A 142158-nucleotide genomic window follows, 5' to 3' on the forward strand; every position below is an offset into this window, starting at 1 on the left:
CAAAAGACATACATCCAAGAGAGAAACCCCCCAAAAAACAAAGCTGACAGTAGAAAAAACCGGGAGAGAAGTCTACGGTGCAGATATCAGAATTGGCAAATACTCAGCTGGCTCCAGGAGGGCGGAAGAAGTGACGGAATCGGATTTACTCCACACATCCAGGAGTACCATGGGGAGGTGGGAAGGGTCAAAACCAGGGGTGTAACCCAGGAGGTTCTGGAGAACCAGTAACTGAAATTTTGAGCAGTTTGGAGAACCGGTAGCGGAAATTTTGAGTAGTTCGGAGAACCGGCAAATACCACCTCTCGCTGGCCCCCGAGTGGGGTGTGAATGGGGATTTTTGCAGTATCCTCCCCCTGCCACGCCCACCAAGCCACACTACACCCACCACAGAACTGGTAGTAAAAAAAATTGGATTTCACCACGCGTCAAAACAAGCTGAGAGATCATCCAGGAAGCTGTGGAGCCCCAGGAAAAAGGGGAAAAGGAGACCTCGGAAAGGCCTGTAACCAGTGGTGGGATTCAAATAATTTAACAACCGGTTCTCTGCCCTAATGATTTCTTCCAACAACCAGTTCATCAAACTGCTCAGAAAGTTAACAACCGGTTCTCCCGAAGTGGTGCGAACTGGCTGAATCCCACCACTGCCTGTAACTCTGAAAGTGCCAGATGAAGTGCACTGAACACTCTGCAGCTGGAAGAAAGGAGCCATGAGGGAAAGGCAACAAAGCAAGCCCGGTGGTCTTCCAGGAGGCTGCAGAATCCCAGGAATAGAGGGATTCTATAATCCCAAGAACAGAGGAATGCTGAAAGGCTGAGAGGAACCCTAGAAGTACTAGAGTAGCTGGCCAAGAAAGAGAATTCTAGAGAGAACAAGACGACGACCTCAGCGTTTCCCAGAGGGATGGTCTGGAAAACAGAAACTGATTTATAGTGAAGGGGTGGTTGCAGGAAAGAGATCTATTTTTCCCACCGTTTAAACCATGGGTGCACTTAGAACAGAAAAACCCCAAGGCAGCCACCTTCTTTATAACAGGCAAAGACATCTAGGGGGAAAAAATGATTCTGATTCATTTTCAAGTAATGGAAAGGAAGCTGCCTTTCCTCAGGGCCACCTTGAAGAAGTTTCAGCCATTACCAGCCTTTCCATGTTCGTTTCGTTTTCTCTCATGAATGGAACCACTTTGGAATCTACAACGGTAGATCTTTGTAAAAAAAATTCTTGGCCATATTCTCCTAAACGAATCACCTTTTTCTACACACCGCGCATTTAAACTCCATGTAGCTTACTTGAGCACATATTTATCTTTATGTTAATTTGCACCTGTAATTTCTCTTAAAAACAGAAGCCAGACAAGGGCGGGTTTCAAAACCCGTCGCTACCGGTTCACTTGTGGGCATGCGCGCGCTCGTGACACTTCTGTCTGGACAGGTGGGCGGAGCCTCCCGCCACCGCTGCTCCTGATTCGCCTGATCCAGGGCGAACTGGTAGCAGCCCACCACAGAAGCCAGAGCTGGTACTGAAAATCTCTCCGCAGTTCCAGCAATTCTCACAAAAAACCCCAAAACATCTCTTCAGGGAATCGAGGGCAGTGCCCCTTTTCCCACTGCTCAAGTACTTTCATGGTTCTCCCACATGGATTCCTTTAGGTCTGATAAGGCTACTCTTCAACCGAACATTGCTTGTTGTGTCTTGTCCGCTCTCACCGCAGCCGGGGTCTGCTTATCTGCTCCCGAACATGGAGGAATGTATGCCTCCCGGCCCCAGTTCTGGCTCCATGCCCAGACAAGCTGCAGAGGAGGGGGCACCTCCCGGTCCCAGCCCTGGCTCCATGCCCAAGCAGGCTGCAGAGGAGGGAGCATCCCCCGGCCCCAGCCCTGGCTCCATGCCCAGGCAAACGGAGCAGCTAGACCCCTCCCCCTCCTCCACAGCATGTGAGCCTGAGGAAAGTTTACTTCCAACAGCTGATTGGAGTGACCCTCGCATCAGAAGATTGGATAGGCGGAGGCAACAGAAGGAAGGGAGGGGCAGGCCTTAATGAGTGCTGAGTCATGGAGCCACACCCCATGGCCTATATAAAGGATCTGCTTTCTGGCAGTCTCTGAGTCAGGCAAAGTCGAACTTATCTTGCTGAAGTCACTTTCTGGTCTCCTGCCTGCTCTGAGGACTTTGCTAGGACTTTGGGCAGAGCTGCAGAGGCAAGCCTGATTCGGATTTCCCTGACCCGGCCGTCAGCGGAGGAGTGGGACACGACATCGCTCTACAGTACATATATTTCTATTCTTTCCACGAGGTTCTTTTTGAAAAGGAAAAAAAAAAAAAACCCACTTGGAATCAAAGCTCCCGAATTATGATTTTTTTCTTTTGTGGGTCTGTTCATGTTGAGAAAGGTGATTTTTCTGGCTGAAGCTTTTTCCACATGCCGCGCATTTGTAGGGTTTCTCTCCCGTGTGAATTCTTTTATGTTTGATTAAGTTCGCGTTCTGAGTGAAGCTCTTTCCGCACTCCAAGCATTTGTACGGTTTTTCTCCCGTGTGGATCCTTTTATGGCAAATAAAGTTACTGTCCTTCCGGAAGCTCTTTCCACACTCCGGACACTTATGTGGTTTCTCCCCCGTGTGGATCCTGATGTGGATTCTAAGGTTTGAACGCCCGCTGAACTTCTTCTCACAAATCAGGCAGGTATATGGTTTCTCCCCGGTATGTGTTCGTTGATGGTATCGGAGGACAAAATTATAAGAAAATCTCTTTCCGCACTCCGTGCATTGATATGGCTTCTCTCCCGTGTGTTTTCTTTTATGCGACGTAAGACGGCTGCTTTTATTAAAACCCTTTCCGCACTCCAGACATTTATACGGTTTCTCCCCTGTGTGAATCCTTTTATGACAAATAAAATAGCTGCTGCAGCTGAAGCTCTTTCCGCATTCCTTGCACTTGTACGGTTTCTCCCCCGTGTGAATTCTTTTATGTTGCGAAGGCTACTGTTTTGACTGAAGCTCTTTCCACACTCCAGCGCATTTGTACGGTTTCTCCGTGTGAATTCTTTTATGTTGCGAAAGGCTACTGTTCTGGCTGAATACTTTTCCACACTCCATGCATTGGTATGGTTTTTCTCCGTGTGGATCCTTTTATGGCAAATAAAGTTACTGTCCTTCCGGAAGCTCTTTCCACACTCCGGACACTTATGTGGTTTCTCCGTGTGGATCCTGATGTGGATTCTAAGGTTTGAGCATCGCTGAACTTCTTCTCACAAATCAGGCAGGTATATGGTTTCTCCCCGGTATGCGTTCGTTGATGGTATCGGAGGACAAAATTATAAGAAAATCTCTTTCCGCACTCCGTGCATTGATATGGCTTCTCTCCCGTGTGTTTTCTTTTATGCGACGTAAGACGGCTGCTTTTATTAAAACCCTTTCCGCACTCCAGACATTTATACGGTTTCTCCCCTGTGTGAATCCTTTTATGACAAATAAAATAGCTGCTGCAGCTGAAGCTCTTTCCGCATTCCTTGCACTTGTACGGTTTCTCCCCCGTGTGAATTCTTTTGTGCTGCAAGAGTTTATAGTTTTTACTGAAGCTTTTCCCGCACTCGGCGCATTTGAATGGATTCTCTCCCGTGTGAATTCTTTTATGTTGCGAAAGGCTACTGTTCTGGCTGAATTCTTTTCCACACTCCATGCATTGGTATGGTTTTTCTCCCGTGTGAACTCTTTTATGGCAAATAAAATGACTGCTCTGATTGAAGGTCTTTCCACATTCCGGGCACGTGTAGGGTTTCTCCCCTGTGTGCATTCTTCTATGTTGCGAAAGGCTGCTTTTCTGACGGAAGCCCTTTCCGCACTCCAGGGACTGATACGGCTTCTCTCCTGTGTGAATTCTTTTATGTCGCAAGAGGCTACTGTTTTGACTGAAGCTCTTTCCACACTCCGCGCATTTGTACGGTTTTTCTCCGGTGTGGATCCTTTTATGGCAGACAAGGACGCTGTTGTCGCGGAAGCTTTTCCCGCACTCCGAACAGATATACGGTTTCTCTTCCGTGTGTCTCCTTACATGGATCGTAAGGTTTGAACTGCCGCTGAATTTCTTTCCACACTGCAGGCACGTATACGGCTTCTCCCCTGTGTGAGTTCGCTGATGTCTTGTTAAGTTGGCCGCTCTGACTGAATTTCCTTCCGCACACCAGGCATATATACGGTTTCTCCCCCGTGTGGATCCTTTCATGTATGATAAGCTTACGTCTCTCGGTGAAAATCTTTGCACACTCCAGACATTTGTAGGTTTTCTCCCCCGTGTGGATCCTTTCATGTATGGCAAGTTTACCTTTCTGGGTGAAAGTCTTTTCACACTGCGGACACTTATAGGGTTTCTCTCTTGAGGGATTTTTTTGGGGTAAAACATGCAACTGTTTCCGATTAAATTCTTTCCCACACTCATGTGGTTCCTCATTTTTATGGGAAATAAGATGACTGTTCAAATTGAAAATTCCCCCACAATTTATAAATGCATACGGTGTCTCTTTGATGTATGATGCGTTATGTAAAGCAAGAGAGGGGATAGGATTGATACTTTGCCCATTCTCTTCATATTCATATTCTTCCTCTTTATTCTGCATTGGGCAATATTTACTGAAATCAGATTTTTCTCTGTCTCTTTTGGCACGTCTGAGATATTTTCCCTCTTCTCGTTGGGGAATTTGCTGGATTAGGCGGTCACGGGTTTCATTGTGACCAGTAGGAGAAAATTTCTTTCCTTCATTCATTATGCAACTTTTTGTACTCCTTTGTGATGGTCCTTGATTTTCAAGCACGTCTTCTTCGGATTTTATCATTTGGAATACCACCATGCTGAGCTTCTTGTTATTCTCATGCTCTTGCCCATAAGCTAATTTGGAAAAGGAAAAAAAAAAAAAAAGAGGGGGGGAATTAATTGTTACATTCGTCAAAGAAAATGGTGTCCTTCTGATTTCCGCATATCCAAGATGGTTTGCATGGTTCCCTTATATACTCGCAGGCCTCAAGTTACGACCATTTGTTCAGTCACTATTCAAAGTCACAATGGCATTGAACAAATGGTAGTTACTATCCCCACCCCCCTGTCTCCAGAGTTACAGCTGTTGCAACACATCTTTGATTATATGAACAAAAGCTGACAGTCTACTCAAACTTACAATCGCAAAGATGCTTCAACTATCCACATCCGCTTATCTCTATCCATCTCAAATCAGAATACAGCTGGAAGGGACCTTGGAGGTCTTCTAGTCCAACCTGCTGCTCAAGCAGGAGACCCTATACCATTTCAGACAGTCTTTTCTTCAAAACCTCCAGTGATGAAACACCTACAACTTCTGAAGGCCAGATGTTCCACTAGTTAATTATTCTCACTGCTAGGCAGTTTCTCCTTAATTCCAGGTTGCTTCTCTCCTTGATTAGTTTCCAACCATTGTTTCTTGTCCTGTCCTTTTGTGCTTTGGAAAATAAGTTGACCCTCTCTTCTTTGTGGCAGCCCTTCAAATACTGGAATACTGCTATCACGTCACCTCTAGGTCTTCTTTTCTCTAGACTAGCTAGCCTAGCATACGACTTCGTAAGAAACCAGACCATTCAAATGACTGATCAACAAGAGAACCAATCAGCTGCTCGGAATTTAAATATAGCTCCAAATGAACAACCAATCACACGACCAAAGTGGCACACAAGACATTTATAAACTAAGGAGAACAGGACAAGAGAATCCCGCTGCTGATGTTACCTAGTCTGGTAACGAGAAGTTCAGAAACTAGATCGAAACAAATTTGGAGAGCAAACCAACTGCCAAAATCTAAAACCTGAGCTACAATTATTTTTCTATTATTTCACTCCTGAGCTGAGTCTCAGGAGTAGCTCAGAAAAATACCTTCCTAGTTCTCACAAAGAAAAAGGAAGGAAGGAATACATGGAAGGGAGGACTGAGGCAGATGGAGGAGGTGATGTAATGGGCAGAAGAAATGCCCTTGAAAGAAAGCCGCTTTTCTGAATATTTCTTGCCAACTTCAGCCTAAACATTCCTGAGACCATCATTTCAACTCCATGCTATTTTGACATTTTTATTTAGAGCTTTCTAGATCTTTTCTCCTCTTTCCAATATTTCTTTTCAAACTTGGCAAGTTTTAAGATTCGTGGACTTCAACTCCCAGAGTTCCCCACCCAGCATGGCTGACGGAAGAATTCTGGGAGTTGAGGTCCACAAGTCTTAAAGTGGCCAAAGTTGGAGACCCTTGATTTAACACATTTTCTTCGCCAATTCCATTCCAGTGATGGTCCTGAAGGTTTCTCCACCATCCAGACATTCCTCCCAAATGAAGGCTTTTTCTGGAAAATAAGGGCAGAATTCTTAACCTCTTCCCACACTGTGCATTTTTGTGGTTCTCCCACATGGATTTCTTTAGGTCTGATAGGGCTACTCTTCCAACTGAACATTATTCCACAGACTACATATTTCTGCTGTTTTTCCACAAAGGAAAATTGTCTCAGAAAAATATCTTCCTAGTTATCACAAAGAGAAACGTACTTGTTCATCCAAGCGGGACTGGCTTAATTTTTAACTCTTAATTTTTAAATTCTGAAATTTGAATTTTAATAATTTTAAATTGGGGTACTGTGTTTTATTGGGGTCAATCTGACGGTTTTACATTTAAACTTTTAAATTTTTCGGCCATTATATAATATGTTATTTTAATTTGTTGTTTTAATATTGTATATTGTATATTTTTAATTTGGCTGTACACCGCACTGAGTCCTTCGGGAGAAGGGTGGTATAAAAGTCTAAATAATAAACAAACAAACAAACAAACAAACAAACAAACAAACAAATAAATAAAGGGCAGAAGGGAGAAGGAAGGAATGCACTTAGGCTTGCTAGATTCAATTACCATAATTTTATAATAAAAGTAATATTGTTATGCATGATGACTTTGATTTCCTAGTTTGGTCTACATTGAAAGTCCATTATTCCCTTTCTAGAGAGGTAGAAGATCTGTGGCTTCTAGAGACGGCAGGGTGGATAAAAATTGATGATTTTTTTTTTAAAAAAACCCTCAGATTTTTAAATATTTAAATCTTTTTTTTTTAATCAAATTTATTTTAATAAAATGCTTTTGGAGTAAAAATCTATCTAAAGATAGTTTTCTATTTAAGATACATTAATAATTTAGTTTATTCAGCATGAAATGGAGCTTAGTTAGGTAGCATGAGGCTGCATATTCTGCAATATTTACATTTTTGGTAAACTCATTCAATGAATCCAAACTCTACAAGCTAAATAGGTAATCTTCATTTTGTTTGCAAATAATATTAAAGATTCTAACTACCAGCAGGAATGAGTCCTTACATTGAAAGAGCACCTGTGTCGTGTCCCACTCCCACTCTGACGCACGGGTCAAGGAAGTCCGTAACAGACTTGGCAACGAAGCCTTTGCAGCTTGCCAAGTTCCTTCGAGGTTTATCAGGGCAGGCAGGAGTCCAAATTGTGACTTCAGCGATAGGGTCTGATATCAGCAAACTAGCTAAGACTTTGCTTGACTCAAGGTTGGAATGCCAAAAGCAGGTCCTTTATATAGGCTGTGGGGTGTGGCTCCATGACTCAACATTTATCCAGGCCTGCCCCACCCCTCCTTCTGCTGGCGTCGCCTCTCAGATCTCTGGAAGCGAGGGTCCTCCCATACTGAATTGTCTTCAGGTGGATCTGCTGTCATTAATTCCAGCACCTGGCTGGCTTCCTGCTCACATGCTTTATGAGTGAAGTTTATCGGGCTTGTCCGTTCACTCCTGGAATCCTCTCCGGGCATGGGGCCACGGCCGGGGGCTGGAGACATGACAGGCCGTTCATCTTCATTATCAGACTTGGAGTCTGATAAAAGGCCCGGTTGGAGACGGGAGGGGCCTGGCTGAGGAGAGGAGGGAGGACGAGTCACAACAACCTGCCATTTCAGATCCATCATGGCAGTGCCTCTTAGCGAGCATCTACTCAGCTGCTGCCTGCCACGTCCTTCACCTTGCTGTATCACTGCCACATCACCAGCTGTCCCATTAAAGTGAATGGGATTGTCGGTGAGTCAACAGCAGGTCAGAGGAGGAGCCGCTGCGGGACAGAGATGATAGTTGCTCTTTAAAAATTATGATTTAAATGGAGTTGATTTAAATCAAGCCTTCTTACTAGTGATTTAAATGATGTAAAAAGGATGTTGAGACTCTAGAAAAGGTGCAGAGAAGAGCAATGAAGATGATTAGGGGACTGGAGGCTAAAACATATGAAGAACGGTTGCAGGAACTCGGTATGCCTAGTTTAATAAAAAGGACTGGGGGTGACATGATAGCAGTGTTCCAATATCTCAGGGGCTGCCACAAAGAAGAGGGAGTCAAACTATTCTCCAAAGGACCTGAGGGTAGAACAAGAAGCAATGGGTGGAAACTAATCAAGGAGAGAAGCAACTTAGAACTAAGGAGAAATTTCCTGACAGTCAGAACAATTAATGAGTGGAACGACTTGCCTGCAGAAGTTGTGAATGCTCACACACTGGAAATTTTTAAGAAGATGTTACATAACTATTTGTCTGAAATGGTGTAGGGTTTCCTGCCTAAGCAGGGGGTTGGACTAGAAGACCTCCAAGGTCCCTTCCAACTCTTGTTATTCTATTCTAAAAGCAAGATTTAATCATGATTTAAATCGACTTGATTTAAATCAAATCCACCCTGCGAGACGGCCTCTGATACTCAGGGCTTGCAAATTGGAGCAGCTCCTCTGTACTTCATTCCTATGGTCCAGACTCAAATTCCTCTGGGTACATGGAAGGGAGGACTGAGACAGATGAGGGAGAAGAAATGACCTTGAAAGACAAGCCGAAAGAGCCACTCAGGAGATATAAGGTCGGATAAAAGAAACCCAGGTCGCAAGCAAAACTGTAATATGAGAAAACCTCTCAGACAAGGCCTTCACTATTCTCAGAAAGGAGGGAGAGGGGCAGGGAAGTTCATTCAGACTTGCAGGATTCTCTTGACTATCCTATAAAAGCAGTTTTCGCCTGCGTGACCTTTGTTTCTCTTGAATAGTTAAGCGAACTGGGCAGAGGAGAATCAGAAGATCCCTTTCAGCATGATGCTCCTCTGATCAATAAGTAACCTTGAAGCAAGAGGAGAATATAAACTCCGCTGAGAAAGGATCCTGGGAAGCATCTACCCAATTTTTCCATTTATTTACTCTGGACAATTAAAAAAACCCACTGAAAACAGAATGTCTCCCTCAACCTTGAACATGCTGTCATAATTTGGATGATAAAAGACTTTCCACAATTAACTGAACCCAGAGCAAAAGGGATCCTTACCCAGAGCGGCCACATTCCTAGAATTCTCCAACATGACTTCTCCATATAAAACTCTCTGGCTGGGATCCAGCAGCTCCCACTCGTCCTCCGTGAAATACACAGCCACCTCCTCAAAGGACACCAAGCCCTGGAATTCAAAAGATATATGTTCCTTAGCGGAAGTGCCAGAAACCTCCTTTCCACATTTCCAATATCCTAAAAAAATAAGTTTCACAAGAGAGAAAATGCTCCTTTTCTGACACAATGCACTGCTAGGTTTAATAGCTGTCTCTCTGACCAGCTACCTGTCTGTTTAGAATTTCTTCCTTTTGCAATTCATCTCGGATAAACCAGCTTGTCGCATCTCCTTTTGTGTCAAAACCAGGGGTGAAATGCTCCCGGTTTGGACCGGATCGCCTGATCCGGTAGCGATGGCGGTGGGTGGTTCGGAGAACCGTAGCAAAAATCCCTGCCCCCCGCCCCACATGCCTAGCTGAGCTGTACGATCATCAGAGGTTTCTTTTTTTACTTTTAAAAGCATTTTTTCTTCAGCCAAAAAATGCTTTTAAAAGTAAAAAAAAAAGCCTCTCATGATCGCGCGGCTCAGCTGAGATCGTCAGAACCCTTTAAAGGCATTTTTTCTACTATCTCTTCGGCCGAAGAGGTTGTAGAAAAAATGCTTTTAAAAGTAAAAAAAAAAATATTGGCCACACCCACCCAGTCACATTACCCCTCCACCAAGCCACGCCCACAAAACTGGTAGTAACAAATTTTACATTTCACCCCTGGTCAAAACTTCCATTTTTTTCAGACAAGATGCTATTTTGATGTAAAAAATCCATACCTCACATATATAGAACTTTTAACTGGATCTGCTTCGACATGTGCCACAGTGTAACTGCTCCAATTTATTTAATTGGTTATGAGTTGGCCTATTAATGTTTGAATAGAACTTAACAAATTTAAAATGACTCCGTGCTTTCATTTTTTTGCTAGCTAATTCCTTGTTTCACACATTCCTCAGATACAAAGGATTTATTTTAAATAAATTAATTTAATCCACTGCAGGTTCAAGAAACTCGATTCCTTCAATAAAGGAACTGATTCCTTAAATAAACTCAGTATCTCAATATGAATGTAATGGGCCAGGAGGCAAAGTTCCTACCAGGATAATGGTCCTACAACAGAAATCCGAGTCTGGGACAGAAATGTAATTTGAGAACATTTCTCAGGTGTTGCACTGCTTAGTTCTCATCAAGATAAAGTGAGGCAGACTTGCAAGATTCTGTTACTATAACCCTGCAGCGAAAGCAGTATTACCTTCCATAGCTTTGGTTTTAAATTTGATCTGCCTTGGAGGATTAACTCTTCAGTAGGTTGTGCTTAAGAAAACATCTTATTTATTTATTTATTTATTCATATTTTTATACCGCCCTTCTCCGAAGACTCAGGGCGGTGTACAGCCAATAAAACGACAAGAATCCTAACAAATTAAAATACAATATCAAGTTTAAAAAACTGATTCAATCGCTGTATACTTAAAATATTAGCTAAAATTTATCAAAACTAAAACCTTAGTAAAACCCTATTAAAACCCACTAAAACCCCCCATACTAAAATCAATCAGGCCAGCCCCGCTTGGTGAAAAAAGAAAGTCTTGAGCTCGCGTTTAAAGGTCCGGAGATCAGGGAGGAGACGGAGTCCCACCAGCAGCTCATTCCATAGAGCCGGGGCCCCCACAGAGAACGCCCTTCCCCTGGGGGCCGCCAGCCGACATTGACTAAGAAGACCCTCCCTGTGGGCACGCACTGGACGTACCGGACAATGGGAGGTAACTGCCGGCAGCAGGCGGTCCCGTAAATATCCCGGTCCAATGCCATGGAGGGCTTTAAAGGTGATAACCAACACCTTGAAGCGCACCTGGAAGACCACCGACAACCAATGCAGCCTGCGCAGAAGAGGTGTTACATGGGAGCTACGAGGAGCTCCCTCAATCCCCCGCGCAGCCGCATTCTGCACCAGTTGGAGCCTCCAGGTGCTCCTCAAGGGGAGCCCCATGTAGAGAGCATTGCAGTAATCCAGACGGGAAGTGACGAGGCCATGAGTGACTGTGCATAACGCGTCCCGGTCCAGGAAAGGGTGCAATTGGTGAATCAGGCGAACCTGATGAAAAGCTCCCCTGGCGACGGCTGTCAAATGGTCTTCTAAAGACAGCCGTGCATCCAGGAGAATGCCTAAATTGCGCTCCGATTCCCTGGGGAATAACGATTCGCCCCCCACAGTCCCTTGCCACGCCCACCAAGCCATGCCACACCCACAGAACAGGTAGTAAAAATTTTTGAAACCCACCACTGGTTCCTGCCCTAATGAGGTTACCCACCTGAGCTGTTGCAGCTCCACCACATGGAGAAGATGTTTCAGTGGTTTCCATCAATAGCCTTGGATTCCCTGTGATCAAGATAAAAGGAGTTGGATAAAGAATAGCAACAGCACTACCACTTAAAACTTATATACCGCTTCACGGTGCTGTACAGAGGTTTGCAGAGTCAGCCTCTTGCCCCCAACAATCTGGGTCCTCATTTTTACTGACCTCGGAAGGATGGAAGGCTGAGTCAACCTTGAGCCGATCAGGATCGAATTCCTGGCAGTGGGCAGAGTTAGCCTGCAATAAATACTCTGTTTTAACCACTGCACCACCACGGCTCCTTTTTGGGAATATTTGGAAGCTGGCCGAATACGCAATTGGAACACGCTAAAAATTAAAGCCAGAATGACGTGTAGAAGAGACACCAGAATGAAATGACTCCAGGTTCACTGCCTGCGGAAGCAATTTTCCCTTACCTTAAATTAAATTAAATTATTATTATTAAATTATTATTACCTGGCAACAATACCCGATTTGGATCCTCCTCTGAGAAACCTAAAAGCTGCTCCAGAGGGAAACTAGAAAGATCTTTTCCGCCTTCAGGAGATACTGTGGTCATCTTCATCAGCTGGCCCTGCAACTTAAAAATATAGCCAGGATCAAAGAAGGGCAAAAATTAAGACAATGAAACATTGGAACAAGGGGATTCTTCTCTGCCTCCAAAACTGGACAATATCCCTTGATGGAGATTTGCTTGAGATTCTCTGCGGAATAATTTGGAGGGGAAAACAGAATTCTGGGAATGGAGGGGAAACCAAAGTCTCTTCTATTGTTACAACTTATATTTGTGTCTGCAAAGGTGGGCCGTGTTACACCCATAGTTGGAGATGCAAATTCCCTTGGGATTCCCTCTCCCTCCAATGGAATAATCTGGGTGGGGAAAGAGAATTATGGGACTGAAAATAGAGGGAAACCAAAGTCTCTTCTATTTTCCAACTTGCATTTGTGTGTCCAAAGGTGGACCGTGTTACATCCATAGTTGGAGATGCAAATTCCCTTGGGATTCCCTCTTCCTCCTGTGGAATAATCTGGATGGGAACCTGGGGCTGAAAGTGGAAGGAAACCAGAGCATTGTTTATAGCCTGACTAGGTGGCTCAGTGGCTAAGATACTGAGCTTGTCGATCAGAAATATCGGCAGTTCGAAACTCTAGTACAGGTCTCCTGTGAGCAAGGGGGTTGGACTGGATGATCTCCAAGGTCCCTTCCAATTCGGTTACGGTTACCTGCCTTTGAGCAGGGCAAGGGACCTGGATCTTCTTCCCAGGAGGGGAGACCCTCACTTTCTACCATCATTTCAAACAGGCACTAAATGAATTGCTGTAAGTCGAGAACTACCTCTAATTTGGACGAGCAAAGAGAACGCTGGGACTGAAACTGGAGGGAAACCAAGGCATCTCCTATCGATAGGCCCTGCCTTTGAGCCGGGGGCAGGGGGACAAGGGAACTGGATCGTCCCCCTCAGGAAAGGAGACCCTAACACCTTCCCTTGCAACTTCAAACGGTCACTAAACGGACTGTTGTAAATTGAGGGCTGTCGGTAACCCGGGCGGGGAAGCAAACAGGATTCTGGGACTGAAAACTGGAAGGGAAACCAGAGCATCTTCTATCGATGGGACCCGCACCTGAGCCGGGTAAGGGAACTGGATCTTCCTCCCAGGAAAGGAGACCCTCACACCTTCCGTTGCAACTCTGAACGGTCACTAAATGAACTGTTAACTTGAGGACTACCTGTAATCTGGGGGGGGGGGGAAACACGGGATTCGAGGACTTAAATTGGAAGGGAAACCAGAGCATCTTCTAGTGATGGGACCTGCATCAGAGCCGGTCAAGGGAGAAGGGGAGAGACCTCCGGGGGCAGCCCGGCTAGCAGCCTTTCCGGGATCCCTCCACACACCCCCGGGAGCTCCTTCTCCTCCTCTTCCTCCCGGGGCTTCAACCAGCCGTTGCAGGCGGCTGCAGACCGCCCGGGAGCCCAAAGCGGAGGAAGCGCTTCAGCCACTGAGCCCTGCGGTTCCTTGGGGACCCCTCTCCCGCCTGGCTCCCTCGCTTCCTCCTCTGGCTCAGCGCCGCTGCTCCCGACCTCCTCCTCCTCCTCCTCCGCAAGGCCACCGGGCTGCTCCGCCGCGCCAAGTCCGCTCCTCCTTTCTCCTGCCCGCTACGCTCCGGATTCCCCTTCGCCGCCGCCTCCACTTTCCCGGGAAAAGCGGGGGTGTGTGTGTGTATGAAAGAAAACAAATATCCTCCCTTCTTCCCCCCCCCCCACCCCCGCTTCCTTTTCTCAAATGGTTTCGCTTTGGAAAAACGGAGCGGCAACTCTCCCCCGCCCCCCCACTACCCAGCCAAGCAGCGCAACGCCCCCTCCCCTCTGGGAAGGCGAGCGAGAGCCTCTTCCTAGAGAGGCTAAACCTCTCTCTCTCTCTCTCTCTTTATTTTGTCACAACAGTATATGCACGAAGCTGAAGCCTGAAGATGACGAATGAGACTTCGTCGAAACGTCGCCAAGACATTTCCAATTTTACAGTGGAGAAAACCCGAACAACCAAAGACCTATATACAAACACCTGTGAAAACCTCAGAAAACATATATATATATATGTTTTCAGAGTCAGGTATATATATATATATATATATATATATATATATATATATATATATATATATATATATATATATATATATATATATATATATATATATATATATATGTATATATATATATATATATATATATACCTGACTCTGTGGTCTCTTCCCATAATCCTAAAAGTTTTATCCAAAAACTTTCTACTATTGACCTCACCCCATTCCTAAGAGGACCATAAGGGGCGTGCATAAGCGCACAAACGTGCCTACCGTTCCTGTCCTATTGTTTTTTCTTTTCTTCTTCCTACATATATATATGCTTATACCTCCTAATATTTACTCATATATGTGTTTATTTACTATATAATCTTTTTGTATGATACCTACATATATTGTTGTGACAAAATAAAATAAAAAAAAATATACAATCATCAACATAAACAATAATTCATCATGAGAGAAAAAGTATATATAGGTAAAAGTATGCATATAATACTATAATGAAGGGAACGATAGGACAGGAACGGTAGGCACTTTTCTGCTCTTATGCACGCCCCTTATAGTCCTCTTAGGAATGGGATGAGGTCAATAGTAGACAGTTTTTGGTTGAAGATTTTGGGGTTTTGAGTAGAGACTATGGAGTCAGGTAGTGAGTTCCAAGCGTTAACAACTCTGTTACAAACACACCTTTAAAAGGTCTTCTGCGTCTATCATTTGTGTTGTAAATGTACCTTTGTACATTTACTTTATTCTTTGTACCTTTGATGAAGGTATTTTTTTTCTTTCTTTTTCTTTTCTTTTATGTACACTGAGAGCATATGCACCAAAACAAATTCCTTGTGTGTCCAATCACACTTGGCCAATAAATTCTATTCTATTCTCTATCTGCGCCTTTTTCCCTTGCAGGTGGCCACTGCTGGTCATACAGCAGTTAATGCCTGGAATGCACTACCTGACTCCGTGGTCTCATCCCCAAATCCCCAAAGCTTTAACCAAAGACTGTCTACTGTTGACCTCACCCCATTCCTAAGAGGTCTGTAAGGGGCGTGCATAAGAGCACCAGCTGTCTAATCCCTGTCCTAATGTTCCCTCTGGTTGTATTCATGTTGTGTGGTTATTTCATGCTTATAATTATATATACTGTTGGGTTTGACAAAATAAATAAATAAAATACATACAGATAGTCCTCGACTTCCAACGGTTCTTTTAGGAATACTCCACCACTGGATGTTTTTAAGATGTTGGATAACCATTTGTTTGAAGTGGTGTAGGGTTTCCTGCCTAAGCAGGGGGTTGGACTAGAACAGGGGCCTCCAACCTTGGCAACTTTAAGCCTGGAGGACTTCAACTCCCAGAATGCCCCAGCCAGCTGGCTGGGGCTTTCTGGGAGTTGAAGTCCTCCAGGCTTAAAGTTGCCAAGGTTGGAGGCCCCTGGACTAGAAGACCTCCAAGGTCCCTTCCAACTCTGTTATCCTATTCCTATTCCTATTCCTATTCCTATTCCTATTCCTATTCCTGTTCCTGTTCCTGTTCCTGTTCCTGTTCCTGTTCCTGTTCCTGTTCCTATTCTATTCTATTCCATTCCATTCCATTCTATAGTGGCACTGAAAAAAGTGACTTAGGACCACTGCTCACACTTACAACCATTACAGCACATGATCAAAATACAGCCGCTTGGCAACTGACTCATATTTATGACATATTTATGGCAGCATCCCGGGGGGGCATGGGATTCCCTTTTTTGCGACCTTCTGACAAGCAAAAAGTTCCATGGGGGAAGCCATATTCACTGAACAACCGGATTACTAATTTAACAAGTGTGTTGATTGACTTAACGGCTGTGGCAAGGAAAGTTGTTAAATCGGGCAAAATTCCCTTAACACATCTGTCACTTAGCAACATCAATTCTGGGTTCAACTGTGGGACTACCTACCTACTGCAGGGCTCTCTTACAGGAGGTTGGAAATGGATTCTTCTGGACTTAAACTGAGGATTTTGTCTTACAATTGGACTAAAACGGGTCCCCCAATTACAATCGGACTAAACCGGGGCCTCTGGTGGCTCAGACTGGTAAGACAGTCTGTTATTAACACAACTGCTTGCAATTACTGCAGGTTCTAGTCCCACCAGGCCCAAGGTTGACTCAGCCTTCCATCCTTTATAAGGTAGGTAAAATGAGGACCCAGATTGTTGGGGGCAATAAGTTGACTTTGTATATAATATACAAATGGATGAAGACTATTGCTAACATAGTGTAAGCCGCCCTGAGTCTTCGGAGAAGGGCGGGATATAAATGCAAATAAAAAAAAAAAATCCGTGGCCCGGTGCCGGGCCGTGGCATACCAGAAACTGGGCCACAAAAAAAAGCGATGCCCCATCCATGGGATGCAGGCAGCATGGAAAACCACGTTCCCTCCAATCCACCGAAAAAAACTCTCTCCATGGAACTGGTCCCTGGTCCCCAAAAGTATTGTGGCCTCTAGACTAGAAGATCAAGGATGCTCTGAACTTTAGCAATCAATGATGGAGGAATTCTTGCTATAAATATCTTACTATGCCCCTGCTAAGAAATAGCAATAGCTATTATAGCAATAGAATTCTTCACAGGCTGCTTCACAGCCCTCTCTAAGCGGTTTTACAGAGTCAGCCTCTTGCCCCCTACAATCTGGGTTTTTACCGACCTCGGAAGAACGGAAGGCTGAGTCAACCTTGAGCCTGGTGAGATTCGAACTGTCAAATTGCAGGCAGCCGGCAGTCAGCAGAAGTAGCCTGCAGTACCTGCATTCTAATCACTGCGCCATCGCCCCCAAACTGAGTTACACCCAATGGAAAAAGAGGTTAGTTAGTTGCACTTCTGTTTTGTTTGGTATCTGTGTGACAAGGTTATTCTCTTGCACTCCGCTCCAATTTGCATCAAAGCAACAGTTATATTAAGCTTAATTCAGAACCTTGGGGTGGGGGGGTGACCAGTAAAAGCCACAAAAGGGCATCATGGGATCAAAGTGGCTTTAAAACCACTTTTGCCACAGGGGCCTCTGGTGGCTCAGACTGGTAAGACAGTCTGTTATTAATAGCAGCTGCCTGCAATTACTGCAGGTTCAAGTCCCACCAGGCCCAAGGTTGACTCAGCCTTCCATCCTTTATAAGGTAGGTAAAGTGAGGACCCAGATTGTTGGGGGGGCAATAAAAGTTGACTTTGTATATAATATACAAATGGATGAAGACTATTGCTTGACATAGTGTAAGCCGCCCTGAGTCTTCGGAGAAGGGCGGGATATAAATGCAAATAAAAAAACACACACCTCAGACTGATGGGGATGCCTGGAGCCTCTTCTGCCTCTCCTACTCTATCCCAGGGCTACCACAGTGGTATCACCCCCCCCCCACACCTTCCCTTAAGCTCTCAGAGCAGTTAGGGTTATATAACGTCCCATAAATAAACTTTTTCCATGATTTGCACATTGTGCTAATCCACAATATTTTCATAGAGACACCTTAACTAGAAGCTGGATATCTTTATAGTGTTGCTGTAACTTATTATAGAATATATTGGACATTTGATATAGAAACTGCTGGTAATTGAAGACTTCTCAGCTATCCGTCTGTATTTATATTGAAATTTGTTCCTCCTTTTTACTGTGTTTTATATTTTTATACCTTTATTCATACGAACATTAGTTTTTTTTTCTTTGTATGTACATCCAAAAAAAATGAGGAAATAAATGAAATTAAACTTTTAGGTCTTGAGTTACATATCAAAAATTCAGTGGCAAAAGAGATAAACTACCAGGAAGTAATAGAATATTTATAGCTCAGGGTTGAGCTTGTTTATTTCTCGCAGATGTTTCATTACCACACTAGGTAATGCCATCAGTGCAATTTAGTAATGAAACACCTGCAACAAAACAACCAAGCTCAGAGAGCACCAAGGACCCCTGCATACCAGGAACTGCTCAATACAAGTTAAAAAACTTTTCTGGTTTTTCCTTCTTTTGGCTGAATCCACAGAGCACCAGGTGTTCCCAATAGATTTTTTTTTTAAATTAGCCCTTTTCTGAATATCTCTTGCCAACTTTAGACTATTCAGCCTGAATATTCCTGAGACATTACTGCAATTCCATGCTATGATTCCTATTAGGGGCTCTTTCAAGCATTCTTTGTCAAACAAAGAAGGACTAGGGGAGACATGATAGCAGTGTTCCAATATCTCAGGGGTTGCCACAAAGAAGAGGGAGTCAAACTATTCTCCAAGGCACCTGAGGATAGAACAAGCAATGGGTGGAAACTAATCAAGGAGAGAAGCAATTTAGAACTAAGGAGAAATTTCCTGACAGTTAAAGCAATTAATCAGTGGAACAACTTGCCTGCAGAAGTTGTAAATGCTCCAACACTGGAAATTTTAAAGAAAATGTTGGATAGCCATTTGTCTGAAATGGTGTAGGGTTTTCTGCCTGGGCAGGGGGTTGGACTAGAAGACCTCCAAGGTCCCTTCCAACTCTGATATTATTATTATAAACAGGGATCTACAACCTCGGCCATTTTAAGACTTACGGAGTTCAGCTCCCAGAATTCCCCAGCCAGCATGGCTGAGGGAAGAACTCTGGGAGTTGAAGTCCACAAGTCTTAAAGTGGCCAAAGTTGGAGACCCTTAATTTAACACATTTTCTTTGCCAATTCTATTCCAGTGATGGTTCTGAAAGTTTTCTCCACCATCCAGACATTCCTCCCAAAAGAAGACATTTTCTGGAAAATAAGGGCAGAATTCTTTCTCAATCTCTTCCCACACTGTGCATTTTTTTATAGTTCCCTCACATGGATTCCGTTAGGCCTGATAAGACTCTTCCAACTGAATATTAACAGACTACATATTTTTATGTGTTTTTTTTTCCAGTAGGGTCCCTCTTGGAGAAAAAAACAAAACACATTTGGAATAAAACTCCCAAGTTAGGATTTTTCTCTTTTGTGGGTCTGTTGGTGTTGTGAAAGGTGATTTTTCTGGCTGAAGCTTTTTCCGCACGCCGCGCATTTGTACGGTTTCTCTCCTGTGTGAATTCTTTTGTGTTTGATTAAGTTTGCGTTCTGAGTGAAGCTCTTCCCGCACTCCGGGCACTTGTACGGTTTTTCTCCCGTGTGGATCCTTTTGTGACGAATAAAGTCACTATCCTTACGGAAGCTCTTTCCGCACTCCGGACAGTTATATGGTTTTTCTCCCGTATGGATCCTTATATGGATTTTAAGATTTGAACATCTACTGAAGGCCTTTCCGCACTTCGTGCATTTATACGGTTTCTCTCCAGTGTGGGTTTGTCGATGGTATCGGAGGACAAAATTATAAGAAAACTGCTTTCCGCACTCGGTGCATTGATAGGGCTTCTCTCCCGTGTGTTTCCTTTTATGGGATGTAAGGCAGTTCCTTTTATTAAAACCCTTTCCGCACTCCAGGCATTTATACGGTTTCTCCCCCGTGTGAATCTTTTTATGGCAGCTGAAGTCACTGCTGCAACTGAAACGCTTCCCGCATTCCTCGCACTTGTACGGTTTCTCCCCCGTGTGGATCCTTTTGTGCTGCAAGAGTTTGTAGTTCTGACTGAAGCTCTTTCCGCACTCCGGGCACGTGTACGGTTTCTCCCCTGTGTGAATCGCTCTGTGTTGGAAAAGAGTGCTGTTCTGACTGAAGCCTTTCCCACATTCCGAGCACCGGTAGGGCCTTTCCCCCGTGTGAATATTTTTATGCTGCAGAAGGCTGCTTTTCAGATGGAAGTTCTTCCCGCACTCCAAACATTGGTAGGGTTTCTCCCCCGTGTGAATCCTTCGGTGTTTCGCGAGGTGAGACTCTCGCCTGAAGCTCTTTCCACACTCCGCACAGTTGTACGGTTTCTCGCCCGTGTGGATCTTTTTGTGGTAATCGAGGACACCGAGGTCGTGGAAGCTCTTCCCACACTCCGTACATCGGTACGGTTTCTCCTCCGCGTGTCTTCTCTCGTGCTTCAGAAGGCTGGCGCGCCCGCTGAACTTCTTCCCGCACCGCGGGCACGTATACGGCTTCTCTCCCGTGTGGGTCCGTTGATGCCTCGTAAGGTGACCGCTCTGATTGAACCTTTTTCCGCACAGCAGGCATATGTACGGCTTCTCCCCCGTGTGGATCCTTTTGTGCGTGACAAGGTTGGTTCTCTCGGCGAAAGTCTTCCCACAGTCCAGGCATTGATAGGGTTTCTCCCCCGTGTGGATCCTTTCATGTATAGAGAGGTTCCCTCTCTGAGTGAATGTCTTTTCGCACCAAAGACATTGATAGGGTTTCTCCTTTGGAGGAACTTGGGGAGGAGGTAAAAGAAGCAATCTTTTCTTACTGAAATCCATTCCACATCCATATGGCTTCTCCTCTTTATGGGAAATTATATGACGGCTGAAACTAAAATTTTCCCCAGAATTTATAAATGCGTATGATGTCTCTTGGATGTATGATGGGTGATGTAAAGCAAGGTAGGAGGTAGAGCTGATACTTTGCCCATCCTCTTGATATTCACATTGTTCCTCTTCAGTCTGGGTTGCACAATATTTAGTGAAATCAGAGTTCTCTTTGTCTTCTTTGCTATATCTGAGATATTTCCCCTCTTCTTCTTGTTGGTCAACTTCCTGGGTTGGGAGATAAAGGACTTCACTGTATCCAGAAGATTCCTTCCCTCCATTCGCTTTACAGCTTTTCTTACGCCCTTGCGATGGTTCTTGATCAACCGGCGTGTCTTCTTCAGATTTGATCATTCGGAATACGATTATGCTGGGCTCCTTGTAGTTCTCGTGCTCCAGCCCAAAAGCTGATTTGAAGAAAATGAAAAATAAAAGTTAGTCATTTGCGTACATGAGAGAAAAACAGCGGATCCGTTACAGGTAATTCTTGACTATAATTGATTAATTAATATTAATTAATTAATTAATTAATATGATTAATATTGTAGCTTGTGGTGGTCATTAAATGGATCACCGCGTGAAGGTGCCCAATATTATGATGTGCTTTGCAGCATTCGTTAAATGAATGTGGCAATTGTTAAGCAAATCGGTTTGCTCCTATGGGCATTTATTGCCAGGAATCAAAAGTAAACACCCGAAACCAACAAAAAATACCAAATTTTCTAGTCACATGACTGTGTTGGATGTTGCAATTGGCTGTAAACATAAAGCCAGTTGCCAAGGGCCCAAAATGCTATCAAGTGACCTGCAGGTTGGGAGTCGGCAACCATGGAGGTAGGCAGGCTTTGATCAGAACTTCAAAAACAGTTCATTTATCATTTATGGCAGACGTATGATAAAGCAAAGAGATATTGGAGTAGGATACATATCTTAATACAGAAAATTAAAATTCTTAAAGTGAATATAAAGAGAAAACCAGAGACTTTTTTTTTTTGATTTAATGGAAAAAGACCTGAAATATTTTGTTTTTTGAGCTTTGTTGTTATATATATGTTGACCAAAGCAAGTCTACTTTATGCACAGAAATAGAAAGTCACCTGGAACCCCACAATGGACAAATGGCTTCAAAAATAGCAGAGATGGCTAAATTGACAGCTTTGATCAAAGAAAATAAAATATATAAATACTTCTTTTACTTGGAAACCACTTCTGGACTTTGTGCTGGAGGTAGAAAAAAAAATGCAACGTTGATTTTGGGTTTTACAGATTAGATAGATTTGCTGTAGAAATGGCTAGTTTATACTATTATGTAATAGTTAACTATTAAGTTGAGGTTTGATGTTAATGCCTTATTCTACTGCAGCAAAGGGAGTTGAAAATCAATGCCTTTTTTTTTCTCCCCCTTTCCCTTCCCTATTTTCCCTACTATTTACTTTTGTATTTTCTTTGTATGTATTATAAACAAACAAAAAAAAACATTTAAAAGGGAACTTCAAAAACAGGTCATAATTAGCTCTGGGAGGTCCATTGTAACTTCAAATGGTCGCTAAGCAATGAGTCAGTTAAGCAAGAACAACCGTTATTATCGCATATCCAAGATTCTGCCCATTTCATCTGCCTAAAGGTAAAGGTCCCCCTCGCACATACATGCTACGTTCCCGACTCTAGGGGGCGGTGCTCATCTCCATTTCAAAGCCGAAGACACAATGCTGTCCAAAGATGTCTCCGTGGTCATGTGGCCAGCATGACTCAACGCCAAAGGCACATGAAACGCTGTTACCTTCCCACCAAAGGTGGTCCCTATTTTTTCTACTTGCATTTTTACGTGCTTTCGAAACTGCTAGGTTGGCAGAAGCTGAGACAAGTAATGGGAGCTCACCCCGTTACATGGCAGCACTAGGGATTCAAACCGCTGAGCTGCCGACCTTTCGATCGACAAGCTCAAGACACCAAATTTTCATTTTACTTATGGTTCCGGCTGAGGCACTGTGTTCTTTTGGATTCTTCCCCACTTTCATTTCATGAGGAATTTCTGTTTATTTTTTCTTGCGGAAAAAAACCCCACTCTGCTCTTTGGTGGCCAAAAGACTGAATCCTCAACAGGAAGGGGGGGGGGATGGAGAACAAAATGAAAAAAAAAAAAGGAAATAAAGCTGTAAGGGTCTGGATGGGAGACAGCAGACTTCAGCAGACCCCTGGCAAGATGGAGTGGCTGTAGGTGCAAAGGACCTCAGGATCCGATTATTTTTTATTTTATTTTTTTTGTTTACATTTATACCCCGCCCTTCTCCGAAGACTCAGGGCGGCTTACAGTGTATAAGGCAATAGTCTCATTCTATTTGTATATTTTTATACAAATATACTAATATTTGTATATTAGTATATTTGTATATTTTTACAAAGTCAACTTATTGCCCCCCCAACAATCTGGGTCCTCATTTTACCTACCTTATAAAGGATGGAAGGCTGAGTCAACCTTGGGCCGGGCTCGAACCTGCAGTAATTGCAGGCTACTGTGTTCTTAATAACAGGCTTTTACCAGCGTGAGCTAAACCGGCCCTTACGTTTCATCTTGAGTTCTGAATAGATGATTACGTTTCATCTTGAGTTCTGAATAGGTTTGTTCTACCCTCCCCCGACGAGACTTGGTTTGTTACCTGGGAATTCTCCTAGACTTGCGACTCCTGCTCAAAGAGCAGATGGCAGTTGTGGCTAGGAAGGTTTTCACGCAATTTTGTGTAGTACTTTCAGTTGCACCTTTACATGGATCATGAGGCCCTGCACACAGTTACTCACGCCATAGTCATCTTTTGCTTGGATGATTGCAACGCGTACTACATTGGGCTACCCTTGAAGGGCATTCAGAAGATACAACCGGTGCAGAATGCAGCTACGTGCACAGCGCTTGGAGCACTAGGGTGGCACATGTGATGCCACCGTTGTGTGAGCTACATTGGTTACCAGTTTGCCTCTGGGTCCAGTTCAATATGTTGGTTACGGTAAGGAGCTTCTTGGGCTAAAGCACTGAGGGAAAACAATGCCAGTTCTCAGCTTTACATCTGGTTTGCAAACAAGGGCCTTTTGACTAAACACACTAGTATGAGAACTGTCACTGGTTCTTTTTTTTTTTTTTTTTGGAAAAAAGGGGAAATAACAGATAATAGAATTAGTAAGAATTAGAAATTCTAATTCGAATTAGTAATATAATTTAGTAAAATTATATAGAGTATAGGAGAACACTAATGGGATGATATATAAATAGAATAGAATAGAATTTTATTGGCCAAGTGTGATTGGACACACAAGGAATTTGTTTTGGTGCATATGCTCTCAGTGTACATAAAAGAAAAAGAGAAAAGAAAAAAAAATACATCAAAGGTACAACATTTACAACACAAATGATGGTCATAGGTTGCAATTTAACCCTTAATGATAACAACAAAAAGTTACAGTCATACGGTCATAAGTGGAAAGAGATTGGTGATGAAAACGATGAGAAGATTAATAGTAATGCAAATTTAGTAAATAGTTTGACAGCTTTGAGGGAATTATTTGTTTAGCAGAGTGATGGCCTTTGGGAAAAAACTGTTCTTGTGTCTAGTTGTTCTGGTGTGCAGTGCTCTATAGCATCGTTTTGAGGGTAGGAGTTGAAACATTTTATGTCTAGGATGTGAGGGATCTGTAAATATTTTCACGTCATATTTTTAGTCATGCACAAGAGTTGAATGAAAATTGTTTAATTGTTAAAGTTCAATAAAATTTATAATAATAATAGAAAAAGAGAACTGCCACTGGTTCTTAAGCAACCTAGAAAAGTGGCTATTTGTAAGGAACGGATGTTAGAGACATTCAGGGCATATATATATATATATTATTTTGGCCTTAGAAAAGTCCCAGGATGTTCTTCTCCTAACTGGAAGATGCTTTCTGAGCACTTATGGCAACCAAAGGTTTTCCACAAATACCTGAATCCAAAGCAAAACAGGTCCTTACCTAGAGCGGCCACATTCCTAGAATTCTCCAGCATGACCTCCTCGTGCAAGGCTCTCTGGCTGGGATTCAGCAGCGCCCACTCCTCCTCCGTGAAATACACAGCCACCTCTTCAAAGGACACCAAACCCTGAAAGTCAAAGGACAGATGTTCCTCAGCAGAAGTCCCATAAAATTTCCTTCCAGATTTCCAATTCCTTGAAAGTTAAATTTTGCAAGAGGTAAAATGGTCCTTTTCTGACGTGACATACTACCAGTGGCTTTTATAGTAGCCTTTCTAAAGATTTGGAAGCGTTCACAGATGCATACGGATCAGGGGTGAAATGCTCCCGGTTCGGACCGGATCACCTGATCCGATGGCGGCGGGTGGTTCGGAGAACCGGTAGCAAAAATCCCTGCCCTCCCCCCGGAGAATAATCTGAACCGGTAAACAGCACCCTGGGATTGAAAGTGAAGGGAAACCAAAGTCTCTTCTATGGTTACAACCCGGATTTGTGTCTCCAAAAGTGGACCGTGTTATATTTATTTATTTATTAAATTTATACTGCCGCCTATTCGGCCATGGTGACTCAAGGCGGATTACAGAATATAAAAACCACATTTAAAATCAGTAAAACTAATAAAAATATAAATCAGAATAGAATAGAATAGAATAGAATAGAATTTTTTATTGGCCAAGTGTGATTGGACACACAAGGAATTTGTCTTGGTGCATATGCTCTCAGCGTACATAAAAGAAAAGATACCTTCATCAAGGTACAACATTTACAACACAAATGATGGTCAATGTATCAATATAAGCTACTGAAGTTCGCAGATGACACAACAGTGATTGGTCTCATTCGAGACAATGACGAATCCGCATATAGACGAGAGGTCGAACGACTAGCCTTGTGGTGCAACCAAAACAATCTGGAACTGAACACACTCAAAACCGTAGAAATGGTGGTAGACTTTAGGAAAAACCCTTCCATACTTCCACCTCTCACAATACTTGACAACACAGTATCAACAGTAGAAACCTTCAAATTTCTGGGTTCTATCATATCGCAAGATCTCAAATGGACAGCTAACATCAAAAACATCATTAAAAAAGGACAACAAAGAATGTTCTTTCTGCGCCAACTCAGTAAGCTGAAACTGCCCAAGGAGCTGCTGATTCAGTTCTACAGAGGAATTATTGAGTCTGTCATTTGCACCTCTATAACTGTCTGGTTCGGTTCTGCAGAAAAAATAATTGCTACCAACTTGCCTTCCATTGAGGACCTGTATACTGCACGAATCAAGAAGAGGGCCGTGAAAATATTTGCAGATCCCTCGCATCCTGGACATAAACTGTTTCAACTCCTACCCTCAAAACGACGCTATAGAGCACTGCACACCAGAACAACTAGACACAAGAACAGTTTTTCCCCCGAAGGCCATCACTCTGCTAAACAAATAATTCCCTCAACACTGTCAGACTATTTACTGAATCTGCACTACTATTAATCGTTTCATAGTTCCCATCACCAATCTCTTTCCACTTATGACTGTATGACTATAACTTGTTGCTGGCAATCCTTATGATTTATATTGATATACTGACCATCAATTGTGTTGTAAAGGTTGTACCTTGATGAAGGTATCTTTTCTTTTATGTACACTGAGAGCATATGCACCAAGACAAATTCCTTGTGTGTCCAATCACATTTGGCCAATAAAAAATTCTATTCTATTCTATTCTATAAATCATAAGGATTATTAATGTAATAAAATCACCCCCACCCCAGCGACAGCCGATCACATGAGCCACTGAATGGGCTCCATCCCACTCTGGGTTCCCATAGTCCACAGTGGGAGATCGGAATTCCCTTGGGATTTCCCTTCTGCCCCGTGGAACAAACTGGGCAGGGAAAGAGGATTCTGGGGCTGAAAATGGAGGGAAACCAAAAGTCTCAACCTGGATTTGTGCCTCCAAAACTGGGCTGTGTTTAGATCCAGAGTTGGAGATGGGAATTCCCTGGGGATTTCCCTTCTCCCCCTGGAATAATCTGGGCGGGGAAACGGGACTCTGGGACTGAAAGTGGAGGGAAACCAAAATCCCTTCTATTGCTCCAATACCGCCTGCATTTGAGGTGGGCGACTAGTTAATAAAGGAAAGCACGCCACGAGGAGATCCTCCGGTGTGTGTGTGGGGGAGAAATCCGCTCACCTGCAGCCTCCGCTCCTGGGACCGAGGAGCGTTGAGCTGGAAGCCTCCATCCAGGACCGCCACCGCCGCCCGGGAGCAGCTCTCCGCCATCTCCGGGGGCAGCCCGGCCAGGACCCGCTCCGGGATCCCCCCCCCCCAACTTTCCTCCTCTTCCTCTCGAGGCTTCAGCCAGCCGGCTGCGAGCCCGCCGGCTCAGCAGCCGATTCCCCTCCCCGTTTCCTTCCCGGGAAAAGCGGGATCGCGCTTCGTCCCGGTCGGGATCCGGGATCAGCTGCAATTCGCTCCCGGCTCTAAGCCTTCGGAAACCTGGGACTAGGGACGAGAGAGCGCCCCTTCCTAGAGCGTCTTCTCTCCTCTCTTGCTCCCACTTTAAAATGTTCCCGGAGGCCGCCGTCCTCCCTCCCTCCCCTCCTTCCCTCCCCTTCTCTGCAAAAGGCGACGGCCGTCGAAGCTCTCTCGCGCATGCTCCGTCCCACTCCGAAGAGAGGAAGCTTAAACAACCTGCGCTCGCGGTTCCTGCGGCGCCTTCCAGGCTTTGGAAGAAGGGCGACTCTCCAGCAGCCTCGCGGGAGGGGATCCGAATCGGAATAGAGATTTGGAGGCCTTCTAGTCCAGGGGTCCTCCAACCTTGGTCCCTTTAAGACTTGTGGACTTCAACTCCCAGAGTTCCTCAGCCAGCAAAGCTGGCTGAGGGACTCTGGGAGTTGAAGTCCACAAGTCTTAAAGGGACCAAGGTTGGAGACCCGCGTTCTAGTCCAAGGGTCCCCTCCACCCTTGACCACTTTAAGCCTGGAAGACTTCAACTCCCAGAATCCCCCAGCCAACCGTGGCAAAATTGTTGTAAAATTGGGCACCATTCCATTAGTTTTAACTGTCTTGCTTGGCAGCAGAATAATCTGATCCGTTTTGTGGTCGTACTTATTTATTTATTTTATTTATTTATTTATTTTGTCACAACATCATATATGATGATTTACCTCAGGGGTCTGCATATTAATACAATTAATACAATTGAACGAGTCCAAAAATATTTTACAAGAGTCCAAAAATATTTTACAAGAAGAGTTCTCCGCTCCTCTGACAACAACAAAATACCTTATCCCACCAGACTTGAAATCCTGGGATTAGAAAACTTAGAACTCCGCCGACTCCGACAAGACCTGTGTTTAACACACAGAATCATCTATTGCAATGTCCTTCCTGTTAAGGACTTCTTCAGCTTCAATAGCAACAATACAAGAGCAAACAATAGATTCAAACTTAATGTCAACCGCTTCAAACTTGATTGCAGAAAATATGACTTCAGTAACAGAGTTGTTAAGGCTTGGAATACTTTACCTGACTCTGTGGTCTCCTCTCCAACTCCTAAAAGCTTTAACCAAAAACTGTCTACCACTGACCTCACCCCATTCCTAAGAGGACTATAAGGGGTGTGCATAAGTGCACAAAAGTGCCTACCGTTCCTGTCCTATTGTTTCCTTTCAATATATGTTCCTGTATATAATGTTATGACAAATAAAATAAAATAAAAAAATAAGCTGGCTAAGGAACTCTGGGAGTTGAAGTCCACAAGTCTTAAAAGAGCCAAGTTTGCAGACCCCCGATTTACCTGTATCTGCATTTGTATCAATATTTTTTTTTTTTTTGTTTGAATATGTAACTGTAACGGAGAAGTAATTGAAACGGTTTATTTTTTTAACTTGAACAGTTAGTATCAATGGTTTTAGTACAGGTGGTCCTCGACTTACGACAATTGAGCCCCAAATTCCTCTGTTAAGTGAGTTTTGGCCCATTTTACGACCTTTCATGCCACAGTGGTTGAGTGAATCATTGCGGTTGATAAGTTAATACCCTGATTGTGAAGCGAATCTGGCTTCCCCATTGACTTTGCTTGCCAGAAGGTCGTAAAAGGGGGATGACATGATCACGTGATCACGTCATCACGTGATCACACATGATCACATCATGATCACGATGACATGATCACATGACCTTGGGATGCAGTAACGGTCATAAATATGAAGCAGTTGCCAAGCATCTGAATTTTGATCACACGATCTTTGGGAGGCTGCAAAAGTTGTAACTTTGAAAAGTGGTCATCCACAGTCACATTTTTCAGTGACGTTGTAACTTGAAACCGTCACTAAATGAATTGTGGTAGGTCGAGGGCTACCTGTATAGGATAGGATATAGTATTCAATGGCAAGAGACAAAAGTACAAGGAACTACTCAATGAACAGTCATGAACTGAAAAGTATCTGATAGAAAATCTGCGTAAGACATCAGTCCCGTTTTTTTCCCCTGACCTCTTCCCCAGCAGCTTCCCTCTACTTCCACAACTACGAAAGCTTTTTCCCCAAATAAGGAGTTGTGGGGACACTTCTTTCAGTCCCTGGCTTTGACCAGATGGGAAACAATGGCAAACAAACCTCGTCATTTCATGAGTTATAGCAATAGCACTCAGACTTATATACCTCTTTACAGCCCTCTCTAAGGGGTTTAGAGTCAGAATATTGTCCCCAACAATTTAGGTCCTCATTTTACCCATCTCGGAAGGATGGAAGGCTGAGTCAACTTTGAGCCTGGTGAGATTTGAACTGCCAAATTACAGGCAGCCGGCAGGCAGCAGAAATAGCCTGCAGTACTGCACTCTAATCACTGCGCAAACACCGACCGTGGATAGAAACATCTCATTTATGCCTGGAGATTGAGGATAAAAAAAAAAAAGAGGGAAAATTATCTATAATTTTACAAAAGATACAGCCCCAGAAAGTAGCATGTTCCAAGAGAAAGGGAGAAAAAAACCATTCCAAATAGATTCTTCAATAATTAAAGTAAGAGCGAACTCTAGCCAATTTTTTTGAAATAATAAATAGGCTTGTGGAGATGAGGAAGTGAGTATTAGCCTTTATTAAAGATGGAGTTCATTGAGGTAATTGTGTATCGGTCAGTTTCACACTATTATCACAGCATTTTTAATCCATGCAGCTCATCCAAACTCACATCGTTGTGGGTTGAGGGTCAGTCCTCGTATTCAGAGTTTGTACGTATGCGAGGCGTTTCTCCCAAAAATTAAGATCTCTTACAGGAAAATAAGGGCATAAATTCAAAGGGCCATTTGAATCTTTTCTTTATAACAGCAACAGAGTTGGAAGGGATCTTGGAGATCATCTAGTCCAACCCCCTGCTCGCGCAGATCTATACTAGGGATTTGAACTGCCGAACTTTCTGATAGACGAGCTCAGCATCTTAGCCACTGAGCCACCTAGCCATCTTCTCCCAGTGGACATTTTTATTCTTCCACATGGTTTCATTTAGGCCTGATCATGTTACTCCCCTGATTGAACATTTCTCCCACAATACAGATATTTCTATTATTTTTTCCCCACGAGGAGTCCTTTTTTCACGAGAAAAGATTTGGAAGGAAAGCTTCGGTTTTACGGTTTTTCTCGCGTGTGGATTCTTTCGTGCTGTGACAGGTGATTGGTTTGGTTGAAACTTTTCCCGCAGTCTGCGCATTTGTACGGTTTCTCTCCCGTGTGGATCCTTTTGTGTTTGACGAGGTTCGCGTTCTGCGTGAAGCTCTTTCCGCACTCTGTGCATTTGTACGGTTTTTCTCCTGTGTGGATCCTTTTATGGCAAAGGAAATTACTGTATTTACAGAAGCTCTTTCCACAGTCTGTGCACCTGTAGGGTTTCTCTCCCGTGTGGATTCTGACGTGAATCCTAAGACCTGAACGGCCACCAAATTTCTTTCCGCAGATCAAACATATATATGGTTTCTCCCCACTGTGGGTTCGTTCGTGTCTTGTGAGGCAGTCCCTATAGGAAAATCTCTTTCCGCACTCCGCGCATTTATATGGCTTCTCTCCTGTGTGTTTTCTTCTATGCGACGTAAGCCGACTGCTTTTATTAAAACCCTTTCCGCACTCCAGGCATGTATACGGTTTCTCTCCCGTGTGAATCCTTTTATGACAAATAAAGTCACTGCTGCAACTGAAGCTCCTTCCGCACTCCTTGCACTGGTACGGCTTCTCCCCCGTGTGAATCCGTTGGTGTTGCAACAGCTTATAGTTCTGATTGAAGCATTTCCCGCACTCCGCACATTTATAGGGGTTTTCTCCCGTGTGAATTTTTTTATGCTGCAAAAGGCTACCGTTGTGACCGAACCTTTTCCCACACTCCACGCACCGGTACGGTTTTTCTCCCGTGTGAATCCTTTTATGGCAAATAAATTGACTGCTCTGATTGAAACTCTTTCCACATTCCGGGCACGTGTAAGGTTTTTCCCCGGTGTGAATTCGTTTATGTTGCAAGAGGTTGCTTTTCTGACTGAAGTTCTTCCCGCACTCCGAACACCGGTAGGGTTTCTCTCCTGTATGGATCCTCTTGTGTTCCACAAGGTGACAGTTTCGCCTGAAATTCTTCCCGCACTCCGGGCATTTGAAGGGTTTCTCTCCCGTGTGGGTCCTCGCGTGGCAAACGAGGACACTGTTGTCGCGGAAGCTCTTGCCGCACTCCGTACATATGTACGGTTTCTCCTCCGTGTGGCTCCTTATGTGCTTCACCAGGTTCGAGCGTCCACTGAACTGCCTCCCACACTGCAGGCACAGGTACGGCTTCTCCCCCGTGTGCGATCGTTGGTGTCTCGTAAGGTGACCGCTTTGACTGAATCCTCGTCCACACACCAGGCACACATACGGTTTCTCCCCTGTGTGTGTCCGTTCATGTATGATCAAGTTTCCTCTCTGAGCAAATGTCTTTTCACACCTGAGACATTCATAAGGTTTCTCCCTTGGGGGAATTTTGGGGGGTAAAATAAGTAATTGTTTCTTACTGAAATCCAATTCACACTCGTATGGTTTCTCCTCATTATGGGAAATGATACGACGGCTGAAACTGAAATTCTCCCCACAATTTATAAATGCATACGGTGTCTCTTGGATGTACGATGGGCGATGTAAATCAAGGTAGGAGGTAGAGCTGATACTTTGCCCATCCTCTTGATATTCATATTGTTCTTCTTCGGTCTGTGTTACAGAATGTTTAGTGAAATCAGAATTCTCTTCGTCTCCTTTGCCACTTCTGAGATATATTCCCTCTTCAACTTGTTGGTCAACTTCCTGGGTTGGGAGATAAAGGACTTCATCGTATCCAGGAGATTCCTCCCCTCCGCTCACTTTACAGATTTTCTCACTCCCTTGCGATGGTTTTTGAACTACAAGCGTGTCTTCTTCAGATTTGATCATTTGCTCCCTGTAGTTCTCGTGCTCTTGTCCGTAAGCTGATTTGAAGAAAGAAAAAGCCACAAAAAGAAAAAAAAATAAGTCTTATAATTTATCCATGAACAAAAAGCGCTGCAAACATTGTTTCTCCCATAAACAAAATTTTGCTGACTTTGTCCATGTATACCTAGAACACTCTAAATTTATGATTTCCTTTAAATGCCATGTGAATACTGAGGAGATGCTAAACTGCCAATGCACGTGGTGTCACTGCAGAACTGTTAAAATATGAATTTAAATTGCTTGTGTACTTGCTGCGTAATGGTTTAAAGTAGGAACTGCATTCTTACCTTCTCTTAACAGTAGCCTACACAACTATCTTGGGCTGAAGCACTCAAGGGAAAAAATGCCACTTATTTTCAGCCTTGAGGGAAGTTTAAAAATCATTTACTCAGAGCCAGAAGAAAGGCCCTTTGACTTAACAGCCAGTATGAAAACTGTCAGCTATTTTCAGACAACCTAAGAAACTGGGGGATTGTCAAGAACAGATGTCAGAGACATTCAGACCAGTACCTTCCTTCCAGGGGTGAAATCCAACAGGTTCTGACAGGTTCTGGTGAACCGGTAGCAGAAATTTTGAGTAGTTTGGAGAACTGGCAAATACCATCTCTGGCTGGCCCCAGAGTGGGGTGGGAATGGAGATTTTGCAACATCCTTCCCCTGGAGTGGGGTAGGAATGGAGATTTTGCGTATCCTTCCCCTGCCAGGCCCACCAAGCTACACCACACCCACCAAGCCATGCCCACAGAACCGGTAGTAAAAAAATTTAGATTTCACCACTGCCTTCCTCTCCTGGAGCCATTTGGGTTACCAGCTCTACAATCAGATCAGAAAGAAACTACAATCATCACTAAAGAACTTCCTCAAATAATATATATAATATATATAACAACAGAGTTGGAAGGGACCTTGGAGGCCTTCTAGTCCAACCCCCTGCCCAGGCAGGAAATCCTACACCATCTCAGTCAGATGGTTATCCAACATTTTCTTAAAAATTTCCGGCCTTGGAGCATTCACAACTTCTGCAGGCAAGTCGTTCCACTTATTAATTGTTCTGACTGTCAGGAAATTTCTCCTTAGTTCTAAGTTGCTTCTTTCCTTGATCAGTTTCCACCCATTGCTTCTTGTTCTAACCTCAGGTGCTTTGGAGAACAGCCCGACTCCCTCTTCTTTGTGGCAACCCCTGAGATATTGGAACACTGCTATCAAGGTCACATAAAGCAGGAGTCTCCAACCTGTGGTCCGTGGCCCACTACCGGACTGCGGGCTAATCGCCACTGGGCCGCGTGAGAGGACGGCCCACTTGTGTGAACCTCGTCATGGATCCACTCATGCAAGCGTCGTCATGGGCACTCCCAGCCCCACTTGTGCGAGCCGCCTTGTCGCGGGCGCTCATGGTCCCACTTGTGCTCGTGTTGCCGCAAACATCGCAGGCGCTCGTGGACGCGCTCACAGACACACATGTGCTTGCCCCTCCCACAAAATCATCCTCTATTTGCTCCCATGTAACACCACTACTACGCAGTCTGCACTGGCTTCCTGTGGTCTTTCGGGTGCGCTTTAAGATTTTGGTTACCACCTTTAAAGCGCTCCATGGCTTAGGGCCCGGGTACTTACGGGACCACCTGCTGTTACCTCATGCCTCCCACCGACCCATACGCTCACACAGAGGGTCTTCTCAGGGTGCTGTCCGCCAAACAATGTCGGCTGGCGGCCCCCAGGGGAAGATCCTTCTCTGTGGGAGCTCCTACGCTTTGGAACGAACTTCCTCCTGGTTTACGCCAAGTGCCTGATCTTCGGACTTTTCGCCGTGAGCTGAAAACACATTTATTTATCCAAGCGGGACTGGATTAAAAGTTTTACTTAATTTTAACTGGGGTTAGTTGTTAATTTTTAGGTAATGGGGTTTTATCATTTTAATTGTAATTTTAAATTTTGGCCTATTTAAATAAGTTTTTTAATTAGTTTTTATTGTGTATGATTTCTGTATTTTTATCTGGCTGTTAACCCCCTGAGTCCTTCGGGAGATAGGGCGGTATAAAAATTTGATTAAATAAATAAATAAATAAAATAAATATTTCCTCCCTCTCGGGGTGGGTTCTACTTACCTTTACTATCAGTTCGCATCGGGCCCATGCGCGCGCGCTCAGCTCGCGCACTCTTCTGCGCATGCGCAGAAGAGTTTTGATGATGTTTGCGTCAGTGGACGGATCCTCCCGCCAGCTTCACTACCGGTTCTATAGAACCAGTCCAAACCGGGGGCAACCCACCACTGCTCCCTCCCCCCCGTTCCAGGCTGCCAATCCAGTAAGGTTGGGGAACTGTGCAATGAAGTATCTCTAGTATCAACTTCTATATACATTTATTTTGATCTTAGAAATAAAAAAAGCCCAGAATGCCCTTTTTCTAGCTAAAAGGTGTCATCTCACCACATGGATGACAAACAATTTCCATAGTTATTTGAACCCAGAGCAAAGTGGAGCCTTACCCAGAGCGGCCACACTCCTAAAATTCTCCAGCATGACTTCCCCATGTAAGGCTCTCTGGCTGGGATCCAGCAACGCCCACTCCTCCTCCGTGAAATACACAGCCACCTCTTCGAAGGACACCGAATCCTGAAAGTCAAATGAAAAATTCCTTAACAGAAACTCCAGAACATTCTCTTCCCAGAGTTTCCAACATCCTAAAAATGAGTTTTGCAAGAAAGAAAATGCTCCTGTCGTGTCCCACCCCCCTACTCCGACGAACGAGTCAAGGAAGTCCGTGACAAACTTGGCAATGAAGCCTTTGTAGCTTGCCAAGTTCCTTCGAGGTTTATCAGGGCAGGCAGGAGTCCAAGTTGTGACTTCAGCGATAGAGTCCGATATCAGCAAACTAGCTAAGACTTTGCTTGACTCAAGGTTGGAATGCCAAAAGCAGGTCCTTTATATAGGCTGTGGGGTGTGGCTCCATGACTCAGCATTTATCCAGGCCTGCCCCACCCCTCCTTCTGCTGGCGTCGCCTCTCAGATCTCTGGAAGCGAGGGTCCTCCTACCCTGAATTGTCTTCAGCTGGATCTGCTGGCAGCTTCTGGGAAAGGGAGGGGTCAGAGGGAGTAGGGCCGAGTAATTCCAGCATCTGGCTGCCTTCCTGCTCTGACGGCTGAGCCAAAGGAACACACGCTGTACGAGTGAGGTTTATCGGGCTTGTCCTCCCACTCCTGGAATCCTCTCCGGGCATGGGACCAGGGCCGGGGGCTGGAGGCATGACATCTTCATTATCAGACTCGGAGTCTGATAAAAGGCCCGGTTGGAGGCGGGAGGGGCCCGGCTAAGGAGAGGAGGGAGGACGAGTCACAACAGCTCCTCTTTTGGATAAGATACCAGGTTTTATGGCTGCCTTTCCAAATATTTCATATCTCGTATATGCCACTTAATCTATCAAAAGGGCTATCAATAGATACAAACTAAACGTAACCCGCTCTAATCTTGATTGCAGAAAATACGACTTCAGCAATAAGAGTAGTAAATGTCTGGAACACCCGACCTGATCCTGTTGTTAGTCTCTCTAACCCCCGTACCTTTTACCTTAAACTGTCTCCCGCGGACCTAACACGTTTATTAAGAGGTCCCTAAGGGGGCGTACATAAGCGCACTAGTGTGCCTACCGTCCCTGTCCTACTGTCCCCATTTATATGTACTCATTTTATGAGTTTATGGCTATGTTTTGCTTATTTATATCCATTCATTTGCGCCATTTTTTTTCATGTGTCCATGTCTACCGTATATACTCGAGTATAAGCCGAGTTTTTCAGCACGTTTTTTGTGCTGAAAAACGTCCCCTCGGCTTATACTCGGGTATATACGGCTTATACTCGAGTTTTTTTTCTTCTTCTTTTTTTCACATTATACCGGATGGCGCAAACTTGGCGGGCTTTTGCATTAGCGCGGGGAAGCCCTGCCGGTGCAGTGAGAGGGCGGGGCGGGGGAGCCGCCAGCCTTCTCGGCTGAGGGAGGAGGTTTCCCGACCGGTAGCTGCCTCATTTCCCACCCTCGGCTTATACTCGAGTCCCCAGTTTACCCCAGTTTTTTGGGGTAAAATTGGGGACCTCGGCTTATACTCGGATCGGCTTATATTCGAGTATATACGGTACGTCTATACTGATACTGTTTCCTTGTACTTGTTGACAAAATAATGAAATATAATAAATAAAATAAATCTGGTTAGAATTTAACGTTAATGCTGTTCTCTTGCTATAAATCAGGAGTCTCCAACCTTGGCCATTTTATGACCTGTGGACTTCAACTCCCAGAATTCCACAGCCAGCATGCGTCTGCTGAGGAATTCTGGGAGTTGAAGTCCACAAGTCGTAAAATTGTCAGGGTTGGAGACCCCTGCTATAAATAGACTTCTCTGGTTGTTTTGTGGCTACTCTCAACTAATATATTAATAATAGAGTGCACAAAAGAGTTGATCCCTCTTCTTGCATATCCCTAACATTGCAAAGCATTTATTTTAAGGCACAAAAAACCCATGAATGCACAAGTGATTCCATGAATATATTCGGCTTCTCAATAAGTTGCGCTTCAACAGCTAACTTGGAAACAGGACCGTGCCACTGAATCCTGATCTCAACATTTGATTTCCTTATAGTGATCTATATCAGGAGTCTCCAACCTTGGTCCCTTTAAGACCTGTGGACTTCAACTCCCAGAGTCCCTCAGCCAGCAAAGCTGGCTGAGGAACTCTGGGAATTGAAGTTCACAAGTCTTAAAGGGACCAAGGTTGGAGACCCCTGATCTACATTGAGTCTCATGACAGAACCAGATCCCGAAATGGTTCCCTGTACTTCTAAAGCTTCCCTACCTGAGCTGTTGCTGATCCATGACAACGAGGGTTTTGATCCTCCTCAGAGATGCTTCCCCACAGCTGCTTCATAGGGGAGGGATGGGAGAGACCTTTTCTTCCTTCAGGAGGAGTTACCAAGACTGACTGATTCAGAGGCTCCTGCATCTAAAATCAACAGCCGGGATGATGGAAAAATAATTAGATTAAAACAACTGAATATACTGATTACTGATAGTAGTGAGGCAGAGAAGCAGGAGGAGTCTGTTCCTAATATACGCATGAGAAGAGCTGCCAGAAGGCAAGAGTAGCTCAAGCAAAGAGTACGACTCGGGAGTAGGGCCAAGAGATGACTGGCCCCTCCCATAAGGCTTAAAAGACCAGCAATGGCGTTTGGGCTTTGCCGGAAAACAACATTGATAGCTTCGTCTTGTTGCATTTATTTTGTATCGGTGTCTTCTGAACTTTGGCCAAGAAAGGCCTTTGGCAGTTTGCCTAATTGGACTAAGATTTGCGATAGGACTGAGGAATTTATGTTGGGAGGAATTTGCTTTAATTTAGTTGGACTACGGTGGGAATGAAGTAATTCTCAGCTGTTCTAATAAAGTTTGTTCGTTTTTACACTGACTGAGTTTCCTACTACCTACTGGAGCCTGGGTCACAACAGAACTTTAGGAATCAATGATGGAGGAATTCTTGCTATGAATATCTTATTATGCCCCTGCTATGAAATAGCAATAGCTATTATAACAATATACTTATCGGTGCTTTACAGTCCCTCTCTAAGCGGTTTACAGAGTCCGCCTATGGCCCCCAACAATCTGGATCCTCATTTTACCAACCTCGGAAGGGCGGAAGGCTGAGTCAACCCTATATTCATAGTTGGCAACAGAAATTCCCTTCGGATCTTTCTCCATCCTGTGGAATAATCTGGATGGGAGGAAAACACCACTCTGGGACTGAAAATTATGTGACAACGGGGATGCCGCCACGGTCATTAAGTGTGAAAAATGGTCATAAGGCACTTCTTCCGCAGTGCCGCTGTCACTTCGAATGATCACTTAACGGAACAATTGTAAATCGGGGACTACCAGTTAATCTGGCATTGGTGTAAACTGGCATTTGTGTCTGCAAAGGTGGGCCGTGTTACATCCATAGTTGGAGATGCAAATTCCCTTGGGATTCCCTCTCCCTCCTGTGGAATAATCTGGATGGGAACCAGAACTCTGGAACTGAAAGTGGAGGGAAACCAGAGCATTGTCTATAGCCTAACTAGGTGGCTCAGTGGCTAAATTACTGAGCCTGCCGAAATGTCGGCAGTTCGAAACCCTAGCACAAGTCTCCTGCTTGAGCAAGGGGGTTGGACTGGATGACCTCCAAGGCCCCTTCCAACTCTGTTACGGTTACCTGCCTTTGAGCAGGGCAAGGGAACTGGATCTTCTTCCCAGGACGGGAGACCCTCACTTTCTGTCATCATTTCAAATGGTCACTAAATGAATTGCTGTAAGTCGAAGACTACCTCTAATTTGGACGAGCAACGAGAACCCTGGGACTGAAAGTGGAGGGACACCAAGGCATCTCCTATTGATAGGCCCTGCCTTTGAGCCGGGGGCGGGGGCGGGGGGGGGCAAGGGAAGTGGATCTTCCCCCCCAGGAAAGGAGACCCTCACACCTTCCCTTTCAACTTCAAACGGTCACTAAACGGACTGTTGTAAATCAAGGGCTGTCGGTAAACAAACAGGATTCTGGGACTGAAAACTGGTCTCTGCCTCGCGAGTCCCAGCTGATGGGGAGGACATGGGGATTTTGCAGTAACCTTCCCTGCCACGCCCACCAAGCCACACCCACAGAACCGGTAGTAAAAATTTTTTTGAAACCCACCACCACCTCACCCCTTCCGTTGTAACTCTGAACGGTCACTAAATGAACTGTTAACTCGAGGACTACCTGTAATCTGGGGGGGGGGGGCGGAGGGGGCGGAGAAACACCGGATTCTAGGACTTCAATTGGAAGGGAAAGCAGAGCATCTCCTATTGATAGGCCCTGCCTTTGAGCCGGGGGCGGGGGGGGGGCAAGGGAACTGGATCTTCCTCCCAGGAAAGGAGACCCTCACACCAGAGGTGGGTTTCAGCAGGTTCTGACCAGTTCTGGGGAACCGGTAGCGGAAATTTTGAGTAATTCGGAGAACTGGTAAATACCACCTCTGATTGGCCCCCATCTATTCTCTGCCTCCTGAGTCCCAGCTGATGGGGAGGAAATGGGGATTTTGCAGTAACCTTCCCTGCCACGCCCACCAAGCCACACCCACAGAACCGGTAGTAAAAAATTTTTTGAAACCCACCACCACCTCACCCCTTCCGTTGTAACTCTGAACGGTCACTAAATGAACTGTTAACTCGAGGACTACCTGTAATCTGGGGGGGGGGGGCGGAGGGGGCGGAGAAACACCGGATTCTAGGACTTCAATTGGAAGGGAAAGCAGAGCATCTTCTATTGATAGGAGCTGCATCCGAGCCGGTCAAGGGAAGTAGATTTTCCTCCAGGGGAGGGCATTTATTTATTTATTTATTTATTTTGTCACACAGTGTATATATAAGCATGAGCATGTAATAACTATACAATATATAAGCATGCATATGAGTATGTAATAACTATTGTTCCTTTCACTACATCAAATTAACACAGCTATTGCATACTTTTACTTATACATACATATTTTTCTTTCATGGTGTGTTGTTTTTAATTTATGACGATGTTTGTGTGTTCTGTTGTGACAAAAATAAATAAATAAATTAAAAAAAAAGAAACAATGTCCCATCCCATCCCATGCCGCCTCCTCCTCCCCCTCCTGGGCCCGAAGAGGGCTGAGCGGGAAGCCTCCGGCCAGGGGCTCCTCCCGGGAACAGCTCTCCCACCCCCACCTGCCCTCCCGCAATCTCCGGGGGCAGGATCCGCTCCGGGATCTTTCTCCCCCGATCTCTCCACCCCGATCTCCTCCTCCTCCTCCTCCTCTCGGGGCTCCAGCCAGCCCAGGGCGAAGCTGCTGCAGACCGGCTCCTCGGGGATGCCCCGGCCCGGGCCTCCTCCTCCTCCTCCTCCCCCTGGGCCGGAAGAGGTCTGAGCGGGAAGCCTCCGGCCAGGGGCTCCTCCCGGGAACAGCTCTCCCACCCCCACCTGCCCTCCCGCAATCTCCGGGGGCAGGATCCGCTCCGGGATCTTTCTCCCCCGATCTCTCCACCCCGATCTCCTTCTCCTCCTCCTCCTCCTCTCGGGGCTTCAGCCAGCCGAGGGCGAAGCTGCTGCAGACCGGCTCCTCGGGGATGCCCCGGCCCGGGCCTCCTCCTCCTCCTCCCCGCGGTTAGCGGCGCTTTCTCCCGACCTCCTCCGGGCTGCCCCGCCGTGCCTCTAGCCCCGTTCCTCTCCTCTCCTTGCCCGGCGCTCAGCCGCTCCGCTCCGGATTCCCCTTCCCCGCCGATCCCTTCTTCCCGAGGGGGGGGGAAAAGCGGGATGGCGCTTCCCGGCGATCTGGATACGGGGAAGCGCGGCTGCCGCTGATCTCTGCCCCGCCCCCCCCCCCCGCCGGGAATCCGCTCCCGGCGAAACGCCCTTCCACCCCCCCCCCACCTCTCCTCCGGGAGGCTTGGATTTACGGGCGAGAGAGCGCTCCTTCCTAGAGAGGCATCGGTCGCTCCTACAGCCGCCCCTCCCCTCCACCAAACCTTTCCCTTCCGCCTCTTTCCCCTAGGGGAAGGGGGTCCTCCAACCTTGGTCCTCCAAGAGTCCCTCAGCAAAGCTGGCTGAGGGACTCTGGGAGTTGAAGTCCACAAGTCTTAAAGGGACCAAGGTTGGAGGACCCCCTGCTTGTCAAAGCTCCCTCGCGCATGCTCCGTCCCTCCCCTGCTAATAATGCCGTTTTGTATTCTTTGGGCTCCCGTTCGGGTCTTTGGAAAAAGGAGAGGATTGGCTGGGGCGGCTAGTCCTCGACTTACGACCACAACGGAGCCCGCCGTTCCTGTGGGACGGGCAGTTAACTAGTTTTGTGACTCGTTTTGCCACCTTTGTGAAAGTGAATCGCTACAGTGGTGGTGGTGGTTGGTTTTATTTTATTTTATTTATTTATTTTGTCAAACACAACAGTATATATAAGTAACATAACATAACATCAGAGTTGGAAGGGACCTTGGAGGCCTTCTAGTCCAACCCCCTGCCCAGGCAGGAAACCCTACACCATCTCAGACAGATGGTTATCCAACATTTTCTTAAAAATTTCCAGTGTTGGAGCATTCACAACTTCTGAAGGCAAGTCGTTCCACTTATTAATTGTTCTAACTGTCAGGAAATTTCTCCTTAGTTCTAAGTTGCTTCTTTCTTTGATCAGTTTCCACCCATCAGTTTCCACCCAAGTATAAGCATGAAATAACCATACGGATTGGATACAGTCAAAGGGAACATTAGGACAGGTAGGCACACTGGTGCTCTTATGCACGCCCCTTACAGACCTCTTAGGAATGGGGTGAGGTCAATAGCAAGTAGATAGTTTTTGGTTAAAGCTTTGGGGATTTTGGGAAGAGACCACAGAGTCAGGTAGTGCATTCCAGGCATTAACAACTCTTGTTACTGAAGTCATATTTTCTGCAATCAAGATTGGAGCGGTTCACATTAAGCTTAAATCTATTGTGTGCTGGTGTATTGTTGCGATTGAAGCTGAAGTAGTCTTCGACAGGAAGGACATTGCAATAGGTGAGTCTATGAGTTAAACACAGGTCCTGTCGAAGGCAGGCGGAGTTCTAAGTTTTCTAAACCCAGGATTTCAAGTCTGGTGGCATAAGGTATTTTGTTGTGATCAGAGGAGTGGAGAACTCTTCTTGTAAAATATTACTGGACACGCTCAATTGTATTAATGTCTGAAATGAGGTGTGGGTTCCAGACAGGCGAGCTGTATTCGAGAATTGGTCTAGCAAATGTTTTGTATGCTCTGGTTAGTAGTGTAATCTTTCTGGAGAAGCAGCTATGCAAGATTAAGTTTACAACTCTTAAAGCCTTTTTGGCGATGTAGTTGCAGATCGTTTGATATGAAAAGTCCAAGTTCAGTGAATCTGGCTTCCCCTATTGGCTTTGCTTGTCTGATGGTTGCAAGAGGGGATCGCATGACCCCAGAATACGGCAACCGCCGTAAATATGAACCAGTTGTAAGCATCCGGATGTAAATCACATGACCATAGACCATAGTTACGGCGACTCTTCTTTCAGTCCTTCAGTTAGGAAGGTCCTAACTGCTTGTGAGAAGAAGCAATGCTGCTTCCTTGTCCTCCATCTTGTAAATGGCCGTGTCACCACAGCATCCCTCCAATTATAATCATGGATGTTTTCCCACCCTCTTAACCTTTCTCCCACAGCATATGCCCTTGGTCTAAACCAGGGGTGTGAAACACAGGGCCCGTGGGCTGCATCTTGCCCATGATGTGGTTGGATGCAGCTTGCAGGGCTATCCTGGAAAATGTAAGGAGCCGGCCCATGTTGCTTTGGCCTGGTCTATCCAGTGTGAAGAGGAAACATGTCAGCAGTTGGCGGAGTGGCGTCAAGCTGGCCACGCCCACCCAGTTAGCCACACCCACCTAGTCGGCCATCTTCTCCACCCCCCCACCCCCGGTCAACCACAGGCTTGATGCGGCCCTCAATATTTATATTTATTTTATATTTATTTGCATTTATATCCCTCCCTTCTCCAAAGATTCAGGGCGGCTTACACTATGTCAAGCAATAGTCTTCATCCATTTGTATATTATATACAAAGTCAACTTTTATTGCCCCCCCAACAATCTGGGTCCTCATTTTACCTACCTTATAAAGGATGGAAGGCTGAGTCAACCTTGGGCCTGGTGGGACTTGAACCTGCAGTAATTGCAAGCAGCTGCTGTTAATAACAGACTGTCTTAGCAGTCTGAGCCACAGAGGCCCTGTGAAGTTGAGTTTGACAACCCTGGTCTAAACAGAGAAGAACGCCTCTCGAGAATGTCCCAAAGCTGTTTTTTCAAGAGGTGACTGGACTTTCTTGCTTTTCTTTGAAGACATTTTGCTTCTCATCCAAGAAGCTTCTTCATCCAAGAATGAACAAATTCTTCTTGGACGAGAAGCGAAACGTCTTCAAACAAAAAAGTCCAACTGCCTCTTGGAAAAAACACTTTTGGGCAACCATGACCTGGATGACCAAGAATCTCCGTAGACACCTGTCAAGAATGTATCATTGAAACAAAAAGCAATGACTAGCATATTTCTCAGAGCAAGAGGGCCAAAAAACCCACCCAAAAAACCAGAAGAACCCCCAAAACTAGACAAGGAGTATCAAACCACAACTGGCCATGAGCCACCAGTATCACAAACTTACAGCATGTCTTTGACCAGATGGAAGGGATGGCAAATAAAACCTATGATTTAATGCAGGGGTGTCCAAACTTGGCCCTTTGAAGAGTGGTGGACTTCAGCTCCCAGAATTCCCCAGCTAGCATGAGCTAGAAATATGAGCAAGTTGCTGGCTGGGGAATTCTGGGAGTTGAAGTCCACCACCACTTCAAGGGGCCAAGTTTGGACATCCTTGATTTAATGAATTATGGATGGAAGCATCTCACTTATACCTGGAGATTCAGGATAAGGGCCTCTGTGGCTCAGGCTGCTAATGCAGTCCGTTATTAACAGCAGCTGCCTGCAATTACTGCAGGTTCTAGTCCCACCAGGCCCAAGGTTGACTCAGCCTTCCATCCTTTATGAGGTAGGTAAAATGAGGACCCAAATTGTTGGAGGGCAATAAGTTGACTTTGTATATAAATATAGAAATAGAATGAAGACTATTGCTAACATAGTGTAAGCCGCCCTGAGTCTTCGGAGAAGGGCGGGATATAAATGCAAATAATAAAAAAAATACCAAAAAATCATCTACACTTGTTACAAAAGATACAGCCCCAGAAAATATCATGTTCCAGTGGAAAGGAGGAAAAGAAGCCTAAATATATTCAACAATTAAGTTAATTAATTAAGTTAAGGAAGAACTCTAGCCAAATTTTTGATGAGTTGTCTAAAAGTAAGATACTGGAGGGAAGGACGTGTATATTTGTCTTTATTAAGGTTGGAGGCTGTTGGGTTATTAGTGTATTGATCAGTTTTTCAATGTCATTATTATGATGACATTGGTGTAACATTCGTCTGGATTCTGCCACACTTATTCTACACTGTGGGACAATCCTGGACAAGGTTTTCCTCTCTTTTGCGAGACACCTCATCAAATACTTTTATATCCTTCTTGGATGCTTTTTTTATAAGGCTAAACATTCCCCACCAGCCTCAGTTTGTTCTCATGGGACTTAATTGATAAATCCTGTAAACCTTCTTCATGTTAGACCTTCATTCGTGGTCTAACAATGTCTTTGGTGAAGACTTTAGTAAAATATATATAAAGACACAGCCAAACATATATATACCCTTTCCATGATATAGATAGATAGATAGATAGATAGATAGATGGATGACATCCATCCATCAGGGATTCAAGATGACATGTCCCATTAAAATGGTTCCCTCTCTTGATATAATTTTTCCTACATTCTACGCATTTATGATCCATGGAGCCAGGGGTGAAATCTAAAAATTTTCCCTACTGGTTCTGTGGGCGTGGCTTAATTGGTGGGCGTGGTTTGGTGGTCAGATGACTGGGTGGGCATGGCCAATAACAATAAATAATAAAAATAATAAACAAAGTATAAAAAACAATAAGAGGTACCAAAAACCAACTTTCACACTTTACACACAACACAACACTCACACACACAAAATACCACATATAGCTTTCTGAGATTTTGTGTTTTTGTGTAGTTAGAGTGAAACACTACAGAAACACACCAAATCTCAGAAAGCTGCACAAATATTTTATTTTATTATTAAGGTTTGTGGACTTCAGTTCCCAGAGTTCCTCAGCCGCAAAGCCAGCCAGCATTAGTTGCTCAGTGATGAAATAGATTAGCTAAGTTTAGATTAGTTCTGTCTGGTGCTGAAAGTGAAACTGGGGCTTTCGGGCTGGGAAAAAAGCCATGAGGTCATCAGTAATCAGGTAAGTGCCTCAGAATCTCTTAAAAGGAGGTTTTCTACATGTTTTCTACAGAAAACATGTTTTTTAAGGTTCTGCTGATGAGGAACTCAGGTGAGATCGCCAGAGGAGCCTTAAAAAAATTTTTTTTAAAGTTTAAAGGCTCTGCCGATCTCAGCTGAGGGGCAGGATCCTCAAAGGCTTTTTTTTTTTACTTTTAAAGGCATGATTTGGCTGAAGAAAAACCTGCTTTTAAAAGTAAAAAAAAAAACCTCTGCTGATGGTGCGGCTCAACAGAGGCGGGGGGGCAGGGCCAGGGATTTTTGTACCGGTCCTCCGAACCAGCAGCTGCCATTGCTACCGGATTGCGCGAGCCGGTCCGAACCGGGAGCATTTCACCCCTCCATGGAGCTCATCTAAAGTCACATTTAAACGTCTTTAGGGCCAGTCCCAATACTCAAGAGTACTTGAGATGTTCCTCCCTAAATCAAATATTTTATGGGAAATAAGGGTCTAAATCCAAAGGGTCATTCAGGGCATTTTTAAGGTTGGCCCATATGGTTTCCTTTAGGTCTGATAAATCTATTCTTCCAATTGAATATTTCTCCACAGACCCCATATTTCTATCGTTTCCCCCGTGAGGGTCCCATTTTGAGAAGAAAACACTAGAGAGGAAAGCTTCCGAGTTTTGGTTTCTCTGTTGTTGTGGATTCGCTTTGCGAAAGATGATTTGACCAGTTGAGGTTTTTTCCACTGTCGGCGCATTTATATAGCTTTTCTCGCGCGTGAATTCTTTTGTGTTTGATAAGATTCGCGTTCTGAGTGAAGCTTTTCCCGCACTCCGGGCATCCGTACGGTTTTTCTCCTGTGTGGACCATTTTGTGGCGAATGAAATTGCCGTACTTACGGAAGCTGTTCCCACACTCGGCGCACCTGTAAGGTTTCTCCCCCGTGTGGATCCTTTCATGGCTTCTGTGCTCAGATCGTCCACTGAACGTCTTTCCACACATCAGGCATGTATATGGTTTCTCCCCAGTGTGGGTGCGTTGGTGTCTCATCAGGCTGTCCTTATAGGAAAACCTCTTTCCGCACTCCGCGCATTGATATGGCTTCTCTCCGGTGTGCTTTCTTTTATGCGAGGCGAGACGACTGCTACAATTAAAGTCCTTTCCGCACGCCAGACATTTATACGGCTTCTCCCCCGTGTGAATCCTTTTGTGGTAAATAAAATAACTGCTGCAACTGAAGCTTTTCCCGCATTCCTTGCACGTGTACGGTTTCTCCCCCGTGTGGGATCGTTGGTGCGTTTTAAGGTGACCGCTGTGACTGAATCCTCTTCCACACACCGGGCACACGTATGGTTTCTCCCCTGTGTGGGTCCGTTCATGTACGACGAGGTTACTTCTCCAGCTGAACGTCTTTTCACACCTCAGACACTTATAAGGTTTCTCCCTCGGGGGATTTTTGGCAGGTAAAATAAGTAACTGTTTCATACTGAAATCCACTCCACGCTCGTAGGGCTCCTCTTCTTTGTGGGAAACTATGCGACCGCCGAAACTGAAATTTCCCTCACAATTTATAAATGCACGTGGTATCTCTTTGGCGTATGATGGGCGATGTAAGGCAAGGTAGGAGGTAGAGCTGAAACTTTGCCCATCCTCTTCATATTCGTATTGTTCCTCTTCGGTCTGGGTTCCATAGTATTGAGTGAAATCCGAGTTTTCTTTGTCTCCTTTGACCCATCTGAAATATTCTCCCTTTTCTTCTCCTTGGTGAACTTCCTCGGTTTGGAGGCTACGGGCCCCACTAGGATCAGAAAGCCTCTTCCCTCCGTTTCTTATGCAACTTTTCATACCCTTTTGAAGTGCGTCTTGATGTCCGAGCATCCTTTCTTCAAACTTGATCATTTGTAATAGTGCTATCCTCGGGTGCTCGTAGTTCTCATGCTCCTGCTCATGAGCTGATTTGAAGAAAGGGGGCGAAAAAGAAAAAAATAATAATATCAGTAATTGTTCATGAATGAAAAGTACGTAGATGTTATTATCTGTATATGGAAAATTTTGCTGATTTCCTGTTTGTATGAATAAGAAAAGAAACCAAAATTTCATTTTATTTAGTGTTCTGGCCTCACTTTAATTTCAAGAGGAATTTCTTTTCTCTCTCTCTCTCTCTCTCATGAAAAATCTCTTATTTTTGGTTCTTCAAAGCCTGAAACACCAAGAGCAAGGGGAAGTGGGGGGGAGGGGGAAAAATCAAAATTAAAACGGAAAAATAAAAAATAACCTTAGAGAAGGAATTCTGAGATACCCAAATTTGAAATAGTTATGCCTAATATGCATTATTTATTAGAAATATATTAACCAATTGCTACTTAAATAGGGCATGGGGAGATGATAAAGAAAAAGGCTCTATCATAAAGTTCTGAAAGTAACTTTCGAATTAAAACCGTAAATATCTTTGTTAGGTATGAGAATGTCAGTGAAAGATGCCATAATACATTAAGATTTGTACTGCCAATAGGAGATTGCAAATGAAAAATATGCAGCCAGGACTGCATATGCAGTAATGAATAACTGAATGCTTTCCACAAATGCCTGAATCCAGAGCAGAACAAGTCCTTACCCAGATCGGCCACATTCCTCGAATTCTCCAGCATGACTTCTCCGTATAAGACTCTCTGGCTGGGATCCAGCAGCGCCCACTCCTCCTCCGTGAAATACACAGCCACGTCCTCAAAGGTTATCGAGCCCTGAAAGTCAAAGGAAACATTCCTTAACAGACATCCCAGAAAGTTCTCTCCCAGATTTCCAATATCCTAAAAGTTAAATTTTGCAAGAAGGAAAATTTATTTTATTTTATTTATTTGTCAAACACAACAGTATATATAAGTATAAGCATGAAATAACCATACGAATTGGATACAATCAAAGGGAACATTAGGACAGGAACGGTAGGCACGCTGGTGCTCTTATGCACGCCCCTTACAGACCTCTTAGGAATGGGGTGAGGTCAATAGCAGATAGTCTTTGGTTAAAGCTTTGGGGATTTTGGGAAGAGACCACAGAGTCAGGTAGTGCATTCCAGGCATTAACAACTCTGTTACTGAAGTCATATTTTCTGCAATCAAGATTGGAGTGGTTCACATTAAGCTTAAATCTATTGTGTGCTCGTGTATTGTTGCGATTGAAGCTGAAGTAGTCTTTGACAGGAAGGACATTGTAGCAGATGATTTTATGAGTTATATTCAGGTCATGCCGAAGGCGGCGGAGTTCTAAATTTTCTAAACCCAGGATTTCAAGTCTGGTGCATAAGGTATTTTGTTGTGATCAGAGGAGTGGAGAACTCTTCTTATAAAATATTTCTGGACACGCTCAATTGTATTAATGTCCGAAATGAGGTGAGGGTTCCAGACAAACGAGCTGTATTCAAGAATTGGTCTAGCAAAATGTTTTGTATGCTCTCGTTAGTAGTGTAATCTTTCTGGAGAAGAAGCTACGCAAGATTAAGTTTATAACTCTTAAAGCCTTTTTGGTGATGTAGTTGCAGTGGGCTTTGACGCTTAGATCGTTTGATATGAAAACTCCAAAGGTCTTTGATGGGGTGAGGGTCATCTAGCTTGTATTTAGTGTTCTGATTCTTTTTCCCAATGCGTAAGACAGAGCATTTGCTGGTTGAGATTTGGAGTTGCCAAATTTTTGACCATTCCGACACAAAGTCAAGGTCTTTTTGAAGGGTAGCTATATTGTTGGTAGTATTAAAGAGTTTAACATCATCGGCGAAGAGAACACAATTACTTATAATATGGTCACAGAGGTCGTTAATGTATAATATGAATAATATATTATTATGTATAATAATATTTTAAAATAATATGAAGAATTATTTTAAAAAATACTCCCTTTTTAAAAAAAATCTGATCGATTATCAGGTTTTATGGTCACCTCTCTTAAGATTTCAAATCTCACGTACTTTATTATTATTATTAAATCCGATCACAGTTTAAATCTAATGCGATTCTTCTTGCCGTGAGTTCACTTCTTTGTTTTGACCGGTGGTGAATACTCCTACTAATACGTTAATGGAAGTGAATAAACAAAAAAAGCTTATTCCTCTGTTTGCACATCCCTAAGATAGCAAGGCGTGCATTGTGATGGAATGTAGGTGGGCTGGATTTCCAGAAGGGAGTGGGAACATTCCAGAGGAATGACAGACAATTCGGTCCAGATATTAATTTATTTATTTGTCACAACAGTATATATAAGCATAAGCATGAAATAACTATACAATATATAAGCATATATATAAGCATAAGTATGTAATAACTATATTAATTGGGTATAATGAAAGGAAACAATAGGACAGGAACGGTAGGCATGCTTGTGCTCTTATGCACGCCCCTTACAGACCTCTTAGGAATGGGGTGAGGTCAATAGTAGTTTTTGGTTAAAGCTTTGGGGATTTGGGGAAGAGACGACAGAATCAGGTACGGCATTCCAGGCATTAACAACACTGTTACTGAAGTCATATTTTCTACAATCAAGATTGGAGCGGTTCACATTAAGCTTAAATCTATTGTGTGCTATGTTGCGATTGAAGCTGAATTGAATTGAAGCTTATGTGAGGGAAAGAGGGTGAAGACAGCTCCTCCCTAACAGTTCTAGATGCAGATAACAGAGTGCTTAGAATCAGAATAGAGCTGGAAGGGACCTTGGAGGTCTTCTAGTCCAACTCCCTGCTCAAGCAGGAGATCCTATACCATTTCAGACAAGTGACTGTCCAGTCTCTTCTTACAAACCTTCGGTGATGGAGCACCCACAATGTCTGAAGGCAAGCTGTTCCATTGGTTAATTGTCCTCACTGTTAAGAAGTTTCTCCTTAATTCTAGGTTGCTTCTCCCCTCTGTTAGTTTCCATCCATTGTTTCTTGTCCTGTCTTCTGGTGCTTTGGAAAATAAATTGACCCCCTCCACTTTGTGGCAGCCTCTCAAATACTGGAATACTGCTCTCATGTCCCCCCCTAGTCCTTCTTTTCTCTAGACTAGCCAAACTCAAATCCTGCAACCGTTCTTCATGAATTTAATCATCTTAGTTGCTGTCCTTTGCACTTTTTCCAAAGTCTCCACATTTATTTATTTTTTGTAATGTAGTAACCAAAACTGGATGCCATATTCCAGGTCTGCTCTTACTAAGGCTTTATAAAATGGTACTAATACTTCACGTGATTTTGATTCTATGCCTCTGTTTATACAACCAAGGACTGCATTAGGTTTTTTTGGGTTGCTGCCACACGCTGCTGGCTCACGTTTAAGTGATCGTCCACTAGGACTCCAAGGTCCCTCACGCAGTTACTGTTTTTGAACCAGGTTTGTTAGTTTGGGAAGACTTTATAGGTGAGGAAGCACAATAAAGAAGTCAGCTTGGAAGAATCATCCCATGTCATTCTTTGTTTTGGGACCTGACATTCATTTTAAATACAGGACAGTAATCTATTGCAGGCACAAGAAAGGTAAATGCTCAACTGATTCCATTTATGAATTGGATGGATGGAAACTAATCAAGGAGAGAAGCAACCTAGAACAGCGAGGGAGCATGGGGGTGTGTGTCGTGTGCGCGCATGCTCACACTCATAATTCAATACCCCCCCCGCGCCCCATCCCCTCCCCACATGCGAGCGCGACCCTCCCACGCTCCCCACGCTTTAGGCACGCAATGGCAAAGGTTACCAGTGGGCCCGGTAGGCCCGTTTTTCACTCACCTCAGGCTCTAAAGACTTTCTTGGAGCCTGGGGAGGGCAAAAACGGCCTCCCCCCCCCCGGAGGCCGGAAATGGCCCATTTCCCAACTTCCGGTGGACCCGGAAGGCCCTTAAATCAGCTGGCCGGCGCACACATGCGCGCTGGAGCTGAGCTAGGGCAACACTCGTGTGCCAACAGATATTGCTCCGCGTGCCACTCGTGGCCCGCGTGCCATAGGTTCGCCATCACGGACCTAGAACTAGGAAGACATTTCCTGACAGTGAGAACAATTAATCAGTGGAACAACTTGCCTCCAAGAGTTGTGAATGCTTCAACACTGGAAGTTTTTAAGAAGAGTTTGGACAACCACTTGTTTGAAATGGTATGGGGTTTTCTGCTTGAGCAGGGGGTTGGACTAGAAGTCCTCCAGGATCCCTTCCCACTCTTGTTATTCTATATTCTTCTACTTTCTATATTCCATTTGATTTTTCGATACCTTGCACTTAAATAACCATCTTGAAAGCAAGATCAGCCATTCAATCCTGAATCTCATGATGAAAACAGACTCCCAAATGTTTCCTTGTTCTGATGAAACTATCCTACCTGAGCAGTTGCTAATCTACTGCAAAGAGGATTTTGATCCTCTTCAGAGATGCTTTCCAATAGCTGATCCATAGATGGATGGAAGAGACCTTCTCTGACTTCAGGAGTTATCAAGACCATCTTCACCAATGGCTCCTGCATCTGAAATAGCCAGAATCACAGAAAAAAACAAAAGTTAAAATGAATATTGCAACGAGGGGGATTCTTCTTTGGCCCCAAAGCTGGGCCATTTTATATCCCTCGGCGGAAATGCCAATTAATTCCCCTGGGATTCCCCTTCTTCCTTTGGAATATAGGCAGTCCTCGACTTACGACCACAATCGAGCCCAAAATTTATGTTGCTAAGTGAGAGATTCGTTATGTGGGTTTTGCCCCGTTTTGCGCCTTTTCTTGGCACATTTGTTAAGTGAATCACAGCAGTTCTTAAATTAGTAACACGGTTGTTAAGTGAATCCGGCTTCCCCATTTGACTTTGCTTGTCAGAAGGTCGCAAAAGATCATCGCATGACCCCGGGCCACTGCAACCGTCATAAATATGAATCAAGTTGCCAAAGCATCTGAATCACGATCCTGTGATTGTAGGGATGCTGCAACGGTCATAAGTGTGAAAAACGGTCATCAGTCCCTTTTTACAGTGCCGTTTTAACCCCGGTCACTAAATGAACTGTTGTAAGTTGAGGACTACCTGGACAGCCTTCCTCTTCCCATTGCCTTTAGAGCCAAAGAAATCAGGGACGGTTCCCTGCTGGGGCGTTTGTTCCACCCACATTCCTTCTGCGGCTTAAGCAGCTTCTTATCTCTTATGAGACGGATCTTGGAGTACTAGTGGAAAATCACTTAAATATGAGCCAGCAGTGTGCAGCAGCTGCCAAAAAGCCAACACAGTTCTTGGCTGCCTAAATAGAATAGAATAGAATAGAATTTTTATTGGCCAAGTGTGATTGGACACACAAGGAATTTGTCTTGGTGCATAGGCTCTCAGTGTACACAAAAGAAAAGATACCTTCATCAAGGTACAACATTTACAACACAAATGATGGTCATAAGGTACAAATTTAACACTTAATGATACAACACTTAATGATAAGCATAAGATACAAATAAGCAATCAGGAACAATCAATATCAATATAAATCATAAGGATTACCAGCAACAAAGTTACAGTCATACAGTCATAAGTGGAAAGAGATGGGTGATGGGAACAATGAGAAGATTAATAGTAGTGCAGATTTAGTAAATAGTTTGACAGTGTTGAACAGTGTTGAACAGAGGCAATACCACTTTATAATGCCTTGGTAAGGCCACACTTGGAATACTGCATCCAGTTTTGGTCGCCACAATATAAAAAAGATGTTGAGACTCTAGAAAGATTTCAGAGAAGAGCAACAAGGATGATTAGGGGATTGGAGGCTAAAACATATGAAGAACGGTTGCAGGAACTCGGTATGTCAAATTTAATGAAAAGGACTAGGGGAGACATGATAGCAGCCTTCCAATATCTCAGAGGTTGCCACAAAGAAGAGGGAGTCAAACTTTTCTCCAAAGCACCTGAGGGCAGAACAACAAGCAACGGGTGGAAACTAATCATAACAATACACGAGGACACAATAGATTTAAGCTTAATGTGAACCGCTCCAATCTTGATTGCAGAAAATATGACTTCAATAACAGAGTTGTTAATGCCTGGAATGCACTACCTGACTCTGTGGTCTCTTCCCTAAATCCCCAAAGCTTTAACCAAAGACTGTCTACCATTAACCTCACCCCATTCCTAAGAGGTCTTTAAGGGGTGTGCATAAGAGCACCAACATGCCTACCATTCCTGTCCAAATGTTCCCTTTGATTGTATCCAATTTCATATAGTTATTACATATTTATGCTTATATATATGCTTATATATTGTATAGTTATTTCATGCTTATGCTTATATATAATGTTGTGAAAAATATATATATAAAAAAAATTGACCTCACCCCATTCCTAAGAGATCTGTAAGGGGCGTGCATAAGAGCACCAACGTGCCTACCATTCCTGTCCTAACGTTCCCTTTGATTGTATCCAATTTCATATAGTTATTTCATGCTTATACTTATATATACTGTTGTGTTTGACAAATAAATAAAATAAAATAAAATAAATAAAAATAAAATAAATAAATAATCGAGGAGAGAAGCAACTTTTTATTTATTATTATTTATTTATATATAAGCATATATATAAGCATAAGCATGTAATAAGTATACGAGATTGGATACAATCAAGGGAACATTAGGACAGGAATGGTAGGCACGTTGGTGCTCTTATGCACGCCCCTTACAGACCTCTTAGGAATGGGGTGAGGTCAACAGTAGTAGATAGAATAGTAGAACTAAGGAGAAATTTCCTGACAGTCAGAATAATTAATCAGTGGAACAACTTGCCTCCAGAAGTTATGAATGCTCCAACACTGGAAATTTTTAAGAAAATGTTGGATAGCCATTTGTCTGAAGTGATGTAGGGTCTCCTGCCTGGGCAGGGGGTTGGACTAGAGGACCTCCAAGGTCCCTTCCAACTCTTGTTATTCTATTCTAAAAGCAAAGATTTAATCATGATTTAAATTCCAACTCTGTTGTTGTTCTAATTATTATTATTATTAAGCCTGGCGGACTTCGCTCCAGAATGAAGTCCTCCAGGCTTAAAGTTACCAAGGTTGGAGACCCCTCGACTAGATGACCTCCAAGGTCCCTTCCAACTCTGTTAATGTTACAAACCCACCCAGCTGCCCCCCAGAAGCGGCCAAGAGAGGCTGGGGAGGCTCCCTCTTACCTCCCGCTGACGAAGCTCCTCGGATCGCGGCACGCACGGAGAAGATCCAGCGGAGATTCCCCAGGCGGAGAAAGGGAGGACCCGACTCAGGCAGCCTGCGCTGGGCTCCCTCCCCTTTTTTGGGAACGGGGCGGGGCGGGGGGGGCATCACCCACTCACCACCACCTTCCCAGCTTCCCCGGGAGAGTGAACGAAAATGCCTCTTCCATGCGGAGGCGCTCTAGGAAGACGCAGCCGCCACTCCGCTTCCCCTTTGCTCCGCTCCCGCCGCAGCCGCCCGTCTCCTCCGCGGAGCCTTCGGAGTGCGGGCGAGAGAGCGCTCCTTCCTAGAGAGGCCAGCCTCCCTCCGCCTTAAGCGGACCCTCTTTTAATTCTTTGAGGCTGGAGGCGGCTGCAGGTCGTCCTCGACTTACGACCATCATGAAGGGCCCCCCCCCCACCCATTTTATTTTATTTTATTTTGTCACAACAGTATACACAAACATTGTCATAAGTAAAAAACATATGAATATATATATATATATATATATATATATATATATATATATATATATATATATATATATATATATATATATATATATATATATATATATATATATATATATATATATAGGTCTTTGGTTGTTCGGGTTTTCTCCCGTGTAAAATTGGAAGTGTCTTGGCGACGTTTCGACGAAGTCTCATTCGTCATCTTCAGGCTTCAGCTTCGTGCTTCTGGGAGCAATGTGTGATCGCAGCTGTTTCTTCCTTTTAACTGCTAGTGGGGGTTTGAACTGATTGGGTGGGAGCTTGGCTGTGCTCTGATTGGATGGGGTTTTTTCTGTGCTCTGATTGGCTGGGGGTGTGTCCTGTGTTGGTGGGGGCTTGGTTGTGCTCAGTCTAATCTGTGCTGCAGGGGGATTTGAGCTGGTGAGCTGCACTGCTGCTGTTTGGCTTCGTGTTCGTGGTCGTGCTACATCTTCGTAGTGGGTGTCAGTCTGCTGCATGTATGGATTGGAGGGTTTGAAGTGGCTAATGTTGCAGCTGCGGTCTGGCTTCTGGTCCTTGGTCGTGCTTCCTGATCAGTGTGGGTTTGGGTGTGCTTTCTGGGTGGATGTGGTGGTGACATCCTGTGTGGACCTCGTGAGTGTGGGTCTGGTGTCATTCCTCGTGTTAGGGACACGTTTGTCAATAAGGGCAGGTTTCCAAATAGCTAGTAGGCGGAGGTATCATCTCGTTTGTTCATGCTGTGTGGGCGTTTTTCTATCTCGATGGCTTCTCTGATTATTCTGTTGTTAAAGTGTTCAGTTTTGGCGATAGTTCTGGTCTTTTTAAAGTCAATATCGTGTCCTGTGACTTTAAAGTGTTGGACCAGGGAAGAAGTTGGTTCCTCTTTTTTGAATGAGTTCTTGTGTTCTTCAATGCGTGCACTTATTCTTCTGTTGGTTTGTCCAATGTATGTGGTGGGGCAGGCGGTGCATGGGATTTCATATACTCCTTGATTTTCTAACTCAATTTTGTCTTTGGGGTTTCTTAGGATGGTGGATATTTTTTGGTTTGTGCAGAATGCTGTCTTGATGTTATGTTTGTGGAGGATCTTGCTGATTCTGTCTGTGGTGCCTTTTATATATGGGAGGAGGGCTGTGCCATTTTCTTGCTCTCTGTCTTGGGTTTTAGTGGGGGGTTCTTTTTGGATTAGTTTGGTAATCTTATTTCTCTGGAATCCATTGGATGTTAGTACGTTTGTGAGAGTGTGTAGTTCGGTTTTTAGGTGTTGTTCGTCAGCTAAGCATTTTGTTCTAGAGATGAGTGTCTTGGCTACGGAGTTGATCTGTGCTGGGTGGTGGTGTGAGAGTGCATGCAGATAGCGGTTTGTGTGTGTTTTCTTCTGGTAGATGGTGTGTCCTAGGGAGCCATTGGGTTTCTTGTAGACTAAGACATCTAGGAAGGGAAGTTGGTTGTTAACTTCTGTTTCCATGGTGAACTGTATTTTGGGGTGTAGGCTATTGTAGCCAAATTTCTCGCCAAACAACTACAGCCCTATGCAGAATCCATCGCCTCACATGTAAAAAACTCATTCCAGTTCATAGAGATCATAAAGAAACAAAACTTACAGCCCAGCGACCTACTCGTGAGCTTTGATGTCATATCCCTCTTCACCCAAGTGCCAATCAAAGAAGCCTTGACAGCTATCCAAAACAAATATAACCCCCCCAAGCACATACTAGATCTGACCAACCACTGCCTATCCAACACATACTTCATCTATAACGGACAAAAATACAAACAAATAGAAGGCGCACCCATGGGATCACCCCTCTCACCTGTCATTGCCAACCTCTACATGGAACACTTTGAAACCCAAGCACTAGAAAAATCTGATCACAAACCCAAACTCTGGCTCAGATATGTAGACGACACCTTCATAATCTGGCCACACGGGAAAGAAAAACTTGAAAACTTCCTCACACACCTCAATAGCCTACACCCCAAAATACAGTTCACCATGGAAACAGAAGTAGACAGTTTTTGGTTGACATTTCTGTTACTTGAGTGGAACAGATGTTAAGGGAGCTTTGCCCCCAGTTTACGACCAGTTGTTAAATTAGTGAATCTGGCTTCCCCGTTTTATTTTTTAATTTATGTTTTAATTTATTTATTTGTCAATCATATATAAGATAACAGGTAAAAGTATAAACATGATTTGGATACATGAAAAGAGTAAGTAAAAAAGGATTAGGACAGGGACGGAAGGTACGCAGGTTACAGGAATGGGGTGAGGTCAACAATAGACAGTTTAAGCTTAAAGTTTTGGGTGTTTGGGGAAGAAACCACAGAGTCAGGCAGTGCATTCCAGACATTGACCACTCTGTTGCTGAAGTCATATTTTCTGCAATCCAGTATGGATATATCATTGGTTCAGGTTTTCTTAGGCCTCACAGCCGGGAGAACTTGACTTGACTTTTTTCAGTGCTACATGACAGACATGATTAATAGTACCCATAGTTCTGATTTCCCTGAATTAGGTTTCTATTCCGCTGAACCTTCCCTGAGTTAGATGCATAGTTTTGCTCTCCCTGAATTAGGCCCCTAACTTTCCCTGAGTTAGTTTTACATTCCTGAGTTGGGTTTCTATTCAGGTAAAATGCATGATTTCCTGAAAAACACGTGGTATTTTGCTAATACGTATACTCTAAACGCTTGCTGATTGGTGATGTTAAGTTTCTATATGCTAATTCCCTCCTTGCTGTAGTTACCCCTCCCTGCTAAAACTGCATAATAAAAGAGACTGTTGCGATCTAAGGGGGATCTTTTTACAACATTCCTTTTACAACCCCTTTCTTCGTGCTCTCTCTCTTGAAGAACTCCTGGTGTGGTGTCTTTTATTTGGCTTCTTTCGTCCTTGCGAGGACCCACTAAATTGTCTCAGCGAGGGCTGAGACCCGTTCCTGCGGGAACCCAGGACAACATTAACAGGGAACCTAGGACAACAAATAAGTGTTGCAGACCAACAGCAACATCTGGGGGCTCGTCCGGACCTGTTGTGTTGTCCAGAGGCGCGATCGTTGTCTAGCGGTGCGTCACCTTCACCCTCATTGCTTACCCGTCCGGGATGCGACACGTGCACACGTAAGTAATGGGCTCCTCGAACTCGAAAGTCTCATCATGGCATAGGAATGAGCTTTACTCTCTGGTGAAGAAGGCTAATTGTTTGCAAAAAGTTAATGGCACCACTGTCTATCCTCTTTCTAAGAAATCTCTTACCTCTTTTCTATCCTATGTTCATGAAAAGTGCCCTGCCTACCCGGAGGAAGGCACTCTTAAGAAGGCTACCTGGACGCGCTTGGGAAAATTCCTCCATGACCACCCTCGAGCTCCGCCTGATATTCTAGTGACTTGGCGGGCCATTACGGCTGCTCTTGGCACCCTCTATCCTAATTCTCCTTCTACTGATTCCGCTGCTCTGCTCTCTTCTACTATGGATGAATCCCTACCAACGGTCTCTCCACCTCCGTATGAATCTTCTTCTGTCTCTGTAGCTGCCTCTGCTCCCCCTGCAGACACAGCTCTTTCTCCTTCTGCAGCGTCTCCCCCCCCGCCGGAGGATACAGACATAGCTGCAGGCACTCTTTCTGCCTTGGTTGCCCTTTCTTCTCTTTCTCTAAGAACTGAACCCCCGATATCGGCTTACCCTTTAAACCTCAATCCAGCAGGAGGGGGACAGCCGATACATGAGAACATCAATGTACGGGTGCTTAAAAATTTAAAAGAAGCTGTTACTTCCTACGGCATTCACTCTCCTTCAGTTCCTATGCCTGCTCATTCCTTTCCCTCCTCCTCCCTTTCCCCCCACTCTGAACCTTCAAAGCATATTGAGCTAGAAAGCGTATTGTACCAAATGCCTGTTTCTTCCATCCCTGCTTTGAAAACTGCCTCCTTTCCCTGCCTGCCTCCCTTCCCCAGAGCACCCTCCTTTCCCCATGGGTGATCAGCAACTGATTTGGTTCAATTACTTCTCTATATCTGGAAACAATCTGGAAAAGAATTTGCTCAAAGTGACTACATGGGAAACATTGGGAACCTCTTTCCATGAAAGTCCAAGAGCCCCTGTAAAAATTCTGTTCATGTGGCACATGATCCTTGAATGCCTCATTTTACTTGCAGACGTCACTTAGAGAGTCAGGACCTCTGCCTTATCAAAAATGACTTAAAAGGATCCACAATCACAGTCATGAATTAAACTGCTGAGTTTTCTCAGACAACTTCCCCAGGTCTGTAAATGTTGTTTGATGATGTGTGTGCTTGTGTATGTAAGTATGTGATCATTTTCAGACCTGCATAAGAATTGTAGAGATAATTGTGATGCTTGATTTGCATGGAATGTGTGTATGTGCAAAACTCATTGAGAAGGTGTGAAATTTCTGTGTTGTCTTTTGGATTTGCAAGAAATGTGTACATGTGTGAGAAATTGTCTCTGCATGTGTGCATGTGTGTGTGTCTGTGTGTGTATCTGTCTGCATAAATTCCGTATGCAAGCAGCCAGGTACTTTCGGAAAAATAAAAAAATGTATTTTTCCTTTTGCAAGCAAGTGAGTTACTTTTGGATTTTTTTTTCTCTTCATATGCATGAGAGTGTCTTTCCAGTGAGTTACTTTTAACTTTTTTTCTCTGCCCTCTGGCTTATCTTAACTACCCCCCCCCTTTTGTTCCTTGCTGTGCCAGGGAAAAGGGTGGGCTACGGGGGATAACCATCCACCCCCACTCCATTTTTTTTTCTCTCTTCTTTCTTGTCTGAGAAGGGAGGGACAATTAGGCTCTCTGGAAGCATTGCTTTTGTAAAAGGCTATGTAAAAACTATGCAGATATATTTTCTTTTCCACCATGAAAACAATTTTGATTTTAATTTTTAATCATGCATACAATTTTGGTTTTGCTTTTAATTTTCATTTTTATCTTTTCTGGAACTTTTTGAGGTTTAACCTGCCTGATTAAACCTATACCTTTATAAATGTTTTCAAAGCACTGAGTTGACTAAAAATGTTTCATTTAGCTTTGTATTTTTGCAGCTGTTAACATACATAATAAGAGTTGGAAGGGACCCTTGGAGGTCTTCTAGTCCAACCCCCTGCCCAGGCAGGAAACCCTACAGCATTTCAGACACATGGCTATCTTCTTATGTATGGATGCATTTTTTTTTAAGCGTAAATCTGTTTTTTGGAAAATGCATTTAGGTTTTCCACATAAACAGACTCACCCTAAAGCTTCCGCCATGTTTTTCTTTTTTGAATCTGACTCAGTGTGCCCCTTATTTGCTGTTTGTATTGTTTCTTTTTCTTTTTTAGCAGCACAATATGTGTGTGCCCTGTTTTAGGAACTATTTCAGAGATGAGTTAGAAAGTTATAGGATGTGATAAGTTAGAAGGTTATGAGTAAAGAATGTGGTTTGTTTTTGGAAGTTTTTGATAGCATGGATTTGTTAGTGACCAACTTCCACACATGAATAAAAAGGGTGGGAGTTGGGTTTTTATTGATTGATTGTCTTTTTCTCTGTCTTCCACATAGTACCTTTCAACCTCATCTTAGACAGTCTATATGTTACTCAAATAGTAAAAACTATTTTTCAATCTTACTTGTCCCCTTCTCTTGATTCTAATCTCACTTCTCTTTTCACAACTTTACAGTCTCTCATTTACAAACGTACACATCCCTATTTTGTTATGTAGCAGACGCTATGCCTCTGCCTCCTCTCTTTGACACTTTCTCCTGTCTCTCCTGGGGACACCCACTCCTATTTTCATCAAAATAAAACGGCGCTCATGAAACAATTTGGCTTCACGGCTGCTGAGGCATCTGATCATACATCAATGCCCTACTTGCAGCCGCCAAGGTAACTCTCTTCCGATGGGGGTCAACCCCAGAGGAACAGTGGCCTGTCAACTATGGCAAATGGATGTAACTCAATATCCATCCTTTATACATATTCAGGTTTCATCATGGCAACCTTGCAAAGGGGTGAAACCGCAAAACAAGTAATTAATCATTGTATTCGGACTTTCGTAACGTTGGGATGTCCAAAAACTCTAAAAACTGACAATGGACCAGCCTATACGAGCTCTGCCTTTGCACAATTTTGCCATCGCTGGTCAATAATCCATAAATTCGGCATTCCTTTCAATAGCCAGGGCCAGGCCATTATAGAGAGCGAATTTGACTCTTAAACAGGCCTTGGACAGACACTTGGGGTCAAAGGCATCAGCCCCCGACACTCCCGGCGTTGCAAAATGTATTAAATGTTTGCTTGTATTCATTGAATTTTCTTAATCTAACTGGATCTCCTGCCTCCACTGCTGCCTCGAGACAGTTTTCCGCTCCTCCCCTCCCCTCTTCTCGTCCTCTGGTATATTATAGGCATCTTCCGGATCCAGCTTGGAAAGGTCCAGCTCAATTGATTACCTGGGGAAAAGGCTACGCTGCAGTTCAATTGCCTGATCGAGTCCTGTGGGTTCCAGCTCGCTGTGTTCGCCCCTGTCATCTCAATCAACCAAAAAAGAAAGATGAAGATCCTTCTGATCCTATCACTGATCTCTCTTGCCTCTTCTGTCTCTAATGCCTCTTCCTCTCTTCCTAAATGTACTTTTCTTGAACGTTTAAGTGCTTATATAAGAGTTCCTCATTGTAGAGTACAAACCCTCTTGGGGTCGTATGGAACTTGTTTGCAGACAACGCCATCCTTGCTGCATCCAGCTCAGTGGACATGGTTAAAGAATGGATATCCAATCCATCCCTCTAACAATACTTACATTATATCCTCTCCCTGTTCCACTTCTCTGTTAATTTTTAACATCTCATCTGAAGACTACAGCACTTATGTATGCTCCCTGTTTTTCCCAAAGCAAGAAAGATCTTTTGACATGAAAATTTCCCTTCTCTCTGCTACCCATTTCTCCTCTGGCATATTTCGCTCCTTGCCCTCTTCCCACGTTTCTACCCTGCAGCTCTCCGTTCGCTCCTTATCCGAGCACAGCAGAACCTGCATCGTCCATAAATTATAGTTGGACTATTTTGGACTTCCAAGGAAGCGTCCTTCATTCCATCTCTAATCGAACTCTGTGGCCTTGGTTTCCTGCACTCTACTTTGACTTTGCTGAAATGCTGGTCGGCGCCCATGGATTTAAACATAAAACAAAATGTAATCCTTCCCCTCGGGACGTCTGGTCAATTGGTCCAGGCTTGTATATCTGCCCAGGACATCGTACTGATCTCTCCACCTAGATGAATGTGGGACCATCTCTGATTGGTATTGCAAGTCCTGGCAATGTGTGTCAACCGGAAAGATTTGGTGGACTGCTCCTATACTACTGACTATATCAAAGCTGTACTAGGCCCTGATAACAATTTGCCTTGGAATTCCTGCTCCAATTGGGCCTGCTGCGGCGTTCGCCTCAATCCTATGACTGTTACTTTTACATCTCATGGAAGGAGTCTTCCGATTACTGAATGGATTAAAGGAAAGATGGGGGAAGGTCGAGAGATAATTCCGATTACAGACATCCAGGAAATATATTCATAATTCGTCTTACCATGTCCTTAGAAACATCCCCACCTGTGGGCCCAAACAAACAAGTCAATTCGCCCTTTTTACAGCCCTTGATTAAAAGCAACAATCCGTTGGTGTCCTTGGTCTCCTCTAACAATGATAGTAGATGTTGGTTGTGTCTGTCTTCTCAACCCCCTTTTTATGAGGCCATAGGTTCCGCCCTACCTTTTACCAATAGCACCTCAGATACCGGTTGCAGGTGGTCTAACTCTTCTATAACGGTATCCTCAATTGAAGGTCAAGGTTGTTGCCTTGGGTATGTACCCTCTAACTTTTCTCACTATTGTATCAATGCCTCCTCGGATGCCTATACTTCCTGCACAATATACTTGTCCAAAGAAAGGCTAGGACTTGACACTGGAGGGTGGACTATAATACACACTACTCTATCAACTGCAGATCTTTCCAAACGTTTAAATGGTCAGTTTTTTATTCCTTCCAATGGCTCTATTTGGGCCTGCTCTACGGGTGCTACTGCATGTGTCAGTGGAGACATTTTACACACCAAACACGCTTTTTGCATTCAGGTTTATCTTCTCCCTAAAATGTCTGTTTTTTCCAATAATGAGTTCTTTTCTCGCATAGAAACACCCCAATACCTTCCACGAACCAAACGGGAGGTGGTTACTACTATGACTTTGGCCCTTCTCCTGGGCCTAGGAGCCACTGGTGCTGCAACTGGAATCGCAGGAATGGTTGTGGCTGACAAAAACATCCGCAGGCTCAGTATTGAAATAGATGCTGATCTCAAACGCATTGAGCAATCTATGGTTGCCCTCCAAAATTCCCTGACCTCTCTCCGAGGTTGTATTACAAAATAGAAGGGGTTTGGACTTGCTATTCTTAAAACAGGGCGGTCTGTGTGTAGCTTTGAAAGAAGAATGTTGTTTTACACTGAAAGTTCTGGTGTTGTGCTTGACTCTATGGCAGAATTAAATACCGATTGAAAGATAGAGAAAAGAGCGTTCTCAATCCCACACGTGGTATCAGGAATGTTTAATCTCTCTCCCTGGTTGTCCACCCTCCTCTCTGCCCTAGTTGGTCCTCTGATTTTGTTGCTCCTTGCATGTACAATTGGCCCATGTGTCATGGGGAGAGTTCTAGCATTCTTGAAACAACGACTAAACAGTATTGGAGATGATGTCCTCTTGCTAAGAAACACTGTTGAAAATGAATATAAACAACCTCTTTTAGAATTAGCCTCTGAGGCTGATGAAGACTCTGAATCGGGAACCATTCCTTTGGAAAAGTGTACTGACTCCTCATGGGTCTCCGGGAGGGGGGATCCACTGGGGATGTCATAGCTTTAGAAGAATATTACCCATCTTAAAAAATAAAAACAGAGGACATATGGATATATCATTTACCCATCTTAAAAAATAAAAACAGAGGACATATGGATATATCATTGGTTCAGGTTTTCTTAGGCCTCACAGCCGGGAGAACTTGACTTGACTTTTTTCAGTGCTACATGACAGACATGATTAATAGTACCCATAGTTCTGATTTCCCTGAATTAGGTTTCTATTCCGCTGAACCTTCCCTGAGTTAGATGCATAGTTTTGCTCTCCCTGAATTAGGCCCCTAACTTTCCCTGAGTTAGTTTTACATTCCTGAGTTGGGTTTCTATTCAGGTAAAATGCATGATTTCCTGAAAAACACGTGGTATTTTGCTAATACGTATACTCTAAACGCTTGCTGATTGGTGATGTTAAGTTTCTATATGCTAATTCCCTCCTTGCTGTAGTTACCCCTCCCTGCTAAAACTGCATAATAAAAGAGACTGTTGCGATCTAAGGGGGAACCTTTTTAACGATTCCTTTTTAACAACCCCTTTTTAACGATTCCTTTTACAACCCCTTTCTTCGTGCTCTCTCATCTTGAAAAACTCCTGGTGTGGTGTCTTTTATTTGGCTTCTTTCGTCCTTGCGAGGACCCCCTCAAATTGTCTCAGCGAGGGCTGAGACCCGTTCCTGCGGGAACCCAGGACAACATCAACAGGGAACCTTGGACTACAAATAAGTGTTGCAGACCAACAGCAACAATCCAGTTTGGAGTGGTTTATCTTGAGTTTGTATCTGTTATTTGCTCGTGTATTGTTGTGGTTGAAGCTGAAGTAATCATTGACAGGTAGGACATTGTGGTAGATAATTTTATGTATTATGCTTAGGTCAGATTGAAGTCTGCATAGTTCTAAGTTCTCTAAACCCAAAATTTGGAGTCTGGTGGCATAAGACTTTTGCTTGTACATGGTCACAAAAGGGGATCATAGAATAGAAATAGGAATAGAAATAGGAGTAGAGTAGTAGAGTAGTAGAGTAGAGTAGGGCCTCTGTGGCTTAGACTGCTAATGCAGTCTGTTATTAACAGCAGCTGCTTGCAATTACTGCAGGTTCTAGTCCCTCCAGGCCCAAGGTTGACTCAGCCTTCCATCCTTTATAAGGTAGGTAAAATGAGGACCCAGATTGTTGGGGGCAATAAGTTGACTTTGTATATAAATATACAAATAGGATGAAGACTATTGCTAACATAGTGTAAGCCGCCCTGAGTCTTCGGAGAAGGGTGGGATATAAATGCAAATTAAAAAAAAAAGAATAGAATAGAATAGAACAGAATAAAGAGAAGAGGAAGAAGAGAGAAGTCAGTAGCCTGGTTGTTAAGTAAATCTGGCTTCCCCACTGACTTTGCTCGTCCAAAGGTTGCATGTATATATTACAGGTAGTCCTGGAGTTACGACCATTCATTTATGACCATTCAAAGTGGCAACACTGACAAAAAGTAATGTATGATTGTTTGTTCACATGTATAACCATTGCAGTATCCCCATGGTCATGTGATCGAAATTCAGGCATGTATTTATGTTGGTTGCAGTGTCTTGTGATCACTTTTGCGACATTCTGAGAAGCATGTCCACGGAAAAAAAGCCTGATTCACTTATCAACCATGTTACTAACTGAACGACCCTCAGTGATCCACTTAACGGTGGTAGCCAGAAAGGTCGTGAAAGGGGTGTAAACTCAGTGAACAACTGTCTTACTTAGTTAGCAGTGGAAATGTTGGGATCAGTTGTGGCTGTAAGTTGAGGACTTTCACAGGATTCCTCCTGTTTATCAAAAAATAAGAGGACTGCCTCAACTAAAATTCAGCCTACATATTTTGTGTATGTGTGTGTATTTTGTTTTATATACAATTCTTGATGTCAGAGAGAAGGTACGTGGAGACTGATATTACTGATACTATGCCCTTGGTATTCATATTAATTCTACCGTGGCCACTTTACGATGTGGGGACTTCAACTCCCAGAATTCCCTAGTGAGCAGAAGATCGGACAAGGGCAACAGTGAGGAATCATCAAAAGAGAGGAAGGAGAGAGAAGGGCTTGTGTAACAAGATATTTAATCCCTTGGATATGTCATTCTCTTTTGGATTTCATTTCCATCAGAACGGAAAAGGCTCTAATGCTTGGAAAAGGTGGAAGGAAATCGAATTTTTGGCCTGTAGAAGAGCTGAAGGACCAGGTTAGTGACAGATGAGCGTGGCGAAAATGAGCACGTGATCACTCAGACTTGACATTGATTTGATGGTACATAATTGAATCAGGCGGGGTACTTTTACCTCTTGCTTGGGTTCAATATGCACAATTCTCTAAGTCAGGGGTGTCAAACTCAAGGCCGTGGGCCAGTGGTACTTTCAAAATTTTTTACTACCGGTTCTCTGGGTGTGGCTTGGTGGGCGTGGCATGGCTTGGTGGGTGTGGCAGGTGAAGGATACTGTAAAATCTCCATTCCCACTCCAGGGGAAGGTTGCTGCAAAATCCCCATTTCCTCCCGATCAGCTGGGACTTGGGAGGCAGAGAATAAATGGGGGCAGGGCCAGTCAGAATTTTTACTACCGGTTCTGTGGGTGTGGCTTGGTGGGCGTGGCATGGCCTGGTGGGTGTGGCCTGGTGGGCATGGCATGGCTTGGTGGGTGTGACTTGTGGGCGTGGCAGGGGAAGGATACTGTAAAATCTCCATTCCCTCCCCACTCCAGGGGAAGGTTACTGCAAAATCCCCATTTCCTCCCGATCAGCTGGTACTCAGGAGGCAGAGAATAGATGTGGGCGGGGCCAGGCATAATTTTTACTACCGGTTCTGTGGGTGTGGCTTGGTGGGCGTGGCATGGCTTGGTGGGCGTGGCATGGTGGGCGTGGCAGGGGAAGGATACTGTAAAATCTCCATTCCCTCTTGATCAGCTGGGACTCGGGAGGCAGAGAATAGATGGGGGTGGGGCCAGTCAGAATTTTTACTACCAGTTCTCCGAACTACTCAAAATTTCTGCTACTGGTTCTCCAGAACTGGTCAGAACCTGCTGAAACCGACCTTTGCCGTGGGCCAGATGTGGCCCGTAGGCTGCTTAGATCTGGCCCGCGGAGCCACCTGGAAAACAGCGAAGGACCGGCCTGTGGGGTCTCTGCCAGCGAAAACAGAATTTGGGAGGGCTACATGCAGCCCTCCCAAGCTCTGTTTTTGCTGGCAGAGGGTTGCAGAAGGCAATTTTCCTGACGTAGAAGGCAATTTTTCCTGACGTAGAACATCACTGCCGACGTGGTGCAGGGGTTAGAATGCAGGATCGAACTGCTGGCAGTGGCAGAGCCTTCTGGCCGCCACAGGCGTCCCCAAAATGAGTGACATCGAGCTGGCCACACCCCCTGCCCCCCCCAGGTCAAACACAGCCCTGATGCGGCCCTCAGTGAATTCGAGTTTGACACCCCTCCACCAGGTGAACATATAACTTGTTCCACATTGTCTTAAATGCATTGGAAAGTCCAAATATAAGGTTCTGCATCCAAAAAAAATCCCTCACCTCATATGATTATGTATAGATTAATTATCACTAGCATCTTTTTCTCCTGTGTTAGTAGAACAAGATTTTTCTTTCTTTACTTTCTACATTAAGGACTTAAGTTTTATTAAACCAAGTCAGGAATATGACACCAATCATTGTTACATTCCGGCACATGCTTGCTTTATTTTTTGAAATTTTTATAGCCACCCATCTCAGTAGGATGAATCTGAGCAGCTTACAAGTTAAAAATGGCAAAAAAACCCCAAACATATATATATAAAAATAATTCGAGCAGTAAATTGGAAACATAAAAGCACAGAAGAATGCCATCCAGACTTCACAAACAATGCAATCACCATGCAAGGTCTTCACAAACCATGGCCTGATGGAACAGCCATGTCCTCAGGGACTTCTTAAAGGCCAACAAGGTTGGGGCCAAGTTGACATGGCGGAGGCAAGGTAGCAATAGCACTTAGACTTATAGATTGCTTCACAATTCTTTACAGCCCTCTCTAAGCGGTTTGCCCCCAACAATCTGGGTCCTCATTTTACCGACCTCAGAAGGACGGAAGGCTGAGTCAACCTTGAGCTGGTCGGAATCGAACTGTTGGCAGTGGGCAGAGTTAATCTGCAATACTGCATTCTGACCTCTGTGCCACCATGGATATATTATATTTAGCCAGGGGTGGGCTGCTGTGGATTCAGCAGGGTTTGGGCAATCCTCTAGCCAAGGATCGCCAGGGTTCGGCAAACCCCGAAATGTCACTCCTGGATGGCCCCTCCCATCCCTCTTTGCCCCTCCCAGGAATCTCTACGCAGACCGTTCATCATTCCAGGTAAGTGCAGGGGCCGCGTAGAGAGTCTGGGAGAGCAAAAAACGGCCCTACTGGAGGTTCTGGAAGTCCAGGAATGGATGTGTTTCCGGTTTCCGGAGGGCCTCTGGACCCTGGAGGAAGCAGTCTGCACCCTCCTGGAGGCTTGAGAAAAACCTCCGGAGCCTCCACCGTGGTGCAGGTGGCCGACTAGGCCACGCCAACCATGGCCACGCCCACCCAGCAACGGGGCAGCGAACCTGTTGCTAAAGGATCTGAAGCCCACCCCTGTATTTAGCACTCACTATATTTAACAAGAAGTAATAAATTAAGCCCCAGTAGGAGATTACAGGAATAGGACTGCAGACTAGACTTAACATCCATCCATCCATCCCAGAAGACGGCAATGGAAAACTACTTCTGCACTGCTGCCAAAAAGACCTGCACAAATATGTCCCAGCCAGGGAACTCAAAACTGACTTTTCCTGCTCCGCATTTAGCTGTACATTGTTGAATGAAAAGGAGTTTGATCATCACCAGGCTGACTCAGCCTTCCGTCCTTAGAATGCATGTTGGGGAGAATGGGCTGACGTGGCGCAGGGGTTAGAATGCAGGATCGAACTGCTGGCAGTGGGCAGAGTTAGCCTGCAAGGCTGCATTCTAACCGCTGCGCCACCACGGCAACGATGTTCCGTGCATCGCCTTGAATATTATCCCTAACAATTCAAGGTGTGGACTTCGAATGCAGTTGTAGGTAGTCTTAGATTTAGAACTACAATTGGGATCGGAACCTCTGCGCTAATTGTAGCAGTCCTTAAGTCGCGCCCATTTTAACAACATTTTTTGCAATGGTCATTAAGTAAATCCAGCTTCCCTCACTGATTTCGCTTGTTGGAAGTCCCCTGGGAAGACTACAAATGTCAATCATGTGACCCCGGTTGGTGCAACTGTCTACAGATCATTTTGATCATATGACCATGGAAATGCTGCCATGGCCTGAAGCGCGAGAACAGATTGTAAGTCACCTTTTTTTCAGTGGTGTTGATCATTAAATGAATGACTGTAAGTAAAGGACTACTTAGTTTCCTATTTTGACCTTACCTATTATTATTTTCCATTCAAAGTGCAGAAGGCAGGCGATATTTAAATGCTGGTCTCGAAAACAACTTACGGACTTTTTAAAATATATAAACCATATGCCGAGCAGTTAAAGATATGACCCAACGTCTTGGTTTAATCTAATGCCAAAGACATCTGCAATCGTCAATTCAATCCCTTTCAACTCTGGTATTCTGTTACATAAAATTCAGAGACATATAACAATATAACAATATAACAACAACAGAGTTGGAAAGGACCTTGCAGGCCTTCTAGTCCAACCCCCTGCCCAGGCAGGAAACCCTACACCATCTCAGTCAGATGGTTATCCAACATTTTCTTTAAAATTTCCAGTGTTGGAGCATTTACAACTTCTGCAGGCAAGTTGTTCCACTTATTGATGAATGTATCTTTTCTTTTATGTACACTGAGAGCATATGCACCAAGACAAATTCCTTGTGCGTCCAATCACACTTGGCCAATAAAATTCTATTCTATTCTATTATTAATTGTTCTAACTGTCAGGAAATTTCTCCTTAGTTCTAAGTTGCTTCTTTCCTTGATCAGTTTCCACCCATTGCTTCTTGTTCTACCCTCAGGTGCTTTGGAGAAAAGCTTGACTCCCTCTTCTTTGTGGCAACCCCTGAGATATTGGAACACTGCTATCATGTCTCCCCTAGTCCTTCTTTTTATTAAACTTGATATTAATATTAATATATAAAACTTGATATTTTATTAAACTTAATAAAATAAAATTTTTATTAAACTGATTACCCAAATACAGCTACTGACTTATCTAGGTACATTTCTGTGACGAGGAGAAGCTTTACAGCTTTGTGTCCTCCCCCTCAAAATGCTCCTTTTTGAGATGAAGTTTCCTAGCTGGCCACAATGAAAATTTGTCCTCAACTTACGACCTCAACTGAACCCAACATTTTTGTCACTAAGCAAGACACCAAGCACAGGGAATGTTGTCCCATTTCAGCAACCTTTTTTTGCCACAGTTGTTAAGCAAATCACCACAGTTAAGCTAAGTGAAACATTTGCTAAGCGAGTTTTGCAACCTTTCCTGCCGCAGTTGTTAAGTGAATCACCGCCATTGCTCAGTTAGTAACATGGTTGTGAAATGAATCCGGTTTCCCCATTGTCAAAAGGTCGCAAAAGGGGATCACAGGAACCTGGGACACCGTGACTGTCATAAGTAAGAGTCAGTCGCCAAGTTTAGTCATGCAGCCATGGGGATGCTACAATGGTTGTAAGTGTGAAAAAAACAGTCATAAATCATTTTTTTCAGTGCAATTTCAACTGTAATTTCGATTGGTCACTAAATGAACTGTTATAAGTCGAGGACTACTTGTCAAAATGGCTGCATTTTCTTTGTCTTCGTTCAAATAGTTTCACATGTTGATGACAGATGAGCAATGTTAAGGATGCCTGGGTGCTATTATGCAATACGGCCACAAGATGGCAGTAATATCAGATGGATGGAGTCACGCTCTTAGAAAAAGACCAAAAATGGCTGTCTCTCACTTTCCCACTGGTGCTACCATGACAATATTTGTTGTCATGACGACAGATGTTCTCATGACTTCTCTATTGGTGCAACCTCCCTATTTCCCCAAAACCTATGTTTAACCCTTACCTAGCTGGGACTTAGCTTATGAGCAGCCTTCACAACACTTAAGCATGCATAAGTCATCTCCTATGTAGAAAAAGTTTGGCTTACAATAACTGTAGTGGTCCTTTCGCTTTGATAAATGAAGATTGGTTTTCCATTTTAGGACATGAACAGCAACTAGGCCCTTGAGTATTGCCTAATGTAAGTGTAGGAAGTTAACACCCACACCCACCCCTCTCCTAGAAGAATGAAATATTCTAGGAAATTTTAAAAAGGCAGAATATTATACCTCCCTGGATGAGAAAAGGAGAAACATGCTCTTGGAAGCAGCCCTCACCTTTGTTAATGGCCCCAGAAAGACTGGTGCCAACCTATCTACAAGACAAAAGGCTGGGCCAGCTTATCTACAAAACAAAATCCTTCATCCTCAGGACATGATAGGATTAGCCCTCCCTCAAGATCCAAACCAGGACAAAGCCATTAAGCCATAATAGAAATTGCCCAAAGTCCCTTCATTACATTACCCATCAAGATTCAACCAAGCCTGGGACTCAAGACAACCTACAAACTCCCCCTGCATAGCCCCGTGGGAGACTGACAACCAATCAGAATGCATTTCTTTCACAGGAACAGGAAGCAAGTTCAAAGCCCAAGAAAGGGTATGAATCTCTTTCTCTCTCCCACCCATGTGCTCAATTGCCCAGGACCTCAAACCATGTGGTCCTGTCTACCGTTAAACCATCTTTCCAAACAGCCTCCATGTTTCCAGTATCTTTCTCCCCGCTTGGAACTGAACCCAGATGGGACATTTCTTCCAACACAGGGGTCCCCAACTGGATCGCCCCCAGTTCGCAGCATGCCAGAAACTGGTCTGCGCAAAACAAATGAAGCCCCATCCATGAGATGCAGGCAGCACATGTAACCATGCCCCCTCCGGTCTGCGGAAAACCTCTCTTCGCAGAATCGGTCCCTGGTGCCCAAAAGGTTGGGAGCCGCTGGCCTTATACTTTTCAAAATGAATTTGAAAAACAGGAAAATAAACAGAAATGCCAAGGAGTGCCTTCCCCCATACAAGGAGAAGCAGTGCAGAAAAGTGTTGAATCACACATGTTCACTCTAACAACTTTAAGATGTCTGATATCAGCTCGTAAAGGATTCCAGACCTGCTCTCAAGTTGCCATAGACAGGAGGGGGGAGAACTAATGGAGCAGCTTGGCTGCCAGAAGCACATTCCATGCATACCTTTCTCCAGATTGTATCCTAGGTTACCAGAGCCAGCCAGAGAGGCATGTTTTCTACAGCCCGCGAAAGTGCTCCGTTGGAGAATGTGATTTATGACACACTCACGGAGGAGGGGGGAAACAGGGTCATAGTGAGGCCGTAAATTACGTAGGGCTGACTCTGCTTGGATACATGCCAACATGTTGCTCCTAATAAATGGATTTCTTTTGAAACTTGGCTCGAGGCTCATGAATTAATTAGGGCATTCTTCGGAACTCTAACATCTGGACTGTGTGGGAAGTTCCCGCTCACTGAAGAATGAAATATCTTGGGGAATATTAAAAAGGTAGGATAGAATATTTCCCCTAAAGGAGAAATGGAGAAAAAAAATGTTAAGGGAGGCCGAAACCAGCATCAGTCTCCCTTCCCCAAGCAGAAACTGAGGAGGCCAGCTTTTAGAAATGCAAATTTGGTAATCCATTCAGAAAGACTGGATCAGGCAGTAACTTCAGATAAGCAACACAATAAGCAACACAATCAAGCCAAAGGTTGACAAAATTAGCACAAACATCTAGGATTTGCATTTCCCCTTTTGCCTCTAGAGCCAGCCAGGACCCCTACATGACTCTGTAGGAATACAGAAGGTATAAAACCCACCCACTCTTAGCTCCATTTTGTCAACTGTCCCAGTATCACATGTTGGTGGTTCTGTTCATCAATAAACCAACTTTCTTTCCAGTCAGCCTCCATTTTATTCCCGGCTTGGAACTGGACCTGGAACTTTTCTTTCAACAATTCCAACCCCCAGATTTCCCCAGCTTGGCTAATTCTGGGAGTTGGACTCCAGACATTTTAAAGTTGCTAAGATTGTAAAATACTGACCTAAAGAACCTTCGCTGAAGTGACTAAGAAACGTACTTAAACCATAAACATTAAATTAGTGAGTTTCTTCAATTTCATTCTTCTCGAGGAAGTCAAGAGCATAAAGATGATGGATTTATGATGGTTTAGTTTCCGAGAAATATATGGCTATCCTGCCTTGCTTTGTGCACTTCTGCTTCACATTGCCCCTTCATCATTTCCTGATGACGATACGGTGCTAAGTCAAAAACTCTTATTCCATGAAAAGAATAATTATGGTGCCTTACTCAGCAAATTTTTGGTAAATAATTGCTGGACTGAGGGCGTGACAACTTTTGTCCCATTCTGATCACGGCTAAGAATTTTCTCCTCTTCAAATTCTTTTGTCTCAAACAATTGATGCGTTTCCCACACTCCAAATATCCAGCGGTTTCCCCCCGGTGTGAGTCCTCTGATGTCGAATAAGAAGCGTGCTAGAAAAAAAGTTCTTTCCACACGCCAAACATTTGAAGGGTTTTTCCCCAGCGTGACGCCGCTCGTGCTTGCTAAGTAGTGAGCCCTCACTAAAGCCCTTGCCACACTCTTGGCATTTAAAGGGTTTCTCCCCGGTGTGAGTCCGTTCGTGTCTAATCAGGAGGGTGCTCCAAGTGAAGCTTTTTCCACACTCCAAGCATTTGTAAGGTTTGTCTCCGGTGTGGGTTCTCACGTGAGAAATAAGGATGGAGTTGTGACTAAAACTCTTGCCACATTCCTGGCACTGGAAAGGTTTCTCCCCGGTGTGAATCCTTTTGTGAGAGGTGAGGTGTATGTGTTGACGGAAGCTCCGTCCGCAATCCGGGCATTTAAACGGCTTCTCGCCCGTGTGGATTCTTCGGTGGGAGGTCAGGTGGATGTGCTGACGGAACCTCTTCCCGCACTCCAGGCATTTGAAAGGTTTCTGCCCCGTGTGCATGGCTTGATGCGCGGTAAGGATCCCACTCTGACTGAAGCATTTCCCACACTCCTGGCATTTAAAGGGTTTCTCGCCCGTGTGAATCCGTCGATGCGCCGTCAGGCTTCTGCTCTGACTGAAACATTTCCCGCACTCTGGACACTTGTACGGTTTCTCCCCCGTGTGGCTTATCTGGTGCCTAATAAGGTTTGTGCTATCGATGAAGCTCTTGTCGCATTCCAAGCATTTATAGGGTTTCTCTCCAGTGTGGATTCTTTTATGCCGAATAAGTTCAGAGCTGCGACTGAAGCTTTTCTCGCATTCGGGACATTTAAAGGGCTTCTCCCCCGTGTGAGTTCTTTCGTGTCGAACCAGTTCGGAGCTGTGACCGAAGTTCTTTTCGCACGAGAGGCATTTAAACGGTTTCTCTCCCGTGTGGGTTCTTTCGTGCCGAATCAGGTGTGAACTCTGGCTAAAGCTCTTCCCGCACTCCGGGCACCGAAAAGGTTTCTCTCCCGTGTGGGTTCTTTGATGAGAAGCCAGATGTATATGTTGACGGAAACTCTTCCCGCACTCCGGGCACCGGAAGGGTTTCTCTCCCGTGTGGATTCTCTCGTGAGAGGTAAGGTGTATGAGCTGGCGAAACCTCTTCCCGCACTCCAGGCACGGAAACGGCTTTTGCCCCGTGTGCATTGCTTGGTGCGCCGTGAGAATGCCGCTTTGACTGAAGCACTTCCCGCACTCTAAACATTGATAGGGTTTCTCTCCGGTGTGGCTTCTCTGGTGGGAAGTGAGAATGCCGCTGTTACTGAAACACTTCCCGCACTCCAAGCATTTGTAAGGTTTCTCTCCCGTGTGGCTCCTTTGATGGGAAGCAAGGTTTCTGTTTTGACTGAAGCTTTTTCCGCACTCGGGGCATTCATAGGGTTTCTCTCCCGTATGAACCCTTTTATGCCTAATCAGTTCGGAGCTCCTGCTAAAACTCTTCCCGCATTCAAGACATTGAAACGGCTTCTCTCCTGGGTGGGTTTTCCAGCGCAGGTTCCTATCCAACGTTTCATCCCAACTTTCTACACGTGAAGGAGCCTTGTGGTTTTCCCCTTCTTTTGGAAGGTCTGGGTGGACTGAAATTTCATGGACGCCAAGGTCCAAATTAGCAAATGATTCATTCCTTTCACCAGTTGGGTTTCCATTTTCCTTCATTACCCCTGAATTTCCAAAAGTGTCTTTTACATCTTGGCACGTGCAACTCTTCTCCAGCACAGGTTGTGACACCTCTCTATTGTTTCTTCTGATCCACCCCTGCCCATCTGAAATGAAGAGAAAAATCGGATGTAAGTCAAAGTCCATTAAGCCAGATAATTAACTCTCTACCCTATTTGGAAAAATATTTAAAGGAACAATCAATTGATTAATACTAGACATGAGTTAGCATTTGCTTGGCAAAAACTCCATCCCAGCTTCTGCCCTGACTAGCTTTCAAACAATTAAACAAGAGAAGAGCAACAAAGATGATTAGGGGACTGGAGGCTAAAACATATGAAGAACGATTGCAGGAACTGGGTATGTCTAGTTTAATAAAAAGAAGGACTAAGGGAGACATGATAGCTGTGTTCCAATATCTCAGGGGTTGCCACAGAGAAGTGGGAGTCGGGCTGTTCTCCAAAGCACCTGAGGGTAGAACAAGAAGCAATGGGTGGAAACTGATCAAGGAAAGAAGCAACTTAGAACTAAGGAGAAATTTCCTGACAGTTAGAACAATTAATAAGTGGAACAACTTGCCTGTAGAAGTTGTGAATGCTCCAACACTGGAAATTTTTAAGAAAATGTTGGATAACCATCTGACTGAGATGGTGTAGGGTTTCCTGCCTGGGCAGGGGTTTGGACTAGAAGGCCTCCAAGGTCCCTTCCAACTCTGATGTTATATTATATTATATTAATTAGGAAACTTTCTCTGTAAACAATCCAGTATTCTCCTGGTCTTGAAGTTGGCTCAACCACTTGAAGGGTATAAGGGGCCACACAAGGAAATTTAAGAGTATAAAGCAGGATTTGACAGCCAATTTGGTCTTGTGACTTAGGCACCAGGCTAGAAAGCAGAATGTGTGTTCAAAGCCCTCCTTAGCCATGAAAGGCAGCTGGGTGACTCTGGGCCAGTCACTTTCTCTCAGCCCACCCCACAGGGTTGTTGTTGTGGGGAAAATAGGAGGCAGTTGTATTGGACATAGTTTCCGCCTTGATTTATTTGTAAAAATAATAAAGGCAGGATATCAATAAGTAAATAAAAATAAGATAGAAGGATGGATGGATGGATAGATGGATGGATGGATAGAATAGAATAGAATAGAATAGAATAGAATAGAATAGAATAGAATAGAATAGAATAGAATTTTATTGGCCAAGTGTGATTGGACACACAAGGAATTTGTCTTGGTGCATATGCTCTCAGTGTACATAAAAGAAAAGATACGTTCATCAAGGTACAACATTTACAACACAATTGATGGTCAATATATCAATATAAATCATAAGGATTGCCAGCAACAAGTTATAGTCATACAGTCATAAGTGGAAAGAGATTGGTGATGGGAACTATGAGATGATTAATAGTAGTGCAGACTTAGTAAATAGTTTGACAGTGTTGATGGAATTATTTGTTTAGCAGAGTGATGGCCTTCGGGAAAAAACTGTTCTTGTGTCTAGTTGTTCTGGTGTGCAGTGCTCTATAGCATCGTTTTGAGGGTAGGAGTTGAAACAGTTTATGTCCAGGATGCAAGGGATCTGCAAATATTTTCACAGCCCTCTTCTTGATTCGTGCAGTATACAGGTCCTCAATGGAAGACAGGTTGGTAGCAATTATTTTTTCTGCAGTTCTAATTATCCTCTGAAGGCTGTGTTTTTCTTGTTGGGTTGTTATCTTGTTAGATAGATAGATAGATAGATAGATAGATAGATAGATAGATAGATAGATAGATAGATAGATAGATATCGATAGATATGGATGGACAGATAGATGAGATGGATGGATGGATGGAGATAGACAGATAGATGAGATGGATGGATAGATGGAGATAGATAGATAGATAGATAGATAGATAGATAGATAGATAGATAGATAGATAGATAGATAATACACAGAGAGACAGATTAGATAATCTCCCACTGGTAAACAATTTCAAGGAGTCCACACAGTGTGTACCCACTGTAAAAAAAGCGAACATTTCCTCCTTCACAAAATATTAGAACCAAAATATTTTATTATATTATGATTTTTCCCCCCCTTGTCCCTCTGGCATTTCTATCCTTTTTTCTCTCTCTCTCTCCAGCTTTTACTAGCACATCTTTTCTCACCCACTCGGAATGCTTACGTTCCTCAGCCACATTCTGGAAGGGGATACTATTGTGGGTCCTTCCAGCTGAAGCTACATGGCTTTCCTGTGATATTCCTTCTTTTGGGAATGGGTCCACGGCAGAAGTTTCCATGTTCCTGTAACGTTTGGAAACCCAGAAAGGAAGTGAATTGGGCATCTGGAACGAAGAGATCACTCACTAAGCAATATATCTGGCAAGTCTGAAAAGAAACAAAAAATAATCTGCAAATAAGGTGCATGGAGAGAATAATATATATATATATATATATATATATATATATATATATATATATATATATATATATATATATATATATATATATATATATATATATATATATATATATATATATATATAGCTTGTTGTTATGACCCAGGCCCAAGTAGGTAGGAAACTCAATCAGTGAAAAAACAAACTTTTCGAACAGCTGAGAATTACTTCATTCCCACCGTAGTCCAACTAAATTAAAACAAATTCCTCCCAACACAAATTCCTCAGTCCTATCTCAAACCTTGGTCCAATTAGACAAACTGCCAAAGGCCTTTCTTAGCAAACGTTCAGAAGACACCGATACAAAAATAAATGCAAGAAGACGAAGCTACCAACATTGTTTTCCAGCAAAGCCCAAGCGCCGTTGCTGGTCTGTTTTAAGCCTTATAGGAAGGGCTAATCATCTCTTGGTTCTATTCCCGAGTCGTCCTCTTTGCTTGAGCTGCTCTTGCCTTCTGGCAGCTCTTCTTATGTGTGCATTAGGAACAGGCTCCTTCTCTTCCTCTGCCTCACTACTATCAGTATCTGGAGGCTCTGGAGGCCACACTTGTCCTTAGGAAACCTACAGTTATTTAATCAAGATGGATCAAGTTGAGAAGCATTTATTAAGATGGATGTGATGACACCTTTCTTTAAAAGCCAGCTGAGCTCGACTTCAATATATCTTGAATGCATATATACCCAGAAGGTGAGCAGACATCGAATAAATTGAGATCCAGTTGTAGGAAGCACACCAGTAGGGGGATTCAAATCCCGGTGCTACTGGTTCGCTATCGGCAGGACACGGGCGTGCACGCTTGCTTTGCAAGCCCACGGCGCTTCTGCACATGCGCAGAGCATTTTTGATGACGCCTGGGCAGGTGGACGGAGCCTCCCGCTGCTGCTACCGGTTCTCCCGAACCGGTGCAAACCCATCACTGAAGCACACACCCCTCCCTCAGAAAGAAGACTTTCCTAAGATCAAATCATTCACTTCTCTCCAATACCGGGAAAACACTCCAGGTAGTCCCTCCCATAGTTAAGTTTTATGTATGAGATATTTTTATATCTATTGAGAAAACTGGAGTATTCCATTCAGTATCCATTTACAGAAATCCAGGCCAGCCTCTTCACAAACAAAACACCTTCAGCCACTGGAGCTGATGTGACTATGAATTTACATTCCCCCCACCCAAATTCTAAGGACAGGACATGACCTTTAGGGCATAATAGGATTTTCCCATCACCATTAGAATAGCAAAAGATACAAGGCTCACTACATTGCACAAGCCCCTGGAGCATCTCAATCACCAAACCCCAGAACCCTTTCAAAATCCACCCATTCACTCAGCTGTTTTGTCAGCCACCCCAGAAACATGCTGCTGCCACTGAAGTTTCTGGAAAACCAAATAAACAGAGACCTCCTTTCCTTGTTGCCAGCCTCCATTTTATTTCCAGCGTGCTTTTTTCCCCTCCCGGCTTAGAACCGGACTGGATTTTTTTCTTCCAACACAGGTATTGTTGTGACCCAGGTTCCTGGACTCGGACTCCTGGACTCGGATGATTCAGAAAGTGAGGAAGAAGACCTGGCAAGGCCTGCTTCTCCTGGGCCCTCTCCCTCCCTGGCACCCACCCAAGGGGAGGAGGAGGGGCCGGCAAGGCCTGATTCCCCCAGGCCTTCTTCTGATTTGGCACACCCCAAGAACAATTTTGGCTTGATGCAAGACTGCGCAGACGTGACCGGCGCACGCAGCAGAGGAGGCGTTGGGACAAAGTCAAAGAATGATGAGTCACGGAGTGACATGCACAGAGGCTATAAAAGCAGGAGGCAGAACTTCCTGGCTTTTTGTCTTGGACAAAGCAGTGAATTTGTGCGGGCAAACTGTTTCAATGGAGGGAAGAATATCTTAGTAAGTAACTCCGGCCTTATCTATAATTTCCTAGTTATCTCCAGAGACTTGGCAGGCGCGTGGGTAGACGTGGCCAGAACATTTATCTATGTAAATAAACTAGAAAAGAAGGCCTTTGACTGACTCTTTGTTGGGAGTATTGGGGGAGGGAAACAGAAAGATACGTTGGCAACGACATGGAGAATTTTGCCCTTGTCATTCTTCCTGGGTGTTTTTGGATTTCTTAGTGACCAGTCCATCTTACAGATGTGAAATTTCTTGGCGATCTCCCCTCAAGAGTCCTAACCAGAGCCAACCCGGTTTGGCTGTTTGAACTAAGCTAGATGCCCATATTGTTATCAACCACTAAAAGCCTCTTTCCTCCCTCTTCAGACAGAGGCTTCCAAAGAATGTTTGGCCAGACCTGACTCCTTCTAACGTAAATGAGTTTACGAACTGAGTTGCAGTCTTGAAAGCGAGATTTGGGGCCGACTCTGAGAGATGCAAATCCCTCCTTCCTTTCGTTGGAAGAAATATCTATCTGGTTCAGTTCCAAGCTGGGAGAAACCAGGGGTGGCATTCAAAAATTTTAGCAACTGGTTCTCTGCCTGGTTGGAGGGGGGGCATGGCCATAGTGGGTGTGGCCTACTTGGCCTCCTGCACCACAGTGGGGGGGATTTTCGCCCTCCCCAGGCTCCGGAAGCTTTTTTCCAGCCTCCGGGAGGGCGAAAACAGCCTCCCCCTGACTCCGGAGGCCCTCCGGAGGCCGGAAACAGACCGGCTTTCAGACTTCCGGAACTTCTGGGAGGCCCATTTTTTGCCCTCCCAGAGGCTCTACCCAAGCCCTGCACTTACCTGGCATCCAAAACGGGCTGCGAGGAGACGCCTGGGAGGGGCTGGGTGGGGTGGGCGGAGTCAGCCAGTTCTTGCAGCTACCAGTTCAGCGAACCAGATATAAAATTAGAAGCCAGTTTGCCTGAACCGGCTGAATCCCATCCCTGAGAAAGACGCTGGAAACAACATGGAGGCCGATCGGAAAGAAAGATTCTCTCGACTGGGGAACAGAACCAGCAGGGTTTGTGGTTCTGGGGCAGCTGACCAATAAGCTAGATGAGCGCCAGGATTTTTATACAGATCCTGAAATGCTGCTGAGGTTGGGTGGATTGTGCAACGAAGGGGCTTGTATTCTAAAAGGGAGTTGGGCAATTCCTATTGTGGCTAATGGCTTTCGTCCTCTGCTGGATCTCGGGTGAGGGGGCTGCCGTACTAAATCCTACCATTCGGCTTTCGTTAGCTGTCAAAACTTTCCTGCAAGGCGTTTCGAAATATCCTGCCTTGCGTGGCTTTCCGCTTGCAGTACTTGCTTTGTTTATGAATGGAGCCATCTAGATAGTTGGCTTCCTCTTTCAATAAGCTGCCCACAGTATTTGCTTTGCTTGTGAATGGAGCCATCTAGATAGCTGGCTTCCTCTTTCAATAAGCTGCCCACAGTATTTGCTTTGCTTGTGAATGGAGCCATCTAGATAGCTGGCTTCCTCTTTCAATAAGCTGCCTACAGTATTTGCTTCGCTTGTGAATGGAGCCATCTAGATAGCTGGCTTCCTCTTTCAATAAGCTCTTTAATTTCCTTAAGCGCTGGCACCTGCTGCGGGCTATTAAGAAAGACTCCGGGCTGCTTTCTGCCTCTAAAAACATCTTTCTCCATTTCAATCGTATTCATTTTTATGAACATTTTTTTTAATTTATTTATTTATTTTGTCACAACAGTATATATAGAATAGAATAGAATTTTTATTGGCCAAGTGTGATTGGACACACAAGGAATTTGTCTTGGTGCATATGCTTTCAGTGTACATAAAAGAAAAGATACGTTCACCAAGGTACAACATTTACAACACAATTGATATAAGCATAAGCATGAAATTGCTATACGATATATACGCATATACCTAAGCATAAGTACCGTATATACTCGAGTATAAGCCGAGTTTTTCAGCACGTTTTTTGTGCTGAAAAACTTCCCCTCGGCTTATACTGAGTTTTTTTTTTAAAGCCCTCGGCTTATACTCGAGTTTTTTTTTTAAAGCCCTCGGCTTATACTCGAGTTTTTTTTTTAAGCCCCTCGGCTTATACTCGAGTTTTTTTTTTCTTTTTTTCACATTTTACCGGACGGAAGCCCTGCCGGTGCAGTGAGAGGGCGGGGCGGGGGAGCCGCCAGCCTTCTCAGCTGAGGGGGGGAGGGTTTCCCCAACCGGTAGGTGCCTCATTTCCCACCCTCGGCTTATACTCGAGTCCCCAGTTTACCCCAGTTTTTGGGGTAAAATTGGGGACCTCGGCTTATACTCGGATCGGCTTATATTCGAGTATATACGGTATGTAATAACTATATGAATTGGATACAATCAAAGGGAACATTAGGACAGGAACGGTAGGCACGCTGGTGCTCTTATGCAGGCCCCTTACAGACCTCTTAGGAATGGGGTGAGGTCAATAGTAGATAGTCTTTGGTTAAAGCTTTGGGGATTTTGGGAAGAGACACAGAGTCAGGTAGTACATTCCAGGCATTAACAACTGTTACTGAAGTCATATTTTCTACAAGATTGGAGCAGTTCGCTTTAAGTTTAAATCTATTGTGGGCTCGTGTATTGTTGTGACTGAAGCTGAAGTAGTCTTCAATATGTATTATATATATATGTATTATAACAATACATATCCATGTATGAATACATTCATATGTCCATCATATTCTCCAATATAATATTCTGCCTTTTTTTTTTTTAAATAGTTCCCAAAATATTTCATTCTTTGCGGGGGTGGGTGGGAAGGGCTTCCCACACTTTCAAAGGTGCAGAGAGCCCAGCCTGCAGCTTTGCACGTTGGACGAGGAAAAATTCCTTCTCAAGACAAAAAAATCCACAGTGACTTTCGCCTAGAGGAGGAGGAGTCTGGGATGGATTTATTGCAAAAAGGCGTGGGGAGGGGGGGGGCGTGGACTCTTCCCTCCCCCTCTCTGCCTTTTCGTTTCTCCCCCTTCTCTGGGCTGGCTGGGCTTTTGCATTGCGAGCTCCCTCCTGCCTTTCCTTTCTCCAGCCAAGCCCGATGTCTCTGCAACTTACCAGCTACGGGGGCAGCAGCTGCGCTTCTCAATGCTGCTCTCTCCACAACTGCTCAGCTTCCATAGAAAAGCGAAGCCGGGATGGGTGGGGGGGTGGGGGGAAGAAGAAGGGGGGGGGAGAAGAAGGAGGAGACAACCGGAAATGGGTTTTTCCCCTGTCTCCCCCTGCCCCCCCCACTCCAATGCCTTTCTAGGACTGTTTTGTTCACTCTCTTTAACCCTTGGAGGAGGAGAGCTAGCAGCTGTCTTCCCTTCTGGAGGGAGGGTGGGAGGGAGGGAGAGAGAAAGAGAGGGAGAGAGAAAGGAAGGAAGGAAGGAAAGAAAGAAAGAAAGAGAAAGAAAGAGAGAGAGAGAAAGGAAGGAAGGAACAAAGGAAAGAAAGAAAGAGAAAAAGGAAGGAAGGAAAGAAAGAAAGAAAGAGAAAGAGAGGGAGAGAAAGGCAGGAACGAAGGAAAGAAAGAGAAAGAAAGAGAGAGAGAAAGAAAGAAAGGAAGGAAGGAAGAAAGGAAGGAAAGAAAGGAAAAAGAGAGAAAGAAGAGAGAAAGGAAAGAAAGAAAAAGAGAGAGAGGAAGGAAGGAACAAAGGAAAGAAAGAAAGAGAAAAAGGAAGGAAGGAAAGAAAAGAAAGAAAGAGAAAGAGAGAGAGAAAGGAAGGAAAGAAAGAAAGAGAGAAAGAGAGAGAGAGAAAGGCAGGAAGGAAGGAAAGAAAGAGAAAGAAAGAGAGAGAGAAAGAAAGAAAGGAAGGAAGGAACAAAGGAAAGAAAGAAAGAGAGAGAGAGAAAGAGAGAGAGAAAAAGGAAGGAAGGAAAGAAAAGAGAAAGAAAGAGAGAAAGGAAGGAAGGAAGAAAGGAAGAAAGGAAAGAAAGAGAGATAAAGAAAGAGAGAGAAAGAAAGAAAGAAAGAAAGAAAGAAAGAAAGAAAGAAAGAAAAGAAAGAAAGAAAAGGGATCAGTTTCGACTGGGTAGCCGCAGGCAAGGCTGAAGAACAGTGATTTGGCTCCTTAGCCGAGAAGAAACTCTCCCCACCCAAAAAGCAATAAATAAATTCTGTAGCCTGAAAATTCAGGAACTTGGGAAATGGGTGGCCGGTAGATTGCGCTTTTTTTGTGCATCTCTGCCATATTTCCTGCATGAAAAAGGGAAAAGATGGATGTTACGTTACGTATTATGCAATGCAGTCTAGTGATTGGCAAGACGTGACAGATAGGATAGGATAGGATAGGAAAGGATAGGATAGGATTAAGGATTAGATTAGATTAGATTAGATTAGATTAGAACAGAGCATAAAATAGGATAGAAGTAAGAATAGAATAGAATTGGATGGGATGGGATGGGATGGAATGGAATAGAATAGAATAGAATAGAAGAATAGAATAGAATAGAGTATAGATAGGATAGAATTAAGAATAGAATAGAATAAAATTGGATGGGATGGGATAGGAATTAGAATTAGAATATAGAATAGAATAGAATAGAATAGAATTTTATTGGCCAAGTGTGATTGGACACACAAGGAATTTGTCTTGGTGCATATGCTCTCAGTTGACATTTAGTTTGAATCTATTGTTTGCTCTTGTATTATTGCGATTGAAGCTGAAGTAGCCTTTTACAGGAAGGATATTGCAATAGATGATTCTGTGTGTTAAACACAGATCATGTCGAAGTCGGCGGAGTTCTAAATTTTCTAATCCCAGGATTTCAAGTCTGGTGGCATAAGGTATTTTGTTGTTTTTGGAGGAGCGAACTCTTCTTCTAGTAAAATATTTCTGGACGGGTTCGATTGTACTAATGTCAATCGCTTCAATCTTGATTGCAGAAAATATGACTTCAGTAACAGAGTTGTTAATGCTTGGAACACACTACCAGACTCTGTAGTATCTACTCAAAATCCCCAAAGCTTCAACCAAAAACTATCTACTATTGACCTCACCCCATTCCTAAGAGGTCTGTAAGGGGCGTGCATAAGAGCACAAACGTGCCTACCGTTCCTGTCCTACTGTTTCCTTTCATTATATCCAATTTATATAGTTATTACGTACTTATACTCATATATATGTTTATATATTATATAGTTACTTCATGCTTATGCTTATATATACTGCTGTGACAAAATAAATAAATAAAATAAAATAAAAATTCTGTGTCTGTCTTCTTGGGTGTCAGACCCAAAGCAGACAGTTAGGGGTTAAAGCAAGAGAGGCGAGATGGCTAGAAAGGCCAAGAGGAAGGAAAGAGATGGGGAAACCAGCTTCCAGTCCTGTGTCCTGTCTTGCCCCTCCTTCTTATCTCCCCCCCCTGGGCAAAGTGGTCTTTGTCTTGGGATGCCTGGTGAGTTCTTCCCTGGGAAGGAAGGGAGGCCACCTGGGATAGCGGTGTCAGGTGATGGCAGTGGGGAGGGGGCCAGCTACGGAGAACCCACACCTGCGGAGGGATGGAGACCCAAGGATGGTGGGGGGGCAGGAGGGAACGGTTGGAGGATTCAAAGAGGACCAAAAGACCATCCCCTTCCACCTCTTGTCCTTGAGTCCACCATCCTCCCTTCCAAGTGAAATGCAATTCACGGAGGAGGAAAGTTTAACTCAAGTCCTTTGAGTCCCTTGCTGTGGAGTTGATCAACAGTGTTATGTATCTGGAGGTGCAGATAAGGAATAATCTGACTCAGTCTCTTCGTATCTTATCTTTAGCGAAGTGCGCTGCGATCTTGGGATGGAGCAATGGGAATAGACTAGACTAGACTAGACTAGACTAGACTAGACTAGACTAGATTAGACTAGACTAGACTAGACTAGACTAGACTAGAATAGAATAGAATAGAACAGAATAGATTTCTTTATTGGTCAAGTGTGATTGGACACACGAGGAATTTGTCTTCGGTGTTCCAATATCTCAGGGGTTGCCACAAAGAAAAGGGAGTCAAACTATTCTCCAAAGCACCTGAGGGTAGAACAAGAAGCAATGGGTGGAAACTAATCAAGGAGAGATGCAACTTGGAACTAAGGAGAAATTTCCTGACAGTCAGAACAATTAATGAGTGGAACAACTTGCCTGCAGAAGTTGTGAATGCTCCAACACTGGAAATGTGGATAACTATTTGTCTGAAGTGGTGTAAGGTTTCCTGCCTGGGCTAGAAGACCTCCAAGGTCCCTTTCAAATTATTATTATTATTATTATTATTATTATTATTATTATTATTATTATTATTATTATTATTATTATTATCATTATCATCATCATCATCATCATCATCATCATCATCATTATTATTATTATTATTATTATTATTATTATTATTATTATTACATCTGGGAAGCCCCAAGTTGGAGGAAGTAGGCTTATGGCTTTATTTTCCATTGTTATAGGTGTGACTGTCTCTATGGTACCTTCACTTGCCCTTTGAGGTCTAAAGTTTCTCTACCAGGAGATGCCACAGTTACCAGCTGGCACTGCTTACCAGGTCTTTTACCGCTTTGAGAACGTGCTACACCTTGGCTTTTTATAGCTTCGGACACTGTTCCCTTTAAGAAGAAGTTTTAGGGAACTGCGCTGCCCTATTCCTGATGGGATCTACCCTGGAACAATTAAAAAATGGAGCAAAACCTGGCTGGTCCAGAAGCAGGAAGGAACTCTAATATTCTCCAGGTAGAGATCGGGGCTGCTAAGACGATGCCGGGGGAGTCCGGCCACACGGTAGATGCCCGATGCTTCTACTTCCGGCAGTTCCGCTACCAGGAGATCTGGGGACCCCGAGAGGTGTTCAACCGGCTCCGTGATCTTTGCTTCCTGTGGCTCCAACCACAGCGTCACACAAAGAATCAGATCTTGGATTTGGTGATCCTGGAGCAGTTCCTGGCTGTTCTTCCTCCAGAGATGGAGAGCTGGCTTCGAGAATGTGGGCCGGAAACCAGTTCTCAGGCGGTGGCCCTGGCCGAAGGATTTCTGCTGAGTAAAGCAGGAGAAAAGCCTCAAGAAGAGCAGCAGGTGAGTGTCCTGGTCCGGGTATTCCTCGAAATTATGACCACAATACGAACCCAGGATTTCCGTTGCTGAGCAAGGCAGCTGTTAAGCGAGCTTTGTAACCTCTTACAACCTTTCTCGTCACAGCTGTTAACTGAATCACTGCAATTTTTTTAATAACAATTTTATTAATTGATGATATAACAGAAAAAAAATTCAAAAACAAAAAGGAGAAATAGGAAAGGGGAAGGAAAAAGAGTGGCGGGGAAAAAAAAGAAAGAAAAAGAATTGACTTCCAACTCCCTTAGGGTAATAACATCAAACCACAACTTTTTAGTTTTACATAGTACTTTAAACTATTAGCCATTTCCGTGATACCATATTTATCTAATCGGTAAAGCCCCAAATCAAAGTTTCATTTTTTTTACCCTCAAGCACAAAGTCCAGAAGCGGTTTCCAAGTAGAATCAAAAGTATTTGTGTTTTGTTTTGTTTTCTTGATCAAAGCTGTCAATTTAGCCATCTCTGCTAACTCCTCCAACTTTTGCAGCCATTTGTCCATTGTGGGAATCGAAATGTCCTTCCGACGTCCTTTATGAATGTAAATCACTACAATTGTTAAGTTGGTAATATGGTTGTTAAGTGAATCAGGCTTCCCCACTAACTTTCCTTATCAGAAGGTCACAAAAGGAGATCATATGACCCTACAACACTATGGCTATCAAAAATATGAGTCAGTTGCCAAGCGTCTGAATTTTGATCATGTGGCCATCGGGATGCCACAATGGTTGTAAGTGTGAAAACCAATCATGTCATATTTTGCAGTGGTGTTGTAACTTTGTACAGTCATTAAACGAACATTTGTAAGCCAAGGACTACCTGTAGTTGCAAGGAGCAAATAACCACAATTCTGAGAAAAACATTGCGATCCATTAAAGGTAGTTGTCGAGTTACGACCACAATTAGCCCAAAATTTATGTTGCTGAGTGAAACGTTTGCTAAGTGAGTTTTCTTGTCACGTTAAAGGAATCACTGCAATTGTTGTAACACCATTGTTAAGTGAATCCGGCTTCCTGATTGGCTGTGCTTGTCAGAAGGTCACAAAAGGAGATCATTGAATAGAATAGAATTTTTTTATTGGCCAAGTGTGATTGGACACACAAGGAATTTGTCTTGGTGCATATGCTCTCAGTGTACATAAAAGAAAAGATACGTTCATCAAGGTACAACACTTACAACACAATTGATGGTCAATATATCAATATAAATCATAAGGATTGCCAGCAACAAGTTACAGTCATACAGTCATAAGTAGAAAGAGATTGGTGATGGGAACTATGAAACGATTAATAGTAGTGCAGATTTAGTAAATAGTTTGACAGTGTTGAGGGAATTATTTGTTAGAGTGATGGCCTTCGGGAAAAAACTGTTCTTGTGTCTAGTTGTTCTGGTGTGCAGTGCTCTATAGCGTCGTTTTGAGGGTAGGAGTTGAAACAGTTTATGTCCAGGATGCGAGGGGTCTGTAAATATTTGCAACCGTCATAAATATGAACCAATTGCCAAGCATCTGAATTTTGATCATATGATGATGGCGATGGAAAAACATGCATAAATCACTTTTTTTGGTGCTGTTGTAACTTCCAATGGTCACTAAAGGATTGGTTGTAAGTTGAAGACTATCCGTAGTTGCAAAGAGCAAATAACCACAATCTTTAGAAAAGCACTGTGATCCCTTATAGTCCCTTTCTCATTTGAGAACCTTCTACTCTTCTTTTCCAGACTCAGGAAAATTCTCCAGACTTGGCCAATGAGATGGGGAAAGCTACTTCAAGCATCAGACCCAGAACATTTTTCAGGTGGATTGTGGAGGAGGAGCCTAAGCAGATTGCTTCTCGTCAAGGTAAGGCCTTCCTTGACAGATTTCTCCTTTATATCCCTTTCTCACCTCTATCTGAAATCTGGGAAGGTTTTTTTTAAAAAATCTGCAGCCTTTTACAGTTGCTTTATTTCACCAGAGACAAAAGGTTGAATGTCTTATTTTTATTAACTGTATTTATAACCCTTTTGAATCCCAAAGGATTCTGGGCAGTATACAATAAACCAAAAACTAAATCAAAATCCCTAAACAAAAAGTTTTAAAAAAAAGCCAAGATAAATCCCTTTTTGTGTCCCTCACAGGTCAAGGATGTGATCCAGTGATCCAGTCGTGGGGGCACCCATATGGAAATGGAATAGAAACAGCTCTTGAAGAACCACGTCAGGTACGAGAACGACTCTTGAATAGATAAGCAAGGGCTTTGAAGTCTTCACCTCTCTATAGTTTAATGGGACCAATTACTATAATCAAGACTGGATTACGAAAGGCTCATCTAGGTTTCGGTGCCTCAAAACTGGTTCCCAGCAAAGAGCCACTTCAGTTTCTCGAAGGCCAGTTGGCATTCGATGGATCAATTTAGTGGCTGGCTCGGTTTGAGTTTTACTCCACCCTCGGTCTTGAGCAGGTTGGTGATGGGCAGGGCTATCTGGGCAAAAGTGGGGATGAACTGCTGATAGAAGCTTGCAAATCCCAGAAAGCTCTGTAGCTGCCTCCTGGTCCAAGGGGCCTCCCACTCCAGAATCGCCCTCACCTTACCTGGGTCCATCTCCACCCCATCCTTAGCGATGCACTAACCTAAATAGTCTAGGGCAGTGATGGTGAAAATGTCACACACATGCACTCATCAGGGCCACTCTCCGGAAAAGCCGAGCCTCTGGGTTCTACCGTGCATGTGCACCCGACAATTAACTCGCCGGCACACATGTGCAGGGTGGTTTTCGGCACTGCTGCACGTGTGAAGGAATTGCGCTCCGGAAAAGCCAAACATCTGAGTTCTAGCATGCATGCGTAGGCCGGTTTTCAGCACTGCCAGGTGCTCGAAGGGATCACGCTCCGGAAAAGCCGAACAGCTGGGTTTTGGTATGCATGTGCACCTGACCAGCAGCTAGCTGGCATGCATGCGTACACAGGTTTTTGGCACTGCTGCGCATGCGAAGGACAGCTGACCATCGTGCGCACATGCGTGCCAAAAACCTGGAAGACAAACAGGCAAGGTCGCGTGTGCCGGGCAACATGGCTTCATGTGCCGCTTTGGGCACGTGTGCCATAGGTTTGCCATCACAGGTCTAGACTGGTCTTGTGTCACATTTAAAGTCACATTTAAATAGCTTCGCGTACAACTGGGCTTTTCTTAGCTTCTCAAGTACTGCCCTCCCTAGCCTTAAGTGTTCTTCTCTGTCTAAATTAGAATATCATATAAATATACAAGCACCCTTTGATACAGGTGTTCATGCAGGACTTTGTTGATCAACTGCATGAATACCGCTGGTGCCCCTCGCAGCTCAAATGGCATCAAAAATTTAAAGAATTCCTTTCTAGAAAATTTCAGCTTCGCTTTGTGAACATAAGAAGAACCCTGAAGCTGGGCCAGATCACTCTAGACTAGCATTCTGTTTCTCTTAGGCTGGCTTTGAGATGCTCCAGAACAGAATAAGAAGACAACAGCCATTCCTGATTCGGCTGGTCTCCTTCTGAATATTGAAAAAGCTGTTGAGCATTTTTTGTCCTCTGTAATTTGAAAAATAGGGGACACGGTGGCTCAGGGGCTAGGACGTTGAGCTTGTCGATCGAAAGGTTGGCAGCTCGGCGGTTCGAATCCCTAGTGCTGCTGTGTAATGGGGTGAGCTCCTGTTACTTGTCCCAGCTTCTGCCAACCTAGCAGTTTCGAAAGCACCTGAAAATGGAAGTAGAAAAAATAGGAGCCACCTTGGTGGGAAGGTAACAGTGTTCCGTGCGCCTTTGGCGTTGAGTCATGCCGGCCACATAACCACGGAAATGTCTTCGGACAGCGCTGGCTCTTCGGCTTTGAAATGGAGATGAGCACCGCCCCCTAGAGTTGGCAACGACTAGCACATAGGTGCGAGGGGAACCTTTACCTTTACCTAATTTGAAAAATAAGAGCTTGGCCTTGGTGAATCAGGCAAGACCCGTAATTGTCCACTGTTTTCCTTCTCAGAGCAGCCAACTGGGTGCTTCTGGGCATCACCCACAATCAGAGGAAGACATCTCCCTCTCTTGCTGTTTTACCTCTCTTAGTGCTATCTGAAGCCTTAAGCCACTTATCTGGACTAATATTCAGTCTTTAGTACAAAGACTTTTACTGATCTAGACTTCAGGGCCAGTGAGCTTATGTGTCTGAGGATGGGCTGAAACAGACAGACTACCCCCAACTCCTTACAAGGTCAGTGGGAAGAAATGGTGGGCATTTCTTGTAGGCACAAATCTTTCATCCTCCTAAAGGTGCTTTTTCAAGAGGCAACTAGACTTTCTGGTTTTGAAGACATTTCATTTCTCACCCAAGAAGCTTCTTCAGTTCTGGCTGGATGGTGGAGAATGGAAGGATTTATACTCCTTGCAGACAGCTAGTCATTTGCATTCTTTCTAGAGAGTTGATGAGGCAACTTAGAGCAGCGGTTCTCAACCTGTGGGTCGGGACCCCGTTGGGGGTTGAATGACAATTTGCCAGGGGTCGCCTAAGACCATCGGAAATATGGGAAGTATACTTGCGAGTCGAAGAATCGCGCTCCAATGGTTGACTCCACAAGCCAGCTGCAGGCTCTTCAAATCGCTAGCCGAATTCGGCTTCAGGCGCGATGAATTAAAAAAGAGAGAAATCTTTGCTCTGATGTCTCCCTCTCAAGCCAGCTGCAATCACTCCCAATCGCTAGCCCAATCTGGCTTCAGGCACGATAAACTTAATAGGGGAGGAGTCTCCGCTTTAAGGCTTACTTCACCGATGAGGAGAGCACCGTCCTCAAGGCAATCGCAAGCAGTTCAGATTGCTAGCCAATACGGCTTCAGGCACAATAAATTCAAAATGAAAATAATTTTATGGTTGGGGTCGCCACATCGTGGGGAATTGTATTAAAGGGGCCGCCACATCGTGGGGAATTGTATTAAAGGGGTTGCAGCACTATAAAGGTTGAGAACCACTGACTTAGAGGTTTATCTGCGTCATCAGGGTCACCTGAGTAGTGCAAATGGGTGTGGAGCCTTCTTGGAACTCTTGAAAGGACTTTTGTTGTAGACTGGAGATAGATGATGTGTATAACACAATCCTTTCCACAGTTTCAAGAAGGCTCCACAATCATTTGCACTTCTCAGGCGACCCTGATGACACAGATAAACCTCCAAGTGGCCTCATCAACTCTCTAGAAAGAATGCAAATGACCAGCTGTCTGCTAGGAGTATAAATCCTTCCATTCCCCACCATCCAGTCAGAGCTTCCAGTCTTGGATGAGAAGCGAAACATCTTCAAAGAAAAACCAGAAAGTCCAGTAGCCTCTTGAAAAAGCACCTTTGGGACAACCATGACCTTGACTGTGAATCTCCATAGACTCTTTGTCTTCCTATTCTGAAAATAAGTTTTAAAAGAATTCACGTCCTTCCCTTTGGTCCTTCAGGATCAGGTAACTTTTGAAGATGTGGCGGTCTACTTCACCGATGAGGAGTGGGCATTGCTGGATCCAGACCAACGAGTCCTCCATGTGGAAGTGATGGAGGAGAACTGCGGAAATTTGGCTTTTCTGGGTAAATTGTGTTCCTTGGGGGCCCTTGTTGGGACAGATGGACAAGGCCAAAAGGGTTGCTCTTTTTTTCAGGACTTGCTCTACTTATAAGAAAGTTTTCCCCAGCGATTCCAACATTCAGCAGCACCAATGGATGGAGGGGGGTAGTTGGAGGGGTATTGCAAGATAGTCAGATTGACAAAAGCAGAGCAGCAATGCAAATCTATCCCTTCTCGTCATATGAATGATGTCACTTGGTTGCCTAATGTCATGCTGCTGTGTTCGTCATTCCAACAAAAGTGGCCAGATCCCGCAGACCCCGCATATGGTATCTGGAATTATGCTAGGAAGCATGTGAAACGAGTGCCCAATGCTTTAAAACGGCATATTCTTCATCCTCCCATCCTCCCAAACAGCCTCCCATCGACCTGTGCGCTCCCACAGGGAGGGCCTCCTTGGGGTGCCGTCGGTGAAACAATGTCGACTGGCGACCCCCAGGGGTAGGGCCTTCTCTGTGGGGGCTCCTGCCGTCTGGAACCAGCTGCCTCCAGGGCTTCACCAACTCCCCAACCTTCGGACCTTCCGCCGTGAGCTGAAGACTCTTTTATTCCATCATGCTGGGCTAGCCTGAATAAGTAATTTTAAATGGGGTTTTAGTTTTTTGTATTAGTTAGTTTTTTAATATTTTGGCCATTATTTATATAAATTTTTAGTCTGTTTTTAATGTGTATTTATTGTATCTTTTAAATTGGCTGTTAACCGCCCTGAGTCTTTCGGGAGAAGGGCGGTATACAAATGCAATAAATAAATAAATAAATAAATAATAAATCCTAGCTTGAGCATCGTTTCTCAACCTTTTCAACTTTTAAGATGAATCAGAATAGAGCTGGAAGGGACCTTGGAGGTCTTCTAGTCCAGCCGCATGCTCAAGCAAGAGATCCTATATCATTTCAGACAAGTGACTATTCAGTCTCTTCTTAAAAACCTCCAGTGATGAAGGGCCCACAACTTTTGGAGGCAAGCTGTTCCATTGGTTAATGGTCCTCGCTGTTAGAAAATTTCTCCTTAATTCCAGGTTGCTTCTCTCCTTGATTAGTTTTCGTCCATTGTTTCTGGTCATGCCTTCTGGTCAGTGGTGGGTTTCAAATTTTATGGTTGGGGCCGCCACATCGTGGGGAATTGTATTAAAGGGGCCGCCACATCGTGGGGAATTGTATTAAAGGGGTCGCAGCACTATAAAGGTTGAGAACCACTGACTTAGAGGTTTATCTGCGTCATCAGGGTCACCTGAGTAGTGCAAATGGGTGTGGAGCCTTCTTGGAACTCTTGAAAGGACTTTTGTTGTAGACTGGAGATAGATGATGTGTATAAAACAGTCCTTTCCACAGTTCCAAGACGGCTCCACAATCATTTGCACTTCTCAGGCGACCCTGATGACACAGATAAACCTCCAAGTGGCCTCATCAACTCTCTAGAAAGAATGCAAATGACCAGCCGTCTGCTAGGAGTATAAATCCTTCCATTCCCCACCATCCAGTCAGAGTTTCCAGTTTTAAATGAGAGGTGAAACATCTTCAAAGAAAAACCAGAAAGTCCAGTAGCCTCTTGAAAAAGCACCTTTGGGACAACCATGACCTGGATGACTGTGAATCTCCATAGACTCTTTGTCTTCCTGTTCTGAAAATAAGTTTTAAAAGAATTCACGTCCTTCCCTTTGGTCCTTCAGGATCAGGTAACTTTTGAAGATGTGGCGGTCTACTTCACCGATGAGGAGTGGACATTGCTGGATCCAGACCAACGAGTCCTCCATGTGGAAGTGATGGAGGAGAACTGCGGAAATTTGGCTTTTCTGGGTAAATTGTGTTCCTTGGGGGCCCTTGTTGGGACAGATGGACAAGGCCAAAAGGGTTACTCTTTTTTTCAGGACTTGCTCTACTTATAAGAAAGTTTTCCCCAGCGATTCCAACATTCAGCAGCACCAATGGATGGAGGGGGGTAGTTGGAGGGGTATTGCAAGATAGTCAGATTGACAAAAGCAGAGCAGCAATGCAAATCTATCCCTTCTCGTCATATGAATGCTGTCACTTGGTTGCCTAATGTCATGCTGCTGTGTTCGTCATTCCAACAAAAGTGGCCAGATCCCGCAGACCCCGCATATGGTATCTGGAATTATGCTAGGAAGCATGTGAAACGAGTGCCCAATGCTTTAAAACGGCATATTCTTCATCCTCCCATCCTCCCAAACAGCCTCCCATCGACCTGTGCGCTCCCACAGGGAGGGCCTCCTTGGGGTGCCGTCGGTGAAACAATGTCGACTGGCGACCCCCAGGGGTAGGGCCTTCTCTGTGGGGGCTCCTGCCCTCTGGAACCAGCTGCCTCCGGGGCTTCACCAACTCCCCAACCTTCGGATCTTTCGCCGTGAGCTGAAGACTCTTTTATTCCATCGAGCTGGGCTAGCCTGAATAAGTAATTTTAAATGGGGTTTTAGTTTTTTGTATTAGTTAGTTTTTTAATATTTTGGCCATTATTTATATAAATTTTTAGTCTGTTTTTAATGTGTATTTATTGTATCTTTTAAATTGGCTGTTAACCGCCCTGAGTCTTTCGGGAGAAGGGCGGTATACAAATGCAATAAATAAATAAATAAATAAATAAATAAATAAATCCTAGCTTGAGCATCGTTTCTCAACCTTGTCAACTTTTAAGATGAATCAGAATAGAGCTGGAAGGGACCTTGGAGGTCTTCTAGTCCAGCCGCATGCTCAAGCAAGAGATCCTATATCATTTCAGACAAGTGACTATTCAGTCTCTTCTTAAAAACCTCCAGTGATGAAGGGCCCACAACTTTTGGAGGCAAGCTGTTCTATTGGTTAATGGTCCTCGCTGTTAGAAAGTTTCTCCTGAATTCCAGGTTGCTTCTCTCCTTGATTAGTTTTCGTCCATTGTTTCTGGTCATGCCTTCTGGTCAGTGGTGGGTTTCAAATTTTTTTTTACTACCGGTTCTGTGGGTGTGGCTTGGTGGCCGTGGCAGGGGAAGGATATTGTAAAATCTCCATTCCCTCCCCGCTCCAGGGGAAGGTTAGTGCAAAATCCCCATTCCCACCCAATCAGCTGATACTCAGGAGGCAGAGAATAGATGGGGGCGGGGCAAGTCAGAGGTGGCATTTACTGGTTCTCTGAACTACTACAAATTTCCGCTACCAGTTCTCCAGAACTGGTCAGAACCTGCTGAAACCCACCTCTGCTTCTGATGCTTTGGAAAATAAATTGACCCCTCCCCTCCTCTTGGCGGCAGCCCCTCAAATACTGCAATACTGCTATCACCCACCTAGTTCTACTTTTCTCTAGACTAACCAAACCCAAATCCTGCAGCCGTTCTTCATATGTTTTAGTCTCCAGGCCCTTAATCATTTTCGTTGCTTTTCTTTGCACTTTTCCCAAAGTCTCAACATCTTTTTTTGTAAGGGCCTCTGGTGGCTCAGACTGGTAAGACAGTCTGTTATTAACAGCAGCTGCTTGCAATTACTGCAGGTTCGAGTCCCACCAGGCCCAAGGTTGACTCAGCCTTCCATCCTTTATAAGGTAGGTAAAATGAGGACCCAGATTGTTGGGGGCAATAAAAGTTGACTTTGTATATAATATACAAATGGATGAAGACTATTGCTTAACACAGTGTAAGCCGCCCTGAGTCTTCGGAGAAGGGCGGGATATAAATGCAAATAAAAAAAAAAGTTACATCTAGTGCAAAGTTTGTACTCCCTCTTTCTTTTTTTTTTTTATTCAAAAAGTTTTACAAAATTTCCCCCCCCCCTTTCCCCCCCTCCTCCCCCCTCCCTTCGCAACCCCCTCCCCCCCCGACTTCCCGGAACGAGCACAAGGTATAGTTAAAAATAAAACAAACATATGCTAAAAATTTTCGTTCCAACTTAATTATACCCCTACAATCATCAATTCCTAACTTCCCCAAAAGCAATCAAAATAATACATCATAATCATTCAAAACAGTCTGATAACTCTTAGTCTGATATCTACGTTGAATATAGTCAATCCATTTTTCCATTCCTTTAAGTATCTTTCTTGCGTATTGTCTTTCAAAAGGCTGATATCTTCGCCATCTCAGCCAAATTGGCAACTTTCAATATCCATTCTTCTATTGTTGGTACTTCTTTTTTCTTCCAATATTGTCCTATTAGTAATCTTGCTGCTGTTATTAGATTTAAAATCAATTTAGTCTCAATTACTGTACAATCCGTAATAATTCCCAACAAGAAAAATTATGCAGGAACTTTATCTTCTTTTTCAAAACATTTTGTAAAATCCACCAAATTTTTATCCAAAAGGCCTTTATGTCCTTACAAGTCCACCAAATGTGAAAATATGTAGCGTCATCACAATTACATCTCCAACATTTTGCTTGCATTTCTGGATACATACACGTTTGTACTCCCTCTTTCCTCTCCTCCCTCCCTCCCTCCCTTCCTTCCTTCTCCTGCCTCTCTCTCTGTCTCTCTCTCTTTCTCACAAAAATGAACCTCCCCCACACCCAGTTTTTCCTCCCAGCCTACCTGAAGCCTGCTAGCCAAACCAAAAACGGTGGGGGGAGGGTGTCTGTTTTTCCTCAGACTCCCGCCCCCTGTTTTTCGGCTAGCACCCAGCTGAACCGCCCCATCATCAGAAGCGGTGTGGCTCAGGCTGTAAGATAGCCTGTTATTAAACACAGCTGCCTGCAATTACTGCAGGTTCTAGTCCTACCAGGCCCAAGGTTGACTCAGCCTTCCATCCTTTATAAGGTAGGTAAAATGAGGACCCAGATTGTTGGGGGGGCAATAAAAGTTGACTTTGTATATGATATACAAATGGATGAAGACTATTGCTTAACACAATGTAAGCCGCCCTGAGTCTTCGGAGAAGGGCGAGATATAAATGCAAATATAATGTGGTGACCAAAACTCGATGCCGTATTCCAGGCGTGGTCTTACTTTATAAAGCGGTACTAATACTTCACGTGATTTTGATTCTGATTTGGATGCGTGGACTTCAACTTCCAGGATTATCCAAATGTGAAAGTGGAGGTTATGGTTGCAGGATGACATTCCATCCCTTTTTAACGTCCTTCTCTTTTTGTTCCAGCCGGGGGCAGCTGGAAGGCTAAAACAGAGGAAGAAGTCCGTGGGCTGTTTTTAGAGAAGGCTGCGGACAAGGAAGAGGAAAAGCAGAGCCGGAAGGTGGAAGAGGAAAAAAAGAGGATGCCTCCATCCCCTGTTTTTCGGGATGTTGCGGCCTGTAAATTCCCAGCCTTAGAAACCACATGCAACGGGAAAAGAAGCAGTCAGTGCCTGGCATGCGGTGAAAGCTTCAGCTGCAAGTTGAGCCTTAACGCTCATTTGAAAACCCACAAAGAGGAGAAACCCTTTAAGTGTCCCAACTGCGGGAAAAGCTTCTCGCAGAGGAAAGGCTTGATAAGGCACGAGAGGATTCACACGGGGGAGAAACCGTACGCCTGCCTGGAATGTGGGAAGAGCTTCTGTCAGAGCGCGGCCCTCATCACCCATCAGCGCATTCACACTGGGGAGAAGCCGTACGCTTGCCTGGAGTGCGGAAAGAGCTTCTGCCAGAAGACCACGCTGGTCCGTCACCAGCGAATCCACACGGGCGAGAAGCCCTACGTGTGCGGGGAGTGCGGGAAAAGTTTCAGCCATCGGTCGCAGCTGACGTCCCACCTGAGAGTCCACACGGGGGAGAAACCGTACAAATGTTCGGAATGCGGGAAGAGTTTCAGCCAGAACACAAATCTGACATTGCACCAACGAACTCACACTGGGGAGAAACCCTTCCGGTGCCTGGAGTGCGGAAGGAGTTTTAGTCACAGCTCGACTTTAATGGCCCATCAGAGAACTCACACGGGAGAGAAGCCGTTCACCTGCTTGGACTGCGGGCAGAGTTTTGCCCAAAACGCCAGCCTTATTTTCCATCAAAGGACCCACACGGGGGAAAAACCCTACACATGTCCAGACTGTGGTAAAAGTTTTAGCACCAGCACCAGCCTGACTTCGCATCGACGGATTCACACGGGCGAGAAGCCCTACGTGTGCGGGGAGTGCGGGAAAAGTTTCAGCCATCGGTCGCAGCTGACGTCCCACCTGAGAGTCCACACGGGGGAGAAACCGTACAAATGTTCGGAATGCGGGAAGAGTTTCAGCCAGAACACAAATCTGACGTTGCACCAACGAACTCACACTGGGGAGAAACCCTTCCGGTGCCTGGAGTGCGGAAGGAGTTTTAGTCACAGCTCGACTTTAATGGCCCATCAGAGAACTCACACGGGAGAGAAGCCGTTCACCTGCTTGGACTGCGGGCAGAGTTTTGCCCAAAACGCCAGCCTTATTTTCCATCAAAGGACCCACACGGGGGAAAAACCCTACACCTGTCCAGACTGTGGTAAAAGTTTTAGCACCAGCACCAGCCTGACTTCGCATCGACGGATTCACACGGGCGAGAAGCCCTACGCATGTGCCGAATGCGGGAAGAGCTTCTGTACGAGTACGAATCTTGTCACCCATCAAAGGATCCACACGGGGGAAAAGCCATTCAAATGCTCCGAGTGTGGGGAGAACTTCCGGAAAAAAGCCCATCTCCTACGCCACCACCTCACGCACACTGGGGAGAAGCCGTACAAATGCGTGGAGTGTGGGAAGAGCTTTAGCGAGAAAAGGAACCTTAATTCACATCAAAGGATCCACTCTGAGAATTGGAGTGAGGAACCTCGTCGTGGCGGTTGGGGGCTTCCTTCTCTAAATTCAGATAGTCCCCCCATTTCACAGGACTCTGGTTCTTTCCAGAGCCATTTGCAGCATGATTCTAATCCAGAAGGAAATTTGGAGTGTTTTACACTCCACTTCTCAGTGAACAGATGATAGGGTGCGGTGTGTGTGTGTGTGTGTGGCAGCTCCACCCCTACCTTAGCTTGACTTTTATGCCTGCATCTTGCTCCACCTTGCACAACCAGATGGCGGGCAGGGCTTAACTAGGACTTATTTTTGGGATAGGGCTTATATTAGATGCAGGCATGAAAATTGGGCTAGGGCTTGCTTTCGGGGTCGTATTTTCAGGGAAACATGGTAGAATGCCAGTTTAAATATAAAATAACAAAATAGGCTTACGGTTCTGTTTCGGATAATGGAGCATGTGAATTTCTCTCGATTCTTATCCATTTGGCCAGTACAGGTTCTCCACAATATAGTAGCATTACAAAAAGGTAGAGTACGATACATCCAAATCCAGGCAGTCTTTGGGTTACAATCCTTCGTTTAGTGACCAAAGTTACAGCGGCCCCGAGAAAGTAAGTGATCAGTCCTCACACCTAATGACACTGAAGGATCCCCAGTCGCATGGTCAAAATTTAGGTACTTGGCCACTGCATGTATAGTATTCACAGCGGAGTATTTACAGCAGAGTTCCCCAACCTTTCTGGGTTGGCGGCCCGGAATGAGGGGAGAGGGAAAAGAGGGGATGTGTCGTGTCCCACTCCCTCTCCGACGACTGAGTCTGGGAAGTCTGTATCAAGCATGGCCACGAAGCCTCTGCAGCTTTGCCAAATTCCTTTCAGATTTCTCAGGGCAGGCACGAATCCAAGGTGTGACTTCAGCAAACCAGATAAGACTTTGCTTGACTCAAGGAATGCCAAAAAGCAGATCCTTTATATAGGCTATGGGGTGTGGCTCCATGACTCAGCACTTATCCAGGCCTGCCCCTCCCTTCCTTCTGCTGACGTCGCCTCTCAGATCTCCGGAAGCGAGGATCCTCCCACTTTAGATTGTCTTCTGCTGATTGAGAAAGGAAGGGGTCAGAAGGAGTAGGTCCGTGTAATTCCAATCCCTGGCTGACTTCCTCTGATGGCTGTGTGTGAGTGAGGTTTGTTTGTTCATTCCTGACATCCCCTCCAGGCATGGGGCCAGGGCTGGGGGCTGGAGGCATGCCAGGCCGTTCCTCTTCATTATCAGACTCTGAATCTGATAGCAGGCCCGGCAGGAGGAGGGAGGGGCCCGGCTGAGGAGAGGAGGGAGGATGAGGCACAACAGGATAGTTTTGTGGGAGGGGGAGGTGCTGCTGCTCGTGCGAGTGGGTTGCAAGCGCCTGTGACACTTGCGTGAGTGGGGGTGTAAGCGCCCGCGACGACGCTTGCATGAGTGGGGCCGCAAGTATCTGCGATGCTAGCGTGAATGGGCTGTGAGTGCCTGCACGAGTGGGAGACTTGTGCAAGTGGGCCGTGCATGCATCCTCATGCACATGCACTGGCCAGCTACTCACATAGCCCAGTGGCCAATAGGCCATGGCCCCATAGCAAACCACAGCCCAGAGGTTGGGGATCCCTGGTTTATAGTATCTTGGGGTCATGTGACCACTAGCTGATTTCCGACAAGCAAAATCAATGGAGGAAGCCAGATTCACTTAGTGACGACTGTATGATTCATTTAACAACTGCAGTGATTTGCTCACCTGGGGCAAGAAAAGGTCACAAATTCCTAGTGCGATTCCCTTAACAACTGCTTGGCTTAACGATAAAAATCCTGGTTCCAATTGTGGTTGTAAACCGAGGACTACCTGCAATTGAATATTTGGCTGCAAGGAAGACATGAGCTCTCATATTTGATCAAAGCAAAATGTGAGCTGCTCCAGACCATCATTATTTCTGGTGGTCAAATATAAAATCGAAGTCTCTGTTTAGGAAGGAGGTACAGTCAGAATTAGCAAATATCCAGGTCTGCTCTTTAAAGCAAGCATGAACAGCCCACTGCCCATCTTTTCTGTCTGGTAGGATCTCTGACCCAACTAACTTTAATTTAAAAATTAAAATTAATGAAAGCAAAAGAGGCTTCAAAGCTATAGCCCAGGGATGGCTAACCTTTTTGCCATTGCGTGCCAGGAGGTGGGGATGGGGGGGAGGTCATGCGTGTACGTGCCCACACCCATAATTCTATGCGCCCTGTCCCTGTGCATGCATGTGTGACCTCCCTCCTGGCACGTGATGGCCCGGTAGGCCCGTTTTTCTCTCTCACCTGTCTCCAGAGCCTCTCTATGAGTCTGGGGAGGGCGAAAACAGCCTTCCTCACCACCCTGGAGGCCCTTCGGAGGCCAGAAACAGCCCGTTTACCAACTTTTGGTTGGACAGGAAATTTTTTTGCTGTCCCCAGCCTCCAGACACTCCTAGAGAGGCTCTGGAGGCTTGCGATAGCAAAAAAGTCACTTTCTGTCCAACTGGAAGTTGGTAAACGGGCTGTTTCTGGCCTGCAGAGAGCCTGGGGGTGTGGGGAAGGCCATTTTCGCCCTCCCCAGACTCAGAGAGAGGCTCTGGAGCCAGGTGAGAGAGGAAAACAGGCCTTCCCCATCACCACCCAGGCCCTCCGGAGGCAGGAAACAGCCTGTTTCCCTACTTCGGGTGGGCCCAGAAGGCCCGAAAATCAGCTGGCCGGTGCATGGAGCTGAGTTCACTGCCCACTGATATGGCTACACGTGCCACCTGTGGCATGCATGCCATAGGTTTACCATCATGGCTATAGCCCAACTTTTGTCATCAATCACACTTGTCAAAATGCTTCTGAATACAGCCAATATCATAGGAGAAATTTCCTGAACTAAGGAGAAATTTCCTATCAGTTAAATTAGAACAATTAATCGGTGGAATGACTTGCCGCCAGAAGTTGTAAATGCTGCAACACTGGAGGTTTTGAAGAAGAGATAATGAAGCCAGTCACTTGTCTGAAATGGTGTAGGTTCTCCTGCTTTGAGCAGGGGGTTGGACTAGAAGACCTCCAAGGTCCCTTCCAACTCCGTTATTCTGCTAGATAGGGATGTCTGAGCTTTATCTGTGCATGAGAAAAAAGGAAACAAGGAAGGATTGTAGTCAGCAGGCTCGGAGGTTATTAAATTTTGGGCAGTTCTCTACTCTCACCATGCCAACCATTTTGTGACAATGCCTGCAAATAGCAATATTAATAGCATTTAGACATATACACCACTTCACAGTGCTTTACAGCCCTCTCTAAGTGGTTTACAGCCGTTTATATACTGTTGTGTCTCGCTCGCTCCCCCCCGCCACAGCCGGGCCCCTCTTATCTCCTGCCGGACGCTGATAGTGCGGAAGAATGTCCTGGCATGCCTCCAGCCCCCAGCCCTGGCACCATGCCTGGACAGGCCGAGCAAGACGAAGGGCCTGACGTACCTCCAGCCCCCAGTCCTGGCACCATGCCCAGACAAACGGAGCAACTAAACCCCTCCCCCATAGCATGTGAGCCTGAAGAATGTGAAGCCAGTCATGAGCTAAGATTACCAACAGCTGGAGGCTGGAGAGATCCTCGCTTCCGGAGAATAGAGAGGCGATGTCAACAAAAGGAAGGGAGGGGCAGGTCTGGATAAGTGCTGAGTCATGGAGCCACACCCCATGGCCTATATAAAAGATCTGCTTTCTGGCATTCTCCGAGTCAGGCAAAGTCTAACTTGGATTGCTGAAGTCACATCCTGGTCTCCTGCCTGCCCTGAGAACTCTGACAGAACTTTGGCAAAGCTGCAGAGGCTTTGCAGCCACGCTTGATACGGACTTCCCCGACTCAGCCATCAGAGGAGGAGTGGGACACGACATATACTGATATTTCCCCCCACAATCTGAGTCCTCATTTTACTGACCTCAGAAGGATGGAAGGCTGAGTCAACCTTGAACCGGTCAGGATCAAACTCCTGGCAGTGAGCAGAGAGTTAGCCTGAAATTACTGCATTCTAACCACCGCACCACCACGGCTGTTAGCATCTCTTTAAATGCTCTAAAAATGTGCCCATCCACATCCGAACGCTGCCCAGCCTCTACTCTTAATTTTTTAAAAAATGATCTGGCAAAAGGTATTATGAATACTATTTCTCCGAGGCTCTGGAAAGGCCTTGCCTAGTTCAGATTCATTAGAATTGGCGAGGTGGCACGAGAATCTTTCGACCTGCAGGTATGGAAGCCCTCTTTTTAAATAAATAAATAAAGATCAAAATATTGCGAGCCGTATGAAATTTCATTGCATTTTTTTAGATATTGAAAGATCTTCAAAATCCCACAAATTTAGATTACTGCAAATTAGGCAATCTCTTCTATATTTTTTAATCTTTTAGGGTGACGCGGATATGGCACCATGCCTCAAATTCCTCAAATTGATACTTAATTTGCACTTGCTTGTTTATAATCTAGTGTAGGATTAGGCCTAGTGTGCTTGGGCTGCAGCTCTACTAATGGCCACCAGAGGACAGTCCTTGATATATATATATTTTGTTGCCACCTATTGTTCACTGGGAGATTTACAGTTTAAAATAGTGGTACTCTACTGTATGACTCATTTTCAGAATTGTGTTGTTTTTGGTGTGGGAAAAGGAAAGCTTTTCAAAAAGCTTTTCCGTTCCAAAGGTTAATTAAAGAACTGTTCCTTTACACTTGCTTGGTTCAGTCTCATTTATGTAATACATTTATCCTAATAATTTAGCTTTTAAATAGGGGTAAAATGTACTGAGAATTCTTATACCGGAGACAGGAAAGTTTTGATAGGAGGCTGTCTGTCATTCAGGTGAATATGGTACCATTGTGTGTCCCCCCACTCCCCGAATCAGACTAAAATCTATGAATCAATATCCATTCATCTTGATGGTGAGAAGCCATTTCTGGAACCTAAAAATTGTGTGATTGAAATCCAAGTCACTGTAGAACAAAAACGGAAGTAGTCGATTCTTCCTTGGAGATTTCCGGTTTCATTATTTTGGGGCCATGAATGCTCAGATGAGCTTTAGTTTTTCCCTTTTAAAGGATTTTTTAATTTGCTGGCCTTCCTTTTGAGCAGCTGGTCAATTTCGGAATATGGATCCTTAAAACTTTTATTAGCGTAAAATAAGTCCGAGTTTAACTGAATAGAAAAAGCATTTCAATAACACCTCTATTAAACGTTCATGCTGAGTTTTGTTAGATGGAAGCTGCTTTTATGTATATGATTTACAAATGCTGAGAGGAATTCTATTGCCTGGAAATAAACCAATTTTTAAGTTCCCACGTGGTCAGAACAGTGTAATAATACCTCACAGTGACAGTATAATAAATGGCTTAGGACTTACGGGACTGCCTGCTGTTACCTTGTGCCTCCCACCGACCCGTACGCTCACACAGAGAGGGCCTTCTCAGGGTGCCGTCCGCCAAGCAATGTCGGCTGGCGGCCCCCAGGGGAAGGGCCTTCTCTGTTGGAGCTCCTACGCTCTGGAATGAATTTCCCCCCGGTTTACGTCAATTGCCTGATCTTGGACCTTCGCGTGAGCTGAAAACGCACCTATTTATTCAAGCGGGACTGGATTGAAATTTTATTGGGGTATTTATGTTTTAAGATTTTAAATGGTTTTAAAATTTCGGCCACATTATAATATTTCTTTTTAACTTCTTTTAATGTTTATATATTGAATTTTTACTTGGCTGTACACCGCCCTGAGTCCTCCGGGAGAAGGGCGGTATAAAAATCGAAATAAATAAATAAATAAATAAAATAATAAATCTCTGGTATTAAAGGATCCAAATAGTGTACTCTATATTAAACATCTAGAATACCTAAAAAACATTTTAGTAACATTTGAAACAGGGGTGGGCAATTAATTTTACCAAAGAGCCACTAGAGAAATTGGGAACGTTGTGGGAAGTCTCTCTCTCTCTCTCTCTCTCACACACACACAACCTGCCACAGGCTGGACAGGACTAAACTAACCATAAGGTAAAGATAAAGGTTCCCCTTGCACATATGTGCTTATCATTCCTGACTCTAGGGGGCGGTGCTCATTTCCATTTCAAAGCCAAAGAGCCAGCGCTGTCCGAAGACGTCTCCGTGGTCATGTGGCCGGCATGACTCAACGCCAAAGGCGCATGGAACACTGTTACCTTCCCACCAAAGATGGTCCCTATTTTTTCTACTTGCATTTTTTACGTGCTTTCGAACTGCTAGGTTGGCAGAAGCTAGCAGTTCGAAAGGACAAGTAACGGGAGCTCCGCCTGTTACACGGCACTAGGGATTCGAACCGCTGAACTGCCAACCTTTCGATCGACAAGCTTAGCATCTTAGCCACTGAGCCACCGCATCCCTGAAACTAACCATAGTTGACATCAATTTTCCAGAATTGATGAGTGACAAGCTTTCCAGGGTTCCAACATTTGCACATGTGACTTAAATCAGAAAGTTGGAAACCCAATTGCCCAGAACATTGGAAATGGAATTTAGCCAAGCAAAATCTTCTTTTTGGATAGAATATTCCATTTTTGATCGGCGGGTAGCTCAGTGGTTTCATCCATAAGTAACGCTTGGCTAGGATGCCTAAACCACGACTTCCCAAACATGCCACAGCACCTTGCCTTGCACATCACACACTGAATTACAGGCAGTCCTCATTTTATGACCTCAATGGAGCCTGCCCATTACAGTTGTAAGTCGCAACGGTTGCAAAGCAAATCATCATGTGATCAAAACCAATTTTATCATATATTTTTGTGCTGGTTTAAGCCAATGCCTCGGCCGTTAAGCAAACCCATTGTTTGCTACCAGGCATTTTTAGCCGAAAGCTGGAGGCAGACACTGATGTTTGGCAAAAACGCAAATCATAAGTCATGTGACTGCAAGACACTGCAGGAGACCATAAATTCAAGCTGGTTGAAAATGTCTAAAATTGAGGCATGTGATCGCCAGGGGAAGGGCAGGAAGGCATGGCTGCTGGACCTTTAGAACCAGGTCTTTAGTACCTTTCAGGAGGTAACATCAATGGTTGCTATCCAATTGGTCGTAAGTCGAGGACAACTTAGATGACATGACGTTTGGGTACATCAGATGCTACATTTCAGCTAACGTGTTCCGGGATGGGTGTTAACACCTGGGCCATCTGCGAGACCCAGAAAATGCAGCCATTAATACGTTCTTTTCAAATCTAATCTCCATCACAGATGGCTGCCAAGTCTCAACTGGAGGACACACAGAGCAGAGTGTTCTGTCTCCTTCCCCACTTCAGACTCACGAGCTGGCCTTTAGCCAGTGAATTCATGGCTCTTATCAGTCCTGGCAGAGAAATCGCAGCTGCCTGCCAAAGTTCAAACAAATGACTCATGTAGCAAGACTTTCAGCTCTTTTTGAAATGGATCAGCTAAACTTTGCTTCCCGTGGAGTGAGAGCAGTCCCAAAGCTCCTTATATATCTTGTGGGGTGGGGCTCCTGCCCCACCCTTCCTTTTGATGACGCCGCCTCTCTAATCTTCTGAAGCGCTGGTCAAGCCAAGCTTGATTATTATTATCAGCTGGGTCTGAAGGCGTAGCCTGGGGAAGGGAGGAATCAGGGGATGACGGCCTCATTACGCCCTCCAACTGGTCTGGTTTTGGCTCCTGGAGCCGAGCCAAAGGAATCGGTGCTCCCAAGGTAAGCCTTACCGGCCCTTCCCCCTCACTCTTGGAGTCACTTTCGGGCATGGGGCCAGGTTCGGGGTCTGGAGTCACAACACAGAGGGAGCCCATCACTTCCCTAGGCAACTGGTCTCACTGCTGAACTCCTTTTACCGGAAACAAGTTTCTCTTAACCTTCAACAGGACCAGAAGTCCATCTTCTAGACCAGGGTTCTCCAACCTTGACAACTTTAAGCCTGGCGGACTTCAACTCCCAGAGTTCCCCAGCCAGAATTCTGGGAGTTGAAGTCCACCAGGCTTAAAGTTGCCAAGGTTGGAGACCCCTGGTCTAGATATTTTCTAGCCCATCATACATCACTTCGAGATGAAAGATGCTTGCAAGATTTGAGACGAACATTATAACATTTCGTATTAGTTCTTTATGCGTGCTGATGAGGTTTTGGTTACTGAACTTCATGGATTGGCTGACTGGGTTGACACTCGTACAAGGGATTCCATTTATGAAGGGTCCTTGGTGCTCTCTGAGCTTGGTTGTTCTGTTGCAGACATCTCATTAGCCAAACTAGGTAACATCATCAGTGCTAGCAGTGAGAGCTAGCATAGATGATGTTACCTGGTTTGGGTAATGAAACATCTGCAACAAAACAACCAAGCTCAGAGAGCACCAAGGACCCCTCATTTCAACCCTGAACTACAGATATTCTCCTTTATTGATCCCATGAACGTCCTCGTGGATCATCATTGTCCCTTGATCACAAGTGGAGAGCCACTGGTATAGGCAATACTGAGCCAGATCATTTCATATTTGTAATAACAGACTAACGAGAGTTGGGAGGGACCTTGGAGATCTTCTAGTCCAACCCTTTGCTCAAGCAGGAGACCCTATACCAGGGGGTGTCAAACTCAACTTGATGAGGGCCACATCAGGGTCGCGTTGGACCTTGGGGGACTGGGGTGGGCATGGCCAGCTCAACGTCACTTGTGTCGGGTGTGTGTGTGTGCCTGTGGTGGCCTGAGGACTCTGCCAGCGAAAATGGGCTCCCAAACTATGTTTTCGGCCATGACAGCTTCCTGCAACCTTCTGCCAATGAAAACAGAACTCGGGAGGGCCACACGCAGCCCTCCAGAGCTCCGTATTTGCTGGCAGAGGCACTGCGGGCCGGTCCTTTGCTGTTTCCAGGGCGACCCTGCAGGCCAGATTTAAGCACCCCATGGGCTGCATCCAGCCCATGGGCCTTGAGTTTGACACTCCTGCCCTATACCATTCCAGACAAATGGCTGCCCAATGTCTTAAAAACCTCCAGTGATGGAACACCCATAGTGTTGTGCCTCGCCCGCCCTCCTCTCCTCAGCCGGGCCCCTCCCATCTCCTGCTATCTCAGCCAGAGTCTTCAACCTGGGCAAATTTAAGTTTTCCTGGTGAACTTCATTCTCTACCTCTGAATGTGATATTATGTATCCACATTATATGAGGATTATAGCACGGATGATGTTATCTTGTTTAGATAACGAAACATCTGCAAGGAAACAACCAAGCTTAGAGAACACCAGAGGACCTCTCGTATCCACATTGTTTAAAATGCATTTCCAACATCCGGACAATATACTGTATTTTTTGCACTATAAGACACACTGGACCAGAGGTCTCCAACCTTTGCTGGCTGGGGAATTCTGGGAGTTGAAATCCGCCAGGCTTAAATTTGCCCAGGTTGAAGACCCCTGCACTGGGCTATAAGACGCACACAACATGTGGCTCATTAGGACTCTGCTCTGTTGCAACCATCACCGGTCAATGGAGCCGAGCTACTTCCGCCAGCGGGGAATGCTGGAGCCTTTGCTGTCAAGCAGCTGATTGGCAGTTGGATCGGCCTCCCAGAATACCGCTGATCAGCTGTTCTAAGCGGTGGGGATTGCCACCGATGCCTATCACCGCCAATGCTGTTCAGCGGCTGCGATTGGCGGCTATCTCCGCCGCTTAGAACAGCTGATCGGCAGTATTCCAGGAGGCCGATCCAACCACCAATCAGCTGCTCGGCAGTGAAGGCTCCAACATTCCCCAGTGGCGGCGAACAGCAGCAGTGTGACAGACAGTGCCAGCGAACCCCCTCCCCCGGCCACAATATTCTGTCTATAAGATGCACAGAATTTCTGCCCACACTTTTTTTTGGGGGGTGGAAATTAGTTTTATGGTGAGAAAAATACAGTACTAAAAATAAGGCTGAAATAATGTGTCAGCTTTGGAAGCCATACGGCTTCCGCGCTGCCACTTTCCCATGTGTGGGAAAGCAGGAGGGGGGATTTGGTAGAGGGGGCCATTAGACATAATCACATTCTACCTGCCGGTCAAGGTCAGGCCGAGCCGGAGTGATTTCTCAAGATGGGACATTGGAGCGATTGGAGCATGTGATTGGCTGAGGGGTCAAGGGGGTGGTGATTTTGGGAGTTTGTCTTACTGAGGAAAAACCCAAACCCCCAGATTCAAAGTTTCCCTAGTTGTGCCAGTTTACCTCTGCTAGTAAAAGAACTTTGAAAGATGTTTGCTTCGGAGTCTTTTCTGCAGGAGGGGACATAATGCACAACAGTAGAACTAGTATGCTGTTCAGTTTATAAACCATTCTATTGATAGTCTACAGTTAGAATTTTCTGTTTCGCAGTCACATCAAATGTTTCACTAATATAATGACTATGAAAGATGCCTCCCTTGACGGTTGATTAACATGATAGATACATGATCATTTTCAACCTGTCTTATGAAGTATACATTTCGGACAGAGAGGATCGCTGGTTTGAAAGGGGTCGAAGATGCCATCTATGTCCAAATTGAACAGCCCTCTCTCAACACAGGGGGGCGGGGGAAGGGATACGACATCATCCATCTCCAGTCTACAACACAGTCCTTTCAGCAGTTCCAAGAAGTCTCCACACCCATTTGTACCACTCAGGTGACCCTGAGGACACAGGTAAACCTCCAGTGGCCTCAAAAACTTGTTAAAAGAATGCAAGTGACCAGCTTGTCTGCAAGGAGTATAAATCCTTCCATTCCGCGCCATCCAGTCAAAGCCGAAGAAGCTTCTTGGATGAGAAGCGAAACATCTTCAAAGAAAAACCAGAAAGTCCAGTTGCAACTTGAAAAACGGCACCTTTGGGACTATCTCATGAAGTCTGTGCCTGTTATTACTGTGTCTGTTATTCAGGAAACTCTGAACGTGCTTGCTGATCAGAATATTGTGTGGTTCATTGTCAAAGGCCTAAAACAAAGATATTGTATCATCGTTCCATAATCTGCCAAAACATTATAGCACTGAGCTCTCTGTTCGATTTCTTTCCTCATGACACTATCAAACTATCTCATCTTCTGCTGTCCTCTGGCCTTCAGTCTTTCCTAACGTCACTTTCCCGCTCTTTTCTCTTCTCATTTATAAGTCCTCTCTTCTCATTTAATATAATATAATATAACAACAGAGTTGGAAGGGACCTTGGAGGCCTTCTAGTCCAACCCCCTGCCCAGGCAGGAAACCCTACACCATCTCAGTCAGATGGTTATCCAACATTTTCTTAAAAATTTCCAGTGTTGGAGCATTCACAACTTCTGCAGGCAAGTCGTTCCACTTATTAATTGTTCTAACTGTCAGGAAATTTCTCCTTAGTTCTAAGTTGCTTCTTTCCTTGATCAGTTTCCACCCATTGCTTCTTGTTCTACCCTCAGGTGCTTTGGAGAACAGCCCGACTCCCTCTTCTTTGTGGCAACCCCTGAGATATTGGAACACAGCTATCATGTCTCCCCTAGTCCTTCTTTTTATTAAACTAGACATACCCAGTTCCTGCAACCATTCTTCATATGTTTTAACCTCCAGTCCCCTAATCATCTTCGTTGCTCTTCTCTGCACTCTTTCTAGAGTCTCAACATCTTTTTTACATCGTGGCGACCAAAATTTAGTGGCCAAAGTATTTGTGCTTCGGCTTCAGTATCTGTCCTTCCAAAGATCAGTCGGGGTTGAATTCCTTCAGGACCGATTTGATCGCCTTGCAGTCCAAGGGTCTTCTCCGATGCCACAATTTCAAAGCGTCAATTGTTCGGCACTAAGTCTTCCTTACGGTCCAGCTCTCACAGCCACACCTTACTACAGGGAAATCCATAGCTTTGAGCTTAAATTGAAAGAGGCTTGATCTTTTTTATGCAGTACCGCCACATGCAGTTTTCAAACAGCAATCGGAGAGTCGAGCGTTTTCAATAACCCTGGTAAGGAATTCGTGATTCCTGAACATTATCCTTTATTTTCTGACCCTGGTTATCAGCATGCACCGGGCCTCTCTTTGATGTGTGTTCTTTCATGCCTGCGAAGGTGTGTATTTGAACTGAAGCACTTGCCACATGCCAAACACTTGTACGGCTTCTCTCCGGTGTGAATTCTCTGATGGGTCACGAGGGAGCTGCTCACGCTGAAACTTTTCCCGCACACCGAGCACGTGTAAGGCCTCTCCCCCGTGTGGGTTCTCCGGTGGGTACTGAGGTGCGCGTTCCAATTGAAACACTTCCCGCACTCCAGGCATTTGTACAATTTCTCCCCTGTGTGATTCTTTTCATGGGTGGTCAGGTTGATCTTCGTGATGAAGCACTTCCCGCACTCCGAGCATTTATAGGGCTTCTCTCCCCGGTGAATCCTCTCGTGTATGATCAGGTGAGAGCTGCGAAGGAAGCACTTCCCGCACTCTGCGCATTTGTAGCGCCTCTCGCCGGTGTGAATCCTCTGGTGAGAAGTGAGGTTGCTGCTCACGTTGAAACTCTTCCCGCATTTCGGGCATTTGAACGGTCTCTCCCTGGTGTGGGTTCGCTCATGGCGACAGAGGTGCGCGTTGGAAGTGAAGCACTTTCCACATTCTGCGCACTTGTAGGGCCTCTCCCCCGTATGGGTTCGTTGGTGTCTGCGCAAGTGTGTGTTCGAACTGAAACACTTTGTGCACTCCAGACACTTATAGGGTTTCTCTCCTGTGTGAATGATCTGATGGGTAATCAAAGAAGAACTCTGCGTGAAGCTTTTCTCGCATTCCAGACATTGATACGGCTTCTTCCCGCTGTGTGACCTCTGATGTCGGCTTAGTTCAGCCCGCTCGCTGTAGCACTTTCCGCAATCCGAGCACTGATGCGGCCTTTCTCCCGTGTGTGTCCTTTCGTGCCTCCGTAAGTGGGTGCTCGAAACGAAGCACTTTTCACACGCTGAGCATTTGTACGGTTTCTCCCCCGTATGCATGATCTGATGCGTAGTAAGAGAAGAACTCTGCGTGAAGCTTTGGCCGCATTCCAAACATCTGTACGGCCTCTCTCCGGTGTGAGTTTTTTGATGGCGGTTCAGTTGGGCTACTTGAATAAAACACTTGCCGCACTCCAGGCATGGAAACGGCCTCTCTCCCGTGTGGCTTCGTTTGTGCAGGCTCAGTTTGGTCCTCGTGATGAAGCCCTTCCCGCATTCCAAACACTTATGGGGTTTCTCTCCCGTGTGGATTTTTTTATGCTTGATCAGGTCCGAGCTGCGAGCAAAGCCTATGCCGCATTCAGAGCACTTATGAGGCTTCTCGCCGGTGTGAATTTTTTTATGCTTCAGGAGATCCGAACGGCAAGCGAAACGTTTTTCACACACAGGGCATTCATGCGGCTTCTCCCCCGTGTGAATTTTTTGGTGTTTGATAAGATCAGAATGGCGAGTAAAACATTTGCCGCACTCCGCACATCGGTGGGGTTTCTCGCCAGTGTGAATTCTCTGGTGGGAGGCGAGGTTACTGCTCACGCAGAAACGCTTCCCGCATTTTGAACATTTATAGGGTTTCTCGCCTGTATGGGTTCTTTGATGGATCCTGAGGTGTCTTTCTGAACTGAAACACTTTCCGCATTCCAAACATTTGAAGGGTTTCTCTCCGCTATGCGTCCTGCGATGGGAAGCGAGATTACTGCTCTCGCTGAAGGTCTTTCCGCACTCTAAACACGTGTACGGTTTCTCCCCTGTGTGCGTTCGCTGATGCACGCGCAGGTGCGTATTCGATGTGAAGCACTTCCTGCATTCCAAACATTTGTACGGTTTCTCCTCCATATGGATCATCTGGTGCGTCATCAGGGCCGAACTCTCGACAAACCTTTTCCCGCACTCCAAGCATTTAAAGGGCTTTTCCCCTGTGTGAGTCCTCTGGTGTCTCTCTAAATTTGTCTTCCAAATGAAGCTTTTCCCACATTCCGAGCATTTGTACGGTTTTTCCCCCGTGTGAGTGTTTTGATGCCTGCTCAATTGTGCGCTTTGGGTGAAACGCTTTCCGCACTCCAGGCATTTATGCAGGTGGTCAGCTATGTGGGTTGTTTTGTGCGTGGTAAGATTCGTCTTCATCATGAAGGCCTTTCCACACTCCGAGCACTTGTACGGTTTCCCTTCTAGGCGAAATCTTTGGCTTGTACTTGGTTTGCTTCTATCCATGATTCTCCACTCGTCACCTTAAGAGATGAAGACCAAAAATTGGTAATTGGATCTAAATTTGTAAACTGTCCCCCCCAGATCACTATTTTAAGTAAGAAACTGCAGTAATAAAGAGGAAATTAAAACACTTCTGCACAAATAGCAATTGTCATCATCCCACTTAAGTTAATTAGCAAAGAAAGACTCCTGGCTCATTATTTTCTTCCAACAGTATACTTTACTAAGAACAAAGCGATTACAGATGCAGAAAGGCAAAATCTGTTGGCTTAGTGTGGAAAAATATAATATAATAATATAATATAATATAATATAATATAATATAATAAATATAATATAATATAATATAATATAATATAATATAATATAATATAATATAATATAATATAATATAATATAATATAATATAATATAATATAATATAATATAATATAATATAATATAATATAATATAACATAACATAACATAACAACAGAGTTGGAAGGGACCTTGGAGGCCTTCTAGTCCAACCCCCTGCCCAGGCAGGAAACCCTATACCATATCAGACAGATGGTTATCCAACATTTTCTTAAAAATTTCCAGTGTTGGAGCATTCACAACTTCCGCAGGCAAGTCGTTCCACTTATTAATTGTTCTAACTGTCAGGAAATTTCTCCTTAGTTCTAAGTTGCTTCTTTCCTTGATTAGTTTCCACCCATTGCTTCTTGTTCTACCCTCAGGTGCTTTGGAGAACAGCCCGACTCCCTCTTCTTTGTGGCAACCCCTGAGATATTGGAACACTGCTATCATGTCTCCCCTAGTCCCTCTTTTTATTAAACTAGACATACCCAGTTCCAGCAACCGTTCTTCATATGTTTTAGCCTCCAGTCCCCTAATCATCTTTGTTGCTCTTCTCTGCACTCTTTCTAGAGTCTCAACATCCTTTTTACATCGTGGCGACCAAAACTGAATGCAATATTCCAAGTGTGGCCTTACCGAGGCACTATAAAGTGGTATTAACACTTCACTTGATCTTGATTCTATCCCTCTGTTTATGCAGCCCAGAACTGTGTTGGCTTTTTTAGCAGCTGCTGCACACTGCTGGCTGTATGCAATTAAGTTCCTCTTTTTCTCTGGCTACTCTGTTATCAGTCAATGTCCAATTAGAAGTTCTCAGGTTGCTTAGGAAATGGATCCTGTATTTAGGCTTTCTCCATCTCCACATTTTTTTGACCTTGTGTTGGATTAGACCAGCACAGCTTCTTTCCCAATTCCCTCTGTCCTTAACCACATTCCAATCTCTCCTCTACACACACACACATTGCAAATGACAGGCTAGCAAGATGCAATGTGAAGCTAGAAGCAGAATGGCAGCCATGACAGCAATAGCACTAGAACCTAGACTTACATACAACTTCATAGTGCTTTACACCCCTCTCTAGGCGGTTTACAGAGTCAGCAAATTGCCCCGAACAATCTGGGTCCTCATTTTACCGACCTCAGAAGGATGGAAGACTGAGTCAACCTCGAGCCGGCCAGGATCAAACTGCTGGCAGTTGGCAGAGTTAGCCTGCAATATTGCATTCTAACCACTGAGCTCTTTGGCATTTGGCTCAAATGGACAAAATGGCTCCATTTTTTAACTCCAAGGTAATGTTGATTGTAAGCAACATCTACAAAATCCCTCAACTGTATTGGCCAGAGGGAGATGGGACACCCAAATATCTAACTCCTAAACCGGAACTAATAGGAAATGCCTGTCACTTAGGATCATTGCAGCCTCCCTGCAGTCACATGATCAAAATTCAAGTGTTTGGCCACTGCATGTATTTATGTCAGTCACAGTATCCCAGGGTCACGTGTTCACCATTGGTGACCATTCCAGGCAGTTTCCAACAAGCTTTGCTTAAGAACTGTGGTACAAAGCTCAGAAAATCAGGTGGAACTCACTCAATGATCACTTCAGTCAGCGATGGGAATTCTGGGTTTCATTGGGGTCATAACTCAAGGATTATCTATATAAGTGGACTAGGAGTGCGGACAGAATAAGAGAGTTGGAAGTGACATTAGTAGACATCTATTCCAACCCCTTGGTCAATATAGAACAGAGTTTCCTTTGTTTCCTTTTCCGGATTGGCGGCCCGGAGATTGTTGGGGGCAAGAGGCTGATTCTGAACTGCTTAGAGAGGGCTGTAAAACACTGTGAAGCAGTATATACCATATTTTTCGGACTATAAGATGCTCCGGACTAAAAGGCGCACTTAGTTTTGGGGAGGAAAACAAGAAAAAAAAATCTGCCTCTGCCTCCCAGCAATTTGCCTCCTTGCAGCAAACAGCAAACAGCCTGGTCAGCTTCAGCACAGCCTGGTTTAGCACGAGCAGCTGATTGGCGGTTGGATCTGCCTCCCAGAACACCGCCTATCAGCTGTTCCAGGCTGCGGGGATCACCACTGTCGCAACCCATCGCCGCTGCTGCCCATCGTTGCCTCCATGCGCCCCATTTTCGGCTTCCAAGTGTCCTGTTTTTGGCCTCCATGTGCCCCATTTTCACCCGCTGCACGTCCCATTTTCGGCCTGTTCCAGGCAGCGGAGATAGGGGGCGGCGGTGATCCCTGCCACCTGTAACGGGCTGAAAATGGGGCGCACAGAGGCGGCGATAGGTGGTGGCACCGATGGTTGGTGGTGATCCCCACAGCCTGGAACAGCTGATCGGACGTATTCCGGGAGGCAGATCCAACCACCAATCAGCTGCTCATGCTACATCAGGCTGTGCAGAAGCTGACCAGGCTGTTTGCTGTTTGCTGCAAGGAGGTAAATTGCTGGGAGGCAGAGGCCGAAGGGTGGGGGCTGGCAGGTGGGCGGGGCTTCAGCAACATTCACTGTATAAGACACACAGACATTTCCACCCACTTTTTTGGGGTGGGGAGTGCGTCTTATACACCAAAAAATATGGCTAAGTCTATTGCTAAAAGGTGAGGGTGAAAACAGTGGAAGGCTGCGTAAGGACGATATTGGAGAATATGTTTTCAGCTACTGTTTCTACCTCAGGAACACTGAAAAACTTCAACAGACCCAACGAAAAGGACGTGAGGACTTGAAAATCTGTAAATCTGTTTTAAGATCCTACTGTTGTGTCTCGCCCGCTTTCACCGCAGCCGGGGCCTTCTTATCTGCTTCCGAACGCTGAGGAATGTCCTAGTATACCTCCAGCCCCCAGCTCTGGCTCCATGCCCAGACAGGCTGAGGAGGAAGAAGTACCTCCAGCCCCCAGCTCTGGCTCCATGCCCAGGCAAACGGAGCAACTAGACCCCTCCCCCTCCCCCACAGCATGTTAGCCTGAGGAAGGTCAATTGCCAACAGCTGCAGACTGGAGTGACCCTTGCTTCAGAAGAATTGATAGGCGGCGGCGACAGAAGGAAGGGAGGGGCAGGCCTGGATAAGTGCTGAGTCATGGAGCCACACCCCATGGCCTATATAAAGGATCTGCTTTCTGGCATTCTCTGAGTCAGGCAAAGTCTATCTTATCTTGCTGAAGTCACTTTCTGGTCTCCTGCCTGCCTTGAGAACTTTGCTAGGACTTTGGCAGAACTGCAGAGGCATGCCTGATTCGGATTTCCCTGACCCGGTCGTCAGCGGAGGAGTGGGACACGACACCTACAATACTGATGGGCATTGATTCCTAGGAAAGAAGCTGCCTTACCAAGAGAAGCCACGATCCCGTTGATCTCCTCCATGACTTCTCTGTGCAGTGCCTTCTGGTCAGGCTCCAGCAGCGCCCACTCGTGCTCCGTGAAATGCACGGCCACGTCCTCCAAGGTGAAGAGCCTCTGAAAGAAGAAGAAACATCTTCTTTGCTCACAGATCGCTTAGAGCAGGGATCCCCAATACCCACCCACCCACTCGGTCCGTGGACCAGCCCCGGGCTGCAGCATCCCAGAAACTGGGCCACACAAACAAGCAAAGCCCTATTTGGGGGATGCAGGCAGCACACAAAACCATGGCCTCTCTGGTCCACCGAAAAAAACCACTCTCTATGGAACTGGTCCTTGGTGCCCAAAAGGTTTGGAGGCCACCGACTTACAGAGGTTTCTACTCTCTGCGTACGAAGCATGGTGGGTCTTAACCCCGAGTGACCAATTTTATTTATTTATTTATTTATTATTTATTTATTTATTTATTTATTTATTTATTTATTTATTTATTTATTTATTTATTTATTCGTATTTGTATACCGCCCTATCTCCCGAAGGACTCAGGGCGGTTCACAGGCAAGTAAAAACATATATGTACAAATTAAGATAACCATTAAAAAACTTATTCTAAAAGCCAAATTATTAAAAATAGTATAAATATTAAAACCAATTAAAACCACTATAAATTTAAAATCTAGTCCAGTCCTGCGCAGATGAATAAATGTGTTTTAAGCTCGCGACGGAAGGTTCGGAGGTCCGGAAGTTGACGGAGTCCTGGGGGGAGTTCGTTCCAGAGGGTGGGAGCCCCCAGAGAAGGCCCTTCCCCTGGGCGTCGCCAGACGACACTGCCTAGCTGACGGCACCCTGAGGAGTCCCTCTCTGTGAGAGCGCATGGGTCGGTGAGAGGTATTCGGTAGCAGTAGGCGGTCCCGTAAGTAACCCGGCCCTATGCCATGGAGCGCTTTAAAGGTGGTTACCAAAACCTTGAAGCGCACCCGGAAGGCCACAGGTAGCCAGTGCAGTCTGCGCAGGATAGGTGTCATACGGGAGCCACGAGGGGCTCCCTCTATAACCCGCGCAGCCGCATTCTGAACTAACTGCAGTCTCCGGATGCCCTTCAAGGGGAGCCCCATGTAGAGAGCATTGCAGTAATCCAGGCGAGACGTCACGAGGGCGTGAGTGACCGTGCATAGGGCATCCCGGTCTAGAAAGGGGCGCAACTGGCGCACCAGGCGAACCTGGTAAAAAGCTCTCCTGGAGACGGCCGTCAAATGATCTTCAAAAGACAGCCGTTCATCCAGGAGGACGCCCAAGTTGCGCACCCTCTCCATCGGGGCCAATGACTCGCCCCCAACAGTCAGCCGTGGACTCAACTGACTGTACCGGGATGCCGGCATCCACAGCCACTCCGTCTTGGAGGGATTGAGCTTGAGCCTGTTTCTCCCCATCCAGACCCGTACGGCCTCCAAACACCGGGACAGCACTTCGATAGCTTCATTGGGGTGGCCCGGTGTGGAAAAGTACAGCTGGGTGTCATCAGCGTACAGCTGGTACCTCACACCGAAGCCACTGATGATCTCACCCAGCGGCTTCATATAGATGTTGAACAGAAGGGGCGAGAGGATCGACCCCTGCGGCACCCCACAAGTGAGGCGCCTCGGAGCCGACCTCTGCCCCCCTGTCAACACCGTCTGCGACCGATCGGAGAGATAGGAGGAGAACCACCGATAAACGGTGCCTCCCACTCCCAATCCCCCCAACCGGCGCAGCAGGATACCATGGTCGATGGTATCGAAAGCCGCTGAGAGGTCTAATAGGACCAGGGCAGAGGAACAACCCCTATCCCTGGCCCTCCAGAGATCATCCACCAACGCGACCAAAGCCGTCTCAGTGCTGTAACCGGGCCGGAAACCGGACTGGAACGGGTCTAGATAGACAGTTTCATCCAGGTGTAAGGGAAACTGATATGCCACCATACTCTCTACAACCTTCGCATGGCGGGTTGGAGACCGGACGATAATTACCTAAAACAGCCGGGTCCAGGGAAGGCTTCTTGAGGAAGGGTCTCACCACCGCCTCTTTCAAGGCGGCCGGGAAGACTCCCTCCACCAAAGAAGCGCTCGCAATTGCCTGGAGCCAGCCTCGTGTCACCTCCTGAGTGGCCAGCACCAACCAGGAGGGGCACGGGTCCAGTAAACACGTGGTGGCATTCAACCTACCCAACAACCTGTCCATGTCCTCGGGAGCCACAGAGTCAAACTCATCCCATAAAATGTCAATGTATATTACCGTTAGAGGTTTGGTAGCATGAACTTTTGGCAAAAGCAAAGAAAAAAGATGATTAGGGGACTGGAGGCTAAAACATACAAAGAAGGGTTGCTTGAATTGGGTATGTCTAGTTTAATGAAAGGGACGCGGTGGCTTAGTGGCTAAGACACTGAGCTTGTCGATCAGAAGGTCGGCAGTTCAGCACTTCCAATCCCTAGCGCTGCGTAATGGAGTGAGCTCCCGTTACTTGTCCCAGCTTCTGCCAACCTAGCAGTTTGAAAGCACGTAAAAAATGCTAGTAGAAAAATAGAGACCGCCTTTGGCGGGAAGGTAACAATGTTCTGTTTGCCTTTGGTGTTGAGTCATGCCGGCCGCATGACCACGGAGACGTCTTGGGACAGTGCTGGCTCTTCGGCTTAGAAACGGAGATGAGCACCGCCCCCTAGAGCTGGGAATGACTAGCAGGTATGTGCAGGGGAACCTTTACCTTTACCTTTAATGTAATGAAAAGACGGGCCCGTGAATTAATTAGGGCATCCATTGGAACATTCACATAGGGGTGACATGATAGCAGTCTTCCAATATATCTCACGGATTGTGGGAGTTGGGCCATGTGCGCGGAGATGCATGCGCACTGGCTGGACACTCATGCGGCCTGGTGGGGTATGGCCCACAGGTTTGGGACCCCTGCCTTACCTGATCCCAACGCACAGCATCCATTTTCCCTCCATCTTCAATCTCAGGCTGCAATTGTTTTTCCCAAATCACTCCATTTCCTGCGAGAGAAAATGTGTCAAGATCATGAATATTCGTTTCAGACAATGCTCATTTCCTAGCATGCTTGAGCCATTTGTCTGAAATGGTGTAGGGTTTCCTGCCTGGGCAGGGGGTTGGACTAGAAGACCTCCAAGGTCCCTTCCAACTCTGTTATTATGTTATGTTAAAAGCCCATTTATTTTCTCATTTATACCAATTTTTTTTTTTTAAATTACAGGTAGCCCTTAACAGTTCGTTTAGGGACCATTCGAAGTTAGCGCGGCATTGACAAAAGCGAGTGATGACTTTTTTCCCCACTTATGACCACTGAAGCATCCCCACAGTTATGGGATCACAATCTGGACACTTGGCAAAGGGTTCATATTTATGATGGTTGCAGTATCGTAGCAAAACTCGCCTAACAAATATCTTGCTGAGCAAACAAAAAATTGGGGCTCAACTGTGGTCGTAAATTGAGGACAATCTATCTGCCTCCTAAGCTCCTCTTTCTCCATTGAGCCATGAATGACAGGGCTGAGTCTCACGTATAAAATGTTGGAGGTGTTGAGCAGCCCAGTTTATGTTAGTAACACTGGAGCCTGGGGTCTTCCCCCTTCATTAAAACCCTATCTAAATATGCCTTATAGTTCCTTACTTAGTGAAACAGTGGCTCCTTCTTCTTCCTGCAAGAACCTCAGCCTGTCATCGGTTGAATCTCTGTGTGTTCCACAAAACTCCGGGTTGGTAACTCCATCCTTTTTCAAAAAAGAAAAAGAAAAAGAAAAAGTTCTGAATAAAAAATTAGCAAATTAATGACATGGAGTCACTTCTTGTGAGATTGGCAGCCATATAAATTTGATATAGATAGATAGACAGACAGAAAGAGATGATAGAGATGACAGAAAGAAAGAAAGAAAGAAGAAAGAAAGAAAGAAAGAAAGAAAGAAAGAAAGAAAGAAAGAAAGAAAGAAAGATAGATAGATAGGAAGGAGATGAGTGGGTGGGTGGGTGGATGTAGATAGATAGAGATACATGATAGAGAATAGAGATAGATGATAGATACATGATAGATAGATAGATAGATATAGAAAGAGATAGATGAGAGATAATGATAGGTAGAGAAATGATAGCTAGATGATAGCTAGATAGGAGATGGATGGGTGGATGGATGTAGATAGATAGAGATAGATAAAGAATAGATGATAGAGAATAGAGATAGATGATGATAGATAGATAGATAGATAGATAGATAGATAGATAGATAGATAGATAGATAGATAGATAGATAGGAGATGCATGGGTGGGTGGATGTAGATAGAGATAGATGATAGAGGTGGATGATAGATAACGATAGTTAGAGAGATGATAGATGATAGATAGATGACAGATACTAGATAGATAGATGATAGATAGATACGATAGATAGATAGATAGATAGATAGATAGATAGATAGATAGATAGATAGATAGATAGACAGACAGACAGATAAGATAGACTGATAGATAACAATTGCAGTGGTTCAGTTAACAAATGAGACAAGAAAAGTCATAAAATGGAGCAAAACTCAGTTAACAAATTTCTCCCTTAGCAACATAAATTTTGGGCTCACTTGAGGACTACCTGTATTGCATGCTTAGGATGAAATGTTTCACTGATCTCCCGGCCACGTTCACTTATCCAACTCTGCACCTGCGATGGAAAGCCTGGTAGAGGCGGCTCCGGGATCACTACGTCTTGTATGGGTTTCTTTGTGCGTTGCTCCAGGTTCTGTTCCTGAAGATCCAGAGCGCCGATCTGGTTGCAGAAACGTTGAAGGAAGCGCTCTGGGAAGCCTTGCTGTAACTCTGCGCCGATCCTACCTGTGCACTTCTGAACTCCACTTCCTGAGAATTCCCTGCTGCTTCCAACCTGGATGGTGTCGAGATATCCTACTTGACAGCCTGCTAAGTTCTGTTGCTCCACGACCGACATTTCTTCAGCTTTGGAGAAAAAGACCCCAGGGACTGATCCTCCCTCTGGGCAAACTATACCAAGAGCCAGATTTTCCTGCTTGCAGTTCCTCCTAAAACCTGCACAACAAAACCAGCAGTTTCTTATTAAGGATTGCCAGGAAAGAAGACAAATTGCCCCTCAGATTTGAAGCCAAAAGTGGGTTTCAGCAGGTTCTGACCAGTTCTGGAGAACCGGTAGTGGAAATTTTGAGTAGTTCAGAGAACTGGCAAATACCACCTCTGGCTGGTCCCACCCCCATCTATTCTCTGCCTCCCAAATTCCAGCTGATCAGAAGGGAATGAAGATTTTACAATATCCTTCCCTTGCCATGTCCCCTAAGCCACGCCCACCAAGCCACGCCCACAGAACCGTTAGTAAAAGAATTTGAAACCCACCACTGTTTAAAGACCCTCGGAAGGCAAATCAAGGACTCCCAACCAAGCTCTCCACTTTGGCCCGCTTTGCTACTTGAAGGGCATTCAGATAGTCCTCGACTTACAACAATTCATTCAGTTGTCCAAGTTATGACGGCATTGAAAAAAAAGGAACTCATGGCCATTTCCCCCAGTTAACAGCCTCTGTAGCGTCTCCATGATCACGTGATCAAAATTCAGAATGTTGGCAACTGGTACCGACTTACTACTGTTGCCATGTCCCAAGGTCAGGTGGTCCCCTTTTGCGACCTTCTGACAAGTGAAGTCAATGGGGAAGCTAAATTCACTTAACGGCCGGGTTACTCACTTATCAACTGCGGTGATTCATTGAACAACAGTTGCAAAAAGGGGGCAAAGCTCGCTTAACTAACGTCTCACGTTAACAACAGAAATTTTGGGCTCGATGGTGGTCTTAGGTCGAGGACTACCTGTATGTAGTGGACTCAAACTTTGGTTTCATGCTGGTCTGGAGAAGGACTTGCATGCTTGTACCCAGGATCCTTTTCACGTGCAAAAACTAACATTTTTTGAGAGGCAAAACAGTCCAGTCCTGCAGAGCTCCATCAGCACTTTGGATAAGCCCCGGGAGGAAAAATTGGGGAATCCTGAGTGTCCCAATCAATCAATCAACCAACCCATCAACCCACCAACCAATCAATCAACCCACCCATCAATCAATCAATTAATCCACCAAACCATCAACCAACCAATCAATCAACCCACCCATCAATCAATCCATCAATCCACCAAACCATCAACCCACCAATCAATCAATCAACCCACCCATCAATCAATCAATTAATCCACCAAACCATCAACCAACCAATCAATCAACCCACCCATCAATCAATCCATCAATTCACCAAACCATCAACCAACCAATCAATCAACCCACCCATCAATCAAACCATCAATCCACCAACAAACCAACCAACCAATCAACCCATCCATCAATCAATCCATCAATCCACCAAACCATCAACCAACCAATCAACCCACCCATTAATCAATCAATCAATCCACCAAACCATCAACCCACCAATCAATCAACCCACCCATCAATCAATCAATTAATCCACCAAACCATCAACCAAACAATCAATCAATCAACCCACCCATCCATCAATCCATCAATCCACCAAACCATCAACCCACCAATCAATCAATCAACCCACCCATCAATCAATCGATCAATCCACCAAACCATCAACCAACCAATAAATCAATCAACCCACCCATCAATCAATCGATCAATCCACCAAGCCATCAACCAACCAACCAATCAACCCACCCACCCATTAACCAACCAACTAACCAACCGACCAGAACAGAGCTGGAAGGGACCTTGGAGGTCTTCTAGTCCAACCCCCGGAGGCGGCGGCTGGAGTAGCTCCGAAGGCGGAGAATCATCCCGGGGTGCCTCCCTGCGCTTCCCTTCGGGGATCCCCGAGTCGATCTCCGCCCAGATCGGTCGCCCACCGGGTCCCCCGCAGAAACACTAAGGCGGCGACAGCAGCCAGAGCGGCCGTCCCGACCCGAAAGACGCCTTGATTGCGGGAGGACCTTATTTCCTTCCGCTCTAGGAATTCTTTTCCATACTTTTTAACTCTTTCTAGGTCTGCAGCGGCGGGTGGGAGTCCCCTCGGCGGAATGCTGAGCCCGATGGAGGTTCCTCCTGGCGTCTCCACTCCCTCCGCTGCTCTTGGGGCGGAGTGGGGGGGGGGGGGACGACGCCAAAAGTAGAAGAGAGCCAGGGGATCCCCGGGAGGAAAGAAAGTGGGATCCGCTTAACGACCGAGGAAGGGCTCGGGGTTATGGCGAAAAAGGCAGAGACTGCAGTCCACCCCATTGCATGATGATGAAGAGGAGGAGGAGGTGGTGGAAGGCTTTTTTGACCCTGCATGGCTGTGATGCTCCTCCCATCACCTGACAAACTCGAAGCTTCCCTTTTTTTGGATGGGGGAATAGCCACTGCAAGAGGGGATGGGGGTGGGAGTAGAAATAGGGGGGAGAGATTCTGACAGGTGGGGCATAGCAAGTGGGGCATGGCTAGTCTAGGGAAGAGAAGGACCGGGGAGACATGATAGCAGTCTTCCAATATCAGAGGGACTGGCACAGTCAGTCTAACTTCTATGAGTTAGATGATTCTAACTCATAGAATCATCTATTGTAATGTCCTTCCTGTTAAAGACTACTTCAGCTGTAATTGCAATAATACTAGAGCAACTAATAGATTTAAATTCAATGTCAACCGCTTTAATCTAGATTGCAGAAATATGACTTCTGTAACAGAATCACCAGTGCTTGGAAGACTTTATCTGACTCTGTGGTCTCTTCCCATAATCCCAAAAACTTTAACCAAAAACTTTCTACTATTGACCTCACCCCATTCCTAAGAGGACCATAAGGGGCGTGCATAAGAGCACAAACGTGCCTACTGTTCCTATCCTATTGTTTCTCTTTTTTTCTTCACACATGCTTATACCTCCTTATATTTCCTCATATAACATAACATAACATCAGAGTTGGAAGGGACCTTGGAGGCCTTCTAGTCCAACCCCCTGTATATGTTTATATACTATATAATCTTTCGTGTGATGCCTATGTATATTGTTATGACAAATAAATAAATAAAAATAAATAAATAAAAATAAAAAGAGGGAGTCAAGCTATTCTCCAAAGCAGGACTTCAACTCCTAGGACTTCAACTCCCAGAATTCAACTCCCAAAATTCAACTCCCAGAAGAATTCTGGGAGTTGAAGTCCGCCAGGCTTAAAGTTGCCAAGGTTGGAGACCCCTCCTCCAAAGCACCTGAGGGTAGGACAAGAAGCAACAGGATGGAAACTAATCAAGTAGAGAAGCAACCTAGAAATAAGGAGAAATGTCCTGACAGTGAAAATAATCCTTCAACACTGGAAGTTTTTAAGAAGAGATTGGACAAACATTTGTCTGAAATGGTATAGGTTTTCCTGCCTGAGCAGTAGGTTGGACTAAAAGACCTCTAAGTTCTCTTTCAACTCTGTTTATTCTATTCTGTCCTGTCCTGTTCCTATTCCTATTCCTATTCCTATTCCTATTCCTATTCCTATTCCTATTCCTATTCCTATTCCTATTCCTATTCCTATTCCTCCATTCTATTCTAGAGAAGAATCAGGGTGTCACACAGAAGGCCGGGGGGTGGGGCGGGAAGGGAAGACAACCTATTTTTCAAAGCACCCGAAGGCCAGACAAGGAACAATGGAGGGAAACTAAGGCGGGAAGGAACTTAGAACTTAGGAGAAATTTCCTGACAGTGAGAACAATCAACAGCTGGCCTTCAGAAATGGCGAGGGCTTCGTCACTGGAAACTTTTAAGAAGACACTGGATAGCCGTTTCTCTGAAATGGTATAGAATCTCCTGCTTGAGCAGGTGGTTGCACTAGAAGGCCTCCAAGGTCTCTTCCAACTCAGTTATTTTGTAATTCTGTAACTCACTTGACAAGTCTTGCTGATTTGTATTTTATTTATTTATTATTTATTTTATTAGTTTGTCAAACATGTACAAGATAGCAGGTGTGAATATGAACATGGACATGAACGAGGGAAATGAATACAAATAAATGGGGACAGTAAGACAGGGACGGTAGGCACGCTGGTGCGCTTATGCACACCCCCTTTGCGGACCTCTTAGGAATGGGGTGAGGTCCATGATAGACAGTTGAAGGCTGAAGCTGTCAGGGTTTGAGGATGTAACAACGGAGTCAGGTAGAGCATTCCAGGCGTTGACCACTCTGTTGCTGAAGTCGTATTTTCTGCAATCAAGTTTGGAGCGGTTTACCTTGAGTTTGTATCAATTGTTTGCCCGTGTATTATTGTGGTTGAACCTGAAGAAGTTGTTGACAGGTAAGACGTTGTAGCAGACAATTTTTTTTTGTTTTTTTTTGTTTACATTTATACCCCGCCCTTCTCCGAAGACTCAGGGCGGCTTACAGTGTATAAGGCAATAGTCTCATTCTATTTGTATATTTTTTTACAAAGTCAACTTATTGCCCCCCCAACAATCTGGGTCCTCATTTTACCTACCTTATAAAGGATGGAAGGCTGAGTCAACCTTGGGCCGGGCTCGAACCTGCAGTAATTGCAGGCTTTGTGTTCTTAATAACAGGCTTTGTGTTCTTAATAACAGGCATTACCAGCCTGCGCTATTCACCGGCCCTTTGTGTACTATGCTTAGATCAAGACCGTAGGCGGCGCAGTTCCTTATTGTCCAAGTCCAAAATTTTGAGCCTAGTTGCATAAGGGATTCTCTTGTGAGTAGAGGAGTGGAGGACTCTTCTCGTGAAATACCTCTGGACCCGCCGAGATTCCAGGACAGCAATAAACTTCAAGATCTGTTGGAAGAAATGTCCATCCTGCAGGTCTTTTTTTTTTTTTAAATGCGTTCGTATGTAGCCACAGCACCAGGGGATTCCTTCCTCCATCTATCGCAGTGACCCTAAGTATGGGGAATGATCTCCAAAATTTGACTCACAAGAAAATCAATTAGGGGGTAAATCTTACAGACTTTTCCCCCACCCCCCCACCCCTTTTGAAAAGCGGGGGGGGGGTGATTAACAAGGAAGGAAATTAAAGTTTTTATTTACATGCATTGGGAAGGAAGAGAATACAATGAAGTAAATAGACATGCCCCTTAGGGAAGTCACATTGAGAGGGTTTGAACAGCGCTTGGGGCCATGAGCTGCACGCCAGCTGTTAATTTATCAAAGTCGAGGCAGGGATCTTATGAATTTCAGGGAGCAGCGCAAGCCCAGCGCCAGAGGCCACTAATTAACTTAATTATGATTACAGAGTGGATAACACTTATTAAAGAGGCACCAGATCTGGGAGTTGCTGAGTGAGAGATGGCTTGTTTGAGCAATCTCACTGCTTTCCAAGGAAGGGAAAAGTGTGGGAAAAGAAGCAGGAGTCAGCACTGTGTTCCGAGGACTATTCTTAAATAAAATATCTGTACTTTTGCTTAACTCAAGCATTGTCTGCAAAGATAGCAAACCTTTTCCTTTCTGAGAATGTGGAGATGAAAGGACAGATTTGAGTTGATTATATACTCAAATCTATCATCTCTCTCTGTCTCTCTTATCTATATTTCTATCTCTATATCTCTACATCCATCCATCCACTTACCTATCTACCTATCCATCCTTATCTATTTTTTATCATTGTTCCATCTATCCATCCATCCTTTCATCGAAGAGAATATTTGTAGCTCAGGATTTAACTGTGGTCTCTCTCTCTCCCTCTCTGTTTCTCCCCCCCTTCCCTCCCCTCCCTTCCCTCTCTCATCTATCTATCTATCTATCTATCTATCTATCTATCTATCTATCTATCTATCTATCTATCTATCTATCTATCTATCTATCATCTATCTAACTATACAATGTCGACTGGCGGCCCCCAGGGGGAGGGCCTTCTTTGTGGGGGCTCTTACCCTGTGGAACGAGCTTCCCCTCGGGCTTCGACAACTACCTGACCTTAGGACCTTTCGCCGCGAACTTAAAACCTATTTATTTCGTATGGCTGGACTGGCCTGATTCTTAAATTTTTAAATTTTAATTGTGGGTTTTAAATTGTTGTAATTTGTATGGGTGTAATGTTATTTTAAATTTTTGGCATATTTGAATCAGTTTTTTAAGGGTTGTTTTAATTATGGTGTATATTTCTGTTTTGTATTTTACTTGCCTGTTCACCGCCCTGAGTCCTTCGGGAGAAGGGCTGTATACAAATTAAAACATCATCATCATCATCATCATCATCATCATCATCATTATTATTATTATTATTATTATTATTATTATTATTATTATTAATTATACACACATACATATATACATATATGAATGACATGAAGAAAATCTATGTGGCTGCTAAGAATCCACAACAACTTGATGGCATACCTATAACCAACCAACCAATCAAAGCATTTGAAATAGGCCACTTGCTTAGAGATCTTTTCATTGTTGCTTTTGTTTGCTTGGTTTCAAGTATAGAAACTTATTCTCCAAAGCACCCAAAGGCAGGATAAGAAGCGATGGATGGAAGCTCATTAAAGAGAGATCCAATCTGGAACAAAGGAGAAATTTCTTGGACAGTCAGAACACTTGATCAATGGAGTTGTGAGTGCTCTTAAAAAAAAAAGATTGGACAGCCATTTGTCCCTGATGCAATAAGGCCTCCTGCTCTGGACAGGGGCTGGACTAGAAGACCTCTAAGGTCCCTTCCAGCCCTACGCTCTTCTGATTCAGGTATATTCTTGCTCAGAATATTCAAATCCTTCAGGGAACAGCCACCAGGTGGCACCTTATGCGCCTAGCAGCTTCCAGCCTCAAAAAAAGTACATCATTGGATCGGTTATGGCAATTCTTTAGCTCCTTGGCCAGAATCTTGCCCACTCTAGGAAAATAGCACAATCTCTTTCATTAACCCTTACATAGACGGTAGAAGAGTCTAGAGATAAATTGCTTCTCATAAAGAGCAAAATTATGGCTGCTACCAATAACAATAACAGAAGCAGCACACTGTGCAATGCTGCTTATCCTGAAGGGGCGTAGAGCGATGGGCATATATATGCATGCAGGCTGTCCTAAAGCAGGAGACAGTGACATTACATTATTCTCCCCTTGCTTGCAAGACTGACACATCTCATTCCTGCAGTCTTGGGAAAACCAAGAGACTGATCTGGGAAAGCTCGTCCCTTTCCTGTCTTGCGGGACTCCGGAGAGAGGGATACGTGTGAGCTGCAAGAGAGACATTTCTGCATTGCTGGAAAATTGCCAGAGGTGAGCACAAAAGCCTTAGGAGAGGGAATCCGAGTGATATTGGAGAGATGAAAAATGCTTCTGTAGCATCCTATTCTAAGATGATGGAATTTAGATCCTCTTTGCCTCCAGTCCCCTAATCAAAGATGATTAGGGAACTAGAGCAGAGGTGGGTTTCAGCAGGTTCTGACCAGTTCTGGAGAACCGGTAGCGGAAATTTTGAATAGTTCGGAGAACCAGTAGTAAAAATTCTGACTTGGCCTCACCCCCATCTATTCTCTGCTGGGATTTTGCAGTGACCTTCCCCTGGAGTGGGAAGGGAATGGAGATTTTACAGTATCCTTCCCCAGAGTGGGGTGGGAATGGAGATTTTATAGTATCCTCTCTGCCATGCCCACCAAGCCACACTCACAGAACCGGTAGTAAAAATTTTTGAAACCCACCACTGAACTAGAGGCCAAAACATATAAAGAACAGTTGCTGGAATTGGGTAGGTCTAGTCTAGGGAAAAGAAGGACTAGAGGTGACACGATAATTGCTACCAACCTGCCTTCCATTGAGGACCTGTATACTGCACGAATCAAGAAGAGAGCCGTGAAAATATTTGCAGATCCCTCGCATCCTGGACATAAACTGTTTCAACTCTTACCCTCAAAACGACACTATAGAGCACTGCACACCAGAACAACTAGACACAAGAACAGTTTTTTCCCGAAGGCCATCACTCTGCTAAACAAATAATTCCCTCAACACTGTCAGACTATTTACTGAATCTGCACTACTATTAATCGTCTCATCGTTCCCATCACCAATCTCTTTCCACTTACGACTGTATGACTGTAACTTTGTTGCTGGTAATCCTTATGATTTATATTGATATATTGACCATCATTTGTGTTGTAAATGTTGTACCTTGATGAACGTATCTTTTCTTTTATGTACACTGAGAGCATATGCTGGCTCTCATAATAATGACATAATAATAATTTTGATTTTGGCATAATAATTTTGATTTTAAATTGGGGTTTTATTAATATTTTTAAATATTTTAAATTTAATTTTAATCATTAGCCGTTTTGTAATTTTGCTAGGTTTGAATCTGTTTTTAATTGTATATACTTTGTATTTTATCTCCGGCTGTACACCGCCCTGAGTCCTTCGGGAGAAGGGCAGTATAAAAATTCAATAAATAAATAAATAAATATGCACCAAGGCAAATTCCTTGTGTGTCCAATCACACCTGGCCAATAAAAAATTCTATTCTATTCTATTCTATTCTATTCTATTCTATTCTATTCTATTCTATTCTATTCTATTCTAACAGTGTTCCAATATTTGAGGGGCTGCCACAAAGAAGAGGGGGTCAGCCTATTTTCCAAAGCATCTGAAGGCAGGACAAGAAGCAATGGATGGAAACTAATCAAGGAGAGAAGCGACTTAGAATGAAGGAGAAATTTCTTGACAGTGAGAACAATTAAATCAGCGGAACAACTTGCCTCCAGATGTTGTGAATGCTCCAACACGGGAAGTTTGTAAGAAGAGTTTGGACAACCGTTTGTCTGAAATGGTGTAGTTCCCGCCTGAGCAGTGGGTTGGACTAGAAGACCTCCAAGGTCCCTTCCAACTCTGTTATTCTGTATTCTGGCCATGTATCTGGCCAAACTTTGCAGCTATGTTGGGAAATATTGATAAAAGTAGATTCTGGTGAGGTCCGTCTTGGTAGAAAGAGGTCAATAAAATTTCCTTTTTATTAGAGACGGAATGTGATGGTAATACTTCCAACTTTTCTCCAGGTCTGGTTCTTTCAGACAAAGCTGCTTTGGAGGTCCGAGAGCTCTCTCAGAACTGCTTTCAACTGTGCAATAACTCACAGCGGAGATGGATGCAAAAGACCAAGGAGGGACAGGAGCAGGAATATGTCTTCCTACAGTTCAAGTTGAGTCCCACACAGAAGCAAGCGAGAGAACTGGACAGGAGGGTCTGGAAGGAGACACATTGGCTTCAACCGAACTGCACCAGCTTTTCAGGGAATTCGGCTACCAGGAGGCCGAGGGCCCCCGAGACGTTTGCAGCCATCTCCACCAACTTTGCCGACAGTGGCTGAAGCCGGAACAGAACACGAAAGCTAAGATGCTGGATTTGGTGGTCCTGGAGCAGTTCCTGGCTGTCCTGCCCCCAGAGATGGAGAGCTGGATCAGGGAATGCGGAGCAGAGACCTGTTCCCAGGCGGTGGCCTTGGCAGAGGGCTTCCTTCTGAGCCAGGTGGAAGACAAACTGAAGCAGGTGAGAATATTTAAATCCAATAAAGGAGAGTATTTGTAGCTTAGGGTTGAAATGAGGGGTCCTTGGTGCTCTTTGAGCTCGCTTGTTTTCTTGCAGATGTTTCATTACCCTGACTAGGTAATATGGCATTATCCATATTATCCAATCCATGGCATTGGACCGGGATATTTACGGGACCGCCTGCTGCCGCCAGTTTATTTATTTATTTTTATTTATTAATCACATTTATATACCGCCCTATCTCCCGAGGGACTCAGGGCGGTTCACAGGCAAGTAAAAACATATAAATACAAATTAAAATAACAATTAAAAAACTTATTCTAAAAGGCCGAATTATTAAAAAGCAGTATAAATAATAAAACCCATTAAAAACCAATATAAATTTAAAATCTAATCCAGTCCTGCGCGGATGAATAAATGTGTTTTAAGCTCGCGACGGAAGGTTTGGAGGTCCGGAAGTTGATGGAGTCCTGGGGGAAGTTCGTTCCAGAGGGTGGGAGCCCCCACAGAGAAGGCCCTTCCCCTGGGTGTCGCCAGACGACACTGCCTAGCTGACGGCACCCTGAGGAGTCCCTCTCTGTGAGAGCGCACGGGTCGGTGAGAGGTATTCGGTAGCAGTAGGCGGTCCCGTAAGTAACCCGGCCCTATGCCATGGAGTTACCTCCCATTGTCCGGTACGTCCAGTGCGTGCTCACAGGGAGGGCCTTCTTAGGGTGCCATCGGCTAGTCAATATCGGCTGGCGGCCCCCAGGGGAAGGCCGTTCTCTGTGGGGGCCCCGGCTCTATGGAATGAGCTGCCGGTGGGACTTCATCTCCTCCCTGATCTCCGGACCTTTAAACGCGAGCTCAAGACTTTCTTTTTTCACCAAGCGGGGCTGGCCTGATTGATTTTAATATGGGGGGTTTTAGCGGGTTTTTTAACTGGGTTTTAGCTTTTGAAAAATTTTAGCTAATATTTTAAGTATACAGCGGTCGAATTAGATTTTTAAATTTGTTATAGTATTTTAATTCTACAGAGGAATTATTGAGTCTGTCATTTGCACCTCTATAACTGTCTGGTTCGGTTCTGCAACCCAACAAGAAAAACACAGACTTCAGAGGATAATTAGAGCTGCAGAAAAAATAATTGCTACCAACTTGCCTTCCATTGAGGACCTGTATACTGCACGAATCAAGAAGAGGGCCGTGAAAATATTTGCAGATCCCTCGCATCCTGGACATAAACTGTTTCAACTCCTACCCTCAAAACGACGCTATAGAGCACTGCACACCAGAACAACTAGACACAAGAACAGTTTTTTCCCGAAGGCCATCACTCTGCTAAACAAATAATTCCCTCAACACTGTCAGACTATTTACTGAATCTGCACTACTATTAATCGTTTCATAGTTCCCATCACCAATCTCTTTCCACTTATGACTGTATGACTATAACTTGTTGCTGGCAATCCTTATGATTTATATTGATATATTGATCATCAATTGTGTTGTAAATGTTGTACCTTGATGAAGGTATCTTTTCTTTTATGTACACTGAGAGCATATGCACCAAGACAAATTCCTTGTGTGTCCAATCACACTTGGCCAATAAAAAAAATAAAAATTAAAAAAAATTCTATTCTATTCTATTCTAATTTGTTTTGGATTTTTGTTGTTTTATTTCCTGAGTCTTCGGAGAAGGGCGTTATAATAATAATAATAATAATAATAATAATAATAATAATAATAATAATAATAATAATAATAATAATAATAATAATAATAATAATATTTTTATTTATAGACCGCCCTTCTCCCAAAGGATTCAGGGCGGTGTACATAAAAATATGAATAAATAAATAATATCAGTACCTCTAGCACTGATGATGTTACCTAGTTTGGGTAATGAAACGTCTGCAAGAAAACAAGCAAGCTCACAGAGCACCAAGGACCCCTCATATTTAATCTGAAATAAACATTATTACAGGTCAACCTTGACTTTACAACCATTCAAAGCTGCAATAGCACTAAAAAAAAAAGAGGTAAGGAAAAAAATTTTTTTTTTGCCCTCCCCGGCCCCCAGGAGCACTCTGCAGGCCTCCCAAACCAGGGGTTAAATCCAGCAGGTTTTGGAGAACTGGTAGTGGAAATCTTGAGTAGTTCAGAGAACCAGCAAATACCACCTCTGGCTGGCCCCAGAGTGGGGTGGGAATGGGGAGTTTGCAATATCCTTCCCCCAGGAATGGGGAGGGAATGGGGAGTTTGCAGTATCCTTTTCCTGGAGTGGGGTGGGAATGAAGATTTTGCAGTATCCTTTCCCCAGGAGTGGGGAGGGCATGGGGATTTTGCAGTATCCTTCCCCTGCCACACCCACCAAGCCACTCCCACCAATCCACACCCACCAATCCACACCCACAGAACCGGTAGTAAAATTTTTTGGATTTCACCACTGTCCCAAACCCTCTGCGCATCCCATTTTTGCAAAAAATGGGCCCTTTTTCACAAAAACGGGACATACGGGGCAGGGCTTTGGGAGACCAAAAATGGCTGTATTCGAAGTATAAGACGCACCAACGTTTTCACCTTCTCTTAGGAGGGAAAAAAGTGTGTCTTATACTCCGAAAAGTACAGTAGGTGGAGTTTCTACATCAGGATTTTTTTTTAATTCCTAGCATGAGCAGACTTTATCTTTTCCCAGATGAGACAGGAAGTGAAAACTTAGTCTATCCCCATTTAACAGAATAACAGAGGTGAAAGGGACCTTGGAGGTCTTCTAGTCCAACCCTCTACTTAGGCAGGAAATCCTATACTTATTTCTGACAAGTGGCAGTCCAGTCTCTTCTTAAAAGCCTCTTTTTAAAAAAGCCTCTTAAAAGTGACGGAGCACCTACAACTTCTGGAGGCAAGTCGTTCCACCGATTAATTGTTCTGTCAGAAAACGTGATAAGTTTTCATCCACTGCTTCTTCTCCTGCCTTCTGGTGCTTTGGAAAATAAGTCGACCCCCTCTTCTTTGTGGCAGCCCCTCAAATACTGGTATACTACTATCATGTCAATCCTAGTCCTGTTTTTCTCTAGACTAGCCGTACCCGTTTCCTGCAACCATTCTTTGTGTGTTGGTAAGGCCACACTTGGAATATTGCATCCAGTTTTGGTCGCCACGATGTAAAAAAGATGTTGAGTCTCTAGAAAGAGTGCAGAGAAGAGCAACAAAGATGATTAGGGGACTGGAGGCTAAAACATATGAAGAACGGTTGCAGGAACTGGGTATGTCTAGTTTAATGAAAAGAAGGACTAGGGGAGACATGATAGCAGTGTTCCAATATCTCAGGGGTTGCCACAAAGAAGAGGGAGTCGGGCTGTTCTCCAAAGCACCTGAGGGTAGAACAAGAAGCAATGGGTGGAAACTGATCAAGGAGAGAAGCAACTTAGAACTAAGGAGAAATTTCCTGACAGTTAGAACAATTAATCAGTGGAACGACTTGCCTCCAGAAGTTGTGAATGCTCCAACACTGGAAATTTTTAAGAAAATGTTGGATAACCATCTGACTGAGATGGTGTAGGGTTTCCTGCCTGGGCAGGGGATTGGACTAGAAGGCCTCCAAGGTCCCTTCCAACTCTGATGTTATGTTATGTTATGTTTTAGCCTCCAGGGCCCTAATCATCTTTGTTGCCCTCTGCACTTTTTCTAGACTATGGGTTTTTTTAGATTATGGGATGGATTTTTGTAGTAGAAGACAAGAGAGTGTTTGTTCCTGTGGGCAATATCCTAATTTGTTCCTATGTGTTCTGTGCTAATCCTTCTTGGTGGTATTTCCATGCAGGAAACACCTGTTGAGGTAGATGGGGAACATCCAAAGCCAAGGAGGGTTTCCTGGGAGTCTCAACCTCCAAATATCTTATTAGGTAAGACACGATATCCTTTTCCCCAGACAAATCTCAACTCTCGTCTTCAGGAACTGCTTTTGCAGGATGAATCTGACTCTGGACGAGGTTTTATATCTCCCCAACAATATTTTTGAAGGTATCCTTCAGGGGTGGGTTCTACTTATCTTTACTACCGGTTTGCAATGGGACCGTGCATTTGCTTTGCTGTTCTGCATGTACTTCTCTGCATATGCAGAAAGCTTCTGCACATGTGCAGAAGCTTCCTGATGGTGTCGGGGTCGGTGGGCGGAGCCTCCTGTCGTTTTTTATTTATTATTTATTTATTTTATTTTATTATTTCAATTTCTATACCACCCTTCTCCCGAGGGACTCAGGGCGGTTTACAGCCAACTAAGAACAACAAACATAAAAATTAAAAACAAATTTAAAAGATTAATTTAAATAGGCTGAAAGTTCTAAAAACTATTAAAAACCCCCATTAAAAAAACTATTAGGCCAGTCCTGCACGATGAAATAAAAGAGTCTTCAACTCACGCCGGAAGGCCCGGAGGTCAGGGAGTTGGCGTATCCCTGGGGGTAGCTCGTTCCAGAGGGCTGGAGCCTCCGCAGAGAAGGCCCTCCCCCTGGGAGTCGCCAGTCGACATTGTCTGGCCGATGGGACCCTGAGGAGACCCTCTCTGTGGGAGCACACAGGTCGATGGGAGGCCACCGGTAGCAGCAGGCGGTCCCGTAAGTAACCCGGTCCTAAGCCATGGAGCACTTTAAAGGTGAGAACCAACACCTTGAATTGCACCCGGAAGGCAACCGGAAGCCACTGCAGCCTGCGCAGGATAGGTGTTATATGGGAGCTTCGAGCCGCTCCCTCAATCACCACGCGGCTGCATTCTGGACCAGTTGAAGCCTCCGGGTACTCTTCAAGGGGAGCCCCATGTAGAGAGCGTTGCAGTGATCCAGGCGGGAAGTGATGAGGGTGTGAGTGACTGTGCATAGGGAATCCCGGTCCAAGAAGGGATGTAACTGGTTTTACTACCGGTTCGCAAGAACTGGTCCGAACTGGGGGCAACCCACCACTGGTCTCCTTCTATCTCCTTTGCCTCCCTCACAGGAGAAAGTACGTCATCATTTGTACCTCTTGAAACGTCTTCTTTTGACGGTGGAGCAGAGACAGCAGCTGTGCCCCCAGTTCAGGTAGGCAAATATCAAGAAATGATATGTGCCGATTTGTGGGTGTAGGGTTTATAAAAACAGGGTATAATAATCCCATTTCAGGAATTGTTCTTAAGTATGACTCAGTGGGACCTCCTCAGCTTGATCACAGATATTATGGAATAGAGGTAACCAAGATAGGGCTCCCTTGATATCCTGACAGCATTGCATTCATTTCAGAAGCACCGAGGCACATCTGGGTTGAAAGTATTAGCCAGTGACATCACCATTGCTTGAGGGATGCCCAGTTGGGGGCTCCTTTCAGGTCCTTCTGGCTGGAGCTGGAGCAAAGGACAGGAACTCAACCCTGCCCTAAGGCAACACTCGAGTTTCAAACACAGGCTTACTAACCTCCTGTTCTGAAAACCCCTTTTTATTTAGAAAGGCAGGAATAGATGGCATTTACTGACAAAGCTCCAGGTCACACATCCTTAGGTGATTCACAAGCAGTCTCTGGGTTCTCCGCAGGGAGCCTCAATTAGCACTTCAATCCCAACACAGAGAGTCCTAACCAACCTGGGTAATGACAAGGAAATCCTGGCAAGGAATCCACCGGAGGGAACTCTTCTGGACCATGAACGGTTGTCTCTTACAACCGCGCCTCTCACACCCCTCCTCCTTATATCCCTGCCAGGGAATGTCTTGTTAATGTCTCCTTCTTTTCCTAGATAGCTGGCCCTCAATCCTGTGTTGCTCTCCTCTCCACACTTCTCTGCGCATATGTGCATCTGGGACAGGCCCCAGCTGTTCCTCCCCCTCGCTCAGTTCAGGCCCTTAAAACAGCTGTCTCTCTGCCCGAGTGTGAGTGCTCTGCATCTGACTCTGAGACCTCCTGCTCCTCAGAGCCTTCCGGAGGCTCTGGTAACCCTGGCACCCCCTCCGTCTCCTCTGACTCATCTGACTCGACCACAACACCTCCAACCCAGCGTCCTAACCATGCAAGCCACCATACTCCTTTATACCCTGATGAAAAATGGGGTTCAGGAGAAGTCATCATCATGCCCCAACATACCTTTTAAGAGAAATAAAGCCTCTTTCAGGTCAAGTTGTTAACTTCATGAATCTGTCCTTGCCATTTGCTTTGCAGTATTTCTCAATCTTGGCAACTTTAAGATGTGTGGACTTCAACTATGGAAGTTGTCTTACACATAAGATTGCATCAGTTTCTTCTATGCTTTAATAGGAACAAACAGTTGCTGATTTAGGAAAAGAATAAACCCATAGCCTTTTTGTAACTTATTTCTTTTTCCGCAAATTGTAGAGACAGAAATTTGAACAAAGAAAAGTTGTATACCTCTCGTATGGCTTGTGTTACTATTACTGGTTCCATATCCTATTAGCATGGGGCACAATGGCTAAGTGGTTAAAGATGCTGAGCTCGACAACTGAAAAGCTGACAGCCTGGGTTCAAGACCCAAGCGACATGCGATGGGTGAGCTCCGATTACTTGCTGTAGCTCCTACCCACCTAGCAGTTCAAAAAGATGCAAATGCGAATAGATAAATAGATTGTCGTGTCCTACTCCCACGCCAACGAACGAGTCAAGGAAGTCCGTAACAAACTTGGCAACGAAGCCTTTGCAGCTTGCCAAGTTCCTTCGAGGTTTATCAGGGCAGGCAGAAGTCCAAGTTGTGACTTCAGCAATAGAGACCGATATCAGCAAACTAGATAAGGCTTTGCTTGACTCAAGGTTGGAATGCCAAAAGCAGGTCCTTTATATAGGCTGTGGGGTGTGGCTCCATGACTCAGCATTTATCCAGGCCTGCTCCACCCTTCCTTCTGCTGGCGTCGCCTCTCAGATCTCCGGAAGCGAGGGTCCTCCCACGTTGAATTGTTTTCAGCTAGATCTGCTGTCAGCGTCTGGGAAAGGGAGGGGTCAGAGGGAGTAGGGCCGAGTAATTCCAGCACCTGGCTGGCTTCCTGCTCTGAAGGCTGAGCCAAAGGAACACACGCTGTATGAGTGAGGTTTATCGGGCTTGTCCTTTCACTCCTGGAATCCTCTCCGGGCATAGGCCAGGGCCGGGGGCTGGAGGCATGACAGGCCATTCATCTTCATTATCAGACTCGGATCTAATAAAAGGCCCGGTTGGAGACAAGAGGGGCCTGGCTGAGGAGAGGAGGGAGGACAAGTCACAACATAGATACCACTTTGATGGGAAGGTAACAGCATTCTGTGCATTTCAGCATATAGTTATGAGCTGTCCAGATGGCCACGGAAAATGTCTTTGGACAATGCTAGCTTCCTCGGCTGAGAAATGAAAATGGACACTGCCCCTAGAGTCGAACCCGATTGGACAGGGGAAAACTTTACCTTTATCTTATTAGCACATTGTTTAACACACCTCATCTCATTTTGACACAATTTCTAGCTTGTTCCATCACACCCCTTAAATATGGTTTGGAGTCCGTCTGCTAATATATGTTGATTTCAGGGTCCTGCCCTGAGTCCCATGTCCTTGAAGGAGGTGGCCGTCAATTTCACCGAGGAGGAGTGGGCTCTGCTGGATTCCAGCCAAAAAGCCTTGCACCGGGAAGTTATGCTGGAGAATTCCAGAAATGTGAACACTCTGGGTAAGGGCCATTCTTTGTTATGGATTCAAATAACTGTCAGTTGTCTATAGAGATTCTCTGAAAAGTGCTTTTCAAAAGGCAGCTGAACGTTTTTGGGGTTTTTTCTTGAAAACATTTTGCTTCTTATCCAAGAAGCTTCTTCAGTTCTGAACTGAAGAAGCTTCTGGGATGAGAAGTGAAGCGTTCTCAAGAGAAAAAAAAACCAGCAAGAAAAGCCAGTTGCCTTTTGAAAAACAAATTTGGGATAACTGGCAGAAGCTTTTCGTGCCAAAGCTTCCAATGTAGAATTCAGAATTTGTTGTGATCAGCCGTTCAGTCATGTCTGACCCTTGGCCACTCTATGGATCAGCACAGTGGTGGGTTTCACTTACCTTCGCTACCGGTTCGGAACTGTGACCGTGCGTGCAATGCTTCTTGTTGTGCCTCGCCCGCCCTCCTCTCCTCAGCCGGGCCCCTCCCATCTCCTGCTATCTCAGCCAGAGACTGATAGTGAAGAAGAATGGCCTGGCATGCCTCCAGCCCCTGGCACCATGCCCGGACAGACTGAGCAAACAAACCTCCCTCCTACAGTGTGTGAGCAAGAAGCCAGCCACGAGCTAGAATTGCTGGCAGCTGAGCAGGAAGACGAAAAGTGGACAGATCCCTGCTTCCGGAGAATGGAGAGGCGACGTCAGCAAAAGGAAGGGAGGGGCAGGCCTGGATAAATGCTGAGTCATGGAGCCACACCCCATGGCCTATATAAGGGATCTGCTTTTTGGCATTCCTTGAGTCAGGCAAAGTCTCATCTGGTTGCTGAAGTCACACCTTGGATTCCTGCCTGCCCTGAGAACGCTGACAGGAATTTGGCAAAGCTGCAGAGGCTTCGTGGCCATGCTTGATACAGACTTCCCAGACCCGGCCGTCAGAGGAGGAGTGGGACACGATACTTCTATGCATGCATAGAACCTTCTGCGCATGCGCAGAGCATCCATGATGATGTCCGGGCGAGTCAGCAAAGCCTCCCGCCGCTGCCACTACCGGTTCTCCCGAACCAGGGCGAACCGTTAGAAACCCACCACTGCCCTCTTTCTCGCACCACCTCTGTCAGATCTGGTCATGGCGGTATCATCTTTTATTAGCTTTCCTAGGTTTAAGCCATTGACATTTCACGTTTCTGATCTAAAGATCTTTGAACAACTCAGAGATCACTTTTTGCTAGGCTGTCAATGGTTGGGGGGGATATTAGGGTTGACCCCATCCACATCATGGATGCTCCTAATCATCTCTTTTCCCCTGTAGCTTTATTGGTAGCTCCCAATAAAATTCAGAATTCAGGATACTCTGATAATCGCGCGGCTCAGCTGGGATCGTCAGAGGCTATTAAAAGCATTTTTTTTACAACCTCTTAGGCCGAAGAGGTTGTAGAAAAAATGCTTTTAAAAGGCTCCTCTGACGAATCCCAGCTGAGTTGCCTGATCATCAGAGGCTTTTTTTCGTTTTAAAGGCAAAAAAAAAATTCTTTTAAAAGAAAAGAAAAGCCTCTGATGGTCAGGCAATTCAGCTGGGATCGTCAGAGGAGCCTTTTAAAAGCATTTTTTTAAACAACCTCTTTGGCTGAGGTTGTAGAAAAAATGCTTTTAAAAGTAAAAAAAAATGGCCACGCCCACCCTGTCACATTACCCCCACTAAGCCACGCCCACAGAACCGGTAGTAACAAGTATTACATTTCACCACTGATGTGAAAGCTATACAAGCAATCCTAACATTACCATTAATCTAACAATGGCTCACAGTTATAAGGCCTTGGGGAAAGTGACTTATAACCTGTAGTAGCACATAACTGGCACATCAGCTTCAAGGAGCCTCTGGTGGCTCAGCAGACTAAGTCTGTCTGTTATTAACATAACATAACATCAGAGTTGGAAGGGACCTTGGAGGCCTTCTAGTCCAACCCCCTGCCCAGGCAGGAAACCCTACACCATCTCAGTCAGATGGTTATCCAACATTTTCTTAAAAATTTCCAGTGTTGGAGCATTCACAACTTCTGAAGGCAAGTCGTTCCACTTATTAATTGTTCTAACTGTCAGGAAATTTCTCCTTAGTTCTAAGTTGCTTCTTTCTTTGATCAGTTTCCACCCATTGCTTACTTGTTTAACCCAGCTGCTTGCAATTACTGCAAGTTCAAGTCCCACCAGGCCCAGGGTTGACTCAGCCTTCCATCCTTTATAAGGTAGGTAAAATGAGGACCCAGATTGTTGGGGGGGCAATAAGTTGACTTTGTATATAATATACAAATGGATGAAGACTATTGCTTAACACATTGTAAGCCGCCCTGAGTCTTCGGAGAAGGGCGGGATATAAATGCAATTTTTTTAAAAAAAGGTTCAGTTTTTTATTCTTTCTATCTCAAGCAGGAGATGAGAAAGAAAATGAGAACCGACAAGAACCTGATATGGCGACATCACCAGCAGTCCATCTTGAACTGAGAAAAGAGATATTTGGGGTCCAATGGAGGTCTCAAAGACGCCAGGAAAGCCACTCGAAGCCCAGGGAGGAGAAATCCTTGAGTTCTAGATGCGCTGGAGTCCAGGAACTCTTCCTGACCAAAGGGAACGGGGAAAGGACAAGAAAGGACAACTGCCTTATATGTAAAAAAATACTCAAAGGTAAATTGGATTTGTTCCCCCTGAATAGGTAGTCCTTGATTTACGACTGCAGCTGGGAGCTGGATTTCCATTACTAAGTGGAGCAGTTGTTAAGCAAATCCCAGCTTCCCTCATTGAGTTCGCTTGTTGGAACCAGCTGGGAGGATTACACATGGTGATCACATGACCCTAGGATGCTGCAATCATCATAAATACATGCCAGCTGCCTAGTGCTTGAATTTTGATCACCTGACTTGGGGATGCCGCAGTAGTTATAAGTGTGAAGGGTGGTCATAAATAATTTTTTTTCAAAGCCGTTGCAACAGTAGTGGCATCCTCCTGGTTTAACAGCCAGTTCAGTGATTGTGCGGTTTGCGCACGCCTGTGCCTAACACGCGCTGTGCGCGTGTGGACATTTTGAAGAAATCTTCACTTCCGGGTTTCTTTGGAGGAGTAACACAGCTGATTTGTGTGGCAATCGGCTCTGCCGTGCGAATCAGCTGAGGAGATAAAGGTAGGAAAACAGCGCGGGTGGGCGGATGGGCCCATCTGATCGTCGGGGTGAACCGGTTTGCTCCCAGCTGATTGTCAGAATTACTGATTTTCCCGAACCGGTCTGAACCGGTAGAATCCCCCCACTGTGTTGCAACTTTGAACGGCCACTGAACAAGTGATTATAAGTGGATGACTATCTCTAGCTTTGCTGGCTGAGGAATTTTGGGAGTTAAAGTCCACAAGTCTTACAGTTGCCAGATTTGGAGATTCCTTCTGTATGGCATTGCAGCAAGAGGTAGTGTTGTGACCCAGGTTCCTGGACTCGGACTCCTGGACTCGGATGATTCAGAAAGTGAGGAAGAAGACCTGGCAAGGCCTGCTTCTCCTGTGCCCTCTCCCTCCCTGGCACCCACGCAAGGG

General features: G+C 44.8%; 7 protein-coding genes across 16 annotated transcripts in view; 2 read left to right on the forward strand and 5 right to left on the reverse strand.

Moving 5' to 3' along the window:
* Positions 1 to 3061: 3061 nt before the first annotated feature.
* Positions 3062 to 27271, reverse strand: LOC131190465 (zinc finger protein 91-like). Its single transcript, XM_058167788.1, is given in 9 exon segments — positions 3062 to 4150; positions 4152 to 4882; positions 9357 to 9483; positions 11716 to 11783; positions 12217 to 12334; positions 13608 to 13714; positions 19300 to 21156; positions 24743 to 24869; positions 26934 to 27271. Coding segments are annotated over 9 exon segments (4314 nt in total). The 5' UTR covers positions 27024 to 27271.
* Positions 27272 to 29825: 2554 nt separating this feature from the next.
* On the reverse strand, positions 29826 to 40761 carry LOC131189837 (zinc finger protein 260-like). Of its 5 annotated transcripts, none has more exons than XM_058166347.1 (4): positions 40694 to 40761; positions 37065 to 37211; positions 34707 to 34833; positions 29826 to 32217 (listed from the first exon to the last, which is right to left on the reverse strand). In XM_058166347.1, exons 2-4 carry the CDS (start codon positions 37209 to 37211, stop codon positions 30371 to 30373), a joined length of 2121 nt encoding a protein of 706 aa, XP_058022330.1. In that variant the 5' UTR covers positions 40694 to 40761; the 3' UTR covers positions 29826 to 30370. The 5 variants fall into 5 exon arrangements, with proteins under 5 accessions (XP_058022330.1, XP_058022329.1, XP_058022328.1 ...); XM_058166346.1 differs by lacking the exon at positions 40694 to 40761 and adding an exon at positions 40476 to 40640; XM_058166345.1 differs by lacking the exon at positions 40694 to 40761 and adding an exon at positions 40447 to 40620.
* Positions 40762 to 44941: 4180 nt separating this feature from the next.
* Positions 44942 to 54391, reverse strand: LOC131189842 (zinc finger protein 660-like). 2 transcript variants are annotated; one of them, XM_058166361.1, is made up of 4 exons: positions 54259 to 54391; positions 51454 to 51594; positions 47740 to 47866; positions 44942 to 47077 (listed from the first exon to the last, which is right to left on the reverse strand). In XM_058166361.1, the coding sequence occupies exons 2-4, from the start codon at positions 51592 to 51594 to the stop codon at positions 45783 to 45785; spliced, it is 1563 nt and encodes a 520-aa protein (XP_058022344.1). In that variant the 5' UTR covers positions 54259 to 54391; the 3' UTR covers positions 44942 to 45782. The 2 variants fall into 2 exon arrangements, with proteins under 2 accessions (XP_058022344.1, XP_058022343.1); XM_058166360.1 differs by lacking the exon at positions 54259 to 54391 and adding an exon at positions 52139 to 53275.
* Positions 54392 to 67336: 12945 nt separating this feature from the next.
* LOC131189841 (gastrula zinc finger protein XlCGF57.1-like) lies at positions 67337 to 82420 on the reverse strand. Of its 4 annotated transcripts, none has more exons than XM_058166356.1 (3): positions 82333 to 82420; positions 77075 to 77277; positions 67337 to 75016 (listed from the first exon to the last, which is right to left on the reverse strand). In XM_058166356.1, exons 2-3 carry the CDS (start codon positions 77232 to 77234, stop codon positions 73164 to 73166), a joined length of 2013 nt encoding a protein of 670 aa, XP_058022339.1. In that variant the 5' UTR covers positions 77235 to 77277; positions 82333 to 82420; the 3' UTR covers positions 67337 to 73163. The 4 variants fall into 4 exon arrangements, with proteins under 4 accessions (XP_058022339.1, XP_058022340.1, XP_058022341.1 ...); XM_058166357.1 differs by having other exon boundaries at positions 77075 to 77234; positions 82333 to 82367; XM_058166358.1 differs by lacking the exon at positions 82333 to 82420 and adding an exon at positions 79674 to 79806 and having other exon boundaries at positions 77075 to 77193.
* A 2137-nt stretch (positions 82421 to 84557) lies between these two features.
* LOC131189835 (zinc finger protein 345-like) lies at positions 84558 to 102257 on the forward strand. The gene is made up of 6 exons (XM_058166341.1): positions 84558 to 84657; positions 85689 to 86307; positions 88062 to 88182; positions 88461 to 88543; positions 93613 to 93739; positions 97017 to 102257. The coding sequence occupies exons 2-6, from the start codon at positions 85915 to 85917 to the stop codon at positions 98798 to 98800; spliced, it is 2508 nt and encodes an 835-aa protein (XP_058022324.1). The 5' UTR covers positions 84558 to 84657; positions 85689 to 85914; the 3' UTR covers positions 98801 to 102257.
* Positions 102258 to 108860: 6603 nt separating this feature from the next.
* Positions 108861 to 123455, reverse strand: LOC131189834 (zinc finger protein 665-like). Of its 2 annotated transcripts, none has more exons than XM_058166339.1 (6): positions 123225 to 123455; positions 121096 to 121544; positions 120130 to 120229; positions 119415 to 119494; positions 116459 to 116585; positions 108861 to 112798 (listed from the first exon to the last, which is right to left on the reverse strand). In XM_058166339.1, exons 2-6 carry the CDS (start codon positions 121444 to 121446, stop codon positions 110616 to 110618), a joined length of 2841 nt encoding a protein of 946 aa, XP_058022322.1. In that variant the 5' UTR covers positions 121447 to 121544; positions 123225 to 123455; the 3' UTR covers positions 108861 to 110615. The 2 variants fall into 2 exon arrangements, with proteins under 2 accessions (XP_058022322.1, XP_058022323.1); XM_058166340.1 differs by lacking the exon at positions 123225 to 123455 and adding an exon at positions 122330 to 122519.
* Positions 123456 to 141144: 17689 nt separating this feature from the next.
* The window catches only part of LOC131190466 (zinc finger protein 678-like), a 4232-nt gene continuing 3218 nt past the window's right edge, over positions 141145 to 142158 (forward strand). Inside the window, 1 exon segment of the mRNA XM_058167789.1 lies at positions 141145 to 141264. The gene's annotated coding sequence lies outside the window, so the exon portion shown is untranslated.

This window comes from Ahaetulla prasina, chromosome 2 (assembly GCF_028640845.1).
Source record: "Ahaetulla prasina isolate Xishuangbanna chromosome 2, ASM2864084v1, whole genome shotgun sequence".
Taxonomy (NCBI): domain Eukaryota; kingdom Metazoa; phylum Chordata; class Lepidosauria; order Squamata; family Colubridae; genus Ahaetulla; species Ahaetulla prasina.

Excerpts from the sequence above, each read along its gene's own strand:
- LOC131189837 (XM_058166343.1), bottom strand. The coding sequence starts at position 38,041 with ATGACCGTGGCGGCATCCCCGTTGTCACATAATTTTCAGTCCCAGAGT. Across the intron at positions 34,834-37,064 it reads ATGGATCAGCAACAGCTCAG|GATTCGGTGTCCTTCGAAGA; the intron begins GTAGGGAAGCTT and ends TTTGACTTTCAG. Across the intron at positions 32,218-34,706 it reads TAGGAGTGTGGCCGCTCTGG|CTTACGGACAAGAGCACGAG; the intron begins GTAAGGCTCCAC and ends TCTTCAAATCAG.
- LOC131189842 (XM_058166360.1), bottom strand. The coding sequence starts at position 52,222 with ATGTGGGTGGAACAAACGCCCCAGCAGGGAACCGTCCCTGATTTCTTT. Across the intron at positions 51,595-52,138 it reads GGAAGAGGAAGGCTGTCCAG|ATGCAGGAGCCATTGGTGAA; the intron begins GTAGTCCTCAAC and ends TGGCTATTTCAG. Across the intron at positions 47,867-51,453 it reads GTAGATTAGCAACTGCTCAG|GGCTCGATAACCTTTGAGGA; the intron begins GTAGGATAGTTT and ends TTTGACTTTCAG.
- LOC131189841 (XM_058166356.1), bottom strand. The coding sequence starts at position 77,234 with ATGCCCAATTCACTTCCTTTCTGGGTTTCCAAACGTTACAGGAACATG. Across the intron at positions 75,017-77,074 it reads CCAGAATGTGGCTGAGGAAC|ATGGGCAGGGGTGGATCAGA; the intron begins GTAAGCATTCCG and ends TCTTCATTTCAG.
- LOC131189835 (XM_058166341.1), top strand. The coding sequence starts at position 85,915 with ATGGAGCAAAACCTGGCTGGTCCAGAAGCAGGAAGGAACTCTAATATT. Across the intron at positions 88,183-88,460 it reads GCAGATTGCTTCTCGTCAAG|GTCAAGGATGTGATCCAGTG; the intron begins GTAAGGCCTTCC and ends TGTCCCTCACAG. Across the intron at positions 88,544-93,612 it reads CTCTTGAAGAACCACGTCAG|GATCAGGTAACTTTTGAAGA; the intron begins GTACGAGAACGA and ends TTGGTCCTTCAG.
- LOC131189834 (XM_058166339.1), bottom strand. The coding sequence starts at position 121,446 with ATGTCGGTCGTGGAGCAACAGAACTTAGCAGGCTGTCAAGTAGGATAT. Across the intron at positions 120,230-121,095 it reads ATCCTAAGCATGCAATACAG|GATGGAGTTACCAACCCGGA; the intron begins GTAGTCCTCAAG and ends TTTTTGAAAAAG. Across the intron at positions 112,799-116,458 it reads CGGGATCGTGGCTTCTCTTG|GTGACGAGTGGAGAATCATG; the intron begins GTAAGGCAGCTT and ends TCATCTCTTAAG.